The sequence below is a fragment of the Heterocephalus glaber genome, unplaced genomic scaffold (assembly GCF_053883595.1).
Source record: "Heterocephalus glaber isolate CG9 unplaced genomic scaffold, H.glaber_assembly_v1.0 deba00000896, whole genome shotgun sequence".
Classification (NCBI taxonomy): domain Eukaryota; kingdom Metazoa; phylum Chordata; class Mammalia; order Rodentia; family Bathyergidae; genus Heterocephalus; species Heterocephalus glaber.
In genome coordinates, this window is record NW_028258170.1 from 7657957 (window position 1) to 7802135 (window position 144179).

General features: G+C 35.2%; 1 long non-coding RNA gene across 1 annotated transcript; it reads left to right on the forward strand.

Annotated features, from left to right (window-relative positions):
• Positions 1 to 59342: 59342 nt before the first annotated feature.
• Positions 59343 to 108073, forward strand: LOC110346541 (uncharacterized). The gene is made up of 4 exons (XR_015450020.1): positions 59343 to 59535; positions 84410 to 84500; positions 105316 to 105436; positions 106027 to 108073. It is a non-coding gene; the product is annotated as an uncharacterized LOC110346541 (long non-coding RNA).
• Positions 108074 to 144179: the final 36106 nt, after the last annotated feature.

Below are 144179 nucleotides of genomic sequence, written 5' to 3' on the forward strand. Positions count from 1 at the left end.
TTAAAGAAAATAAACCTTGGGAGGCTGATACAGGATAATTGCTGTGAGTCTGAGGTCAGCCTGGGCTATGAGAGAGAGAGAGAAAAGAAATTAGCATGCAAAATATCCAATTTCTCAATACTTTTAAAAAGGGAAAATCTAAAATTAAATCACTTGTGAATTAACTTATCTCAGTAGAAATGAGACAGTACCAAAAACAAAGGAAATAAAAGTATTACATAAAATACAATGGGGTGCTGAGTGTGTGGCTTAAGATTTACATGAGAAAAAGAGAAGAGATGTAATGTTAAGTAAATATTTTTAAATGTAAGATGTTTAAAGATCAAGACAATTATAGCAAAAAATTTGTTAATTGCTATAAAATTAATGTTTCTAGAAGAGTACAAATAACCAGAATAAGTAAAAAATTAAATAATTAATAAAATTTAGTAAAAATAAACTGCATTTTCTTTAGTGATGAGTCTGATCAAACATAAAAGGAGTAGATAATATCTTCTTTATAAACTTTGCTTCTGAAAAAGAAAGGTGATGTTACCCAAATTATTTTATGAGCTGTTGGAGCCTTAACCTGCATGCAGAGCAGGCCAGCTTGAGAAAAGTCAGTGCTTTCTCCTGAGGGAAAATTCTTGCAGAACAATTAGTGACTGCTTGTGCACAGCCCGCTGGTGAGTCTGCCGGAAACTTTGGGTGACATACACGACGGACTTGGGTTGACGGGGTCAGAAGGCAGCGCGGAGCCTGTGGCAAGCGAGCAAGCGTCCACACATACACATGTCCAAGTTGGTGAGCAACATAGCTTTGTCAGATTTACCAGTTTTAAAAAAGAGAATCTGGAAATCTGTATCTCTGCTTATTTGTAAAAATAACTGTTGATGTATTTGACTTTTGGTTTTTAACTTTCTGTGGACAAACTACACTGGTCCATAGGCCAGGCTTGTGCGGAGGGTCAGAGATGGCTTCGGGTGGGAGGGAAGAACCTGCCCAAGTGCTGGGAGAGTCCTGATCCAACACTTCCCTCTGACAGCTCCCTGCCCAAAGGGCCTGGGAGAGCTCCTATGGCAAGAGCCGAGGTGCTAAGGGTGCTGCTTTAGTTTCAGAGCTTGCCCGGCCTTACTCCCCTCCTGCTCTACCTCCTCTGGTGATCTTGTATGTCATAATCCCTTTTCTTCACAGTTTGCCATTTTTGCTTAAATATGTTTCTCCACTTTAATCTAATCTGAAAAATGATTTCCAATATCTTCCAATATAGTCTTTCTTCTGCCTTTTTAAAAAACTTTAATGGAATGTGATTTTTCTTCTCCTTCAGAGGAGAGTTCATCTTCGATTCATTACAGTTGTTTTAGTGCTCAGGTAAAACTGACATCCTATAGGCCTCTTTCTTTAAGTAAGAATTGTCTTTCTAAGAGCCCACCTAACTCACACATTCCCGTGCATGTCCTTCATCAGGAAAATCGGGCATTGTTGAATGATGTGTTGTCAACTCTGTAGTCACTAAAACATATAAAACCAATATTCTTTTTGGATTTCGGTGATTACTGTCTCATTACTGGTCTAAAGTCATATGAGTCAATGTTGCAGTTTTATTCAAAATTTTTGATGAATTTTGTTCCTTCTGTTTTTGTTATTCTTAGTAGGTTTGCAATACTGGCACACGAGATTTCTCTCTACGTTTAGGGTTGTGTCATTCATACAGTTCCATAATCACAATAAAAACAACTCAAATGCGTTCCTAAATAAGTAACCGAAGTTACTTATTTAGTTCCTAAATAAGTTCCTAAATAAGAACCGAAACCGGTTCTGTACACGAGACAACTTGGCCCATGCTCAGAGGGAAGTCCCCTAGCCTCCAGGCTTTCCTAATCAGGTTGTCCCTGCACACAGCAATCACTTGATGTTTCTAGTTTTTAAATGGTTTTGGCTGATGTCCGAGGTGATATTTAAAAGCTTTAGTGAATCTACTCCTCTTCATTCATTTCCAGGATTTACTTCCTGCATGGTGACACACTCACTGCCAGGAACCAGTTGGAAAGTACGGTTCTTATTCTAGGTAGTGCGGGAAATCTGGGGGATTCTTATAGTGGGTGAAAGCATGCAAAAATACAATAAGAGGCAAGATTTACAATCTTGTGGCCAACACTCCTTTTCAGGTTTAATACTGCTCAAATGGAGAAGCTTGTCATGATTCTGCAACAGACTAAGACCCATGCGAACCATGACTGTTAATGTGTAGAAATTAACTGGAGCAAGTATATTTTCTGTCCTGCTTATCAAGCCTTCACAACTGAAACAGGGCTATTTTTGATGATTACAATCAACTGCCTTGATGCCTGAGTCTCAGCTTCCTAACTCGGAGAGTGCCAGAAATTACACTTTGAACCTTCAAATAGTGTGAGTGAAACAGAAGTGTATTTTTGGATACCAAATGTGCTCTCATACCCTTCCAACTCTAAAATCAAACAAGCAAGAATTTCATTATCTGGACATCCAGCCTTTATCCCTCACAAGTGACCCTGTCTTCCTGTGACCCTGTCCCCTGCTCACACAGAGCCGTGACTGTTCCTCAGCGTTCATTTCCATCATGCTCACCCTCCTCCAACTTCTCTTCTCCCCCTCTCCCCCCAGCAGCAAAATGCTCCGACAGAAGGGAGAAAACCCCAAAGAATCCCCCTTTACTAACCAGAACTAAGATGAATTGTGTCAGAGTTCAGAGCTCCGTTGTTGCTTTGGCATGAAATCACTGCCTTGGTTTCTGCCAAGGCGGGTGTCAGTTGGTGAATTATAACACTGGCAGACAGGGCTGAGATAAGCAAAAAATACAATGACAGCTGCTACATGGAACTATTCTTTCTGGCCTAGTGAATACAAAAATACATTGTGTAAATAAAGACAGACAGCTTCATTATGCAATTGTCTGATACTGTGTCACTGTTAAAGAACAAGCATTAATTTTGGAAAAAAGATCCAGACTCTTCAAGCTAATATGGTCTTGCTCTTGGGATGCATAGAGCATTAAAGAAAGTAATAATTTAATGTAATATGATGGCTGAACCCATATGTAAATAGAGGATAACATGGGACTACATTAAATGTTTGAAATTTAGCTTTTTAAAAGCCTGTACTGCATTCAAGTTCAGCCCATAATCTTTTTAAATGTAAAATTATAGTGCTTTGACTTGGTGTCCATGAATTAAAATGTATGTGGTCATTGATCTGCTTAAGTTGCCATAGCAAAATGCCATAGACTGAATGGTTTAAGCAATAGAAATTAAGTTTTTCACAGTTCTGTGACAGTGTCAGTTTCTGGTAAGGCTCTCCTGGCTTGTAGTTTCTGGTGAGGCTGTTCTCACTGTGGGTCCCCAAAACAGAGGTGGCAAGAGTGAGCTCTCTGAGGCAATCATTCATTCATTCATTCATGAAGAAAAGGCCTCAGTGTTTCTCAGGCAGTCCTCAAACACATGGGCTTCAGTGGTCCTACTGCATAGCTGGGACTACAGGTGCCTGGTCAGGGCTCGACATTATGACTTCATCTAACCTTCATTAATTCTTGAAACCAACCATCTACAAACACAGCCAAACAAAGGCATAGGGTTTCAATATATAAATTTTGGGTGAGGATGCGTGTGTATAACAGTGGCTTGGATCAGCTTGTTTTTGTTATAATAAACTGCTCAGTGAACTTAATAATTGATCTTCTAGTTAGTGATTCCTAACAAACTAAATGTTGTTTTCAGTGAGGTATCATTCAGTGGCAATCTTTTCTCATTTAGTAACACACTACAGGAGTCCAGTAGGAGAGACAAGGAGTGTGTATAGTGTAGCAGTCTTCAAAGTATGGTTCATGAACTTCTGTGAGTCCCCCCTTCTATTTGTTAAGGTCAAACCTACTTTCAGAATAATGCTAAGCTTGGGTTTTTATTGTGTTAGCTTCACCATGAGGGTGCAAAAGCACTGTGCTAAGGATGGAGATGCTCCAGAGGCCATCTCCATCTCTGGCAGGCCCTGTGGCAGCTTCCAGCTCCTGTGGTAGCTTTGCCTGGAGTCATTGCTGGAACTTCTCCACCTCCAGGGCAAAACCCTCTTTTTTACTCCATAGCATATGTGCCTTTTCTTTTTCTTTTTGTTTGTGGTATCAAGGATCAAACTCAGAACTTTGCACTTGTGAGGCAGGCACGGTGCCACTGAGCTAAATCCCTGGCCCAAGCCCTTGTATATTCTGGGCATTCACTGCTCATAGTTTTTTAGTTTTCGTTACTTTTTTTCTTTTTTCTGTTTTACTCATCAAAAAGGAGGATTTGTGTTCCAAAAGCTAATCTTTGAATTTTGATGTGTTGAGTGACTGTGTTGTCTCAAAAATGTCCTAAAATATCCTTACAGAATGAGCATCAATTAAATATTTTTTAAAAGTTAAGCCAAGGACATGTGTGAGTATGAATTTATTCAAAAGTGTGAAGGAACAAAGTTTCAGAACAGTAATTCAAGCTTTATGAGAAGTGTGGATATATATCACAGAACCTGCTATTTTTCTGAAACTCTGATATTTTTAATAAATGGTCTATGAAGCTGTAAAGTTTAAAATGTTGTTAATTGGCAAATATACTTAGTAAAGGTCACTGGGCTCCATAAAGGAAAGTTAATAGTATTTGTTACTTAGTAATCTTTAGACTGTGAATAATATTGATTTGGCTACATCTGCTACAGCAGGTGGTAAGCATAATGACCGCATTAACAGTAAAACTGATCCACAACATTACTGTAAAAATGGATAATATTCTTAAAATCACCACGAAGGTCAAGAAAATAGTACACTGAAAATACACAAGATCTCAGCTACTCATACCACATGGTTGAAAATAGAAGAAATTTAATTTTTGCATCTGATTTCTAAGAATACTTCTCAAACATTTTCAACATTCACAAAAACCTTTAAACTCTAATAAATTATAATATTGCCATGTATATAACAGTTTAATGGCAAACAACATAGCCTGATATATTTGAAAAGTACATGAAATTTTAAAAATTAATAAAATATTAATGCAAGAAGAAACAAAATATCTAAATAATACTAAAGCAATTTTTTAAAGTCTTTAGTAACTTTTCAATAAAGAAGTCTCCAGGTTCATGTACTATTACTATTTATCCCCCCCAGGTAATTATATAAGACAAAATCAACCTTACAAGAATATTTTCTAGTCAGAAATGAGAAATATTGATTATTTTTGGAGACCGAAATACTTGATATTAAATGTGGTAAGAACATCATGAGACAGAAAAATCACAGATCAATTCCTTTCAAGAACATTTATATGAAAATCATAAACAATATATTAGCAAACTATAAACATATGTAGGAAAGGTAGTTTATCATAATCAAAACATTTATTTCATGAAAACAAAATCAATTTGAAGATCAATCCATTTGATTCATCACTTTAAAGAACAGATTTGAAAATCATCTAATTTTAGATATCTAAAATCAATTGACAAAATTCAAATCCAATAATAATATTATTGTTATTATTATTTTTTTTTTGTGGTACCAGGGTTCAAACTCAGGACCTTGTGCTTGCCAGGCAGGCGTGGTGCAACTGAGCTACAATCCTGACCCTAAATCCAATACTTATTAAAAAGCACACTTTAAATAAGAATCAGAAAAAAATAATATTATAGTTATTGCTGAATGATAAAATGATTTTCTCTTTAGAGTAGAATAAGTATTGCCAGTATACTGTTATGGACTGGTTAATAATGCCAGGGTCTGTAATCTGTAAAGATGTTCTTGTATTTGTGATGTTAATGATTTATGTCTCTTTCTCTTTTTTTCCTAATTAATCTCATTTGGTGTGCATCAATTTTATAGGTTGTTTGCAAGAACTAACCTTTAGCTTTTCTCCAATGATCTATATTTTCTTCTTTTATTAATTTTTTCTCTCTTTATTATTTCCTTCCAGGTAATCCCTATGAATTTACTGGCAGTTTTTAAAAGTACTCCCTTAGGTAGAGGCTTTAATTTTTAATATTCATTTTCATTTAATATAATCATTTAAATGTATTAGTTTTCGCCCAACAGAGCCAATGCTGTGTTTTACAAGTTTGTTAAGTCATAATTTCATGAGCATGTAGTTCAAGATCATTTTAAATTTTTATTGTGATTTCTTTCCCTCAGTTATTTAAGAATATTTCTTCCCATTCTCAAGCATTTCTCTTAATTTTTATATTCTTATTTCTAAAACTTACTTTCCCTGTAGCCAGTAAAATACTCTAAAGTCAAAGGTTATCCTTCAGAAACAAACCTCAAACCAAATGTACTCCTACTCCAATTAAAAGTTGATAACAGGGATCAAAGAAAAATAATTTTGAGACAATGTTTCATGAGATTACATAATCATTCAAATAAAACATTTACAAATTTAATGTTTTATTATATTTTAATCACAATTTTAGTTTAAAATCAAATATTCTAGTTACTATATTTTATTTTTCAGGCTGTTTTCCAATGATATCAGACATTATAAATAAGATTTACTATAATAAAAATGTTACTTAAATCATCTCTAAAGCATTTAAACCTTTTTCTTAGTGATGATTTTATCTTAAGGTAGATAAAAGTATAAAGTTAATTTATAGGAACCACACAGTAATTTCATCTGTGAGTGAAAGCATTCCTTCCCCAGAACCAAAAAAAAAAGAAAAAGAATCCACAAGGAAGGGCTGGGAATTCAGCTCAGTGGTTCTGCCTCCTGCCTCGCAAGTGCAAGTGCAAGGTCCCAAGTTTGATCCCCGGTATGCCAAAAAAAAAAAAGAATCAGCATCCTGTTTAACATTAGCACTGTCTACTACCCGAATTTTTCACAGTCTTTGTTAACTATAAATGCAATTGATTTGAATTTTGAATCAGCACGTGCAGAATCAAAAACGTCTAAAGAGAATAACCAATAGAAATGATGATCTTAAAAACTATAGAGCAGGATATGGATTGCTGAATTCTGGTTCTTTCTTTAGGACAAGCATGAGAATCTATAGCTTCTTTCCTTTGATCTTATGCTAGCATTACTGGTTCATTTTTAAGGAACCCTTTACCGCTCCAGCCAGAAGACACAAGACTCAGGGTCTTGAATTAATAAAAACTCCGCCCTTGAGTTAATAAAAGCCACTGACATTCGGGCACTTTTAAGAATTTGTACCTTCTGAACTCTACCAAAGGGGCATACATTATGGGCAATTTGATAATCTATTAAGGATCCCTATTTTATAAATTTATATTTAATAGTTTCTGTGAGGAAATTGCAAATAGTTTTGTGAGACAGAAGTTTTATGTATTCTGATAATTTGGTAAAATTTATAAAAATTTAAAAGATTAAATGAATAGGTGTATTAGAGAGAACTCACCCAAAATACTATATCTCTTTAATTCTAAGGAAGAATTAAATATAGGGATTTTTCAAATTCATACTAAACTGATGTAGAAAATGGAGAAAACATTCATTACTACCAAAAATTAAATTAAAAAGTCAGAAATAAATTTCAAACAAATTAAAATTATTGGTGTATTATAAATTTTAAAATAAAATAATTCATATTAGTATTACTTTCAAGAAAGGCAAAAATTAAGAGATTCCTTTGTACTCCTCAATATGCATTTTAAAACATTTATACATTATGAATCAGCCACATAAAAATTCTGAAATGAGGTTTTAATTACTCTGATTTTTAAAAGCACTATTATGAAATGGAGTACAAAATTAAGATTGAATAGGATTTAAAATTACTACTATATAATATGTTTTCATTTTCTATTGTCTTCCTTTTCCTTAAACTTCTATTTTGATAATTTCTTTTAAATTTTTTTGTGAATGTGAGCAAGAATCTAATTTAATCTCATTAAAAATACCATTCTTTTAGAATACTCACAGAAATTAGGTTATGAATAAGCTTATGCGTAAATATCTGTGATGAATGAACATTTTTTTCCCCAAAGTTAGTAGTAATGGCTGGGCAGTAATAGTTTGTGAGTAATGATTAGGATATAACTTTTGCACTATAAAGGAAATAACAACTTTTATTCGCCTGGTAATTTAGGATAATATTTATAATTTAACAGTGATCAGGTATTTAATGTGCTACCCACTGACCCAAGATACTCACATGCAATCTCATTTAACATCGATAATTAATGTCAAAATGATTTCTACTCTTAAACATACAGCATTTACTTCAATACTCATTTAACTGTTAAACAAAGTTTACACATATTTGTTGGACAAGTGGACAGATAGAATAATTAAAATGCTTATTTTTTAAAAGTCTATGGATACTTAAAAAGTCTATGGATACAAACAAACCGATTTCTAAATATCACATAAATCTTTAAACACTTAGTTTTCTCTTCTCATGATCATTTCATGTTCAAGTAAGTACTTATTATTTCATAGGCTTTATGAAAAATAAATTACACCCACAGGTCCATGTCTATGGCTGCCATCCCTAACTCCTCTCTGTCAGATGAAAGCTGTTTTGTTGCATTTAGGGTAAGAATTGGCCCCTGTTTAGGTAAGCTGATGGAAAGAAACCATATCCCACCCAGAAAGTTGTTCCTTCACTGCTTCCAGTAATCCTTTTTACAATTAAAAGAAAACCTCTAAAATGTTGGTGACAAGTTTAACTAGGTGCAGAATATGGCCAAAATAGAGCATGAAATTCAGCAGAGGACTTTTATAATGTTAGAGTTGTGTAATGTTCAAACTGGCTCTATGATAAAGGGATACTCTTCTGGAACATAAAACAAAGTATCTATTAGCAAGCACCCATAGGATTTCTTTGTGCAATCTCTGTGTTTTTGTGGCAGGGAGAGATAAAAATTAATGTTCTTGCCTTCTTTTTATTGCTCGTAGCATAGACTGAGGCAGTCACGCTGGTGCTTTTACTTAAACACCGCCAGTGTTTCAGACTAACCATGAAGGCTTATATATCTTCTAACCAAACTGAAGAGAAGAGATGCAATCACCTCGTGCACTTATGCTACTGTAGTCTTCTGTGATGACTCCATGTGGGATCCAGTCCATAGGAGGACTTAATATAATTCTGTCCAAATTTATTCAATTTGTTTTTCTCTGGGATTCATGTTGCCATGGCTGTTATTCTTAAACATCTCTACTTCATTTTATTCCCAACCCATCTCCAGTTTTATTTTTTTCTCAGTCTCCTTACAAAATAAAACCAAAGCAAAGAGCTAAACAAAAATATTACTTGCACATGAGTGTTTTGTTGTAGTAGTTTTGATAAATGAGTTGTTTATTTGTTAATTTTGAGGCTCTCTCCAGCAACAGTTACAATTACCTAAATGATGGAAATGTGATTCTATCTGTTCTTTACTGAGAACTAGAAGAGTCTACAAACCTTTGTTTCTAATATTTATCAGCGTCTTAACATCAGTCCTGAGAGTTCTATAACATGTTCCATGAACAACTTATTCTCTGTCTGAACATAAATAGATGACACTTAAGTGTTTTGAGTGCAAGAGCTGGAAGGGCACTTTGTTCAGCAGCTGAAACTGTTTCAAATTTAGGAAGTGGAGGTAGCCACATATGTGCTCTAGAGCTCTTAACTATGTTGTAGGTCCAAAGAATCAACCTACACTGCCTGACTCCTAGTCCACAACTCTTATTAACATATCACTGCATTCACTAGAAATTATGTACATAAATGTGTACATTCCTGACCCACAATATTTGTGAATATGGTTTATGCTTCCCTATGTTCCTAAAGGTACTCTTACCGCTATAAGATCAAGGTAGATGAAGCACAGAAGAGGCAGGCACTGCAAGGAAGGTACAAAATCAAGGACATAAATGACAAGTGAAAGGTATTTTAATCCTTGAAGATCGTCATAACTCCATATTCTGTCAACAACAAATTCAAATGAGCTGTTATATTAGGAAACCATATCCCAGGGAAATTCTACTTGATTAACTAAAGCTGTAGATGAATAAAATGCAACATACTTATGGAAAAGTTGATCCAGTGTCATCTTTGATGAAAATATTTCAATTATGTGTTTTTCTTCTGCAAACTAATAATAAAAATAATTCATAATGTATTAGTGAACAATGAATGCAAAGCAACCATTAATTATTTATGTGAACTATGAGAACCACTGCTTCAAAATATAAAATTATTTATCTTTGATTCTTTTGCTTTTCTCAAGAGACATAAGCTTAAATAATACGTTCAACCTGGTACTCCTTTTGCCCTTAACTGGGAATAATTTTGCTGTCTGAAATACCATAGTATTGCTTTTTAAAATTTTAAATACATACTGAAGATATATTTTAAGCTATATCTTGCAGGAACTATTCACTTGACAAAGTGTTCTGTGTAAGTTTACCAAGTGTGTCTTGAGGAGTGTCAAACTGATCATTTTCTCTAAGTGATGTAAAAAGTATTTTAAACATGACCATGTATCAGGAGGCCAAGTACACAGATGATTGTCAATGACACCTGCACATTCAGGAACTCCGCCCAGGCATTATGGATGCATTATCTGTACTGAACCTGAGAAGGACCACAAGTTTGCCTACTGAGGTTTTGTTTTCTTATTTTGAACTTAAGATATTCAAAGCTGTTCAGTGAATCCTCTCCACAGAAAATGATGACGATTCATTTAGCTTAGGCACGATTTGTGGGGCCATTATGTAGAAAGAAAGGTAGTAGGAAGTTCTTGCCTAGTTCCTGCTTCTGCAGGGTCCCAAGGAGTTATTGTTCCCTCTTGCCACAAATACTCTGAAGGTGTGCTTTACCATGTCACCTGGTGAGTGGTTCAGAGGAAGGGAGAGGGTGCCCCTTTGCTCCGCGACTGGACAGGAGATGTGTATGTGGCCTGCCAGGGCGCTGCGGACTTAAATGAGGAAGCTCTCTCCAAAACCTGCTGGACATTGCTCGCTGCACAGTACTAAAGGCATCTCCAAGTCATAAAACACTACCCAATTGCCTACAAACCTGCAAGTAATTCTTTTTCCAAATCTAAGAGTGCCCTTTAGAGACTAAAATTATTTTATAAGAAAATAAACTTACCATGCCAAACTCTTGGTAGGGACAACATTTCAAAAAAAAATCTCCTGTTTGTATTAAAAACTGCATTACATTTGACACATTTATTAGTTTTAAACTCAAAGAATAAATAAAAAATATTGTTTTCTGATGAGATTATCATCGCATCTGTTCCTGATAAAGCTCTTTTAACCTGCTATAATTTAAATTAATTTTATTGGTACATTTTAGGTATACAATATAACAACATTGGAGATTTGTACCTTTACATAATATATCTTGGTTCTTATTTTTTCCCAATTTCCCTGCCCTCCCTTCAACCCCTCCACACCACCCTATTTACAAAGACTTTGCTTCCATTTCTTCCTTTTCTCATATTAATTCCATTCCCTTCTTTCCTTTCCCTATCCCTCCCACTTCCCCTTCCCCTTTGCACATTTTCTTCCTATTTCACATAATCTATTATACATTTTAATCCTTATTCACACTTTCAGTTTCTCACACCAGAGAAACTATTCAGCATTTACACGTGTGTCCTATTTATTTCACTTAAGAGTATCGCCTCAATGTGTATCTATTTAGCCATAAATATCTCTAATTTCTCATTATTTATGGCTGAATAGTACTCCATTTTATATATATAAAAAAACCCACTACATTTTCTTTACCCAGTCTCCAGTTGATGGGCAACTGGTCTGTTTCTAAATTTTAGCTATTACAAACTGTGCCCCTATCAACATGGGTGCACATTTACCTCTGTGATATGATTCTTTTAATTCTTTTGGGAAGGTACCCAGCAGGGGAATTGCTGGGTAAAATGGGACCTCTAATCCTAGTTCTTTGAGGTATCTCCATACTGATTTCCACAGTGGTTGCACCAGTCTACTCTCCATCAATAGCGGAAGTGTTCCTTTTTCCCCTCAGCCCCTCCAGCATTTGTTCTTGGTTGATATCATGATAGCAGCCATTCTTTCTGCGGTGAGGTGGAATCTCAGCATTGTTTTCATCTGCATCTCTTGAATGACCAGTGATATTGAGCATTTTTTCATGTTTACTTGCTATTTTTAATTTTTTTGTCTGAGAAATGTCTGTTCATTTCAGATGCCTATTTTTGTACTGGTTCTTTAAATTTGGGAAGTCTGATTTTTTTAATTTCTTTATGTGTTCTAGAGAGTAGACCTCTGTGAGGAACAGCTGATAAAATTTTTTCCCACATTATGGGTTGTCTCTTCATGCTGTTGGTGGTTTCTCTTGCTGTGCAGAAGCTTTTTAATAAGAAGAGATCCCATTTGTTGATTCTTTGTGCTAGTTCACGTGTGACTGAGGTTTTGTTCATGAAATCTTTTTCTACACCAATGTCTTCAAGAGTCCTACCTAACCTCACTTCCATCTGGTTTAATATTTCAGTTTTAATATTTAGATCTTTGATCCATTTTGATTTAAGTTTAGTACATAGTGAGAGATACAGGTCTAGTTTTAATCTTTGGCAAGTTGAAATCCAGTTTTTCTTGCATAATTTATTAAAGAGGCTATCTTTCCTCCAGTGAGGGTATTTGGCTCCTTTGTCAAAGATGAGGGGGCTGAGTGTGTCTGGAGTTGATTCTGCATCTTCCAACCAGTTCCACTGATAATTGGGTCTGTTTCTTTGGCAGTACATGCTGTTTGTATCACAGTAGCTTTGTAGTATAGTTTCAAGTCAGGGATTTTTATATCCCCTACCTTGTCTTTGTTGTCTAGAATTGCTTTTGCTATTCTAGGTCTCTTCTTGTTCCAAATAAATTTTGGTATTGTTTGCTCAAGATCTGTGAAGTATGCTGCTGGAATTTCAATTGGGATTGCATTGAATCAATATAGCAGTTTTGGAAATATGGCCATTTTCACTATATTGGCTCTTCCCACTGAGGAGAAAAGGATGTCTTTCCATTTTCTGGTATCCTCTTCAATCTCTTTTTAAAGAGTGCTATAGTTTTCAGAGTAGAGGACTTTGATTTCTTTCATTAGATTGATTCCTAGGTATTTCATTCTTTTGAATACTATTGTAAAGAAAGTTGTTTCTCCAGTTCCTTTTTTCAATTAGCCTATTGTTTGTGTACAGGAAAGCTATTGATTTTTGTCTGTTGACCTTGTATCCAGCTAGTCTACTGAATTTGGTTATTAAGTCTAGAAGACTTTTGGTGGAGTTCTTGGGGTCTTCTATGTACAGTATCATGTCATCTGCAAACAGTGACAACTTGAATCCTTTGTTTCCTATCTTTATTTCTTTTGTTTCTTTCTCTTGTCTAATTTCTCTGGCTAATTTTTCCACAGCTATATTGAACAGGAGTGGTGATAGTGGACATCCTTGTCTTGTTCTTGGATTTAGTGTGAAGGATTTCAGTTTTTGACCATTTAGTATGATATTAGTTGGTTTTTCATAAATGGCTTTTATCAGGTCGAGGTAAAGACCATATATTCCAATTTTTCATAGGGTTTTTATCATGAATGTGTGTTGGATTTTGTTGAACACTTTTTCTGCATCTATTGAGATGATTGTATTTTTTTTGTCCTTAGCTCTATTAATATAGTGTATCACATTTGTTGATTTGCATATGTTGAACCATCCCTGTATCCCTGGGATGAATTCCACTTGGTCAGGGTGTATGATCTTTTTCATGATCTTCTGCATTTTATTTGCCAGTAACTTATTAAGGATTTTTGCATCTATGTTCATTAGTGAGATTGGCCTATAGTTCTCTTTCTCACTTGTGTCTTTTTCTGCTTTGGGGCTCAAGGTGATGCTTGCTTCCAGGAATGAATTTGGGAGTATTGCTTTCCTTTCAATTTCACTGAAGAGTTTAAACAGTAGTGGCAATAGTTCTTCTCTAAATGTCTTACAGAATTAAGCAGTGAAGCCATCAGGGACCAGGCTTTTCTTGGTAAGTTTTTAACTACATTTTCAATTTTGTTGATTGATATCAGATTGTTTAGAATTTTTAGGTCTTCTTCGTTTAACTTTGAAAATTCTTATGTATTTGTGAATCTGTTCATTTTTTCTGTGTTTTCCATCTTATTGGCATATAGGTTCTCAAAGTAGGTATTGATGATCCTCTGGATTTCTGCTGGGTCCATTGTAATTTCACCCTTTTCATTCCTAATTGCATGGATTTGAGTCTTTTCTTTTTCTGAAAAGGTTGGCTAATAGTTTGTCAATTTCGTTTATTCTTTCATAAACCAACTCTTTACTTCATTGATTTTTTTTTGGTATCATTCTCTTAGTGTCCATTGCACTGATTTCTGCTCTGATCTTTATAATTTCTTCCCTTGTATGATCTTTGGGTTTGTCCTGCTCTTCTTTTTCTAGAAGTTTGAGGTTCAGCATCAGGTTGTTTATTTGAGATTGCTCTGGTTATCCTAATATGAGTATTCAGAGCTATGAATTTTCCTCCTAAGACTGTTTTCATTGTGTCCCATAGATTCCGATATGTTGTATTGACATTGTCATTGAATTGAAAAAGTGTCTGATTTCTTCTTTAATTTCCTCTGTGACCCATTGTTTATTCAGAAGTGTGTGGTTCAATTTCCATGGGTTTATAAAATTTTTGCAGTTTCTTTTGCTGTTGATCTCTAATTTCATCACACTGTGGTCTGGTAATGTATAGGGAATTACTTCAATTTCTTTGCACCTATTTAAATATGTTTTATAAGCAAGTATGAGGTCTATTTTGGAGAATGACCTGTGTGCAGCTAAAAAGAATGTGTATTCTGATTTTATGGGGTGGAACACTCTGTAAACATCTGTTAAGTTCATTTGTTCAAGAGTTTGATTGAGTTTAAGAATTTTGTTGTTTATTTTCTGTATAGTTGATCTATTTGTGACAGTGGGGTATTGAGGTCCCCCGCTACTATTGTATTAGTGCTTATTTGATTTTTCATGTGTGTTAGTATTTGTTTTATATAGTTTGTTGCACTAGTATTTGGTATATATATTTGGTATTTTCTCTATATATATTTATGATCATCATCTCTTCCTCTTGGATTATTCCCTTTGCAAGGATGTAGTGTCCTTCTTTGTCTCTCCTAATTAAGGTTGCTTTTAAATCCATTTGATCTAAAAAGAAGATAGCTACTCTTGCTTTTTTTTTTGGTTCCTGTCAGATGGAGTATTGTTTTCAACCTTTAACTTTCAGTCTATGAGTTTCTTTTTGAATTAAGTGTGTTTCTGGTATGCAGCATATTGTTGGATCTTTCTTCTTGACCCATTCTGCCAGTCTATTTCTTTTGACTGGTGCATTGAGACCATTAACATTGATGGTTATAACTGATATGTGTTGAGTTATCATTGTCATGACTTTTTCTTTTTGTTGGATTCTCCCTCTTTGCATTTAATTTCTTGTCATGCCTGATTTATTCATTCTGCTAGACTTCTTGGGGTTCTGATCCTCATTGTCTTTTTCTAGGATATTGTCTAAAATTTTTTGGAGGTCTGGTTTTGTATTCATGAAGTTCCTAAGGTGCTCTTTCTCATGAAAGTATCTTATTTCTCCATCAATTTTGAAAGATAGTTATGCAGGGTATATCAATCTGGGTTGGAGGTTGTTTTCCTTTAGGCCTTGAAATACATCACTCCAAGCTCTTCTTGCCTTGAGGGTTTGTGTTGAGAAGTCTGCTGTGATTCTGATGGGCTTTACTTTGTGTGTGATTCATTTCTTTTCTCTAACTGCTTGTAGAAATTTATTCTTTTGTTGAATTTCTGGAATCTCAACTATTATATGTCTAGGTATAGATTTCTTTTGTTCATGGCTAGTTGGAGTCTTATATGCCTCACTTATCTATATGTCAAGTTCTTTTCCCCTGCTTGGGAAGTTTTCTGCCATTACTTCTGTGAACTGTTTTTTTATGTTGTTTGCAGTCTTACCTGTTTCTCTATTGACTCCAATCAGTCTATGTTATTCTTTTCATTATCTGGCAGCTGCTGAATTGATTTCTCATGGTCCCTTACTATTTTTTTTTTTTTTTGTACCAGGTATCAAACTTGGGTCCTTGCACTTGTGCAGCAGGTGGCCAAACCACTAAGCTAAATCCCTGGCCCAGTCCTCTACTATTTTTAAGAAAATTTTCTTTTCCTGGTCACTAACTGCAATCCTGTCTTCTATATATGAAATTCTGTCCTCACATTGGCTCATTCTGCTGTGTAACCCTCCATTGAAGTTTTTAATCTCCTGGAAATATTTGCATCTGTTTTTTTGGATTTCATTTTTTCCCTATGTTGGGATTCTATCATGTTCCTCAGCTCCTCTATTTTTTTTAGTCTATGTGTGCTCTAGATTTATTAATCATGCCTTGCACTATGGGCACAATCTCTCCTCTTATATGAGAAATTATTTCTGATTTCATTTTTTTCAGATCCTCTTTCGTTGCCAGTTCAGGGAGTCCAGGTGGTTGAGTACCAGATTTTTGCATCTTTTCTGTTTCATTGACCTTTGGGGTTGACTTAGGTGATCTGGAACTCTGGCTTTGAGAGTCGTTTACATGTCTTCTCATTTCAACAGATGTAGCCTTGTGTGCATTCATTGAGTCAACTTTTTGCTCACCCAATGGTCTTTATTTCTCAGCAAGTTACCTAGTGGCATTTTCTCAGCTGATCTCCACTGCACCAGTTCCCGGGTGGCCTTCTGGGTCCCTGTGCTGTCCTTTTTTTCTGGGGGACTTCTGCCTGGGGCCTGTGCACACTTGGGATTGTATCTAGGCATGACTCTGGCTAGGGCCTACCCTCCTATGTAGCTGTTGTCTGGGAGAGCCTTTGGCTGGGGGCTGTGCACCCCAGTTGCTGGTGTCTGGGCAGGCTTCTGGCTAAGGCCTGTGCACACTTACCACTGGTATCAAGCTGGCCTCTGACTTTTGCCTGTGTGCCTGTATAGCTCTTTTCCAGGTGGGTCTTTGTCTGGGGCCTGTGGGCCCAAGTGGCTGAGGTCTGGCTGGGGCCCTGGCTGGACCTGCCTGCATCCATGCTGCTCTGGTCCACACCAGCTTCTCACTAGAATCTGCCTAACCTGCTATAATTTAAATGTTTCTCCTTGTAATATTTATCTGAGAGTGTCAAAGCCAAGTTTGAATTTATTTCTGTCTAGCCTAGTGATGGTCAACTATCAGTGATGGCACATATACCATAGGGGGCTGTTTGTATCATTGGAAGCTCTAAAAGTTTTACAATTACTACTCTAACCTAACAAACATGTTAAATTTCTCAGACTTTTACAATGTTCTAAGCACTTTGCTGTGTAGCAACAGTACAAATAATGAAGACAACCCTGGCCTTACAGAGCTTTCTTGCATAATAAATGAATATTTATCACATTATTGTGCATAGGCATAAAATCTCCACATACATGCACATATTATTGGTGTTAAAATGATCAGAAACTGAATAAATGCAAATATAGTAGGAGGACATGCCTGAGAAAGTTTTCAATGAGAAAAGAATAATTCACCAAGCAGAATAAATGGAATGGCAGTGGGGTCTGGGTAACCCAGACAAGAGATCATATTAGGTCTTGAATACCATCCCTCCTCCCAATTTCTACATTGAAATCTTACCCATACTCTCTTAGAATGTGGAGATAAGCTCTTTAGCAAGTTAAAATGAGGTCAGTAGGATAAGCCATGCTCAATATGCCTGGTGTCCTTACACAAAGGTTGAGCTGGAGATGGCAGTACACAAAGCAGAAAGCCATGTGCACATCAGAGCAGAGATCAGCAAGAGGTGTCTGCATGCCAGGAACAACTGGCAAACTACCACAGGCTAGAAGGGCAGGTTCTTTCTGACTGCTCTTAGAAGGGACCAACCCTAATGACATCTGGATCTCAGACCTCCAACTTCCACAACAGTACGACAATACATTTTTGTTGTGTAAGCTAGTTTATTTGTGGTTCTTTGTTACAGTAGCCCCAGAGAACTTACACAGATAGAATCTTGGAGGAAGAAATAAAAATTTGAGTTTTTCCAGGAACAAATATTAGTTGTGAGTGCTGTGGTCAAAAAGGCCTGTGACAAGACTACTTGGATGCCAGGATAGGAGTGGACAGCAGTAGATGTTGAAAGGGCATGCCCAGGAGTTAGGCTTTATCAGATAGATAATGGAAAATCAGGAATCCTAATTAATAGAGTTTTATGGTTACATTTTTGCTTAAAAAATTAGTCTGGCAGACATGAGAATCCAGTTTTGAGGAAGAAGGAATCAAGTGTTGTAAGCAGGGGGACTGTGTGCATGCTTAACAGAGTCCACTGATGTGAGAGCAATTTAAAGCATCTCAGAGGGAAACTGTAGATCATACCAACAGTATGTCCTGCAGAGATCCATGCATCAAACAAAATCACTGAAAGTCCATCTGTGTGTGTGTTCTCCACCATTAGCTAAAACCTAGGGAAAAAGCTATCTGTATCTTAGAAAAGATAGGTATTTTTTTTCTTCTGGATTATGGTCATTATGTCTCATGAAAACATTTACTGGATAGGGATTTTTCTTGGCTTGTGAGGAACAGACTCTGTATAATAAGGTGTACTTTGCTAATCTCAGGCTCTCTCACTTACTAATGGACAAACCCCCAGAGGGCTAAACACTGTCTTTCACTCGTTCTTTATTAAATAGCCTGCAGTATAGATAATCATTTTCACTGAGGCTGACATGCAGCCTAGTTGAGCTAGCCTAAAGAAAACCACAGGTTGAAAAGCCAAAATCTTAGACATGAAAATTACAAAGCTGAGAGTACTTTGAGCCAGTTGGTCTATTCAGTACCAACTTGATATTTGACAATATTATAAAGGAGCATGACTGAAAATAAAAACAACTCTAAAAATATATTTCTGGTTGTTTGGCAAATTATTGCTTTTAGTGTAGCTGTTTAAATGCCTCTTTGTGTGCATTGCTCTTTTTTCTGGCATAGGCTTAGCACATATATTGACATTTTCAGCTCTTAACATCTGTGCATAGCTTTAGTGGCAATAAATTTTTCTGTCCTATAGTCATTTCTTATCTATTTATTTATATAAGTAAACATGTACAAAATATACTCATATAATTATTATTTTATACATAAATACACATACATATATAATATCTGTAGTCATTTCTTAATACTCCTCAGAGGACAATTCACTTAACAGCTCAGCAATAGTTTCTCTAACTGACAACAGAAATAAGACAAGACTATAAGGTAAATTCTAGAAATGGGAAAGATTTCTGCAGAGTTCACTATAAGAAAAGATACACAAACTTAAAATCTGTGTAATAATCACAAAACTAAAGTATTCCTTATATTTGGTATATTATTCTTCTAAACCCTTGCAAAAGTAAAATTGAAAGGATAGGAGATCAGCCATACTTGTGGGAAAAAATATATTAACAGTTTCAGCCTTTACTGAGTCCTTATCTAACAGACAATTTACCAAATATTAGATGTTTTACTACACTTGTTATAACAATATAGAAAATTATGATTGTTGTCTTTACTTCATTTGAGGAAATAATCTTCAAAAGATTAAGCAAACAACAGATGAAGTTGGTATTTCATGGCAAAACATTAGGCAAATATTCCTAAGAAATGCTGTATGTTTGTGTATTCATATACCAGATGTGTGTGAGTGTACTTGTGTTTCTTGTGTATAAATTTATGTGTTGTGTGTACATTTTTGTAGTGTGTGACTCTCCTTTGTGATCAGAGATTGAGGAAAGATAGAAAAGGGTTCTTTTTTCATTTCTAAAAAGACTGTTAATGTGTGCTCTCCTTGCAGCGGGGTGACATGGTTTATTTTGCATTTGAGGAAATGTGTCAGTATTGAATAGGTCTTGTAGAAAGAACTGTCATTTGTAGTCATAAAGACTTGTCCCTGTTCTTCATACTCCCCTTTCCCACAGAGGTGTGGCAAAGCAGGACAGCTCAGCTTTACAGTACTGTATTACAGCTGCAGCCATTTTAAGACTGGAGTGTCCAAAAGTTACCCAGAGAGATAGAGAATAACCTTTTATTAGCCAGCTAGTTCAGAGGAGCTTTCTCAAGCAAAGCTGCAATGAGAGTCAGTTTATATACAGCTGGGGAAAGGAAATTTAGAGGAACATTTTAGGGCAGACATAGGTAGAAGCCAGAAAATTTAGAAGCATAGGGTACTAACAGTTACACTGCTTCAACAAAACACTGTTGATATATTGAGCAGGTACATGTCCAGCACAAGCAGTCACAGAACATTTTGATAAATTGGGTGGGAACATGCACCTCAAACAGTTACATTTCTGAGACAGAAACACCTTATGAAAAAAAAAAACATGGATCGATATCCGATACCAGAAAAAAACCATGGGGGCAAGGCAAAGGCCTGTCCTTTGCTATTGCATAGCAATAGCTTCATCAACTGAACAAAAATGACCACTTTACAATGAAGCAGAGCCAGGAACATTTTATGAACTTATAGAATGCACCTAATTATCTACATGTAGTCCTAGTTTATGCCTATGGATTGTATAATCTACAAATTTTGTTGGCTGCCGCTACTTTTCAGGGTGGAAAGATTCAGTGAGAGGAGATAAAATTGTACAACTTAGGTAATACTTTGTTTCTAACAAGCCTCAAGGTTTTCAAAAGTAGACAGGCCAATGAATGCAAAATCCCTCCTCCAAAGTGGCATATAATACCTACAAACTCTGATGGAGGAGTACCCCCCACTTTTAATATTCCAGTCACTGTAAAACTTGTACTTCCATTATTTGGTCTCCTTTCATCCATGGAAACTTTTATTTGGCAAGATTCAACTTTTATACAAACAAAGGCAAAATGCTAAACTTCAAAATAAAGGACTAGAAATTTATTTCACTCTTCAAAAGTGGTGACCTTGGGAACTGTCTGCCAGTTGGCAGCTGTTGTTCATGGAATGCTGCTGCTGACCTCAGCCCTTGCCTCTCCAAGAACTCAACTGGTAACAGAACTCTTCAATGAGAAGAGATTCCTTTATTTAAACACTTTGTTTTCAATTCCCTCACACCTGCTACTGGATCCAGGGGGGAGGTTGGAAAACAGAGAGATATGGTGGGAGAGAGCTTAGGTCAGGACTACAAAAATAAGCACTGTTTGTTTTGCAACAACAAAAAAATGGCCATTTCCTCTCTGAAGAGCAGTGATAGCCACTCCGAAGGCCTATGTTGGGCTCTCAGAGAAATTAATCTATGTTAAGTCACAGAAAGGGTTTGCAGTATCCATTGTTAACACAAGAGTTCACGTCCCATTTCCTTGATACCCTTCTAGCCTTTTCCTTTTCCTTCTAGCTTCAACAAGCCTGAGGAGTGTGAAGACACAAACACAACAGACACAAGTGCATTCATGTGTAGTCCCACAAACATATGCACAAATACAGAAACAACTTGCCATGATACCAGCATTTTCAGAGGAACGTTTAAACTTGCAATGATTGTTTAAAGTGAGATAGAGATATATAAAAGAAATAAACAAAAAAGAAATGTGCATATTTCTTCTCCTCTCACATATCATTAATCTGAGAATATGCTCGCATCTGTTGATCTGAGAAAAGGTAATTTTCACCCTATGAAACTGTTCACTTGTATAGGCAACAAAAGCATAGCAGTCTTGTCCACTTTGTATTGAGATTCAGTTATATAACATGTATAAATAAATTAATGTACCTTTGCTAATTCTCACAGGTGTTGTAGATGAGAATTTAAAGTTTTATTGGTTTTGTGACAATACATTGAGTTTAGCTTATTAAATCCACCATCTTAAAAGAAAATTTAGAAAGTCAGTAAAACATTCTGGGGCAGCATAGCCCTCTAAGGACAAGGTAGACACTTACTCTAATACCCATTGTAGGGCTGAGAACAGAGACAATGGCTTACGAAGGGAGCTTTTATAACTTGAAAGTTAGCTTATGTTTGACTCATAATTCACAAAGAGAACACAAATTCTGAAGAAGCATTATCTGGTTGATTTTAATAGCATCTTAAAGAAGAAAAAGTTCAGTTTGGAGCTATTTTCAGTCACTGTATTCACCATTTTCTCAGAAAGGCTTGCCATTTTTTCTTTGGACAGTTTTCATTCGTGGAGAAAACAGGTCAGGATGGGATTTTATCCTCCTATGTAATAAGACAAGATAAAGTTTCTTCTATGTCTGTGCTATATTTGGAGTATTGGAGTATTTGAAATGAGATTGTTCAAACTGAGATAAGCTGTAAATATAAAATGTATACAGTTTCTTATGCATCAATTTTTAATACTGGCTGCATGCTGAATAATATTTTTCATATATTGAGTTAAATAAAATTTTTATTAAAATTAGTCTGTTGTATTCTTTTTTAAACTGACTGCTAAAATTCTAAAATTATAGAAGTGATTCACAATTATTTCTATTAAGTCAGTGATCCTTTGGGTAATTTATTTTATTTCCCATATCACATAACCAGCTATGAGGATATGGTTTGAAAAAACGGGTTTTAAAATTTTCTTTTCTCAAAAAATGCAACTGTAGAGGTCTGCGCACACCCTACTGAGATCCCCAGTCACTCTGAACACGCCGAATCAACCCACGCCCCGGCAACAATCCACTGGACGCCCCCCCCACACACACACACTCCTCTGTACAGCCACCTGGTTCCACAGTACAAAGACACAGAGGACACCAGACCACCAGACCATGGTACTGAGTCCCGCTGCTCCCGGCCCAGAGGTAGGGGCTTCTGAGCTGCCATTCCACTGCTCCTGGACCAGAGGAAGGGGCTTCCTGGCCACCATCCCTGCCACTGCTCCCAGCCCACAGGAAAGGGCTTTTGGGCCACCATCCCTACCACTGCTCCTGGCCTCTGTCCCACCTCTTCCAGCTCAGAAGAGGTAATCTGTGCAAGTGCCAAAAGCTCCCTGCGGTCAAAATGAGAAAACATGTAAATAAGTCTCAAAACCAAACTTCCAGATCACCTACAGCAACTTCAAAGGGAAAGGAGATGGAACACTCTGATACTCAACCACCTGGACCCAATGAACTGGCAACAAAAGGGGATCTGGAAAAAATGAAATCAGAAATAATTTCTCAGATAACAGGAGAAATTGTGCCCCTAGTGCAAGACATGATTCATAAATGTAGAGAAGAGCTCAGGAACATGATAGAATCCCAAAATAGGAAACAAATGGAATCCATAAAACAGATGTAAATAGATTTCCAGGACATGAAAAACTCCAGTGAAAGTCTACACAGTAGAATGAACCAATGTGAGGACAGAATTTCAGATATAGAAGATAAGATTGCAATTAATGACCAGGAAAAGAAAAATTGCTTCAAAATTATAACGGAACATGAGAAATCAATCCAGCAGCTACTAGATGATGCAAAGAAGAATAACATAAGACTGATTGGAGTCAATGAAGAAAGAGGAGAGAATGGAGATGACATAAAAAATCTCTTCACAGAAATAATGGCAGAAAACTTCCTGAGCAGGGGAAAAGAGCTTGACATACAGATAAGTGAGGCATATAGGACTCCAAATAGCCTTGATAAAAAAAATCTACACACAGGCATATAATTGTTAAGATTTCAGAAACTCAACAGAAGAACAAAGATCTCCAAGTAGTTAGAGGAAAGAAACAAATCATATACAAAGGAAAGCCCATCAGAATCACAGCAGACTTCTCAACACAAAAAATCAAGGCAAGAAGAGCTTGGACTGACATACTTCTAGCCCTAAAAGAAAACAGCCTCCAACCCAGATTGATGTACCCTGCAAAACTATCTTTCAAAATGGATGGAGAAATAAGATACTTTCATGACAAAGAGCACCTTAGGAACTTCGTGAATATCAAATCAGCACTCCAAAGCATTTTATAAAATATCCTAGGAACAGATAGTGAGGATCACAACCCCAGGAAGCAAAACAAAATGAACACATCTGGCTTGACAAGAAATTAAATGTAAAGGGGGAGAACCCAACAAAAAGAAAAAGTCATGGCAATGACAAGTCAATATGTTTCAGTTATAACCATCAATGTTAATGGTCTCAATTCACCAATCAAAAGAAATAGACTGGCAGAGTGGGTCAAGAAGCAAAATCCAACAATATGCTGCATACAAGAAACACCCTTCATTCAAAAGGAAACTCATAGACTGAAAGTTCAAGGGTGGAAAACAATACTTCATGTGACAGGAACCTGAAAAAAAAGCAGGAGTAGCTATCCTCTTTGCAGATCAAGTAGATTTCAAACCAACACTGATTAAGGGAGATGAAGAAGAGCACTACATCTTTGTAAAGGGAAGAATCCAAGAGGAAGAGATGACAATCATAAATATCTATGTACCAAACACTAGTGCACCCAACTATATAAAACAAATACTAATGGACATGAAAAGTCATATATGCACTAATACAATTGTAGTGGGGGACCTCAACACCCCACTGTCACAAATAGATAGATGAACTAGACAAAAAATAAGTAATGAAATACTAGAACTCAATCGAACTCTTGAACAAATGAATTTAAATGTTTACAGAGTCTTCCACCCCACAAAATCAGAATACACATCCTTCTCAGCTGCACATGGGTCATTCTCCAAAATAGACCACATACTCACACATAGAACATGTTTAAGTAAGTGCAAAGGAATTGAAGTTATCCCCTGTATATTATCAGACCATAGTGCGATGAAATTGGAGATCCATAGCAAAGGTAACTCAAAAAACTTCATAAACATGTGGAAATTTGAACAACACACTTCTGAATAACCAATGGGTCACAGAGGAAATTAAAGAAGAAATCAGACAGTTCCTTCAATTAAATGACAATGAAAATACAACATATCAGAATCTATGGGACACAATGAAAGCAGTCTTAGGAAGGAAATTCAGAGCAGTGAATACACATATTAGGAAAACAGAACAAGCACAATTAAACAACCTGATGCTGCACCTGAAGCTTCGAGAAAAAGAAGAACAGGACAATGCTAGAGCTCATACAAGGGAGGAAATTATAAAGATTAGAGCAGAAATAAATTCAATGGAGACTAAGAGAATGATAGAAAAAATTAATGAAGGCAAGAGTTGGTTCGTCGAAAGAATAAAAAAAATTGACAAACCCTTAGCCAACCTTGTCAGAAAAAGGAAACAAAAGGCCTAAATCCATGAAATTAGGAATGAAAAGGGTGAAATTACAATAGACCCAGCAGAAATCCAGAGGATCATCAATACCTACTTTCAGAACCTATATGCCAATAAGATGGACAACACAGAAGAAATGGAGAGATTCCTAGATACATATAAATTACCAAAGTTGAACGAAGAGGACCTAAAAATTCTGAACAACCCAATATCAACCAATGAAATTGAAAATGTAATTAAAAACTTATCAACTAAGAAATGACCAGGCCCTGATGGCTTCACTGCTGAATTCTACAAGACATTTAGAGAGGAACTACTGCCACTACTGTTTAAACTCTTCAATGAAATTGAAAGGGAAGGAATACTCCCAAATTCATTCCTGGAAGCAAGCATCACCTTGATCCCCAAAGCACAGAAAGACCCAACTGAAAAGGAGAACTATAGGCCAATCTCACTAATGAACATAGATGCAAAAATCCTTAATAAGATAATGGCAAACAGAATGTAGAAGATCATCAAGAAGATCATACACCCTGACCAAGTGGGATTCATCCCAGGGATGCAGGGATTGTTCAGTATATGAAAATCAATCAATGTAATACACTATATCAATAGAGCCAAGGACAAAAACCTATGATTATCTCCATAGACTCAGAAAAAGCATTTGACAAAATCCAACATGCATTTATGATAAAAACCCTATAAAAAATTGGAATAGATGGTCTCTACCTCAAACTGATAGAAGCCATCTATGAAAAACCAACAGCCAATATCGTACTAAATAGTCAAAAACTAAAATCCTTCACACTAAAATCAGGAACAAGACAAGGATGTCTACTATCACCCCTCTTGTTCAATATAGTTTTGGAAACACTAGCTGAGGCAATTAGACAAGAGAAAGAAATAAAAGGAATAAAGATAGGAAATGAAGAAGTCAAATTGTCATTATTTGTAGATGACATGATACTCTATATAGAAGACCCCAAGAACTCCACCAAAAGTCTTCTAGACTTCATAACCAAATTCAGTCAAGTAGCTGGTTGCAAGGTCAACACACAAAAATCAATAGCTTTCCTCTACACCAATGACAGACTCACTGAGAGAGAAATAGGGCAAATAATTCCTTTCATAATAGCATCCAAAAAAACTGAAATACCTAGCAATCAACCTAACCAAAGAAATCGAAGACCTCTTCTCTGAAATCTATGGCACTCTGAAAAGAGAGATTGAAGATGATATCAGAAAATGGACAGACATCCCCTGCTCCAGGGTAGGAAGGATTAATATAGTGAAAATGGCCCTACTTCCAAAGCTGCTATAGAGATTTAATGCAATTCCAATTGAGATCCCAGCAGCATACTTCATGGACCTTGAGAAAACAATCCAAAAATTCATTTGGAACAAGAAGAGACCCAGAATAGCAAAAGCAATTCTAGGTAACAGAGACATGGCAGGGGGTATCACAATCCCCAACCTGCAACTATACTACAAAGCTACTGTGGTAAAAACAGCATGGTGCAGGCAAAGAAACAGACCTGAGGACCAGTGGAACAGATTAGAAGATGCAGAAATAATGCCAGACACACTCAGCCATCTCATCTTCAGTAAAGGAGCCAAATACCCTCACTTGAGGAAAGATAGCCTCTCTAATCAATGGTGCTGGAAAAATTGGGCTTCAACTTGCCAAAGATTAAAACTAGACCTATATCTCTCAACATGCACTAAGCTAAAATCAAAATGGATTAAAGATCTAAATATTAAAATAGAAACTCTGAGCCAGTTGGAACAGAGTTTAGGTAGAACTCTTGAAGACATCGGTGTAGGTAAAGATTTTATGAACAAAACCTCAGTTGCCTGTGAACTAGCATAAACAGCCAACAAGTGGGATCTCTTCTTATTGAAAGGCTTCTGCACAGCAAGAGAAACCACAAGCAGTGTGAAGAGACAACCCACAATGTGGGAAAAAATCTTCACCTGCTTTTCCTCAGACAAAGGTCTTCTATCTCGAATCTATAAAGAACTTAAAAGGATCAGACCTCCCAAATTTAAAGACCCAATCCAAAAATGGGCATCTGAAATGAACAGACATTTCTCAGACAAAGAAGTAGAAATAGCAAATAATACATGAAAAAATGTTCAACATCACTGGTCATTTGAGAGTTGCAAATGAAAACAATGCTGAGATGCCATTTCACTCCAGAAAGAATGGCTGCTATCATGAAATCAACCAAAAACAAATGCTGGTGGGGCTGTGGGGAAAGAGGAACCCTGCTCCCCTGCTGGTGGAAGTGTAGACTGGTGCAACCACTGTGGAAATCAGTATGGAGATACCTCAAAGAACCAGGACTGGAAGTCCCATTTGACCCCATTATTCCACTGCTAGGGATCTTCCCCAAAGAATTAAAAGAATCATACCACAGTGATATATGTGCGCCCATGTTCATAGCAGCACAGTTTGTGATAGCTAAAACTTGGAAATAGCCCAAATGCCCATCAACTGGAGACCGGATAAAGAAAATGTGGGTTTTTAAAAAATCAAATGGAGTAGTACTCAGCCATAACAAATGAGAAATTAGAGACATTTATAGCTAAGTGGATGCACATTGAGGCAATACTTTTAAGTGAAATAAATAGGACACACATGAATAAATACTGAATAGTTTCTCTGGTGTGAGAATCTGACAGTGTAAATAAGGACTAAATGTATAATAGGTAATGTGAAATAGGAAGAAAAGGGGCAAAGGGGAAGGAAGTGGGATGGCTAGGGGAAAGGATAGAAGGGATTGGGATTAATATGAGAAAATGGAAAAATAGGAACAAAATCTTTGTAAATAGGGAGGACTGGAGGGGTTGAAGGGAGGGCTGGGCAAGGGTGAAAAATAAGAACCAAGAGAGGCTATGTAAAGGTGCAAATTTCCAATGATGAATGTCATTATATTGTATAGCTAAAATGTACCAATGATTAGAATGAATAATGGATAATGCAAAATAGGAAGAAAAGGTCCAAAGGGGTAGGGGTAGTGGGAGGGGCAGGGGAAAGGAAAGAAGGGAAAGGAAAAACCCTGAGAAATGGAAAAAATGGAAATAAAGTCTTTGTAAATAGGGAGGGGTGTAGGGCGTGAAGGGAGGGCTAGGAATGGGGAAAAATAAGAACCAAGATGCATTATGTAAAGGTACAATTCCCAATGAGAAATGTAATTGTGTTGTATACCTACAATGAACCAATAAAAAATTTAATAAAAAAATGCAACTGTAAATTCATAATTAAATGTTCAATATTACTTTTTTACCTCAGGAAGCATCAAGCAGTTATTCTGAATGAGACAGTTAAATTTATTTATAATTTGTCTTTTTAGATGTGTTTACTATTTCTTCTCTGTAAGTGCCTATCAAGAACTGATAAACTTGTGTTTGAAGAAACAAAATTATTTGCAGAAGACTGAGGAAAATAATATATGCTACAAATAGTTCACATTAAAATCAACATTCTGGCTTTGGTTGAAATATGGGAACTCTATAAGCATTAAGACCACAGCAGCCACTGCCTGAAGCCAGCAAAGTGCTGTGCACAGTACAGGGGAAGACCTTCTGGGCCATGTAGGAATTTAAGATTTTGATTCCTGGTCTAGGCCACTTTTAATAGCCTTTCAACCCCCAGCTTGGATTATAAGGGTACTGACTTAGAAATCTTCCTTACATGCTGGAGCATCCACATAGAGTTAGGCCTATTGTTTTTATTTTATATTAAAAAAAATCAGGTGATAAATATTCCTTTCCTCTATTACTGGTAGGAAATATTCAAGTGACAATTCAAATAGTAAGTATTATGAAAATTCTTTTATTATCTAGATGAACTGTTCATGATAGTAAAATTAATGCAATATTTGACAAGTGTAATTTCTGCCTCTCTTTTGAGATTTTGGGAGGTAAATAAATATTGGTATGGGACTATTAATAACACCCATATATATGATATAAACCAAATAGAAAATGAAAAAATCTGTGTTGTAAAGCATTGTTGTGGTATTGTTTTCTCGCCCATCACAAACAGGGTGATAATATCCCAGCATGGAAACACGGATGACCAATTTTTTCCTGTGTATTCCTAAATATTTATGATTGTAGCATAAAATTTCCTTTTGAGAACTATAATAAATAAGACACTGCTGCATTTATTACATAGCATTCCTCCAAAAGCAAAATAGTAGTAGTTTAGGATACAGAATCTTTTTAAGTAGCAGACTGTGGAATTCTATCTTGCATATAAACTGATCTGAAAGAAGGCCAGTAGTGACATATAGCAATGAATGTGTTAATACAAGAATATTGAAAACTCTCAATTACATGAACTGAACTCAAATATAATTTAATGGATCTATATGAGGTCACATTATTCTTTTTACCATCAGAATTAGGTCAGAGTATTTTAAGCAACTTGATGTGTAATAGGAAAGCATTTGTTCAAACTTTCTGCCACTAAACAACAAATAGATGTTGCACTGATAATTCAAAGCTGGGTCAAAGAAAGTATTATGAATAAAGACAATTGCTTTCTGGGCAGATGAGAACAGTTGTCTGTGGGAGAGGGGCTGACGAGGCCAGGAATGGAGAAATTGAACTCTGGTTTTGTTCCCTATGTATTAATGTTCCAGCTCCTCATCAGTGAACGACTCACAAATTAACAACTAATTTTCGTCCATCTTCTTCTGTACTCTAGCTTACATGAGGGATATAGTGAAGCACAATAAAACACAAAACGTAGTCCTTACTTGCAAGGAGCATACAATGTCACAGGATTCAATTTGTAAATAGATAATGGGTACTACTTGGTAAAATGTAGTTAAGTTCTATAACATTTTAGCAAAACTTAATGAAATTTCTGACACTAGAGTAGCTTCTTGGATGAAGCAGAATTTGAGCTGGATTATAGTGCTTAAGTATAAATTTCTTTTCACTTGACATTTCAATATTTATGTATATTTATTTTTAAGAATACAATAAGCAAAATAAAAGATAATAGGAAGTAGGGGGTAGATCTTTTTCAAATGGAAAAGGGGATCAAAGATGGAGGGAGGGGAAATGAAGGAAGGAAAAGGGATGAAAAAGGAATGAAGTTGTGTTATGTACATGTACCAGCTTCACACAAGGAGTATGAACATTATGTACTGGAAATACGGACTAATAAAAATAAAAAAGAATATGTTTATTATGCATCAGAATTTTAAATCTACTTCTTCATGTATTAGAAGGAAATGATACTGTATTTTCTTATTTTCCACACATTCCCCTTAATTAGAATGTTAGCAAGGCAACCTATTCCATCCTGCTTCTATCACAGGTGAAAAAACTGAGACCTGAGAAGTTGAACTGAGATGCAGGACTACTCAACTGCTTCTACATGTCCATAAAGAAAATACATTGCTAGCTACTATAATCCCTAGAGTGTACAATCAGAATTAAAGCCTGTTGTTTCAAGACACCAGCAAGGATGGCCTTGGGAATATTTTGGTGGGATATGGGAAAGATTAACTGCTTTGGGGATGTCCTTATATTTATTTTACTATTCATTACTGTTTCTGTTTCTGTTTTAAATTTATATGGATAAGGCATGGGCAGGCACCATGATCTTGCTAGAGTATAAGACTCTTATAAGCTAAAGGTTTTGGGATCATTCAGCACCCTGTAGATCTTTGGGGGAGTTCCTGTACCGTCTTCAAAATTATGTTTACAGTAACAGTTCTGACAACCTCCTATGGCCTACAGAAGGGCTTTAGATCTGGATAAAGAGAGGATAAGGTGTTCTACACATATATTTTAGAGAGAAAGAGTTGCAACTCATCTGGAAAAATGAATGGGCCCCACATGGAAAGGCTTGCTGCTGTTCCATGACACCTGTTGACAGTAGGTTATCTGTAACTGGAGCTCATGTGTTGTCAATGGCTCCAACCACAGTTCAGCTGCCAAGGGTTTGATCGTTTTCATTGCCAAAGAGCAGCCATTACAGTTTTCCCTAACAAACCATCAAAGTTCATTCATTATTAAAGGATGTCTTCATCCTTTATCCATAACTGCTTTATCCATAACTGCTTGGTGCTGAGGGATTGTCAAGTATGGGTGACCCATTTCCTTAGGCTGATAACTAAAAGCCAAATTGGACAACAGCTTTAAATAGGGTAGTATAGCAGATTCAGGCAGTGGCTAGGCAGGTATCAACAAATGAAGCAAAAATTGAAGGTCCAAATAACAAATAAGCAAAGTGATCTGTCTGTTCATGAAACATACACATTAGACAGTACCTCTAGGAATCATGCTCCTTTTCATCTTTGCAAAAGAATATATTAAGAAATTGTACATTTCACTGGGATCATCATTACATAAGAGTCGTACTAGTGAAAGGAGGTAGAAATTATCCATTCAGTTGAATGCAAAATTATAATCAGTTAAAAGAATGACTTTGATCTGTGTCTAAGATCATTTCATCTGAAATGCTGCATGAAAATTTAGCTCATGCAGAATGAGAACACTCATTTGAAATCTGTGCTTTTGGCATTTTTTGGAAAAGATCTTGTAATAGGAATAACACAAAATAAAACAATATGAATATTTCACTATTTGTATTTATTTAATCACGGTCATGTATATATATATATATATATATATATATATGACTAAAGCAAATCCATTATGCAATGAAATTTTGCATTATAATAGCTGGAGGTAAGATAAGTTTACTCCCTAGTTCCCTAGTTGTGGAGTTGGCTCAATCTGATAATGAGTTAAGTAAGCCTTTTGATAATGATTCAGCCCATCATGGTATCAAGCCTCTAGTACAAAGTGGAGATTAATTGATGAGAATGATATAACTTTCATTTGTTTGCCATGAAGAAGATGCCAAATCAGAGCTTTATAATAAGAAAAGACATAAAAGCATACTTTCACCATACTTAGCTAAGAGTTTCAGCTTAAATTTGACATTTTCTTTGGATCACCCCTTGCACAAGATAACAAATTCAATTTATTCGTATCTTGCCATTTTATTTATTGATGATACCAAAGACCTTCCGCAAAAATCTGAGGGAAGAGTGGTCCCCTGGTAGATGCATGACTGGCAGCATTGTTGGAGATTATAATTGTGTTCTCTCTTCTACCTGTAGTACCCTTTAATTGAATAACGTAATTGTGGGGACAGAGACAGAATTCCCCATAGATCTGCTACAATTAGGCTTTTCACACTTTATGTTTTATCAGAAACACACTGAGGAAATAGGTTTTCTGCCTGAATTGTGAAGTTGATTTCTCTGTTGATAGTTCATGAATATTAGTCATTGAGTGACAGATTTTTTTGTATGTGTTTGTATTCATTTCTCTCTGGAGGTGTTATATCTTGAATATGCCAGCTGTCCCCTGGGACTACTTCATAAAATGAGAGCTTTTTTGCCAAAAGATAGTATTTTTCTCCATAAAGTAGAAGTCCAGCTCTATTTTATCCCATTATTTGATAAAATTAAATACTGTGAAGGAAAAACATTTCCTTATCAAATTTATTTCTTTCATGTAATTCACACTTAGCTAAAAGATTTTTGCATTTTCCCCCAAACAGTGATGAGTTGCACAAAGGAATCAGACTTGAATATAATGGGTGTAGATGTTGAACACCATACCACATATACTCTTCTTCAGTAACAAACAATAGGCCTTTTCTACCAATAAAACACTACAGAATAGAACTTGCAGTTCCTACAGATTCTCTATGCTTCACATTCCTTTTGCAAATAGGAAATGGATATTTTCTGAGAGAAAACATGAAACATATTGAATGTGGGTAATGATAATTGTGTCTAAATAACCATGTTCTTGTTACCCCTCCAAGGAGATAAAGCTGTGAATTCTAAGTCAGGAGTAGATGACATTAAATCTATGTACATTTTAGGATAACTGAGAATTATGGGTTGAAGAAAAGGTCTCACCTTATGAATAAACTGTGTGGATAAGGAGGTGAGGCAGTTAGGTCTCCAGTGACAGAGCTGAGACTAACTAGTTTAGTCCATATCATCAGGAAGAGGACCACAGGTTAGCAACCATGTGACAGCTTAGTGACAAAAGGATTACTTCTAACAATGATTGGATTCATGTATTTTGGAGGCTTGCATCTGCTCTGCATAAATTCATTGGTAATTGATGAAAAGTTTTGTAACAAGAGGGTAAAAATATTATCTTTAGAGCTTGGCTACCTAGTACAACTGCTGACCAATTCAGGTATACATAGAAAAGCTAATCAATGAAGATCCAGCTAGTGAACAAGAAAAAAAAAAGGAACAATTTAGTAATATGACATAATGAAAATAAAGTCCTGATTCACAGGTAGAAATCTTGATACTATTTATATATTAAGAAATTATCTTGACTTCCAAATCCTTTGTTCCAAAGACATGGAAAACAAATTGCATGTGATTTAAAAAGCCATTTTGGTTGATCTTCCAAAAGGACAAAGAAAAATCTTGCTTTTTTGGGATAGTTATATCCAAAATAGCGCTACCTGGCAGTTGATAAGACTCCATTCATAAATAATCACCACCTCACCATCCAAGGAATTAATTTCAAGTCCTTCAAGTTACTGGGTCTGAATAGGTTCTTTACAATTCTTATTTTCTGAATGCAGAGACAGTGCCACCTATGGTTGTACCCCGTGATCTGAGAAGAGCCTGGTTCTCCTTTTGCTTCCTGGGCACACCTTGGGGGAAGGTCCCTCTCAAACCACTGTGGGGTTCTGTTCTTACCAGGAGCTGGAGTTCACTCTGTCCACTTGAAGTTAGCTGTATCTCTTTATTAGAGGTCAAGTTTTGTAGATTTTGTTGACTTTCCTTTTCATCTTGGAGATTATGAATAAGAAAATGAAAAATGACCCCATGTTTCAGTGGGGCTGAATGCAAAGTGTTTGTTGAGATATCAGATATAAAAGGCAGCATTTAAAAAATATATTAATGATATTAAGGTTTCCTTGGAACTTCCTACAAAATTAGTTATATTTTCCTAGAAAAAAGGAAAAAAATCTTTCTTAGTTTAAAGGGCTCTATTGGAACCTTTGGTATAAAAATGCAATAAAGAAAGAATCTATGATATCAAGCTGGATTATTTCATATTGTGAAAACCCAAGAATTATTCTCATGCCATTTGAACAATTAAATAAACCCAAGTCAATTGAAGAGCTCTAAAAGGCGGAAAGATAATTGTCATCCTCATGGTTGTAAAAACTACCATTTGTTCAGATATCTTTTACATGTGAAGTAATGTGCTAGACATTTTATAAGCAGTACTTTATTTTATTGTCTCAAAACCTTCAAAAAGGAAGTACTAATATCAAGTTATTTTTCAGATGAGAAAATTACTGAGACTTTGAATGTTTAAATAAGTTGTCAAATAAGTATTAAAAACAAATCCAGCTTTCCAGCTCAAGGAAACTTCTGAGTCTGAGTTCTCAACAAGTTTTCTATGTTAACTCTTACAAACTAAAGAGATTTGGTTTCACAACAAAGACGTCTGAATGTCTAAAATATTAGAGATAAATAAAATAATAATAGCTATCATTAGTTATATGCTTTCTACTTCCTATACTGTACATATTGTTTAGTACTTATGTCCATAGCAGAGTGTACCACAACTGCCTTATGAAAAAATCGAGTCTTTGTAATCCCTAGTAGCACATCCAAAGTCACAAAGCTAGTAAGTGAGGGATTTCAGATTGGAAGCCCAAGTTTGTCTTACTCTAATGTCCATTCATCCTTCCAATAAAAGGAAACAACTATTTTCAAACAACGATGAGGAAAACAATATTTGCTTCATTTGTAATAACAGGAGGTTGATAACTTCCATATATTAAAACCAACATAGAAAAAATAACGTACTGAAAAATGTACAAAATATATAGAATAAGAAAATCTAAGAAAGTAAGAAAAATAATTCAGATAGTCAATAATTTTATAGAGACAAAGAAATGCCAAAGAACTGAGATAATACTTTTGAACAAATTAACTGAGCCAGTTTTATTTTTTATTTTTCAATAATATCCAATGACAGTCAATGTGTGAAAAATAAACGTCCATACTTATTACCCATGGCAGAGTAAACTGAGTCAATGCTTTAGAATAAAAAGGCAGAAGGAAAATAAGTACTGCATCTAGTACTAGGGACTGGTTAAGAGAGTTAGGGTGCATTTATTTATAAAGTGGAAATCCATGCTGATTTTACTACAGTAATTCAAATGCTTATGGACTGATAGAAAATATAGCCACAAGACAGTAACTGAGAACATTAATAATTTCAGCCATATGTACACTAATGTCATATTTTAAATTTTTTCTGAGTTAAGAACACTTAATTAAGAAATAAACTAAAATAAGACAATAGTATGCACACATATAAACAAAGAGAAAATAGTAAATTTGGTAAGGGGTATGGAATTGCTACTGGCGTTCCTCTGAGGGAGGAAAAATTCTTCTAGGTTTTCAAATGATTTAATCCCTGTAATATTAGCTCCTACCACAATATAATTAAGAATTAATATAACTTGTCTGTGTACTAATGGGCACAAAAATGCCTCCTTATTAATTTATAAGGATACTGCTGAGATGCAAAGAATAGGGTTTGTTTTCTGACTAAATAGTCATTTGCTTAATAAAAGGGACAATCAGCATCCAGATAAAATATATGCCAGGGGCAATAGCAAAGTGAGACATACTCTTCTATTTCCATGATCATTCCTGCTCATGTTCCCCAAAATCTAAAGCAGCTGAGCATTCCTCACCAATATCATTGTTTAGCGACAATGAGTTGATTGATTTAAACAACTAGTAATTCTTGCATTACAAATTTACAATGATTTGATATTTATTTTTAAAGTGAATTTTTTTAACTTTAGGAAAACAATATTACTTATTGTTTAAGTTAATTAAAATGTCTGTTTGATGGATCTACATTAATTATGATCTCAAGACTAAGAATAATAAAGAATAATTTTGATAAGATTTTGAATTGTAAATTGGCTTGAGAGTTTCAGGATAATTTTTCAGAATAATTTAAATTTTAATCTACATGCCTGTGAGATTACAAGAGAATAAAACTTTGATATGCATATATACATTTATATGTATATATGACAATAGGTAGATAGATATTTTCACAAAACACCATGAACACTGCAGGTACAATTTTAGACTCTGATTGTTCAGCTAGCAAATCTTCTAGGTTCTATCAGTCATTTACTTGTCTATCATGTCTATCTTTGATTCTTATATTATTTATTTATTATCATTGATTGATCATATATATGTATATCCACGTATAATTTTACTTTGTGAACTAAAATAAAAGCCTCAGATTTGAAGAAAGTAATCAATTTTTTAAGTCTGTACTTTCTTCCTCTCTAAAATACTTGACAGAAAAATTTTCAAAAATATTTTTTGTCATTCGTCTAGATTTTATTGATTTTGGAATACATGGTTTTTTTCTAACCCTCCTCCAGCCATCTTATATTTGAAAATTATTTCATAAATGTGAATAGACTTCTGAATAATAATGTTCTGCTGATCTCTTAACTTGAATAACAACTAATTTTTCTTAAAAAAAACCCCACAAACTAAAGCACACACACACACACACACACACACACACACACACACACACACTACATGCAAGGCAGTAAAATACAAAGACAGAAGAATGAAGCCAGGAAGAGGATCTGGGCCTTAATGACAGACTAAGTTTTCCTCCTGGAACTCCTAACAGGGGGCCGAGGAATCTGTTCTCAGCCTCAGTCTTCTACCCATGTAGATAATTTAGGCACAACCCAACTGGCTGTAAATGTCTCCCATCCACAACAGTAGAATTGAAACTGTTTTTCCAAGGTCAGCTGTGTTTGAGATGGAACCTCCTGAATCTCACAAATGATTTGCTCCTCTGGTGACACTTACTGTGAGAGGCATACCCTCTTTGCACTGCTGCGGAAAGTGCTGTGTGGGTAGCTGTGGCCTAGCACTCTGTGCCCTCCTGTCCAGGAAAGCGGAAGGCAGGAGGAAGGGCCCTGCCTTCCTGCGCCCCTGCCTCCTGCACCCCCACAGCTGCAGGCGGCCACCTGGGCCCGGCTGGCTCAATAGCTGGATATCCGGTTCTGCGATCCGGCTGAGCTGGGATGATGGCTCGAGGTGAATTGTGACTTTCCAGGGTTTTAAGCTTGCCAAGATCAGTTAGGAAAGCACAGTTTGGGGTTATACAAACTCCAGATCTTCTGGCTTTCTTTGTTGCATGAAATTTGAGAGAAGGAAAAAAAAATTATTTGTGGGAGTTATGTGTGTTCTAACGTAAGAGTTTCTATTGAAAACATATAAATTATCAGAATTGTTCCTATGTAAGCCAAGGCATCATTTTTTAAAAGGTACCATTAAAATGTACTAAATGCCTCTATACTCCCTGAATTAGCAAGAAGAAAATGTTTTCAAAGGCAAGATGGTAAAATAAATGCTGAGTGTTATAGTTAATACGTTCAAATCTTAAGGAATTGTCATTAATTTGGAATTGTCTGAAACAGCCAGGCAAAAACAAACAAGCACACAAAAAAACAACAACAAGAAAACCTCAGAAATGATGAGAACAAGAAAAGCAGTTACTGAGGGAGTGATTGTGTGGTTTCTCACCAGGGGTCTTTGTAGTCCATCTCAGGTTGCATTGTGGAAAAATTCGTGTGACAATTCATTCCAGAAGGCTGTGAGATCCCACAACGTGGAAGAGTCCTCCTGAGCCCCTGTCACATCTGACCAGTGTGCCCACACTTGGTACTGATTACCCAGCTCCATGTCTTATATCCCACATATCTGTCTCTTAAGTAAGCTTCAAAATTAATGTTTTCATATGGTTTTTGGAAAATGTTTTGAAGTTCTGAACTTTCTCATTAAAATGCCTCAAATACCTTGAATTAAAATGGATAATATGTTATTCCTTTTCACCCTTTCTCAATTCTTTTCTCTGTTTTTTGTTTGTTTGTTTTGTTTTTTAGTACCGGGGACTGAACTCAGGACTTTGCCCTTGCGAGATGGGCTGCAGAACCACTAAGCTAAATCCTGAGCACTTTATTCAATGTAGAAAGTAGCTATTTAAAAAAAGGGAGTGAAACCATTCTATTTTGAAGGTGTTCAGCTGCAAAATTCAATTGGATTCATGTAGAAAGATGGTTGCATTTTGTCAAAAAGTTAGTATCAGATGTCAGATTTTACAATTGGAATATTTAGCCTTGTACACAGCTTTACCATTTTAAAATTCCTTGAATGAGCATCTCAAGAGTGAGCAAGTAAATTCCTCACTAAGAGTGGCAAGCAAGTGGCCCCTTCTTGCCACGTCCAGCCTCCATCCCCCTCCAAAGGGTCTGACTCCTGCGACCATCTTCCAGGAGAGCCTTGATGGCAGGACCTTCCTCCTCCTCTTCTGAATCAGTGCTTCTCTACTTTCCTATGCCAAATTAGAATCCAAATAACTAACTCTCTGGGATCTACATAGAAATGAAATTTGTCAAGAAATCAAGAATTCACTAAAAAAGAGTGCTATTATTTTGGAAATCTACATTTTTATGTGAATCAAATAAAAACATCAAAACATCACAGTTCACTTTTCTAGTCTTAAAATGACAGAATATGAAAACTAAAATTAAGTTAGAGAGCAAAGGATTTAATCTTTCACAGGCCCAAAGAGGAATGATTCTTTAATACCATCAAACTGCATAAATTTAACTCTGGCACTAGACTATTGTTATCCAATATTCTTTTCAATAAACTTACAATATAAACCTCTAGAAAGTCTAATATTTCCAAAAGTATCTTTATTTTTACGGTATTTTAAGACAGTTTAACTACAAAATCTACTGAGGTTGCAATACATTTGAACCAATAATTAATTACCAGATCTATCTCTAAATATATCCTTGAAAAATTAAGTGTATAATTTAAACTTCTAAGAGAGTTATACCAAGAATAAATTTTTACATCCAATATTTCAAGCTATGCACAGAGTTTATTCAAAGCTTCACTTGAATTGTGAAGAACTTTTTCCTACACATGGATGTGTACACACAAAAAAATCTCTGTATATATTATACATATATTTCTTAGAGAATTTCTATAGTAAGTTCTTCATCCTAGTACCATTCTCTGTAAGTTTCTATGAGTGTAGTATCTTTTTTTAAAAAAATGACTATTTCTATTAATGTAAGACAGATCTAAAACTCAAAATATGAATGTTCGAAGAAGCCAAACTAGAAAGCTATTATTGGGTACATTTTGATTTTATGCACAGGTCAAGTTTTCTATTCCCTGTTATTAGTAGGGCTATATTTTCTGTTTTTGCTAAAGCAAAATAAAAAGCAGATTGGAGATTTATTCTATGATAAGTTTGAATGTTAATAATCGTTCACTTTAGTTAGTGTGTTTGTGTGTATTTAATTTCTCCTACCAATATGGCTAACTATAAATATAACTTGTTTTCAATAATTACTTTGGTATTATTAATGTAACAGTACTTTTTTGATCTAAGATTTCATGGTGAAAAGAATTAGTTTGAGAGAACAGCAACATTAAGAGCCCAGAGAGCTGATTATTAGTAACATCTTCCATGTAATGTAAGTCATCATGTGTTGGAAGCCTCATACCTAACATTCTAGCATCTAAACCAGATTTAGTATTCTCTGATCACTATGGTTTATTCATTTAATTTATCCATTCAGTAAATCAATTTACTCAATAAATTAACCATCAAAACAGAAGATAGTTTATGAAAATTTTCATATTTTTAATTCATTGATTATTTTCAATTGGTATATTTAGGCGAAGCAAAGCAAAGACTGTTTAGGAATCAGCGATGGACAGTGCCCATGTTACTGGTGCACACCATCCTCTCAGTTAGGTGTCTCAAATGACAGAAATTTATCTTCTCACAGTTCTAGAAGTTAAAAGTAAGGGGGCAGCAGGGCCTAACCACCTGTTAGGCCTCCCTCCTTGCCTGGGAGAGGCGGCAGCAGCTTCACATGTCCTCACATGGACTCCCCTCTGTGTGCACACACCTCTGGGTCTCCCTGGGAGTCTGAATTCCAGTAAAGATGCCAGCCACACTGGGTTAGGGCCACTCTCCCACATTTTAGCTTAATTGCCTCTTTAAGGTTCTCCTGTCAAATTCTGAGGTGTGGGGTTAGAGTTTCCACACATAAATTTTTAGGGAACACAATTCAGCCCATTGTTCAGTATAAAGTGAGAAAAAAACACATGTACTTTTTTTTTTTGGTACTGGAGATCGAACTCAGGACCTTGTGCTTGCAAGGCAGGCAGCAGCACCACTGAGCTAAAGTCCTGACCCAAAACATATGTACTTTTAAAACACTTTGGACCTTTTGCTTACAATGCTTTTAGTGATCAAGATTATATTTGAAGTTAAAAGTATCGTAAGTCAACTACTCAGCTGTGCTCAAACATACTGAACAGGCAATCTTCTTTGAATGACGTGCATCACCAGTAACAGTAAAGTGATTTATTTATTTTGTAGCATGGGTTCTCTTTGTAGTATTTTTCTCTTTACAATCACATGAAATTATTATCCCCATCTTACACACAAGGGAACCACGAACCAGTGAAGTCAAGATAACTTACTGGATGTCTTCAGTTATGAGTTTTAGGACAAAGATTGCTTCAGATTAGCAGAAGTAGTTAAGAGTTGGGTGTTTAACTGTGAGTGACATGTGCATTCTTTATACAACATTGACTATTGGACTAAGAAAGTATATTATTTCATTCAAATCATTGAACAATATACATTGCCCAGTTACTACATGCTAAGACAAAGAATCACTAATGAGACACCTTTAACCTTATTTTTTGCTTGTTATTGCTTATGTATTTCAATCTTAGCTATTACTTTGGTCTTTAGAATTTTTTGGAGTTTTATTGTTTTTATTTTTGAATAAAACTTGATAATTATAATGAGTTAATTTCATGCCAATTAAATGTAAAAAATAAAGTAATTATGTTGATAAAAGAAAATACTTAAAAATAAATCTTTACTTATAGGAATGAGTATTTTTTAGGTTAAAGAATTGGAAGAAGTCTGAAAAAATTAAGAAAATTTTTAAATTGTGAAAGAAGGTAAAAGATTACATTAGGTGTATATAATTGAAAAGATATGTAAGAAAAAAAGGGATGACAAGCATTTTCATTAGGAATGGAAATGATTCCAAGGGTTTCTCTTGGTCTTGTTTCTTACTTTATTAAATTTGTGACATCACTGAACAGTGGGTCCTATTCAATTGCCATTCCACTGAATGAAAAATGATAGAGCTTAGCTAATGATGTGATTATGGTATAGGATTATATATGGTATGTCAAGATAAATGTTAACATTGATAGAAAATTTATGGATTTGTAGACAATCTTTAATTTTTAGAAAGAAATATTTTATCAAAATTATTAGTCATTTCTTATTGCCAACATAACTGTATGGCAGATTGCATTACACTGCGGTAAAAGTTGTTGAATATAAAATCTCTTTCAAGCCTGTCACACAATACCCAAAGCGTTTTGAAGAGCAACAATTTTAATCTGTCTTTTCACAAAGATTTATGCCATCATCAATTTTATATGAAGAGAAATCCTGTATCTGGAGAGAAAAGATACCTGCAGATAAAATGTGAATCAGTATAAATGAAACTCCAGGAAGTCAGAAGGCTGTATTTATTAATCTAGTTTTTATTTGTATGAAGTCAGAAAAGATCCTAATCTTTTAAATATTTTTAAAAACTTGTGTTTGTTTTAATGTAAAATAGTTCATTTCTCACATCTATCAATTTAAAACATTTCTAATTTTGTTTCATGCAAGATAACTCACTAGTTGTCTCATCTCTACTCAACATCAAACATGCCAATTAAATGTAAAAATACTAACTTTGAAAACGTTTTCCAAACCTGGCCTATTGTATTAAGTATACCTCATCCTTTTTCACACTTATTGAAATATGGCTTTTCATCTGATCATTTGAGTACTGTGTTTGAATAATTGTAATGATATTCTTCTGAGCAAGTATAAACTCTTTCATGTAGACTCAATGAAGCAAATAAAACAAAAGAGAATTATTTCTTCTCAACTGGAATTGGAAAACTTCTGCTTTTATCTTTAAGAAGTAACTAGCTACAACAAGTAGAAATAGATAGTTTGATTTCTCCAAATCATTTATCTTGAAGTGATCACACAAATATGAGATTCAAACCGTGTATGCTAAAATCATGTTTATTAAACGCTGAGGTGAATCATTTGAAAAAAAAACCCAATAGCTTCAGTATACTGTACACTGAACTCTAAAAGAAGAAGAGGAAGAAAATTCTCAGTTACACCCTAGGAATAATTTTGCACTAGGAAAATTGGGTTTAAAAAAACAAAAACCACTTTTAACATGTGTTAACACAAAAGCATCTAGAATACACGTAAGTTATCAGTTGAGGTTTTTAAATTCTTTGAAAAAGAGAACATATTGATTAGATCTAAGAAAATGGTACACAGGTAAATTATATGTATACATTTGAATACTAATTTATTTTAAATGACATTCTGACTATATGAAAAGCTAAAGATTAAGAGTTTGGGATGTACATTAAATACAGGTATGTGCTTGTCTTAAATTGTTTTCCAACAAATGATCTACTGTGGTAAGTCTTAAAATTCTTTTAAAAATAAATATTTCTTGTGTTCATTGCAGAATTAACTGTCCTTTTTAGAGCTAATAACTAATGAAATGACTAGCAGTGGAAGATGTGAAAATTTTTTGGCAAAAACAGCACTTACTGTACTTACTGTAAATACTGAATAAGCCATAGGCTTAGAAAAAATTAGGAAAGGCGCTGTTTTACTTAGAACACAAGATCTACAGAATTGTCCCTTGTCAAGATGGACACTGACTCCAGAATCTGCTGGAGCCTCGTACGTCACTGCCCTACAGAAGTGAACCACACACGAGCTCACCGTGCCAACTCCTCCTCATGTCCTGACCTATCTGGAGTTGCTCCAGAGTTGTCCTTGCATTTAATCTACTCTTTATCTCCTTTTATGACTTCACTCCTGGCTATTTATTTATAATCTGTATTTGTTATTCCTTTTCTAACTGGTGGATCTCTCTTGGTGTCTTGCTTAACCTCTCCACTGATTCTTGCCATTCCCACAGGCTCATCATGTTTTCCTTTTAAATATCTGTAAAACATGCTCCTGCTCTGCATCACCACCACTTGTTTTTTGCTCAGAATTTTATCTCCTCTCCTTCAAATATTACAATACACAGCTCACCAGATTTCTTGTCAAAATTCTCACTGGCCTCCAATCCATCCACTACCCTTTTCTAGAATAAACCTTCTAAGAGGAAACTGATATCATGTCTCTGCAAAGAACCTTTGCATGCTATTTAGGTTACATAAGGCCTAACCATTATTAGCTGTTTGAGATATAGGGTAGACTCTTCTGCATGATATACATAATCCATCATGATTTATTTCCTTACTTAAAAAAAAAAAATTCTCTCCTAAGAATTTTAAAAGAACCAAGGAACTTCAGCCAGACTGAGCAACTGTTTGTTTTGAATGTGTCATGTTCTTCTATAACTTTTTTATTCTTGTACCTTCTTGAAATATACCTCTTTGCCTATAGCAAATGTAGATAAATTTCTGAATATGAAGCAAGTATGCATTGTCATAGGCAAAGAAAGTGTCGTGGATGAATTTGTGTGGATCTCAGGGGTTTCCCAGAATACAGATTTCAGAAAAAACTGGCATAGTACAGTACTGAGAAAATCAGGAGTGTTGGTCACCTTACTGAGACTCAAGATGGAGCTGTAAACAAGTCTTCTGTATTTGCCGCATTTCTATGCTAGTTCTTATCACCCTCTATTGCAACTGTTGTAAATTTGTATTGGATTGCCACCCAGGCTATGAGCAACTTCAAAGACTGGGTCTTACTTATTTTTTTTTTATCTTTAACATCTATTATACCAGTGAAGGAACTGAAAAAATGAGTGAATGAGATAGAAAAGTTGTAAAGGGAAGGACAGGATTCATGTCCCAAACTCTCTAAACAGTTTAGTAAGATAGATCTAAGTCCTAAATTCTAAGACCTGGGATTGGAGTCTAAGAAGTATGCAAGAAAGCCCTTGTCAGATTCTGGGGCACAGATGCAATGGTTTGAAGGAGTTCTCCCAGTCCACTCACTGCAAACTTAATGTCCAATAACACAGTGTTGGGAGATAAGGCCTAATGACTAGATTGGGTCATGGGACAGAGCCTCATGAAGAGAGTTGTTATAGTTAGGGGGGTGAGCTATCACAAGGGTGAGTTGTTATAAAACACAGTTGCCTCTTGAAAACTAGCTTTATTTGTATGTGCTTTCCTGTCCTTTCATATTCTACCATGATATAGCAGCACAAAAGTCATCCCTAGATACTAGCACTGTACCTTTGGACTCCCAGCCTTTAGAACCATGAACCAAGTAAACTTTTGTCCTTATAATATACCCAATATCAGGTATTTATTTTTTTAAAAAAATGAAGAATGAACTGACACAAGTATGACTTAGGGGTCAGTAGAAATCTCTTGTCTCCAGGAAGCTCAGGGATAGTGATTTGAGCTCTGGTCTCAACATTCTGAGAGAGTCTAAATCTCTCTCCAATACCCTCATGAGTTTTGAAAGGTGAAGATGATTTATGTTCTGATAGTAACATCTGTCTTTGGGTTGCTGTTTTCCAAAGTACAACAGCCACTTGTATCAGCCAAAAGCGTACAAAATCCAGCCCTGCCCATGGTTTCCACAGGCAATCCACTCACTGCAAGCAACTACAGAGTTGTAGGGTGTACTGAAATTGAGTAAAGTAGAAGAAATGTGTATATTACAGAAATATGAAAATCAAGACCCATAACAAAACTCCAAATGGAACATTATGGTCTCATTTCCTGTTCTAAAATACTGTCTGACTGTCCACTGCACTGGAGTGCAGCTGACTTCTCTGAGAGCGCTGTTATCTCACAATAACTATGGTTCCCACCTCCTTCCTTTACCTTTGCTCTTCTTCTCTTTTCTTATTATTAAAAATAAAGATATTTCTCCTCTCATATTCTGTTGAACAGTGTGGTCTTGGTACTTTGAAGCATCCAGCTTCCTCTGTGTTCACTCTCTATTCCCAAGTGGCTTACCAAGGTATATGCCCATAAAAAGATAATTTCTACCTTAAAAGAAATCATGGCCAGTGTTCAAGATGATTACATTTCCACCTCATTACCAAAGGTCAGAAATAGAATCACACTGGTAAAAGGATGATGACCCTCACACTACCAGATGAAAGCTGGTTATTTCTCCTTATCCAGTGATAGGTAGGACAGGCTGTCAGTGAAAGTGAATTCTATATCAGCTTGAGGGTAGAGACCATAAGTGATTTTTCCATTAGTGTATCATCAGCACTTAGCCAATGTCAGGCATGTAGTAAGTACTCAATGAATGCTTTCATTGAATTTTAAATAAATAAATGAGCTTATAGATTTGGTGACACAAATATTTGATCTAATGTAATCATTCAAATAAATGGTCAGTTCAAGACAAAACAATACATTAATACACTTAACTTAAATGAATGGCCATTTTATTAAACACAGTTTTTACACTTCTGAGACTTAGCAATACAATTGCTGTAATATGGCAAAGGCTTAATTTGTTTAAATAAATAATTCATACATCTAGAATGTCAACACTACAAAGGTGTAGAAATTATTATTTTTTTGCCATATCAAGATTAAAAGAAAATCTTTACTGGTAGCAATGATGGTGCATTTAATCATTAATGTATGTAAAACACATAAAAAGGGACCTTAACTACATAATTACAATTACATAAAAATTATACTTTAGGAGGAGTGGTTTCAGAGGCTTTTATCGTTTTCAAAATTTTATAGGTTTCTAGTTTATATACATACATTAGAAATATTGTTTTATTTTACCCCTGTAAACAGTGTTTGGTATTTTCATCCATTCTAGTTATTCTTCCAATGAATAATATGTTTGCAGTCTTAAGTTCAGAGTTTAAGAAACCATTTTTAATTATATTGTTAACAGGCAATTATAATTATCTACATAATGGAATTTTGGTTTCTTATATTCAAGAGAACATTTAATCACTATTTGTATGTGACTGACAATGTTAAGAATCTAGATACTCTTTCACTTCACTAAATCAGCAAGTTATTCTTGAAAATATTTATCAGTGGATTTCCTTATACAATATTCCCTCTCCAATATTTGTTCTTTTCTCTTTTGGTTTGCAGAATGTAAAAATGGAGAATGTACATTTTTTTTTTCTGGATCATCATTTTTCATTAGACTACTCCTCACCATTCCCCAAGTCTGGTTCAGACATCACAGCTATTTTAACTAAAATATAAGCCTGTTCTTTAATGGGGTTAATCTCTGATTATTGAGCAGCTCTGATTACAAACATTCCTGCTTTGCCATTTTTCCCAGGGATAGTAAAAATTGCTAATAGTCTAATTTAGAAAAACTCTAAAGGAAAAGTGCTAATCTACTTTTTTCTGTAAAAGTCTGGTGAAGGGGAAACAGCTTTGTAGTGATTGGTTGAATGATTCAGGTTTTATAAATCTTTTAATGATTATAATACTAATATATGAAGAATACGTCAATTTTTGTGTATCATTTATAGAATTACAGAACTTCTTAAAAGTTGAAATAATTGCAGAAATAAGAGATAAAATGCATAATTTAATTTTTTCTTTGAAAATGTTCTCCGCCCCACCCTACTATTCTCCCTGCTTTTTTCTACATCCAAAGAGACTCTTGTTTTCACTTGGATTATTTATGGCAGCAGACTATTTCTGACCTCTCTCTGAAAAAAGGTGTCTGGGGAACATTCTTATACAGCTCTTAAAATTGCTGTGTCATCATCCATCTCCAATTTTCCAGTAACGAACCTTTTGTTTTGTTCATACCACATCAGATGTGGCTAAAGTTCAATATTTAAAAGTAGGATGAGATTATTATTAAATGAATTTATAAATAAATATTTACTAAAGGAAATAATGCAAAGACATTTGCTTACTGATTCTATTGTTTTATTTTCTTAGATAAGGTAAGATTACCAGAGCCTGTCCTGGCCCAGCCAGTTGTCCTATTTATGGCCATCAGGAACCTTGGGAAGCTGCATTAAGTGGACAAAAGACCATGGAAAATAGCTCCCAAAGAGTTGAAAGGGTTCAGGCAACTTCCCAAGGCACCTCTAGGATGGAATATGTATGCAAAGAAAAACCCACCTCATTTTTCTTGAAGACCCACCAGTGTATTTTTAATCATTACTTATTATCATAGATGTTGTGAAAAGAAACTATTATTCATCCTACCATTTTCTCAAAATAATATCTTTTCAAGAAACCATCTTAATGATTTTCTTAGTCAAACTTTAAGTGGTTCTAAGTTATTTTTTTAATCATTGATTTGAAACAATTTCAAATTAGTACTTCTGAGTTTTTCCCGATATTTGTAAATAATTCCCAGCTTTCACTAAAACCAATTTTTCTAAATTATTCTTATATGCTGATACTCTTCAGCATTTGTGGAATAGAATAATTGAAATTCTTTTTTTTATCCACAAACACTTTCAAAATAATTTATTTTGAATATTTTCTTCTTTGAATCATTATTCTCATTTTTAAATCCAGAATATTTGCACTACATTTAATAGTACAAATTTTATTTTTGTTTTGTTGTCAAGAAGTATTATTGAATTATGTACAGATGTACATAATTTGTATGCTACACATTTGTACTGAAGAAACTGCTCAGTGTATCATTACAACAAAGTAATTATAATACAATATTATTTTGCTAATTTACTTTAAATTGGTTAATAATATTCCTCAGTTATTATACACAAATGTTAAATAAATATAGTATCCTTGTATTTATTTAACCAATAATTGCTGAGAGTTAGCCATGCTACTGTTTTAAGAATTAAGAGTTATTTCAAAAATTGAGACAATTAGTTCATATGTAGTAGCATTTAATCATTCTTAAAATTTCAGGTAATTATTCCTATTGTATAATTGAAAATGGATTATATTCTTTTACTGTTATGATTTATAGATGCTTAAATAGCAAACAGATTCCTAATAATTTAAATACTTCAAAACTACCCACATGAATTCTCTTTAAAGTTTTTTTTTAGAATTTGAGAAATAGGCTTTGTCTTTTATGTCAAAGCACAAGGCCAACACAACTTCACTTTTGGTTTAAATGACCTGGCCATCTCACTATCCACCTCCCGCTCTGTTAATATCCTAAGCTCCAAGAAATGGTGACCATGTATGTTTTCCCAGAACATAGTCAGTTTCCAAGATAAAGAACAAAGAACTGTCCATTTCCAACCACATATCCTCTCTCTCTAACCACCCACTCCCTCACAAAAAGAACCAAGAATTTTTCCTTCCAAACCTCATGCTCCCTCTCTGACTTACTCAGCAATGCACCAATTCCTTCCTCACACCCAAGTGCCACTTGAGTTAGTCAAGGACAATAAATTGTAAGCCTCTGAATTCAACCAGTGAATTTAAAGGTCAACTGCTTATTCTGAATTAGGGATAAAAGGGGCAATCTTCTTCTGTCCTGTGTGCCTGCTACCTCATGATATACCCTTCTGCAGAAGTAAAATGTGTTGTCCAGACTTCTTACTTTATATTTAAGTGCATTCTTTCCATCACCAACAATTTGAGTCTGGGGGTTTATTTCCAACAATTTTGGTGCCCAACAGTGAGACCTGAGGGTCTCTGAGATGTGGAACTCCTTCCTGGAGGAAACACATTCCACATAGCCTCATTGCCATGGCCTCCAGGACAAGAAACCAAGTCTAAGACCACCAGACCCAGACAAGATCTATCAGCAACCTTAAAAGGGTCCCAGAGGCAAGAAACCATGGTAATCAGGAGGCTTCATGCATGAACCAAGGTAAGAAAAGTCACAGACTAAGTATTTCTTTGGTGGTTGGAGGACAGTATTGATTGAGACTGGGAACATGGGATGTGGTCAGGACGATTTTGGGTAAATTGAAAGTAACTAACGGCAAGATATTTCAGCACATTCCAGATATTGAGCCTTAGGCTTTGGAACAAACAGAATGGTAAAGTCAATGTGCCTCTAAGTCAGGACAGGTTAGGGAATCAAGGGGCTCAGGGAATTAAATACCTCCTGGATATTCCCCTCAGACTGATGTTGAGGACTCAAAAAAAAAAAAAAAAAAAACAACTCATGGATGAAAAACCAAATGAAAGCTCAGATGATAAAATATTATTGTTTCATTTGGCCACAAACATCATCCTTGACCCATCTGTCTTTTAGCCAAAGTTTGGATTGGATGAAGACTGAATGTATCAATTGTTGATTGAATTTGTTAATGATAAAAGACTGGGGTCTTGGGAGGAAATAGATTATGCCTTGTGTTGGCCCCAGAAACTAGTTTGTCTCTTTCCTCAAAAACTTGGGGATTTGATAAGATTTAAGATGATTCACTTCTTGCACCTTCCTCACATGGGACCCTCTGGAGTCCCTGGCCCCAGGCTGTAATCCCCAACATCCCCAACCAGTGGTTTCACCTCAACAGGAGCCAATACCAACCCAGAAAGACCAGGTCTCTGGTACAGCAATCTCAGCTGCACAAGGGAAAAAAGATCAACTTTATCCTTAGTTTGGGCAAAAATTAAAAGTTGCCAAAAAAGATGTTTAGAATCTTCTGTTTCCCCAAAGACCAAAAAGGAGACCAAAGGAGGTTCAATCCCTCTTTCCCTTGAGGAAAATTCCTTAGGCAGGAGAGGAATTGGTTTAAACAAATGTTACCTAATTTATAAATTTACTTTTGGCTTCTAGTTTTATTCTGGAAATCTCTGAAAGAAATACATGGAGACACAGAATTTGGGTAAAATAATGAAAGTTCTACTTGTAAGTGGGCAGGACCAACAGAAACCGGTCTGCTTAGTATCAGCACACCCCTTTGTTCAGCATTTCCTTTTTATATCCTTTTTAGCCATTGTCTCATCCCTAGTGGTCTTTGATGTGTAAATACAATTCCAATTCCTATTTACAAGTTACAGACACAAGATAGGTACACATACATTGTAAATTCACCCAGCCATTGCAACTTTGTTAGGTTAATGAAGTTACTGGTTAAAGAGTCAGATAACTGTCACCTTAATGTCACCTTAAACAACAAGAGTTCTGGGAAAACCAAATCTTAAAGGAACACATTACTTATTTTGCTTCTACAACTACCTTAATATTCAATCTACTAAGTAATCTAAAACTTTTCCCTATCATTCCTCCCTCTGTTTACTTTGGAATAATTCTTCTATCCATTATAAGTTTTATCCAGTTTATCTACATTTCTTAACACCAGCATTTGGTAGTGTTGAGCTGCAGCAGTGCGCTGCTGTATAAATTCTGAAATCCATTAGATGACATAAGGGCAAAACATTAATATTAACATTATAACAAGAAGGGACTCAGAAGAGGTCCTATCCAAATTTTCCATCCTGTCCAAATAAAATTAATCCCATAGGACAGCTCTCGTATACCAAATTCCTCATCAAGAGCCTTGATCAGATCTTTCAGTTTGTCTAGTGATTCTTGTACTACACCAGATTTATTAGCAAAATAACAATACTCTTCACCAAGAAATAAACAAGTGCCTCCTTTCCCGGCTGTTAGCAAATCGAGAGCATGCTTATTCTGTAATAGGGCATTGGCCAGTGAATCTAGTTGGGTTTCTAAAGCCTGAAGTGCATCTCAAATTTCCTCAAGATCTTTTCTAATTTCTTGTCCTAATGAAATATATTAATCCTTGTAGCCAAATAGGATCCCATGGGGCTGGCATATACATAGATATAGGATTAAATTGACCTTGTTTACAATTGTAACAATTACCAGTGGCTCATCCAACAATGGAGCCATTGACCCAAACTTGTGTTTTCTCTTTGCAATATAATTTCTCATTAGAATAGCCCCCATAGTCAGAAGCTACCCCAGGTCCCCCATAATGTTCTTTTGGGCAGGCATCAAAGAATATTATAAATGGATAGCCTTCTGGTTCCCATTTTACCATTTTAAAAGTCACATATTGTTCATCAAACTCTTCATCACTAGTCTTAAACACCTGCAGTTCAAAAACAAAGAAACTTAAAGCAGTGGTGATCTGGCACAACACAATAATCCATGTTGTCCTTGTTGGTGCTTCCATTTTTCAGCCATGCATTGACTCACCAGCCTCCAGAGTGGTGAGAGCAGGGCTTTGAGTGTGTTGTCTTTCTCAGCTTTCAGCGTCAGGTTTATTGTTACCTTGTGCAACAAAGTCTTTGCCTTTGTGATGTTCTGAACAATGTATTACTGTGACTTTGCTAGGTTCCCACACTGCCTCTAGCAACAGTATAATTTCCTATTTATTTTTTAATTTGCTTCCCTTCTGCTGAGAGAAGACCTCACTCTTGGTAAGTCATGCCATGGATGTGCAATGTAGCAAATGCATAGAGAAAGTCCGTATATATATTTACCTTTTTACCCTTTGCCCATCAGAGTGCCTGTATGAGTGCCCAGAGCTCAGCACTCTGTGCCCACTAGGAAGGGACCCTGGCTAGGATCACCTCATCCTTCATGGTTACCTAATATCCAGCATGATGAACCCCATCTTCCACGAAGCTGATCCCATCCGTGAAAAGAACAAGATCAGCATCAGACAAGGGTGTCATTTGCAGGTCAGGGCAGCTGGAAAAGAGCTCAGTGGTGACACTCAAGCAGTCATGATTGGGAGGGCCTGTCTCAGTGGGCAAGAAGGTAGCAAGATTTAAAGCTTTTACAGGAATAAACCATAAGCAGGGGTTCTCACAGAGAAGGGCTTGGTACTGAGTAACCTGATTATTTGAGAGCCATTGATGCCCTCTTATGTTCAATGATTTCAAGACAGCATGTGAAACCTGCACAGTCAGTTCCTGACTTAGAGTTAGCTTGTCTGCTTCTTGGATTAATAAAACTGAGGCTGCCAATGCCCAAAGGCAAAGAGGCTACACTTTTGCTACTGGATCTAAATTCTTACATAAGTATGCCACTGGTTGATTCCATGGACCTACTTCTTGGGTCAATACTCCAAGGGCCACATGGCTTTTCTCAGTCACATATAGAGTAAAAGACCACTTCACATCTGGTATACCTAGGGTGGGAGCAGCTGCCAAAGTCAATTTTAGTTTCTTGAAACCTTTTTTTCGTTATATAGCCCAAAGTAAATTATTTTTTTTCTTCTTTAATTTCTGCTTTTTTTTTCTTTGAGCTGTGGCTTCTGTTTTTATAATGTCCTTTCTCTCTGCAATTTGCACACTGGTCACAATCTAAGTCCTCATGTTTAAAACCTTTCTTCTGTTTTCCCTCTGACTTCATTTCCTGTCTTTCTCCCTCTCTTCCTTGGCTCCCATAGCCACTGCTATGTATCTGGCTTTTCTCTTATCTCGCTCATCTTCCTTCCTTGCACGTTTACACTTTCCTAGCTAACTGCAACAGTTGCTTTATACTCATGACTTCCCAAGTTTCTTGCTTCTGAATCTTTCTTCTAATGCCTGGAGCTGACTGAGTTACAAAGGTAGTATTGATTAACTAATGATTATCAGGAACAGCAGGGTCAAATGGTGTGTACATTACATTCTGTATATCTTGCAGAGCTGCTCATAAAATTTCTCAGGGCTCTCATCGGGCTCCTGTTGTGTCTCTGACACTTTAATTATGTTTGTAAGTCTTTTACTCACAGCCTGTATCCCCTGTATCCCTGCCAGAAGGGCCGTCCTATAATTTTTAAACTCTCTCGGCCTACTGGGCTATTGGAGTTCCAGTCAGGCTGCATATTTACTGGAAACTGCTGTTTATGCCAAGGGTCTGGATTTTGCATGTCTCCTGGCATTCTAGGGGCATTAATCTTTTTAATTTCTCCTAAAACTCTCTGCATTTCTTTAGAGGTTAACAAAGTTCTACAAAGTTCTGTACAGTCCTCCCAATTAGGACAATGGATAGCAAAGATAGAATCAAATAATTGAAGCATTTTGGAGGGGTCTTGGCAGAGAATAAATGACTTTCTTTTTCTCTGGACCTAGCCTCCTTTGTCCTTTTTTTAAGTCAAATCTCAAATACTGCACCTTGGTCTGACATATTTGTGCCTTTTCCCAACAGTCTTTTTTTTTTCTAACTCACTAAAAAGGAGGAGGTCATATTGTAACCTGTTGGCTCTTAAACCCTTTGAAGATGACCAATGTACACATATTATAGTAACATATTTAGAATTTAACCCTGGCCCAGGGATTTAGTTCAGTGGTTCCGCCTCCTGACTCGCAAGCTCAAGGACCTGAATTAGATCCCCAGTATCAAAAAATAAATAAATAAATAGAATTTAACCCTTTGATGACAACCAGTGTAAAGATATTTAATTTTTTCATAACAAACTTGAAACCAACAAACAAACATACATATTTTCTTGATAATTCACTTTTGCATATCTTTTGACATAGCTAGGCCTTCTGGTCTTGTATATCTCTTTTTATCTTTTTTAACAAGACTAACATACAAAATTTTTTATATCAAAATTGTATCTCTTTTACTTATAGTTTTTTAATAGTCTTAATTTCACTTACTATGACCTTTTATCACAAACTTGTCTTTAGCTGTTAAAATTTTAAAGTGTCCCTTTTTTGGTCTCAGATTGTTACACTTTAAATTTGGTTGGCTGCCAATAGAATGGTAATAACCTTGAGTTTTTTTTATCAACAAAGTACAGAAAAGAGCAAGTTAACCCTATAATTACAATTGATGAATTTGCAATGTACAAGAAATATTTTAAGCACACCAATTAAACATTAACTCAAACTGAAACACAGATACATTTATCAATTAGCTAAAATTTGTAACTTGATTTCTCTTGAAAATTTTTTACTTTTTATGGCTTTGTTTTATGTCCTTCAGAGATTTCTTAGCTGTTTTCAATCCATTATTTATTTTCTTTTTTCAATTTTTTTTCCAATTTGAGTGTAAGCCCTATTTGATCCTCTCTGAGTCTGACCACAGCATGTACCCTCTGGTGCTCTAAAGCCCAGTAGTTCTTATGTTTTTGCCCCCACCTCCTCTGCACCTGTGAATTTAGCAACTCAAAATGAAGGGGAAAGTCTAAATTCTCTCGGTCTGGATCTGAAAGGACCAGTTTCTTTTCAGCATCTTCCCTTTTCTGATGGAGGATCAAGATATTGCTTTTTGCTTCTGGGGCACATGTATGAAGCCAAGGAGTCATTCTGTGGCAAATTTTGAGCCATAAATCAATATAGGGAAATTGTTCTGGATGTTCCCGTCCAGTGGCAGTGACTGTTAGCCAGATGGACCAGATGAGACCCTCATCTAGGGATCTCTCAGTTGGCCAAGCTAGGCAAAGCTTGGGCCATTGTAACTCACAAAAGGCTCTAAGTTTTGGGGTTTCATCTTAATACCGTAATTTCCAGTAAAACCTTTCTTAAAATTCTTAAGCATGCATTCCAAAACAGTAGGATGAGATGTTTCTGTCTCCATGATTGGCTGATCAGAATGTTGGTGTGTATGGGTACCCTTGTATGGAGACAGAAGACAAACAAAGGTGGGGTATCACTCGCTCGCCTGCCTGGGTGTGGGCCTCTCGGTCACTTTAAGGTCCATTCAGGCTGAGGTGGGCTGTCACGTAAGCTCACCATTGTGTCTTTGTTAAATGTGACCACAGAACCGAAAGACAGACCATACACAAGTTCCAAGACTCAGGGAGGACTCTTTAAGCACAAGCCCCTCCTCCCTCTGTCTTGTTCTGCAGCTCGTTCCACAAACTCTCCTATCTAGAACTTTTTCACTCACACATTTATTCAGAAGTTATCACATTTCCTCCTGGTGACCCCCTAACTGTAACCAAAACAAATGAAAAAAGCTACCTCCCCAAATGGCAAAGCACAAGGGGTGATGGGGCCCCTGCACTATTTTTGCCCAAAGTTCACAAAGTGAACCAAAGCAAATGGGAGGAGCTATCTTCCCAAATACCAAAGCACAAGGGGTGATCAGGCCCCTTCACTGTATTTTCCCAAAGTTACAAAATACATATTCACTAAGTGAAATCAAAGTGAAACCAAAAGTTAACAACTAGGGGTTTCCCGCTGTTTCTCACCTAGCAAAGGAAAGAGACAGGCAAGACGCCAAAAGTAGCATCCCTTCTTTTGTCACCCTCTGTCTCAGGTTTGGGTGATCCTCAGCTGGTGAACGGGTCTCCTTGTCCTGTTGGGGAGCCTAGGAAATTAGTTCCGGGGTGTGCCTTTCCTCTCAAGGAGACCAAGAGCCACTCCCTCTGGTGGGGTTCAGGCCAATGCCCAAAAGGGCTATTTCATTCCCGATTCCAGGTCAGGGAACCAAATGTTCTGCAAATCTCTGAAAGAAATACACGGAGACACAGAATTCGGGTAAAATAATAAAAGTTCTACTTGCAAGTGGGTGGGACCACTAGAAACTGGTCTGCTTAGTACCAGCATGCCCCTTTGTTCAGCGTTTCCTTTTTATATCCTTTTTAGCCATTATCTCATCCCTAGTGGTCTTTGATGTGTAAATACAATTTCAATTCCTATTTACAAGTCACAGATACAAGATAGGCACATATACATTGTAAATTCACCCAGCCATTGCAATTTTGCTAGGTTACTGAAGTTACTGGTTAGAGTCAGATAACCCTCACCTTAATGTCACCTTAAACAACAAGAGTTACAGGAAAACCAAATCTTAAAGGAACACATTACTTATTTTGCTTCTACAACTACCTTAATGTTCAATCTACTAAGTAATCTAAAACTTTTCCCTATCAGTTTAAGTTGGTATTTTTGTTTAATTAATATGCTTAAAACATTTCTTGTACATTGTAAATTCTTAAACTACAATTACAGGGTTAACTTGCTCTTCTCTCTGCATTCTGCTGATATTAAGATAAGAACACTAATTCAAGGTTACTTGACAGTCTGTTGGCAGCCAGTCAAATTGAAAAATGGAACAATCTGAGACTGGAGAAAGAAGGAAAGGGAAAAAAAAAAAGGAAAGGACACATTAAAATCCAAGCAGCTGCAGTCAAGTTTATTATGAAGTTTCTAGTAAGTAGGACAGAGAGAAATATATAAATAAAGCTATAAGAGATATACTTATGATATTAGAAGATTTTTGTATGATAAAAGTTTTTCCGTGTTAGAAATATAAATATAGAGATAATGGCAGAACTGGAAAGCTCAAGTATGTCTAGGAAAAGCTTGTAGAGGATGTGGTTAATAAAAAGAAATATATGTGTTTGCTTATTAGTTTGATGGAGCCCAGGGTATTACTTCTAAGTGCTCCTTGTTGCCCAAAAGGACTATTGGGTTATGGCACTGACTCTATCAGTCATTCCTTCCCGGGTCTCAGCACTCCTCTCCTTTTGAGTTGATCTTTAACATCCTCCCAAATATAATATAATCAAAGTTATAAAAAATAGTTTTAAATCAAAAGCTTGTCTAAATATAAAAAAGGAGACGACTCAAACTCTTTTAATTTTTCTGTTGATTTCCAGTAGGTAGTGAGCTAGAAGATAGAAGAGCCTTGTGCCTCCCACCATGTGGGAGGGGGGAGAGAGAAAATGTGTGGTTAAAAGATAAGTGGCTTATGTAATCTATAGTTAAATTAAAAGTTGATTTTTTTTTCTCCAAAGGTAAATTAGAAAATAAACAGACAAAGCTTCAAAGCTCTTTCCTCACCCTCTGACTCTTTCTGGTAACTCATATGGGACTTACAATTGAAAGTCTTAGAGTTTGAAAACATAAAGTTAATGTATTATTTAAACTGTGTATGCTTCTACATGTCTTTAAATTTGATCCTGCCATTTAATGGTTAATCTATATGTATTGGCTTTGATTAAATAAGCATTTTGTTATTGTATAAATGAGATACACTTGTACTGGGTAATAAGTTTATTTGTAGTCATACTGTTTCCTAAGTTTTAAGAGTTCTAAAGATGTCCTTTAATTTGCCTTAAGAGTAAACAAAAAAAAGTAAAGATTTCTATATAGCTGTGATACTAATTATTGCTAACCTCATGATATATTAAATACATTTGTGTTTTCCCAAGTGTATAGGTCTTTTAAGATGTAGGGCTAGAAAAAGATGTCTTGACCTACTGATGACCTCCAACCTATAGCTGTTCATGATGATAAATTTTCAGGTTTAGGTTTATGTGATTGTTATACAATTGTGTTATGATAGTTTGATGTGCCTACACTTTATGCAGTCCAGACAACATCAATACAATGATTAAAGCTTAAATATTAATAATTTGTAACATATTCTACTTAAATATCACTGGTAAAAAAGTAGGTAAAAGATAACTCTCTGGTGACAAAAGTGGTTAAAAGATAACAAATTAGTGGTTAAAAGATAAAAATTTCTGTATGTTATTTAAGATCTTATAACTAGATAAAGATAATGAATAAAAAGTTATTTTATACCAAGATAAAAATTTAAATATGCTTTGGGTTAATAATAAAACCTAATGGTTCTAATGTAATGATGACATCATGATTGTTATGATCATGTGTTACATTGCCTTTTGTCTCAAATTTTCTCAATAAAACTTTATAACTGTTATCTGTTAATATTCTAAAGTGATTCAATTTCTAAGTCAACCATGATTGGTAAAAAATAATAGTTCCCTGGTCCTACTGTAAAATTCAAGATGCTTGATATCTAGATAAGATCCTAAGATTAAATGTGCTGCTCCCGCTAAAATACTGATTTAACTGATCTTCTGGGTGTTCAACAACTGAGGTTTGGAGACCAAAAGAAAATAAGTGGGCTAAGAGGATAGTCAATATTTTGTTCCTGACCCTCTAAGATCAGCAAGGACTCAGGATCCTACAACTTTGGTGAGTCGCCCAACCTCCTCAGCATGACTGTTGGACCCCAGCGAACAAGCGTCAACCAAGGCACAATATGCAAAAAAGGAGGGTCACCAAAAATGTCTTCTCTGCTTCCACAGGCAGCTACATGGTCCAGCAAGACCATGGCCCATCCTGGTTGCTAACACTGTCAAAAAGCTGAGTGGTGCTCTACGCATGGTCCCACAAATAATCCCTGAAAAGCCTTAACTGATCTTGATATTTGGCAAGAAGTTAATTTTGATTAATACTGGTCTCACTTTAACTTGGTCTTGGACACCCAACCAAAAAAAAAATGTAATCAAAGACATATTAAAATAATAATAATACAAACAAAACAACAAAAAGGGGCTCCAATCACTGACCCCTATTGACAGTTTCTGGCTAAACCTGTAAGCAGGTCTAGTAGGCAACTGGTTACAATTGCTATTCCAATCCATTAAAAACAATATCTAGATGTGACTTCTTCCCCACTCTACTTTAAATTCTAGTGTTCATAATTTGGTCACACAAGCTTTAAACTTTATCTATTCTTGCCTACATACTGCCCTTACCAAAAAATCTCCCCACCTTATGCAACTAACATGCTCCTGATGGAGGAACATGACAGAGAGAGGGAACTTTTGCTCACAAAGTTTGAAGAAAGTATGCAAAGATATGAGACGGGAGAAACTGTGAGAAATAGACTTTGCCTTTTCTGTCAAAGCACAAGGCCAAAGCAACTCCATTTTTAGTTTAAATGATCTTGCCATCTACTCACTACCCACCTCCTCCTCTGTTAATATCCTGAGCTCCAAGAAATGGTGACTATGTACCTTTTCCCAGAACACAGCTGGTTTCCAAGACAAAGAACCAAGAACTGTCCATTCCAAACCACATATCCCCTCTCTCTAACCACCCTCTCTCTCATGAAAAGAACAAAATAAGAACTTTTCCAAGAACCTTCCCTTCCAAACCCTCCTCTCTAACTTACTCAGTAAAACACCAACCTTCTGCTGACCTCACCACTAGAGTTAGTCAGCTGCAATAGACTGTAAGCCTTTGAATTCAACCAATGAATTTAAAGGTCAGCTGTTTCTCATGTGTTAGGGACAAAAGGGACAATCCTCCTCTGTCCTTTGCGTCTGCTACCTCATGTTTGTGCCTTCCCGCAGGAGTAAAAATTTGCCTTGTCAAGAACTCCTGTGCCTTGTCTGAGTGCATTCTTTTGGACACAGAAAATTTGAGTCTGGGGGCTTATTTCCAACAGGAATATATGTAAAGTGAGGTCTGTAACTTTCCACGGAGTCATCTGGAGTGAGAAAGTAAGTAGATCTTAACCAAGAAAAGATAGCTGTAAGGCATACTGATCATTTTTATGCAGCACAAAAAAATTATTAGTCTAGCTATATAGGTCTTTTTTCTTTTTTCACATTTTTATCCATAATAAAATATACTGAGCTTGGGCTAAAAATTTTTCACTTCTGGAAAATTTTAAATTTATCCTCAACTTCTGCAGTTAAATTCTTTGCTCCTTGATATGCTGCTCACTAGGACTTGAGAAGTCTCAGGTACAGGTGATTTATTTTCTTGCTTGAGAAAGTAATTTTAAGAAGGATGAGCAATTCAAAACAATTATTGAGTAAATTACTTTCATGCTAGAAATTCTACTGTGGTAAGTTAAGTCACAAAGTAACTTGTTAGTAGTTGTAAGTTGTGTCAGTTATACTCCAGACAGTAAGTCCTCTATTGAAAAGAATATTGAAAAGAATAGTTCACCTCCTTGACTATCTGCTCTGGTTTGCAATATAAAATATGACAGAAGCTCAGACTCAAGAAAAATATGAGACAAACAGTGTACCAAAAATTTAATTTTCTGGTAGTTACTCAAATATATATGAATACGTGAATATGCATCTGTGTATACATCTTATAAAGGAGTTTCTCTTCTATACCAGGCTGAAACTTCCTAGAGAGGGTAAATGTAGCTCTCCAGGGAAAGGAGCAGTAAACAAAGACACAAGTTTACAACAGTGAACATTCTTGTGAATGTCAAAGTTAAGACACTGTGGACCTGACACATTTTTACAAAAGTATATACTTGGTATTATATATTAATTTTGGGTCATCTAAAAATATAATTTCTTTATAGGCTTTTTGAATACAGCCACATACATACAGTTATATGTATATATACACATGCATACATACATATAAATATATTATACATATACATTTCATGAAATAATTGCTAAATAATCCCGTATATTAATCTATAGTTTTTGATTTTCAACCAACATAAAAATCAAGTAGAACTGAAAGATACTTAAATTAATTCAAGACTTCAGCTTTTATTAGTATAATAAAAATGCTTCTAATTAAATGTATCAAATGAATACATATCACAACTTTTAAGCACATGAAAATTAGTACTAGACATATGTATATGCTAAATTTCAATGTTCATTGTATTTATTTTTATTTTTATGATGAAATAAACACAATTTGCTAGATATTTAGAGTAACTTTCGAAAAGTCAAATTCCATTTCTCAATGAAGATGTCACCACAAAAATATACTAGCCTCAAGGGTCAACAACTTTTTTTGTTTTGTTACTAAAGATCAATGAATATCAAAATAGTATAAAACATATTGCATTTACTGTTCTGTGAAATTTGGCACATTGGAAAATATTGAAGAAGACTGACATTCTTTCCTGCTTTTGAACTTGTGAGGTCAATTTTCTCCCACACAAGATTCAATTTCATAGTCTCAGAAGTGTTTCATGGCCCAGAAGTGTTTTAGCGATCCAGTCCCTGAACAAGACACAGTATCTGTCCCCACCCAGGCAACAGGTTTATTCTTAGATGTTAAATGGTCTCAGGCAGTATAGTAACCATAGTCTTTTGCAGACAGCTGTAAAATACTAGATTTTCTCAGAAGGAACGCATTCTGATGTCTAAGAATTCTTATAGTCAAGTCATAGCATTGTACAGTTAGTTAAAATCCTTTATGTTGGAACAAAATCTGCTTTTTTTCCTTGTACCTTTAGCAGAAAAAACAGTTCTGACAGTTTTTAGGCCTCAATATTTTTATTGAAAGAATAGACAAATAGCTATAAAATTCACTTCCACTGGCCAATATTTAACAATAAAAATGAATAACTCAAATTTTGTTTCATTGCATTATCTGTCATAATATGCTTAGTATAATATAGCAGCATACTGAAGCTGAGCATTTCATATGTGAATCAGAGATGCTTCATTTCATTCCTGCTCCTAAACCATAATTCTCTGTCTGTGCTGCCCCTGTCTTTCCCCACATCTTTTCTGTCTCCAGTGCAAGTCTAACCTTCCTCTCTGTGCTTTCATGCTCCCAGCTCCAACAGAAATGCTTCTTCCTCTCTGGTGACTGATTCTCCCTCACACTCTAAGGACATTTTCTGTATCACATGTCTCTTAACTCTGCTTCTCTTTATTTCATTGCTCTTTAGACCTCAACTCACTAAAATCTAGACCTCCTCCTCATTGTTTGAACCTGACTCTTTGGTGCGGTTTTATTACTGGCCTCTTTTTATTTTTCCAGTCTTCATCTTATTTGACTTAACACCAGTGACAGGATGACTAGTGATCTTGTCCTTCTTGGAACCTTGCTCCTGAGCACTCAAGAAAGCCAAGGTTCTTTTAACTCCCTGGTCTTATTTCTCAGGGTTGGGCATTTTCATTTACCCCTACTCCTTAAATACTGTTCTCTCTTCTCTGACAACTCCACTTTGAGTCTTCATTTCTCCTCATCCTGTGAATTCATCTATGCTGACAGCTTCCCCTGTCACAGAGAGGAATGGTGACAGAACAGTCAACGTTTCTTACCCAGTATTCCTCTCTGGGACATCTGGGCCCTGTGGGGACCCTTTCATCCCAGGAGTACTTCCTGGCTGAACCCATCAGCTTTCAGGAGGTGATTATATATCTGATGCCAATTGGCCTTGTTTAAATTTTTTATTTTTTGGATTCCTTTCTTACTCAATTATATGTGATTTAAAATTTTTTTTAAAAACTTCTTAATTTAACTTACACAGCCTATCAAAATTATAATTTTTATTCCTACTTTATAAATAGTATTTTTATGTGTGTGCTGAGGGTCAGACAAAGGGCCCATCTGATAATCAAGTGCTCTATCACAGGGCTAAACCCTCAGCTCCAAAAGAGCAGGAAAGCTAAAGATTTAACTGAAAAAACTCTAGTAAAAATATAATGTTGCTCTCATATCAATTATTGTTTTCAAGTGTATTCATGTTCATCTCTTAAGTTCTCATAACCATCACATAAATTCTTTATTTTTATTTATTTACTGTAGGAAATTTAGGCTTCTTGAGATTTGGAGGTATGCTCCAAATCACAGACTCTTGCATGGCAGAATGAGGACTTTAAACAATCAGAGGAAATTGTGTATGTTTTCAGGAAAACTGCAGTCTTTAATTGTTACCAATTAGAAATTGATCAAATACTGCTCCACTGTGAGAGCTGTTTTCCTTAAAGATGGTACAAAGAAGGAATTATTGTTTAAGTATATCTTTTCTTCTTTGATGTCTGCATGTTTTGATAGAGGTAATAATTCATTTCTCAGACATTGACAAAATAGAATATTAAAAGATGGAAATCAAAGACTATGTGTCTCCTGGAAATTAAATTTTATATTCCACATAGCAGTGATGTATATATCCTTTCTTTGGCATGAAGTTCAAAATACACACAACTTGGACAAAATATTCTTATATCAGAAAATTAATTTTTGTAAAATATTTAAAAATCTACTTCCTCAAGTTTCAAAAATGTTGCCTGCCCTTACTACATTTTACCTCATATGGCCATGGGGTTTTGACATTTTCCTTAAGGGTCTTTGCTGATCTTGCCACTGGTTCCATATGTTAAAACAAAGCATGCACTTTTGCGAGAATCGTGCATTGACAGGGAAACATAATCTCTGCATCGGGCGGGAGCCAAGACCCCAGAAGTTCTTCAGAGTTATGCTATGACCAGGCTCCTGTCTAGCAATAAGGGAACAGTAACATTCCTGCCTGGCGCCTGCTGCAACAAATTTCAAGAATGGTAACAGACTTGTCTTAGGGTTTTAAAACTATCAGTCTGGGATCAGTAGCCTCTGAGAGGCTGTGGATGCCAAATTCCAGCTGTCACAACTTGCTCCTGTGAGAACCTTGTGCTTTGTGGGTCAGAGGCTTGGAAGATGGACTTCGTTAAGACCATGTGCCACAGCCCTTTTTATAGACAGATCAAACCCAAACCACAAATCTCCCTCTTGAAAACCGCAGGCTTGCCTTCCTGGTTTGAAATACAGGGTCAACATAAGGTTATCTGTAGGTTGGGCATGAGGACCCAAACAAAATATTTAGTCAACTGTATGACTAGTATGTGGTTTCAGGTTTTTATTTCAAAATCCTGCAGCCCATTAATCACTACCATGAAAGGGTCTTCATCAGGGAGTTCACATGCAGTTCACTCATTGGGCTATGGAATCTGTGTTTGTGTTTTCATGCACAAAGAGAAAAGCTATGATTGATCTAATTGAATCAGAGACATGCCTAGAGTTTAGGACCTTTAAGTAAAATCTCTATACAAGATTTTCAATTATCTGTACATGGCTGTACAATAGCTACTTGAATGATTAGTTTTCTTAGGGAAGGAGAGGTCAGGTTTCAGGTTCATGTGCCTTTTCCCAAGAACAGAGTCATGATTAGTGAACTGCTCATCCACAGGAGGAATAGCTGATCTTCAAAGTTGAGAGTGGTAACTGCAGTGAACGTAGTACATAAACACAGTCTTTATTGGACCTGGGTGGACTCTACCATACTTCTCCCTAAGCAGAATTTCCTAAATTGTTTTCAAGGGCAATTAAGCCATAGGTAACAACGACTAAATTCTTAAAAGGTGCAGGGATGAATCTTTTACTTGCATTAATGCATTTAGTTTTCACAGCACTGCTGTGTGATGGCTATTTTCCATTAAGCCCATTTTATTGATGGAAAATGCTAGGCTCAGAAAAGTTGAATAACTTGTCTACCATCTCAGCTAGAAGGAAGAAGAACCAGGACTCAACTTTGATGGTATGCTTTAAAATGATATAAATCACTGGATAAAAATGAGGGTTTATTTTTATTTACCGAACTTATTCAGTTTTCTGATTTGGCCCTAAATTGTTGTGTCAGTGAAATAATAGTCTGATTGGATTTTGTTGAGACTGCTGCTCCTGTTATTGTGTTTTAAGTGTTACATGGAAACTTTCAGTAAGCTGACTGCAGTTTGAATATATTTAGTCAGTGTCTGGATGGTGCACTAGGTTAGAAGTTAGAAGCTCCGATTGTTCCCTGACACCAAAAAAATGTATTCTTAACTTGTAATTTGTCTATCATGAGTCTCAGTTTCCTCTATCTATAAATTGCTTTCCATATCAGTGACAGGAAATGTGCCAAAGTATTAATGTCTATAAAATATTATATGGATGTATGCTCTTATTAATTATTAATAAAATCCACACTCACCAGATGTAAATCCATGAGGGTGACAAACAAAAACTAATAGCTCTTTCTTACACAGTAGATAATTCTGTTAGATATTACAGTATTTAATTTTGAAGTACAACTTGTCTATTTTTTAGTGGTTTTTGTGTTGTATATCTAAAAAGTCACTACCAAAAACAAGTTACCTAGATTTTATTCATGTATTCTTCTCAAAATATCATAATTTTGAATTTTATATTTAGGTCTATCATCCAGTTAAAACTAATTTTCATAAAAGATACAAAATACTTAGATTAATTATCTGTGTGTCTCTGAATGTCCAACTGTTCCAGCACCATTTGTTCAAAAGATTATGCTTTTTGTAATGAATTGTCTTTGTTTTTCTGTCAAAGATCAGTTGATTGAATTTGTGTGGGTCTATTTCCGATTTTTCAATCCTATTTAATCTATACATGTGTCTTTCTAAATAGTCAGTCATTATCATTACACTGGGGCTTACTATAATTCTTGATACTGTTAGTATGAACACTGCAACTTGATTCTTCTTCAATATCATGTGAAATATGCTAGGTCTTTTGTCTTTCCACATAAACTTTAAAATCTTATTGTCAATATCTACAAATAGTTTACTGAGATTTTGATTAAGTTTATATTAACTCTATAGATCAAGTCACAAAGAATTAATATTTTAATGATATCAAGAGTCACAATCCATAGATACACACACATACACATATGCACTGTGCATGTGTGTGTGTATGGTGTGAGAGAGAGAGATAGTGACAGAGACAAAAATACTTATTTTCAGGTATTGACTTACCGAATTTCAGGGGTTGAGATCCCAGTAGGATGGTATCATGTTAAAGTGGTGATAGATACAATCCTTAACTTTTTCCAGTCTTAGGGGGAAAAACATTTACTTTCAACCAGTAAGTATTATGTTAGCTGTGGATGTTTTGGGTGTATATTCTTTTTCAAGTTGGCAAATTTATCCTCTTTCCATTGTTTGCTTAGTGAGTCTGTCATGAATTGCTATTAGGGCAAGTCCCTTTTCTACATCAATTGGTATGATCATATGATTTTTATTTTATTCTGCCAGTGTGGTGAAGACTAATCTAACACTGATAAGTCTGCAAATGCTCAACCCAATTTACATACCTGAAATAAATTCCACTTGGATTTGGTGCATAATTCTTTGTAGACATTGTTACATTCAGTTTATCCAAAGTTTGTTGACATTTGTATCTATGTTCATGAAGGATATTAATCTAAATTTTATTTTCTCATGAAGGTAATGTATCAAAAAGAAATATTTCCTGATATAAATTACAATGGAAAATTCAATAGGCAAAAGGAAGTTTTTGGTGCCATCAATAGTTCATTACAGGCTGTTTTTCCTCACTTGCTGACGCATTAACCATATGTCAAGTGGCATCTTCACCTCACAGAAACATAGTTCGAAAACTTGGTCCTTGCTCCCATTTCCTTTTCCTTAACTCATTCATAGTGTCCATCTCACTCTATGTGCTACCAATGAGTTGTTTTATCCAAACACCTGTTTTCAGGAATCTATGGGCAACTTAAAGCTTTCTTTTGGCCTCCTCATTGTCCCATCCAACAATCTTTTGTACATTCCCAGCTGTAGGCTTTGTGGAAAACAACAACACAGTGGAGCCGAAACTACTCCCTTACTTGCTTCCCACACACATTCACCACTACGTTGCTGCTGTTACAACTCACCACAGATTTTAGGTCAATATGACATAAACTCATTCTCCTTATTTTGTAAGTAGAAATCATAAGTCTGAAATGGCCCTGACAGTGTGAACATCAAGGAATTAGAAGGACTCTGTTCCTTATGCTCTAGGGGAGAATCTGTTTCCTAGAATTTATGCTTCTAGAATTTATGTCTGAATTCTTATGACCATTTATGCCAGCAGTGTAGCATCTCCAAATACCTTTTTGAATTTGATTTACTTTCTGCCTTCCTTTTCCATCTAATGGACTTTGTGACTTCACTGGGCCTATCTAGGATAATGTAGGTCAATTGTTTGGTAACCTTAATTCCATATTCAACCTTCTTTCCCTCTTGCCAAGTTCCATGACTTATTTACAGAATTATAAAATTAGAAACATGTGGAGGGGGACACTATTCTTACTTATCACACTTACTTTTTATAAAGGGAAAACTCATAGGCTAAAGCCTCAGGTTATCCTAGACAGTAAGGGTAAAACTTTTAGATCTTCCAAGGATACAAACAGCCCGAGGTGGCATGCATGCCATAGGTTTACCACCACTGTCCTGGACTCTTGCTGTTCCTCAACTGTGAACATGTTGTGCTTCCAAGACTTATTATCACTACTGTGTTCTGGCTATTCTTAAATCATCTACATCCTCCATACAACTCTCATCCTTTCTCAAACACTGAAGTTCAGGTTTAGCATTTCCAACCCCAGTAACAAAAGTAGCCTCCTGAGTTTTCTCTCTGTGGCCAATCTTATACTGACCTTTCTCTCATGATGTTAATCCCCCTGAATGTTTCTTTCTATATCTTTCATATACTGTGCATCTATCTATCGATCTATCTGACATAGATATGGTAATACAGATAGAGTTAGGTCTGACCTTTGGATTTTCATGTAATTCTCTCAATGGCTCATTGTGACACCAAGCTGTGGAGTTCAAATACCTGACATAGCCATTCAGGAGCTTCAGCTCTGGTTCCTACAAACCTGTTCACCCTACTCCTAATGCACCATCTGCCTAGTGACCTGTGTTCTCACCACAACTCATTCTGCCCTACTCCTGGTTAAGTGATGCTGCTTTTTCTCTTCATTTGTTTTTGCACTTGATTTATCTACCATGTTAAATGCTGGCTTTCTCCATCAGCCTCTCTCCAGACTCTGTACAAACAATTTTTCCTTTAGAAAGAGCCTCCTTGTTGGAGTGTTAGCTTTCATCTATGCCCTCCAAATCCTGTCTTTCTGTTAGAGTGCTTACTTCACTGTGTTGTCATTTTGGTTTATTTGTTCAGTCTTTATGACATCTTTTAAAACAGGAACTATGGCTTCCTTTTTGTATCAACAAACATACAGAGTGATTAGTAGAAAGTAGATCCTCATAACTTGGCAAAAGAATAAATGTGTTTTGAGGAGATGAATATATTCTAAATGCAAAAAGAATATTTCATCTTGAATTTACTAAGAACAGTGCTGGAGTTAATCTAATCTGCTAGCCTTTCTCCAAGTAGAAGCAGAAATTTTAATCCTTGACATCCTGAGAACTGAACAGGAATTCAGATGCTTTATAAAAGGAAGTCAGGTAAATGTTTCCTCCACTCCAGGGTTGAACTGTAGACTATGAAGCAAGCTTATGAAAGGCAACAAAGATTCATACACCATATAAATTTTACAGAAGTAGAAATGACACTTCCCTCTTGTCTCAATTTTTAATTGGCTGCTCACGGTCACTGTGGTGCTTACACAGCCTCGGGGCTGGCTCAGTTCTGCTGCCATCTGTCTCAGTGTAAGCTCACTACAAGCTCCATATGGCTCCTCAATTCCAAGGAGCCTAAAGCATTCTCGTGTTCCACAGGGCCAGTTGAGACAAATGATTTACCATGTTTGTTTGGGGTTTGGAATAACTGGGGAGTGAAATTAGCAGCACCCCCCATCTCTCAAATGCTTTTTCTTTAACAAAAGAGGCTGCTATGGACACCTGGCATCTTTGTCACATCTTTACACATGTTTATTCTCTAAACAGAGAATACATTTTTTGCTCTGAAAATAATGGAAAGAAAGTCACAGTTTTATTTGTGAGAATAACAGTGGTATGATTTCCATTGGGTGTATGCTCAACTTACTGTTTCTTTCGCAGTATAAATCATTACCCTCATTACCCTGTTTATTTTATGATGATGACAATGACAGTGGTGGTGGTAATATTCTACTGTGCCTGGGCACTTTCTGATGAGAAATTATTCAAACTTTTATGCAATTAAAGATTTTTCTTCAGTGAAAGAATTTACAGTGAATTGTCTGAGTTGTTTTATGATGCTTTCATTTTTCCTTCTCTTCTATTTCATAGCCAACCTGCAAAATGATCTATGTAAAAATTTGTTTTACCTGTTACAACTAAAAAATGCTGGAGAATCTGCAAAACTATGCAACATGGCCTCATTACAGATTCATTGTTTCCAAGGTCTGTTGGGACCTCTATTTATTATCAGTCCCTTTCTTGTCCTCCAAAATCTCCTAATTGTCTGAAACAAAAATCTCAAAGCGTTGTTGTTGTCTTCGTGACCTAAATTTCCTTTTCTCCTCTCCCTTACCTCTCTCTCCTCACCCTCCACTCAACTTCCCACTCCTTATTCCCACAAATTAATCACAGGGGTCACCTTAATCTTTTACCCTTTATTCTTGTCTGCAAAGATTACTTGATGCACCAAAACCTAATCCATCCAACTGTGTGATTATCTTCTCAGTGGGCTTTGCTTTATCAGTTCTCGGCTCTGTCTTGAATCATTATTCAGTCATTCTTTTCTTCTTCCTTTTCTTAATAAAATATTCAGGTCAACATTCTCTTTCTCTGGAAAATACGGAGCAAAGACCCCACTCCCAATACCTCCTATAGATCATACCAATCTCTTGCACTCTCTTGTCATCAAAAGTTCTGGAGCCCTTTTCTTGTGCTTTCTTTGCTTCCTTTGTTTTCCCCTTTCCAGCAACCTCCATGAACTACTTTAAATAATACACTCATCTTTCACAAAACTTTACACTTTCCTTATATCTCTGTCATCTGCACAGGACATTTTTTCTTGAGCTATTCCTTAAACTATCAGTATTTCTTAGATATTATAAATTGTCATAAGTTAATTAAGCAATCTTAGGCTGAATTGTCCTGGTAAGTAATGATAGTCATTATAAAACTTTGAGTCAATAAGTTTTACTACCAGATTATAATGTAAGCAAAGCACAGATGAAATTCTGCAACACATACAAACTACAGGCATTTATTCAATAAGTATTTACTAGAAAAGTATGTGTGGCATGATTCTTTATGAGATTAACTAGTTCTTTATTTTTATATTGAAGTTCATGGGCTTATTTCTTTAGCTTCATTGGATACCATGATATGAGATATTTCACAAGTTTGCTTGTAACCTTGTGTGTTGATGCCAGCATGTTATGAAACACGTGGGAAATTCAGGAACAAAAGCCTCAAACACATTAGCACATTCTTTTGGGTTAATGCAGAATGAGAGGAGGGAGGGAGGGAAAAATGGAACATGGAAACCAGGGAAGAAGCGAGAGGCTGGGATATAACAAATATTCTATGTTTTTCTAATCTATTTAGTTGAAAGTACATTACTACTCAGGACTGTTCTTGAATAAATTTCAAGAACATCTGATGGTCTTTACTTGGGAAAAATTGTTGGAGATCCTTGAGTTCAGTCGTGATACCTTTCCTTTTTATACATTTCCTCTTTTAGAACAGACTTATAATATTTGAATAAAATCAGATGTTATCTAACCATATTTCAATTTTATAATGATTTGGAATGGTAAATGTATCATTATTGATTTCTAAAAATATTTAGAACATACATAGCATTCCAATATAATTAACACATTATAAAATCATTCATAATAGGGCAACTTACCAAATCAAGCAGTTTTAATTTTTATTATTTTACTCAGTATTTGTAAATAGTATGTAATTTTTACAATTGTTATTAAAGTATATGTAAATTTTTAAAAATATTATTCTGATATTTATTCATGTTGATACATCTTCATAATCACTTTTTCTCATATAACAGAAAAATATTCTCTTTTACTTACAGCCTATTTCTTGTCATTTTCTCCCTCCTATTATTTTCTATTATGAATATATTGTGGTAAACATCTCCATAGATATTTTCTTTCCTGTTAGATTTTTATTAATATTCCCATAAGTATTTTCACTAGAACCCAAAATATGATTAATTTAAAATATTTTTTCATGTTGCTTATTGTATATTATTACTCAGATTAAAAATAATTATGACAATCATTAATTGATTATAAAATAAATTCTAAGGAATATATTGCTGTTAAATATAAAGAAATGAAAAATATAGTTCTTTCTCTGGGGAAACTAATTCTACTACTCTCCTTGGGTGATATATCTATTTCTATTTATCAAAGTATCATAGGCTCAAGAAATATATAGATTATTTAAACTAAAATGCAGATTTCAGGGGCACTGTCCTATTATCTCTAAAGGATAACTCAGACTATTCTGATATAGGTTGCTCACATACTCTGATTTGTGAAATATTAATGACACATGTGTCAAAGATATCCAACATGTTTCTCTGGTCCAGACCTTCCCTAAGTGCTTTAGACCAACTCAGCTTAGAGAGAAGTTCAATATATGAACGTATATAAGTTCAAAACATACAGTGAATGTTTAAATTAAATTTTTTAAAGTTATTGTACTAAAAACACATTGCTATTAATCTCTTTCAAAATATTCCCACTCACTTTGAACACACTTATCCCATCATTATTGCCACTTTCTCAAGCAGTTCTGGAAGCCCTCTTTTGTGAGTGTCTTTTCTGAATCAATTTAGAACCTTCATGGCAATTTCTGTCAAATACAATAATTATGGTGTGTCCTCATCCACCTTATTCACCAGATCTGGTATCATGTGAGTCTTCTTCTTCCCCAATGTGAAAAAGAGCATTAGTTGATTTAGAACACTGAAGTAGCCATGACAGAACAACTAATCTAAGTGAACTCCTCCTCTTTAAATTTTGCCTTATTTTCTGCATACAGAAAACTAAATAGCTTGCCTTTGTTGTTTAACTTGGATTTTTATCATTTAATGCCCTCTTCTTTATGGACTTTACTTATAAATTATGTTTTCCATGTAATCAAGTTCCCAAAATATTTTTAGAGAAAGGCACACCTCCAAAATATTTAATTTTATATTTCAGTTATCTATTAAACTTTTATTCAGAAAATTTTTTGTAAAAAGAGATCATATAGTAAAGGCTCAATGTGTTTTAGCATAAATATGTTTTACATACATATGTGGCTATATATACATATATATATATACATATATTAGTAACAAAGACAGTGTTTATTAGAATGTAAGTGACTAATCTGAAGATTTATTATATATTTATTTTAAATATTAGTGTTGGGGTCATTTGAAATTCATTAACATCTTATATCTACAGATTAAGCAAAACAAATAAAAATGAAAACAAGTGAGGGATGTAATTATTCTTTTACTCAACATCTTTGGAAGACTGATTTTACAATACAACAGCTTGTATTACTATTGGTTAAATCATCTTTTCTTTCAAAATCCAAGCTTTCTACTAAATTTCACTTTCTCTTTTTTTTCCTTCTTTCTCTATTTTTTCCTGAATTTATGGATTAAAATGCAAATTGCAATAGTGTCACCACCCCATCTCTCTGCACCTCTGCAGAGAGGTTCTATCTTCTTGTATTTACATTTAATAAAAAATTTAATCCACCTGGCATAAATTTACCAGGGTTTATTCAGCTTATCAAAAAATTCATCTAGTCATCACCTCCTTAATGAAATCTTTCATAAAGATCACTTTTTTATTGATATACAGAAGACAGTTATGTTCTGGTTTTTCATTTCTCTTTCCCATCTCGTCTCCTTCCCTTGTTTACTCTTCTCAACATTAAAGGCACTTCCTCTTTCACACCCATACCACAGCCCTTGCTGTTTTCAGAGTTCTGTCTACAATCTCCATTGAACTCTGACCTTGTTGGGTTGGTCTGCTTGGTTTCCATGGTACCAAGTGTGAGTTACATATGCTGTCATCCACATCCTCCATTAACCGCTACTGTCACAGATTTATATGATCTGCATTTACTACGTGGACACAATTACTATCCCAAAGTTCCTTCTAAAACAGCTCGGCCAGTGACATACTCATTACCCTACCACCTGGATCTGTTTCATCTTCTGTCTTTGATAAATACTATTTCCAGACCAAAATAAAAAAGAGAGACAAAACATGCTTGGAGTATCATTTCTTTAACTCTGTGCACAAGGGCTACACTAGTGCAGAGGATATACTCATAAAAAGAGTAATGGTGCATAGGCGCACCTTGGACTTGGGAAGTCAGTAAACCCATAAGTGCAAAAGCTGCCAAATGAGGAAGAAGGTGAAAAACATGGCTGGTTTCTTTTAATTGTAGGCCTTTGGTTTTTATATCATTCAGTTAGGGTACATGTTCTTTCTGTAGTCAAAGACATACAGCTTTCTATGTCTAGAATATACTTTCACCATCTTTTCTTTTTTCCTGGATAATTTATAAGTTTCTCAATTCTAACTTTCTACTAGGAAGCCTTTCTCTCTGGTCATTTTTGGATATGATTTCTTTTCTTTTTTTGCAGTATTGAGAATTGAACTCAAAGCACTCCCACTGAGCTACATCCCCAGCCCATTTTTATTTTTATTTTTATTTTGTGTCAAGGTCTCACTAAATTGCTAAGTGCCTGGGCTAGGCTTGGACTTACAACCCTTCTGCCTCAGCCTTCTAGAATGTTGGGATTATAGACCTGCACCACCAAGTGTGGCTGTGTGTTCTCTTTCCCATATTTTTTGTTATATTTTGATCTAATTTTCCTTCTGACTGATTATTCCAGCAATTTCTTGACAGAGGTAGAATCTTTGCTATTTGAATTCTCAGTGCTAAGCATGATACTCTCTAAGGACTTATCCTAATATGAAATATTTTACTCCTGTTTAATTTTATTATGTAATAGAAACTGGAAGAAATTTAAGTACTTTTGGAATTTTCTACTCCATTCATAAATTATCTTTTTCAAGTCTTAATTCCTAAGCTGACTGGTGTGATTCTGTTTTAATTTTTTAAGCAATATTTATTGTAATGACCTCCAATTCTAAGTTGTTGGTGGGATTTTCAGAAGGTCTTTGAATTTCGTTTACATGAACAAATAACAGATTTTACACTTGGAATGCTAATGCTATAGGAGAATCACAGTCACACACGGAGTATCTGGATGTCCATGAACTGGTTGCAGCTCTCTGTAGACAATGAAGGACAGGTAGAGTACAGTTTCTGCAGTAGAGTGCATTTCTACTCCAGCGTAGAGTACAAAGTCTACATTATGAATAGCAACGTGAAAAAGAAGCTGACAAGAAACTTGTGAACTGACGTTTCAGAACAATATTGTACATGTGAACCATCAGCAACCCTCCTTTGAGGCTTTGACTACCAGTGCCTGCCTTTCTTCTGGTCATGCTGGTTTTAGTTAGGATTCTATCTTCAGAAGTGGTGTAGTGATCACTATTAGATTTCCTTTGCTCTCTGTATTGAAGGTCAATGTGTAGATACTACTTTTATTCTAAGAATCATAACCAATTTTAACTTAATCATGATACTTACTTTTTAGGTTGGTATTACTTTGACTATGATATTAATGATCACATTCTTGCCTTCTTTCCAGGTAAAACAATGAACATTCCAAAAGGCACCTTATAAGTTATTTACAATACCCTCCACAGGCAAGAAGTTGTAAGAATGATGGACCTCATTTTTAACAAGAGCAAATAAGTCATGTCCATGTTTTATGACTTACTCATGCTACAGATCAGTAACAACCAAGGAAGCAAATTGGCAGTCACATAACTACTTGCAGATCCTGAAAATTCCAAACCCAGTGGCAAGCATAGTAACAAATCACTGAGAATTAAAAACATTTTTCCTTCAAATATTCCCAAAATGGAATTTTCCTTAAATAAAATCATTATTTTCTGAGAGAAAAATTGGACTGAAGAAAAAAGTTTTGTTTCAGATAACAGTTTTATTTCTGTATGTATGTTTTTCAAATTATCTATGTATATTTTCATTCATTTAAATAGGCAATGTGTTCACTAATAAAACGGAATCGTAAAGCACAAAATGTATATAGTAAACATGTCTTCACCATACCCCTTGTCTCCTATTTTTATCCAGAGCCAATCAGTTGCTGGTTTCTTCACTGATAAGATGTTTTTTCTATCTATACATACATTTTCCTTTGTTTGAAGTACTCAAATACTTTTGAGTTTGAGCTCAAAGGATCCAGCTGCTAAAAGCAGGGTGACATAAGAATAATATGTGTATTCCTTTTCAGAGAAAATCTTTAATCTGAGACAGTTATCTTGCTTTAAAAAAGAAGCAGTTTTTTTCAGCCAGAGCTGGCAGTACATGCATGGAACACATAAATATTTAAAGAAACAGCAAAAGCTGTAAAGTAAAAATAATGATATTGGCTGAACTCACATACTATATCTTATGTATAATATTAGGTTCTTGTTTCAAAATTATTCTGGAAAGTTTTTATAGAGGCCTATTTGTAAAGTACATTTGAATGCTTAGTTTCACAATGCTGAACATGCACAATGTCATTATAAAAAGGAAATAGTATTTTAAGAGTGTTAGGTTATAGTCAGGATAGAGTTAAGGAAAAGGGAGAGCTCACTAGAATTTTCACTCCAAGAAGTCCTCTGCTTACTGTAATTTTATTTTCTTTTTATAGACAATATGAATCTACAAGGCAATATTGAATATTTATAAACCATAAGGAAGAATAAATTAGTTTTTATTATCTGGTGCTTATAAGTGTTTAGAATAAAACATTTATTCAGTGGGTAACAGTTAAAAATACAACTGCATTTTAGAAAATATTGATCTTAGGACACTTAGAAAATAATCTCTTCTACACTGAACACAGGGATAAATGGATCTTAGTAAAATTTTATTTCCTGTGGTCAGGATATTGCACATCATGATAACATTTGACCTCTTGAGAATCTAGAAAATTGTCAAAAAACTAAAATGAAAATCAATGTATAAATGCAACATAGTGAGCAGAAAAGAGCCATGTTAGGGAAACATTTGCTAAGAGATGCCACATAGGCTTTGGGCACTGTGCTTCCACATTATAATTCACATAAGTTCTTCCAACTTTTGTTTTATTTCTCCTAGTATATATATATGATATCCTTATATAAGAACTGTTCTTTTTATTATTATTATTATTATTATTATTATTATTATTATTTTTATTTTGGTACTGGGGATTGAACCTGGTTCCTTGCATTTGCGAGGCAGATGGCAGAGCCACTTAGCTAAATCCCCAGCCCATCTCCTATTATTTTTAATAGCTATATAACATCAACTAAGTGAACTGCAACAAATTTCATTATGTTTTAGTGCTGAAATTTTTCTACATAAAAATTCAGTGATATTTTTAATATACTTGTTTTGGGAGATTGAAAAATAAGTGAGATTAATGGATTAACATACATAAAATTTTTAATGGTTCTTAATACATGATGATACTTTCTTTTTATGTAGGTCACGCCTGCTCATAAAGTACTGCATCAGATTTAACATAGACTCCTTATTATTGGCTCTAATCAAATATATCCTAATTTTGCCTTAGGGAGAAAAATACTGTACAAAATTTTTTATATAAAATTTTATTATGGAAATCAACAAATTGCTACAATTTTCTTAAAAGTTATTTTTGCTATTTGCTAATTCACTGGGATATTAATAATTTTTTCTGAATCCTTTATAAAATACAACTAATACATTTTGTCTCTTGTAGTTTATGACTTTGTTTTTCTAGAACTTTTTATAATTATATTTTGATAGAAATTTGGAATTTTCATGCAATATAATTTGATAAACTAATTTAGTCATTTTCCTTATTTTTTTAAAGCAAAGTAAAATATGTGTTTTTAAAGACAGTTTCTTTTAGGTAGGATTTCTTTTTATTAATTTTACATAATAAATTATTCAAAAATACTGATGTTAATTTGTTTTGGTAAAATTTATGAATCTATTTTCTTCAAAATATAATTATCCAATTATAAAGTTTAGTGAATATTATTTTGTTTTATAATGCTTTAATATTTGATTTATGATAGATAATTTTCATGAATTTTATTAGTGACCTGATAATGTTGTGAAGCTTTCATTATTTTACCTTATATTAAGTTGTAGTATGTGGCAAAATCATTTTATCCTAATAGAGTTTTCAGATTATAGCTTCAAATTTTAATGAAGTATAATTCATCAAATTTTCCTTTTATGGATTGTGATCTTGAAGTCAAGTATAAGAATTCTGCCCAGTTTTTTATCTTGAAGATTTTTTGTTATATTTTCTAAAATATTTATTGTAATTTACACATAAATCTGTGTCCCTTTTTGAGTTCACATGCATATAAGATCTGAGACTTAAATTTATATTTTGCCAATGGCTATTCAATTTTCACAACTTTGGATTTTTCTCCATTGAATTGCATTTTCATGTTTTTCTCGTATCAGTTAGGAATATTTGTGTAAGTCCATTTATAATCTTTATTTTGTTATATCAATGTGTTTGTTCTTCACCTAACTCCACACAATTTTGATTAGAAATCATAACACATTCATTTACACTGATTCCTCTTCATCCTTTTTCAAAGTTATTGTATGTATTATTGTCCCTTTGATTTTCTATGTAAGTTTTGGAATAATTTTGTCTTTATCTATGCCAAATTCTTTTGAGATTCTGATAGGAACTGTGTTAAATATGTATAGGAATTTGTGGAAGGCTTACTATGGTGAATGTCCCATTCTTTTTTATTTCTTCTATCAACATTTTGTAGATTTCAACATTAAAATATTGTATATGTTTTGTTATGTACAAGTCTAAGAATCACATTTTTGAGCCTTTTAAATTTATATTGTGCATTTAATTTTGATTTCTACATTTACATTGTTAGAATATAAGATTAGGTTGGTTTTTGAATCTTGATATAGTTTCCAGTGTTGCTGAAGTTACTTACTAGTTCTTGGCATTTTAATGTAGTTTCCTTGGTTTGTTCTATGTAAACAATCTTGTCAACTATAAATATGTAGTTTATTTCATTCTTTTTTGTCTGTGTGTATTGTATTTGTTTCTTGCCTTATTGCTGTAGCTAGAATTTCCAGTTATATATTGAATGAGACATGTAGGAATAGAAATCTGTTTTATCCTAAATCTTAGAGAAAACAATCTGTCACTGATGGATACCACATAGCTAAAGATATTTTATACATCCTCTTTAATAAATTAGGGAAGTTGGCCTCTATTACTAGATTGGTGAGGGTTTCTCACGAATGTGTTTGGAATTATGTTACTGTTGTATATATAAATTGAAATGGCCATATAAGATTTTTCTTCTTTAGTACGTAAATATCGGAGGTTACACTGATATTTGAAATTGGAACCAGCTCTACAGCCATGAAATAAAAGTCACTTGATCATTTTTATTTATTGCTGAGTTCTGTGTAGTACAATTTTGCTAAGATATTTGTGTCCATGATCAAGAGAGGCAGTGGTCTGCAGTTATCCTTTATTTTTTACTGTTTGATTTTGGTATTAGGGAAATACTAGCTCATAAAATGAATTAGAAAGTGTGCCCTCCTTTATTTTCTAGATGAGACTGTATATAATTTATAATTACACTTTGAAAGTTTGGGAGAATTCACCAATGAAATTATTTGGGAGTGGAAATTTCTAAAAAACATTCTGTTTCACTGAGTGTCTCCACTGTGCTTTAGTGTGTGTGTGTGTGTGTGTGTGTGTGTGTGTGCATGTGGTGAGACTGAACCCAGGGCCTTTTCACTGAGCTGCATCCTCAGTCTCTATTTAAGTTTTGGGACAGGGTTGCAATAAATCATTAAGTTGCCCAATCTCTGCTCAAACTTGTGACGCTCCTGCCTCAGCCTTTCAGAGTGCTGAGATTACAGGTGTGCACCACCACACCAGGCTGTGTTTTTGTTTTCAATGTAATTGATTTCTTCTGTTGCATTTACTTTCTTCTATTTGGGTTTATTTTGGCTCATCCCTTGCTAGATTCTTAAGGTAAGCCCTTAGATTATTGTGACTTTTTTCTGATTTATTCACTTAGTGCTGTAAATTTGCCTTTCAGTATTGCTTTACTACTTCTTAAACACACAGATTATTTAGAAATACTTTGTTTAGTTTCCAAGTATTTAGATCTTGTTAACATGTTATTATTTATTTTTAATTTAATTTCTTTGTGTTCATAGAACACGTTCTATAAATTTCAGTACTTTTCAGTACATATAAGTTATGCAGAGGTGAGTTTCATTTTAGCATACTCATACACACATAAAATACACACAGACATTTCCATAGCCCGGGTACTCTTTGCCCTTCCCTCTGCTCTCTACCTGATCCCTTCCTCTTCTCGAATATTTTCCCCTCTGCATTCATGTCAACTTTCATTCCCCCCACTCTGAGAGAAAACATGTCATATTTGACTTTCTGAGTCTGGCTTATTTCACTCAGCACAACGACATGCAGTTCCATCTATTTTTCTGCAAATGACAAAATGCCATTCTTCTTTCGGCTGAATAATAATCTACTGTTTGTATATACTACATTTTCTTCATCTATTATTCATCTACTGACAGGCACTTATCTTTTCCATGTGTGCCCTTGCCCTTGCCTGTGTGTGTGTGTGTGTGTGTGTGTGTGTGTGTGTGTGTTTCGGGAGATTTAGCCAGGGCTTTCACACTGAGCTGTATCCCCAGCCCCTTTTGATTTTTTTTTATTTTGAGACAAGGTCTTGCTTCATTTCCCAGGCTGGATGTGCACTTGTGATCATCCTGCTTCAGCCTCCAAAGGTGCTGGAAATATATACCTGTGCTACGAGACCAGCCTGGCACTTGGCCATTTTCAGTGGCTTAGTTAGCATGAATTGTGGCCCGAGTATTCAGTAACCTCTGTGCATGCTGACTTCAGCTCTTTTGGGAATAAACCAAGGAAGTGGTATAGAGAATTCAAATGGGAGCTCCAAGTCTAGTGTTTTGAGAAAACTGGACAGTGGCTGTGCTAATTTACATTCTGACAGGAAGTGCAGAAAGATCCCCATACACACTCATCCTCACTAGTATTTATTGTTTTTTGTATTCTTGATGAAAACCATTCTGTCTGGGATGAGATGGAATTTCAGTGCAGCTTTGATTTGCATTTCTCTAATGGGTAAGGATGGTGAACAGTTTTTCATATACTTAATGGCCATTTGTGCTTTGGAGAAATGTCTGTTCATTTATTGATAGGGATTTTTTGATATTATTTTTTCTGAGTTCTTTATTCTGGGATATTAACCCTCTGTTGGAAGAGTAGCTGGCAAAGATTTTCTCCTATTGTGTAGACTGTCTTCACCTGTTAATTGTTTCCTTTGCTTAGCAGGAGATTTTTTAATTTGATGTAATCCTATTTGTTGATTCTTGATATTATTTCTTGTGATGTTGAAGTCCTATTCTAGAACTCTTTGTGTGGGCCTGTGACTTTAAGTATGTCTTCCATATTTTCTTCCAGCAGTTTCAAAGATTGAGATCATCTACTTTTATTGATTTGTTTTGTTGACACAGGGTCGACAGGCTGGCCTTGTACTAATAGCAATCCTCCTGCCTCAACCTCCCAGGTGATGGAATTACAGGCATGAACCACCATGCCTGGCTGCATTGAGTTTTTGTACTGGGTGAAATATAGATATCTAGTTTCAATCTTCTATATAGGAATATCCACTTTTCCTCACTGCATTTGCTAAAGACTCTATCTTTCCTACATTTTATACATTTGGCCTCTCAGGAAGGAGATGGTTGTAGTTATATAAGCTCATTTCTGTATCTATTTTATTTTTATGCCAGTGTCATGCTCTGTTTTTGTTACTGTAACTTTGTAACATATTTGAAATTGTGTGTTGTGATACCTCCAGCTATGCTCCTTTTGTGGTCTAGCTATTCTGAATCTTTTGTGCTTCCATATGAATTTTAGAATTTTTTCTAGTTATTTGAATATCATCAGTATTTTGATGAGAATTCCATGGAATCTGTACATAACTTTTTGTAGTACAGCAAATTTAAGAACTTTAACTACCAATTCATAACCATGGAAGATCTTTCCATCTTCTAGTGTTTTCTTCCTTCTATAATTCTAATTATAAAGACCTCATACTTTTTGGTAGATTTATTTCCAATAAACTCATGTACTTTTGAAGATATTATGAATGGAATTATACTCCTGATTTCTTTCTCAGCAGGTTCACTATTGGTGTATAGAAAAGGTACTGATTATTGTATGTTGATTTCATTTCCTGTGACTTTACTGAGTTTTGTTATCAGATCTAAGTCATCTAGTGGAGTTTTTAGGACCTTCTAAGTAAAGGATATTATTATCTGCAAATAAAGATGATTTGATTTCAGTCTTCCCTATTCCCAACCCTTTTATTTCTTTCCCGTGTCTAACAGCTGTGACTAAAATTTCTGCTACTATACTAAACAAAATTGGTGAGAGTGTACAGCTTTATTTAATTTCTGATTTTAGAGAAAATGTCTTCAGTTTCTCTCCCTTCATAAGGTTGATGGTATGTTCCTGTATGTAGCCCTTACTACACTGAGGTAGGGCTTCTCTATACCTATTTTCATCAGGATTTTTGTCATGGATGTTAAATTTTATCAAAGACTTTTTTCCACCAACTGAGATGATTCTGTGACTTTTCACTGATTGGCTTTATGTGGCTTATTTGTTTGTGTATGTTGAACATCTTTGCAATCTCCAATTGAAACTAACTTGATCATGATTTATGGCCTTTTTAATGTGTTGTTGAATTTTGCTTGCAAGAATTTTTCTTGCAAGAATTTTATTGAGGATTTCTGCATCTATGTTCAGATCATCAATTCTTTTAAGTATTTTGTTCAGTGGTCCAGGAGATGATCTTTTTTTGGAGTACTTTGAAGAAAATGTATATTCTACTGTCACTTGGGTGCATTGTACTAGAAATGTTGATTATATTTTGTTGATATTTGGTTTTGTTGTATGCTTGTATTTTTTTTACTTCTTTGCCTATTTGTTCTAGCAGTTGTTGACAGAGGGATGTTGAAATAGCCCACTACCATTTTGTATTTGTTTGTTTCTGCTTTAATTTATATCAACTCAGCTAATTTGCTTTTAATTTGTATATTCAGGTCACTTACATTTAATGTAATTATTTATATGTTAGACCTTATTTATGCTTTTCATTTTACTATTATTTCCTCTTTGCTTTTTATTTTGCTCTTTTCTTTTAAATATATTTTAGAATTTAACTTTGATTTATCTATTTGTTTATTGAATCATTTCATGTAGCTTCATTTAAGTTGTTGCTCTGTTTATAATAACATACATCATATAAATTTATAGCCTAGTGGTTTTTTCCATTTTACAGTTTGAGAGATGTGTACAAAGAATACTTTTTCCCTCCCATTTTTATAGAATTGTCTCATACATTTCTTCTACACATATTTCAAACTATATCAGATAGTGTTATAATGTTTGCTTCAATCTACAAACATAATTTAACAAATTTATTAATCTTTTTCCTTCCTTCCTTCTTACCTGGCTTCTTTTTTCCTTCCCTCCTTCCTTACAACTTTCTCTTTTCCTTTCCCTCCACTTCTCTCCCTTTTTTTGTCTATACCTGTGTCAGTTCTGAGTCTCTGGCTTATTCAGCTTAGAGTATGAGAAAAGAGAAAACAGAGGGAACTCATCTCAGCTTCACTCCTTGGCTCCCAGTCGTAGATGATCTGCTTGCTCCCTCTTTCATAGTTTTCTTATGTTTTTTTTGTATGTAATGTCCATGGCTTTTAGTTGTACTAAAGAAATGGGGAAAATATATGTACTCAATCTTCCCAGAAGTAAACGTCTAAAGCATTTAACAGCTTAAAAATCAACAAAGTGTAAAATTTTAAAATAAATTAACATTAAGCCCTTAAGGAAGCACTTACTGCACACCTCATCTGTATGGCCATCCGATGTTATTTAAGATAACAACTCTGCCACATGACTACCTAATCACTGATGAATAATCACAGATCTCATTCAGAAGTATCTTGTTTACTTCAGTTTGGGAAGGACTCAATGAAGAACTAACATCATGTCAATCAAACAAATTGTTCAAAACTTGTAAAGACCATAGATCCAAAAACTTCATGGGGTATTATTTATCTTTCTCTGTTTCTGTTTTCATAATATTACAATAACATTGCTAATTTGGTTCAAAATGATTTCATTTGGAAGGAGCACAGCTGCAAAGATAAAACCTGGCATAAGAGCAAAAACTCACTCAGTGTTGCTTAGATTCAGCCTCCAGGTCAATGAGACAGAGGATTTTTAAAACACAGAAGTGTGCTTGAGACAAAGGATGAGCTTGGTTCCCAGGGAGGCCTTTATAGTTTGGGGCAAGGAGAACCAGTGGGAAGCACAGATCTCCCCAGTTTCAAGTCTGCCTTTGAATTTCAGGAACTTCATTCCCAGAAAAGGATCCTTCTTTCTGCTCCAAGGCCAGTGTTCAACTATGAGGCTGTGGAGAGTCCCATGTCCGAGACTGTACCCAGTCGACTCCGATGATTCTACTTCCTCGGCAGTGGGACAGCATATCCAGTCTTTCACCCATTTTTCCATCTATTCCACTCACTTAATATGAAACAAACATTTTTAATTTAGTAGTGGCAGGCCACCAAGTTGGATGCTCTGCCCAAACAGACCTGCTCTCTGCATCCAGAGAAGCACAGAGATAACAGGAAGCCAGCAGCCACCCTGCTGCTCTCACCACTGCTCTGTTTATCAGCCAGCCCCAGGCCCACCACCCATGGGAGTCTAAAATTTTCCACCCTCTTGATCAGTGTCCCCTCCCCTACCTAAACTTCCACATATCAAGCAGCCTCCTTTCAGGGCCAATGGCTTTCTCGCCCTTGGCCTGTTTGCACCCAGATGGCAATATACTTATCACGTGTTCCTTGAACTCTGCCTGCCTGGGTGGTCTCAGTCATGCCTTGGCCAGACCTTACAAGTAGCAAGTTTGTCCACTATTAATCAGACGCAAAGTGTTTCCAAGTATTTTAAAAATGTATCCTCCATTTACTAGCAATGCCTTCGCTAATTTGTCTTCTTGCTCAAAGCTTCAAAAGTTTATTTAAATTGCAGCCACTTCAGCATGCACAGCAGACTTTAAAAACAGCAAACTCTTATGCTTTTCTTTGTGGTCACTATGCTTTTGAGAATCAATGGCATTTAAATTTTTTTCATGCTTTCCTAAGTAAGTAACTAAGTAAGTTCCTAAGTAAGTAAGTTCCTAAGTAATTTACAGAAATTGTTTCTGTTCCTTTGTCTTATATCTGTGTTGCTGGGCTAAAACTACAGTGGGAAAATGGAAAACAAAGCACAAGATTGTCACAGTTTATCAAGTCATTTCTTTAACCTGTGTTGACTTTCTAACTAGTACCTCTTACTCTCAAGCCATGTGAGATCAACAGATAATTATTTTTCAGTGAAGTTTATTTAACAATGTATCACAAGAGTAGAACATGTAGTTTAAATTCTGTTTTAGATATTTCAAGGTAATTCCATACATATTGCGGAAAAACCACATTTATAAGATATGCTCATTAGTACAGGAATGTGTGGATGAGGAATAATAACTTTTAAAAAAACTAAGCATACAAAAAAAGGGAAGGGGGTAAAATACAACTAACAGTTAACTCCTTTTCTTTCCCCAAACTTTATTCCTAGGAAGTGGTGCACCGGATTAATACATCACTAAGTGAGAATTCAATGACTCTTTTGTGAAAGTGGTGACCTGTACATCAGGAACATAATGCAAGTAAGACCTCACTCCCTGGCAGTTCTAATCAGGTCATAGTAAATATACTGTCTTCACTTTGCATTACTGCTTCACACAGGAACTTAAATTCTCTGCGATAGGGGCACTTATATTGCTGGACTAGAATCTGAATTGAAAAAGCGGCATCTATTCTTTTCTGTGGCCATTCTGGACAAACAGAGCACATGATCCACAAGGTAGATTATTAATACAGTATATAACTAAGCTGAACTGCTGTTTTATTTTTATGTTTTGAAGAATACAAGTTATCAATTGTTGGCATCTAATTTACAAAACATTTCTTCACCTCTGGAAAATAGATCAAAATATGCTTTTCTTTTACATAAAGATAGCATAGTTCTGAAAGTTCAAGTTCACATCTAGCTCCAAGCTTGACAGGAAAAGGCAGGCAGAGAAGAAAGCCCCAAGAAAAACAAAAAAGTCAGCCCAGTGTTGTGCATATTGCAACAAGTCTTGATTTGCCTTAAACTATTTTCTCATGTCAAATTCATTAATGCATTAATAATTAAATTTCACACAGTTGACAACTGTTTGTGATAATAAAATAGCATAGTAAGGTAATCATATAGAACTTTTCCTTTTCAAAAGTGCTTTCAAATGAATAATTTCATTTGTTGCTCACCATATGATTCAGTATAGTAGTGGAAGTGTTATTTTCCTCATTTTTCAGAAGAAACCGATGTTCACAAAACTGATTACCATAGATAAGAAAGCAGACTCAGTCTGGGAACAGGCCTTTGCTTCCTATAATTGGTCTTTATATCTAATCAACAGATTAATTCCTAACAGTTCTAAAATAAAATTATTTAGTGCTGAATTCCGAGTTCTTTTTCAGATGATTTATTGGGGTAATGATCTCAGGAATAACTTGTGGGGTTTGGAAGAAAGCAAGGTATGGCCGAGGAGAAAGCCAAGCAAGGACTGGGATAGAAGGGATGCCCGGCCTAAGTCTGAACACGCTGGCGGCTGGGAGAAGGAACTGCACCAGAGCTTTTCTTGCTCAGAGTGAGAAAGCTGTTCTTCTTTCTCCCTTCTGCCAGTCTTTAGCCCTGGACAGCACATGAATAGAAAGGAACCTCAAAGGAATCTGCTACTTTTTGTAATTTCCTTTGGAGAATTGTTTACTTTTTCATTTTACTGTGAGTAGTTTCAAATATATCAAATTACAGGTCATAGCATAATGAGCTCCCGTGTACACATACTTACCACCAGTAAAAACACACGGCCAACCTTATCTCCTTTGTGAGAGTTGAATTCTTAAATACAGTGCTGTTACTCAGGAACATCAAAATATATAGCATAGTTGTACAATTATTTTGATTCAAACTGTCCTATATGGGAAAATTAGTGTACTAGATAGACTTGGATTTATGACATATGTTTAAATCTCTGCAGAGTTAGGGGACTGAGCACATGTTTCTTATGGTCCTTTGGTACCTAAGCACTTGATAATTTTCTGCCAAGTGTAGCTTAGATTAAATAGTTTATATCTTCAAACTCACTCATCTGCTTTTCACTGGCACTTAGCAACTCTTGAAGCCAGGACAGACTCTTCTTACACTGCTACAGAACAGACGGTTGTGCCAGTTGGAGCTCATGAGCCAAGAAGCATAGTGGATTCCCATTATTCATGTTTGCAGGTATCGTGGCAGGGCCTCCAGAGCCTTCCCCTCTTGTCCTCTCTCTTTCACCTTCCTCAGCCTTCCTTACCCATGCTGTGTTATGTTTTCATATCCATAGATGTGACTCTTGGCCTCTCAACTTTCTGCTGTTCTGCCTAGGGTCCGACTTTCCACATTTCTGTTTGTAATAATTATTCCTTGTGCAAAATGCAACTCAAAAAACATCTACCTGTAGAAATATTTTTCAGTCTTCATTATTTCCTCTTTCTGAACTTTCTTTCTCTTCATCTCCTTCACTTTTATCCCATTCTTCTCCCCCAACCCAATTTTGTGTGCCTTTCCCCCATCTATTGGTCACATTTCCATTTGCAAAAGATCTATCTTATTTCCTATTATCTATCTTCTATTTTGCTCTTTAAATAATTTATAATTTGAGTTTCTCATACTTCTAATATTTAAGCTTGTGTGTCTGATTTATTTCACTTAATATTATTGTCTCAAGTTGTATCCATTTTCCTACAAATGACTCATATTTATCCTTTATATGGCACAGTAATACTTCATTGTGTATAAAGAACATATTTTCTTTATCCATTCCTCTAAAGATGGACATATAGGCTCCTTCTATGACTTAGTTCTTATGAATTGTGCTGTATAAACATGGGTATGCATATATTATGGTAATATGTTGTCTTTAACTGTATTGGGAAGATACTTAAAAGAGGAATAGTTAGGTTGACTATGTTTCTAAATTTAATTTTTGGAGGAATCTCCATACTGATTTCCACAGTGCTTGTACTGGTTTACATTCCGACCAACAACTTGGAAGTATTCTTTTTTTCCCTGCAGCTTTGCCAGCATTTGTTGTTATGTGATTTCTTGATGATAGCCATTTTTTTCTGGAGTAAGATGAAATCGCAGTGTTGCTTAAATTTACATTTCTCTAATGACCAGTGATGTTGAACATTTTTCATGTATTTATTGGTCATTTGCACTACTTTTGAGAAATGTCTATTTGATTCATTTCAGTTGCCTATTTGTTGAGTGGATCTTTTCCTAGGCAGAGTGATTTTTCTCTAGTTAATAATCTACATTTCTAGAAATCTGTGGGACAGTTTCTTAGTGGGATTTTTTTTATATTTTCACTAAATAGAGACCTAGAAAAGTGTGCCCAGTATATTTGTAGTAAATGAACAAATGAATACAACTCTATTGTTTGATTCTCGTGACATTTGCTACTTATTATGGTCCATAGCATATTTTATTGTGATAATTTGATGCCATTACTACCTTGTTTGTTTTCATAGTATGGGTTTCCCAGAAGCAGATGCTGATGTGAGGATTTTAGAATAAGTAGACATAATATTTTTGACGTGATATCACATTATCAGATGACAGAGATCTGAAACAGAATAAAGAATGGAGAGGAGAAACTAACAATGAGGGGAATTGGAGTTTAAACAAAGTTGGGAACTCGGGTATCATGCAGAGCATGAACTGTGATGCTATCCCACTTGTAGGAGATGGCTTTAGGACTGCTTGGGGGAGACATTATTTTCCTGACATTCAGCTTAGTGCTTTTGGGCAGAACAGGATTGGTGGCAAGAAAAAGCCCACAGATAAAGATATGCTGGTGCTGGCTGTTGGAAGATAGGCTTGCACGAAAGCAGAGGTGCCAAGTGGAGGCGGGTGTGACACTAAGCCCTGCCCTGCCATCTCCTCTGTGATGCCCCTCTACCAAGATATCTTGCCTTAGAGCCAGCTGATTATGGACTGAAATCTCTACAATCTGTGAACTACAATAAATTTTTCTTCCTTTACCTTTGGATAGTTGTTATTTTGTCTCAGCAATGAGAACAGTAACTAAGACAGGAATCAAGGCATAAATTCACTAATTTCCTTACATATATTCTATATAAGGCTTCATGTTTGCTTATTTTCCCTGTCCTTTAACTCTAGTCACTTAAGTCTCTGTTTTTTTTTTTTAAATTTTGTATAAAAATGTTAACCATTAAGGAGTATTTTTTTTTTTTACCATATCTGTAATTTTGTAGCAGTGTCATTCTTTGGTCAAAAAATACTTGCACTTTTTTTCTTTTTTTCTTTTTTTTTTTTTGGTACCGGGAATTGAGCTTGGGACCTTGTGCTTGCAAGGCACTGGAACCACTGAGCTAAATCCCCGGCCCAATGCATTTTTAATTTTACTTCACATTTTAAAGTTTATTATTAAATCACAATATTTTTATTTCTGTTTTTTTTGTTTATAAGAGATAAATTTTGTTTCATATTATGCATCAATAACATGTACCAATAAGGTCCAGTATGATATTTCAACACAAGCATAAAATATACACTGATCAAAAGTGACCTCTCTTTATGTACTTCTCTCCCAATCACTAGAAATCACTATTCTACATTCATGTCCACATTTTTTAGCTTCCACACATGATAGAAAACTTGTGGCATTTGTCTTTCTGTGTCTGTTTTATTTCACTTAACATACTCTCTTCCAGGTTTGTTTATTTATTTATTTATTTATTTATGGAGACAGGATCTTGCTATGTAGCCCAGACTGGGCTCAAACTCACAGTGATATTCCTGCCTCAGCCTTCTGAATTCTGGGATCACAGGAATGCACCATCAAACCCAGCTTAATTTTTATAGCTATTTTCATGTTGTGCATATTTTCACTCTTTCCTACCTGTAGCTGTTTATAAACTATTTAAATATATTTAAAGTGAGCTTCGGTTTTTTTATTATTTTCTTAGGAAATATTTTTTTTTACTAGGAAAGTTTTTCTTTTGACCTGAATTTTTCAAATAGAAAGTCAATTTTTCAAAGTAAATATCATGTTTCTAATTTTTCAGTGGTGCCACATATTATTACTGCTTATTTTATTAGTACATGTTTGCAGTACATAATGTTTATGTTCCTTGTGTGGAGTTGGTACATCTATAAAACACATCTTAATTTCTTTCTTCATCCATTTTGCCTCCCCTTCTTCTCCCTCTCCTCCTTTTCAATCCCTTGCCATTTGGGAAAGATCTGTCTCCTCACTTCCTATTATCTCTCATTTATTTTGCTCTTTATGTATAATTTTGGTTTCTCATATAAGAAAAATCATGTGTTAGTTAAGCCTTTGTGTCTGATATATTTTACTTAACACAATGCTCTTAAGGTGTAGCCATTTTCCTACAAATGTCTCAAATTTGTCTTTCTTTATGGCAGAGTAGTATTCAATTTTATGTACTTCCACAGTATCTTTGTCCATTCATCTGTTATGTACATTTAGACTGCTTCCAAGAGTTAGCTATTATGAATTGTGCTGATACAAACATGGGCTTAACTCTTTCAGGAAGATACCTAGAAGAGGTGTATCTGGGTCAAATTTAATTTTTATTTTTTAATGTTTTGAGGAGACATCATACTGATTTCCATAGTGGTTGTATTAGTTTACATTCCCACCAACAGTGTAGAAGGGTTCTTTTTTCCCTGTGACCTAGTCACCATTTGGTATTATTTGATTTCTTGATGCTGGACATTCTTTCTGGGATGAGATGGAATCTCAGTGTTACATTTTTCTAATAGTGAACAAGGCTGTTTTTAAGTTAAACTTATTTTAATGATACATAAAACATGCAAATGTACATATCAAAGAGGTAGTAAGATGTTTTGAAACATGTATGCATTCTGTAATATTTAAATCAGCTTCAGTATATTTATCTCTCAAACATTTATCACTTCTGTGTGGGGAAGACTTGAAAATCATTTCTTGTAGCTCCTTGAAATGTCCAGCTCATTATCCTTATCTATATTAACCTTATTGTTCACAGCACACCAAAAATTTTACACTTATCTAACTGAACTTAGACCCATTCATCAATTTTCCCCATCCTTTCCTCTGCCCTGTCATTGTGCTTTTGATTTGCAGTGACTAATGGTTAGTGATGTTAAACATTTTCTCATGTACCTGTTGGTCTTCTGCATGTCTTTTTGTAGAAATATCTATTTGGTATAGTATCATTTTTAATTGTTATTTGTTTATATGATATTGAGGTTTAAGGTTTTCATATATTCTAGATATCAATACTTTTTCACATATATAGTTTACAAATATTTTCTCACACTCTATAATGCCATCTTTTCATTTTTTGGTTGTTTACTTTGATGTACAAGAATGTTTTAGTTAGATGTAATCGCATTCTCTATTTTTGTTTTTATTTCCTGTCTGGGTTGTTCTCCAAAAATCCTTGCCTGGTCAAATGCACTGAAGCATTTCTGGGTTTTCTTCTAGTAGCTTCAAGTCTCATATTTAAGACTTTAATCCTTTTTGAGTTGATTTTTGTAACTGGTAAGAGGAGTCAGTTTCATATCAAAATGTTATTTTTTGGTGAAATTTGAAAACTTTAGATTTTATTTTAGTTTATTTTTATTAGTACATTTTTGTGATATAAAATAATTACATATATCTTAGGGAATTGATAAATATACATATTGCATCTTAATAATTTTTGCTTCCCTTTCTCTTTCCCACTCTCTCATCCATCCCTATCCCAATTCGCCTTCTCATACAAGCCTACCTCTATGTTTCTCATCATTGTTTTTCTTCAAATGCTTGTTGTGATTTTTGATTTAAGTTTCATTGACACTTCAAATCAACCTTGGGAGAAATTATATTCTACAGTTTTGAATTTTGAACATAATGTATCTTTGTGTTTATTTAAATGTTAGTTTATGAATAATATTTTGTGGTTTCAATTATTAATCTTGAACATCTTCTACTAGGTTTATTCCTAGAAACATGATTCTCATGCTAGTGCAGAAGTTATTTTAAAATGTAGCTTTGTTAATTTTTTGTGGGTTTATGGAAATGGACTCAAATTTTGCCTGTTAACCTTGATTTCAGTATCTAATTGAATTCACTTATTAATTTGTATATTGTTTTTAGGGTTTTTTGATTTATCAATCTGCAAAATCTTGTCAAGTCCAGACAGTAAATATTTCTCCTTCAACTTTCATGCTGTTTATACAATTTCTTTTCCTGTTGTACTTCCAAAAGCCTTCCACACAGTGTTGAATGGAATGGTTGATGGAAGGCATTCTTGTCTCTGTCCTTATTCACAAAGAAGGCAATCAATTTCTACCATTCAGTAAAACGTATACTATAGACTTTTTTTGCAATATTCTTTATCAGATGAACCATGAGATTCCTTTTATTCTTTGCTGGGTATCTTAGTTTCCTCATTACTGGAACAAAATATCCAACACCCTCAATTTAAAGGAGGAGTGGTTTATTTTGGCTCAGAGTTTGCAGAGTTTTCAGTCCATAATGGGTGAGCTCCAAGGCAGAAAGACGTGATGCAAGATCCTGGGCAGAGAAAACCTGCTCCCCTCATGGCATCCAGGAACCAAAGGGAGTTGAAGGAGGAGCCAGGAAGGGAGAACAACTTTCCAGCCTCTTCTGAGTAGGCTTACGTCCACAGCAATTCCACTGTTGTGCTCTTTCCCTGGGATATGTATATTGAAACATTTATCAATTAATACACCTAGACTTGGAATTTTCTTTATAAAATACATTTTATGATAATTTAATTATTTAAAATATTTTCATCTCAGCTATGGTAATTTTCTCAAGTAACTTGTCTATTAGACCTAAATTCTCACTTTGATTGATATAAATTATTCATAATCCAATTTTATCTTTTTAGTTAGTAGGTTCTCTACTGTTTCCCTTTTCAGTGAAAATATGTTTAATTTATTAATGAAGTCTAATGATATATGTCACAGACAAACCTATCACTCTTATAGAATTGGTTTCTCTTTGTCATTCTTATCATTAGATTGTTGAACTTGAATAAGCATCCCCAAATAGCCAGATATCAAAATAGCAATTTAATAATGAAAGTCTTGATTGCACTTATTTATAATTACTGAAATTTAATAAAATCTACTTGTTGTTTTGTGTTATTATGAAATAGTTATGAGTACTTGAAATAAACTATTTTTCCAGATTTAATTTTCTTTTTTTCAAGGATGTGAATAAAAGGACATACTTTCACATATTTGTGAGACACTAAGTTAATATAGCCATTAGGGAAAACAATGTGGATACTTCTAAAAAATGAAAATAGAACTGTCATCAGATCCAACAATCTCATTCCAGGGTATATATTAAAAGGAAATGAAACCAGTATGTCAAAGACTTGTGTACCTCATTCAGGGAAACACCATTCACAAAAGCCAAGTGCCATAGCTTAGATCTGGAGTTTCTCTCAAAGGTGCTTGTGGTAAAGGCTTGATTCCTAGAGCAGTGCAATTGAGCTGCTGTGAAGCCTTTGTGGGTAGGGGCTTACAGGGAGCACCAAGGCCACTGGCATTCCTTCAAAGACTGCTATGGGACCCCAGGCCGTTTTTTCTTCCTGTGTTTTGCATCCTGGCAATGAAGTAAACAACTTTCTCTACTAAAAGCAACAGCACAGGCACAAAGCACCTGGGCCAACAGATAATGGGCTGACCCCTCCAAAACTATAAAAAAAAGTAAAACTTCTCTCTATATAAGTTGATTATGACAGGTTTTCTTGTCACAGTAATGGAAAGCTAACACAACAAGAAGTGAAAACTAAGTGTTTATCGTGTGATGAATGGATAAAGAAAATGTGGTATCTATATGCTGTAGAATACCACTTATCTGTAAGAAAAACAATAAATCTTATCAATGATGACAACATTGGGTGGAACTGGTGATTATTATGCTACATGAAATTAGCCTATTATAGAAAAACAAGTGCTACATGGCCATTTTTATGTGGCATGCAGACAAGATGATCTCATAGAAATGGAGAGTTTCTGAAGCCTGGGGAGGAGGGAAGGGAGGAGGGCAGGGAGGAGGGGGAAAGTAGATCAGTGGGCACTAAATTACACTCGGAGAGGAGAAAGTTATTCTGGTGTAATATTGCACACAGGTTGACTGTAGATTATACTAGTTTCCTGATATTTCAAAAGTTAGAAGAAAAGATTTTGAAAGTTTTCACCATAAATCCATGATAAATGTTTTAGGAGAAAGATATGTTTAACTTGATTTAAATTTGACAAGATGTATATCTGCATTTTTAGTTTTTATGTATCAAATAAATTCATCCGGGGAAGTAGCTCAGCACTATAGCACTTGGCTAACATGCAAAAGGCCTTGGGTTCAATTCCTTATAACACAAACATTCTAACTAGCTAAATAAATCCAGAGAAAAATTATGTAATGAAAATACATAAATAAAACCATTGCTAATTGTTATTCTTTGTCTTTAAATAAAGATAACTAAGAGTTATTTGGAGACATTTGGTAGAATCCACATAAGCATGATTCCTTTACCTGGTCACCTAAGTAAAAAACTATCATAGCACATGATGTGCTTTCATAATCTGTAGAGCAATGTTACTTAATTTTATTAAAAACTTTGTATTACTTTATACAATATTCTGGTTCTGCAAAATTGAGTTAGTGACATAAAATTTAAGAAGAAGATAGCCTTATGTGTACTAGTTTCAAATTCAAATTTGAATTATCTAAACAGCTACATTTTGAGGCCAGAAATATAAAAAATGCACCTTTTAGTATAAATATAAAATAGTATAGTTATTTTAGGGGTTTGTTGAGCAATTTTTGGTACAGTTTAACATACCTACTCTGAAATCCAACAATTTCATTCTTAGTTATGTACACAGTGAAAAAAATACATAGTACTCACGTGTACGTACACACACAAACATATACACAATGTGTACAAAAGTATTTATAGATGTTTTATTCAAAAATAGCCCCCAGCAGGAAGCAACCCAAATTTTCATCAAAGGATAATGGATGAACAAATTTTAATTTATTCATGCAATGGAATATTAAACACTCATAAAGGAGGAACATAATACTGATACAATAACATGTTAAGATAAAAAATATTATGCTAAATTTAGAGCCTAAAATAAAAGAATGCATACTATATGTTTCCATTCACATGAAGTTTAGGACCAATCAAAAAATTAGTCAACATGATCGAAACCCAAAGAGTAGTCATTGCCAAGAGAACAAGTTGAAAGAAGCATGAAATGAAGTTGTAATCCTGATGATGAAAATATGCAACTTAACTTGGCTATAGTAATAAGTAATGGTGTCCTGGTAAATGTTTAAAACTGCTCTCGGGAAGGGTGTAGGAGGGAAGTCCTCCCTCACACCACTTGTGAACTTGCATGTATTAATACTCTTGGTGGTTGACCTCACACTCCCTTTCTCATGGCTGAAGCAAAGCCAGGAGAAGATGGGCTCAGTCAGTGCTGGTGGCAAGCCAACTTTGACAGGTCTGAGTTGCAAGGCTGTCTACATTTTCAAGATCTGTCAAGCTGTGCATTTAAGATTTGTGCTCTCTAGTGTACTGAAATTATATCTCAAAAGTACCTTCAAATTTTGTAAAAGGAAGAAAGAAAGATATGAAAAAAATCCTCTGACATTTTTAGTAATCTCCAATCTCACATTGAAAGTGTCACTAAGAATACATTTTTTTTCACTAACACATAATTATGAAGCATCCTAGTTTGCTACATTATGTGCATTGGGTATTATAGATGAATAAACCATGTTCTTTATCCCTTAGGGAGCCTAAGGTATAGTTACAGAAATTGGAAAAATACATTCAGTAGTTGTGATGTTCTGGAAATCACAGAAATACAAGGAGACATAGAATTTGGGTAAAATAATAAAAGTTTTACTTGCAAGCAGGCCAGACCACCAGAAACCGGTCTGTTCAGTGTCCACCCTGCGTTCTTTGTTAGTCTCCTCTTTTATACCTTTGTTAGTCAGTATCTCATCCCTAGTGGTCTTTGATGTGTAAACACAATTTCGATTCCTATTTACAAGTCACAGAAACAAGATAAAGCACATATACATTGTAAATTTACCCAAGCATTGCAACTTTGTTAGGTTAAAATGTTATCTATAATGAAGTTACTGGTTACAGAGTCAGATAATCATCACCTTAAACAACAAGAGTTACAGGAAAAGCAAATCTTAAAGAAATACATTATTTATTTTGCTTCTATAACTACCTTATTATTCAATCTACTAAGTTATCTAATATTTTTCCCTATCAGTGACACACACACATACATAAAACTAAGCGTTAAATGATACATCTGATAAAAAAGAATAGAATCATCACAGTACTTTCCCTCCAATCTCATCCTTTAACTGAAACCTTATTCCTTATTGTGAGTGGTTTGACAGTTCTCTATATGTCCAAATTCTTGTACTTCTATGTACCCAGTTTTCATCATTCTATACTTCCAAGAACAACATCATGTTGGGTCACACACAGTCAAATGGACTTTTGCTTTGATCACAATCGTCTCATGCTCTCAGGTACTTTAAATGCTACCATTCTAGAAAGTCCTTTCAGCACCCACAAGCCCAGAAATCACTATTGTTTGACCAAAGGTTCGTATTTGGAAGTCCGCTTCTCAGCATGGTCACGTTGAGAGGGAAGGGGAGCTTTTGAAAGGCAGATGCTCCTGAAGTGCCACTAGGTGGCAGGGGTGCCCCCTTTGGAGGGGGCTGAGGTAGTTTCCATGGCACTGAATTATTTTCATGGGATCCCCTAGCTACTTCTCATGAGGGGTTGTTATGAAAAGCACAAACTTGGCCCCTACCCTTACTCTGGCTTTCTGGTCCTGCCATGATGCCATCTGCCATGATGTGACATAGCCAGATGTCCTTACCAGAGCCAGTAGAATGCAGTTTGTCATCGCAGACTTCAAAATTACACTAAATAAACCTCTTTTCTTTATGAAGTCCCCAGCTTCAAGTAGTTCCTCAGAGTCCATGAAAATAGACTACTATAACAGTTCACCTCAGAATTCACTCAGTTGTGATGCCTTTCGCCTCTGTTCTATCTCAGTCATCAGTATCTGTTAATTGCATTCAGCAGCGTAGTTTGCTGTTACTTCCATAAGTCTAAAGTGTGATGGCCAACTTTATCTAAAATCTCTATTTTATCTAATTTCATTATACTTTATTCCTCACATCTATTAAAGTTACCTGAGGTTTTAAAAACATGTCATTTTCTTTGTCTTCCACAGTTTTTCTGAGCTTAATTGTTGTATTTTAGACTCTGCTCTCTTTCTCCTCCTTCCTGTCTAGTTCCCGAGATTGACTGCTTAAATTGCCAATTATCTGGTGTGGATTTATGGTTTAATAACTATTAGATGAATAAAAGAGTGTCTTTAATGCTTATGCTATAAGTAAGCTCATAGTATCTCCATGGACTCTGCAAACATGATAGTTTCAGGTAGAAGGCACATCCAATTTAATTAAATGTGAGTGAAAGGTAATTTCTGTTTAACACATTGTCATGTAGTTCATAAGGATACCCTTACAGTGAAATTAATGTTTATATGCTATCTGAATAATGACAGTTTATTCCACTTTATATAATATTCACTGAAGCTGATGACCTTTATATGTGCTCAATATTTGCAAGTGAGAAAAATCTCTTTACATTTTTCACACTAAACTCACCTATGTTATTTTTCACCAAGCAGGGTCCAAAGAGCTTCCCCAAAGAAGAAGAGACTGGCCTCATCTTGCTCGCTGAGTATGTTCTTGACCCTGACCATGGAGCAAGAATTTCAGGATAAGATAGTGTGAGACCCAGGATGATTTATTAGGCAGAGTTAGTAAAAGAGAATGGGAGAAGGGCTGCAACTTTAGTACCTGGAGAGTCTCCTTCTGATGAAGAGCACCACACAGGCCACTCACCTGGAAAAGGGGCCATGTTATGGGATACAGTGGACTCCAATCCACCTGATCCTTTCCTCAGCACTCCTGTCACAGCCTGGGAAGAGTCTTAGTCTTGAGGAGAACTTGGTTCCTGTGAGGTGATTCCTCTTGCTGGGGAAGGGTGCTCATGTCATGGGCTGGTCTGCCAGGTCCTGTGTAGGTTTAGGACAATGGCCAAGACTTCCAGGCTTTGCTCCAGCAGGGTCTGGAGCTGGACATTGTAAAAGCTAGCAATTACATATCTACAAACCCTGCAAATTACATTATTCTTCAGTCTTGAAGGGGGATGAAATAGACTAGCTAAATTTAGGCCCATAAAGCTCGTAGCGCAGAAACTTCTTAAATGATTATTAACATGCTTGTGTTCAGAGTTGAGCAGAGATCTGACCCTATGTCTAAAGACAGTAAAAGAGACAGAAAAGTTGGGCAGAGATGTAAGCTTTATAAATAAGGTTTCCTTGTCTCCTTCTATCCATCTCCCTTTATTCTCTTCTATCTCAGTGTGGTGCCACATATTAACTGAATTTGACTTGTGTGTGGCTGATCAAGCTCTAAAACTCCTCCATTAACCACTCAATGGAGATGGTTGTTTATATGTTAATGGACAGCAGACTCATGCTCGGCATGCCACAAAACAGTCCCGTATTTCCTGTCTTGGTTTTTCTTTTGGTACTGGGGATTGAACTCACAACATTGGACTTGTGAGGTAGGCATGGTGCCACTGAGCTAAATCCCCAGCCCCGTGTCTTGGTTTTTCTTGAGGACCTGCTGCTGTAATGTTTTATGTTATCACTAGTTCTCACATGTAAACCTGCCAGTCCTTTCCATGCCGTGACACAGAGCTTGAAGCTGCATTTCCAAGGTGATTATCAGTAATTTAGATATAATTATTAGAGTTATTTCACATTCTATAAGATCTTCAGCATCACTTATTTTCAAACTAAGTTGCTATATTGTTTAAATGGCATACATTATCTCCCATCCATGGCTAGGCTCATTGTGGTATATGAAATTTATTTGTTCATAAAGTAAAATTAATGTTTATAACTGATGAAAAACTCCAAAATAAAATCTATTACATTTGGAATGCTTTCAACTTCCTTAGACCATCAAGTTACAAAAATTCCACATTATTAAACATATTAGTTAGTAAAAGCATATTGGGGTATAACAACAAGAAATGAAACTATTACACTAGTACAGCTGATGAAACTTTTCTTTGTGCATGGGAATAGGCATTCCGCACTGAAAAGTGGTACAGCTGGCCTTCCCCAAGGATTTGATGAGGCACAGCTAGCAAAGCTCCACATTGTGCCTCTATGAGGGGTGTCCAACAGGACCAGTTACAAACATTTCTGTGCAATTCCTCTATTTTTTATGTAATTTGTGACTGATGCAAGTGATTATATTGGACTTATTACAATAACCAATAAAATGAATTGAGACTTTCAGTGTGTTATTGGACATATTGCAGAATAAACTGTCATTGCCAGTTCTTTCAATTTATTTTTCTTTTCTTCTTTTCTCCTCCCCTCCCTCTCCTGTCTCTTCACTTCCTGCTTCTCTCCCCTCCATCCCTTTCTAAGTAAGGAGAAGATACATATATATATATCTATATAGATATATAGATATATATATATACACATACACATACATGTATATATATATGTATGTATACATATATATATGTATACATATATATTAATATTATCAATAAGAGCTCTCAGAAATATTTCAGTATTAGTCAAAAAATTTCTCCTTTTTAAAACCTTGGTGTAGAAGAGAATCAAATTTCTTTTCCATATTGTGTCAGCATTCAGTCTATGAACTTTTGAAGCAGTGCAGAGTGTACTTTGCATCCAATGTATCTTAGACTTGAAAATGAATGTGAAACTGTTTATATACACGTGGAAGAATGTAATGAGATCAAGTGATTTGATTAACCTGATGTGTCTTGCCAATGGATCTAAGTGCTGTGGCACAATAAATTGGTTCTGAGGCTATTTAGGCCTAACTATTGAATTGTGGGCATAGTTAAGTATGTTCACACACCAAAATTCCAGGGCATATTGATATGAGTATGTAGAGCAAAATATTTAAATGATGCATTAGTTTAGTGGAAATTCATTTATGAACATTTTTGGATGAGTGTATTTCTGTAAAAGTGTTTTTACTTTGCTTCTGTCATGTAGTTAGCTATTTGAGAAAAAAGTGACTTTCAAACATAGTGATAGTCAATTAAAATCACAGTAATTACAAAATTTATTACACATATTCAAGGTAAGTTCATTCTGACATCCCTAATTTATCATAATAAAAATTTAATCTGCTTTTTAAAACTCTCATCCCGTAATTGATGGGTTAAATGACAAAAGGGCTTTTGCTTTGCTTTAAATTTTAGTTTACATGAGTTGTGGCAGCCTGTATTATTCAGTAGGAAATGTCTACAGCACAGATTTTGTTAAAAGATTTCCAGAATTTCCTGCATCTGTTGGGTGGAAATGGCATAAAATGCAGCTTTTACAACCATTTGAATGAAAAATAGAGGAGAAAGAATCTAAGTTTAAAACAATGGAGAGAAAAATTGTTGGTTATTTTTAAAGTTAAAAAATAAAAAAACATGTTTTAAACCTAGGATCTAGTTCCTGCAATGGTTAAACTATTTGTTATTTCTCATCCTGTCTGAATCTCTTCTGTTCCCTTAGTCTTTTAGTTGAAAGTAACTTCAAAGAAGTTAAGTTTATTATTATGTGTGCATTCTCATGTGCTCTCTTATTGTCTATCAGTTTTGATTTCCAGGTATTGTTAAATTTTATATTAGTCTATAAGTAGTTATTAATAAAAGAAAAATCTTGATTTTGTTTTAGACATTTGAGCCCCAGTTGCTTTCAAATCCCAGCATGCCCTTCTCTTGTACCATCTGAGCACGCTGATAGAGCTCATATGCATCCCCTCTTTTGGCACCAGTGAGAAATACAATCCTTCCAGCCCACAGCCCAGGCTCTGAGACTCTTCCCAGCCCCAATCCCAAGCCAGGATGAAGGCTCAGACTCTACCCTCTGTCTTATCCAACCAGCCCACACCTGCATGTGCTCACTCCACTTCCCTTCCACTTTACCTGGATACTTATGCGGTAATGCAAGAGCCCTGCAAGACAAGATCTTAATCACATCTGGCTTTCTCTAGGCAGACAGAAACAGCATTACATTGGTTACCTCAGCCAGCTTCACAGCTGGATTCATCCTCCCCTGCGATGACAGCCTTGCAGGTGTATTTATCTTGAATGATGATGTCAGCTTCCTTGCTGGATTAATCCCTGAAGATGACTTCAGTCCAAAAGTTTGGACAATGTGTTCTTTCTAAATGGAATCATCCATAAATTTAAGACCCATTACAAAGCTTATGAAATGTATTTTCCAGCCCTAACCAGTGTGAACTACCTGCCTTCTTCTTCCATTTTGCTTTCTGTTCCTTGAACCCGCTATCCTGGCACCACCTCTTGATATATTATCTATCCTATGGTATTACAAAGTAATATTCATGTGTGTAATTTCGAGGTGTATCATACAGCACCTTCTCCATTACTTGGCCATACTTTCACTTCTCAAGCTGAGGTGAAAGTGACTTTATCTCCCTTAGCCTATTCAGCTTGCCATATCTGCATGCTTAAATCTTCATTGTTCTCCTGGAATTTTTTCATAATACTAACTCTAAATTCAGGATGCTCTCTTATAACATTCTGATCAAAATATTTCCTAGCAACATATTCTTTATTCTTCATGAAAAATTCTACGGCTTACATTTTTGTCCCAAGGACTATTGCTTTATTGCCCCAAATATCTATTTACTTCTAGATCTCATACTTTTTCTCTTGTTTGATTTATACATTATTCAGGTTTCCATCATTATAGCAAAATACTTGAAATTATCAATTTATAATTTGCTGATGATAGCTGAACAATGGATGCTAAGTTGAATAGGAGCGAGGAATTATGGTGTGCTATTGACCAGCAAGGCGACTGTGGATGGCAATAATGCAATGTAGATGTCAAAAAGCTAGAAGAAAGGATTTTAACATGTCACCATAAACAATTGATAAAAATGATAAATGTTTGAGGAGACACCTGATATGAACATCGCACAATGTATATATACAATGAGACTTCACCTTGTAACTCATTAATACAGTATGCACAATATCTATGTTTTCATGTATCCATTAAAATAAATTTAATTTTTAAGCGGAGAAAAAGAGAAAAGTGTTCTGAGCTTACAGTTTTGGAAGTTACTGTCCATAATGAGTTATGCTGATTGCTTTGAGCTATGATGAGGCAGAATTACAGTGGGAGCAGGTGGGGACCAAAACCACTTCTGAGTTCCCCGGGTAGGACACAGCCTCCCACAGTCCCTGCAGGGTGAACTGGAAGTGACTAGAAGACATCTAGCTAGGCTCTGCTTCTTAAATATTCCATCAGCCAGAGAAGGAAGCTTTAATACATGGACCTTTGGATAACACGTAAGAGTCAAACTACAGCAACATAGACTCACTGTATTTTGAAGCTAAATACAAACTTACTATTTTTCTGAACATATTTATATTAATATTCCCTAGCATCATTAGGTGTGAATGCACTTAATTGCTGAACTCAATTCCTGGTGCTGAACCAGTTAAATTAATGAACCAAACATACTAGTCTAATCAAATACTTTAATCTCATGTCGTTCTATCACATAGATGTTAACACATTTTGTTTATCATACTTGGCAGCTCCTTTCTTTTTAGATTTGAGAAACCATAGGTATTGTCCTTTTCCACTTCTTAAGCAGTGTCTGGAAACATTCATTATCATGTCCCCTTTCTCAATTTGTCCCTTACTTCCTGCTCTTCTCTGTACTCTCCAGCTGTTTGCTGTCCTTGGTTTAGGTTCACCTTCCCACTCATTCCTGTGTGCACATTTGATTCCCCATCTTCACAGATTTCCAGTGTCATCCCTGTCTGGGCTCACAGTGAGAAGGAGATATGAATCTGGACTGTGGATTTATACATCATTTTCAGGTGTGCTTCAGTGTCAGCCAAAGGCACAGTGAGCTTACTGAGGGACTACCTACAGGAGAGAAAAACTGCCAAATAGAACTTGGGGAAAAACCCAATATTTCATGGTTGGGTTAAGGGAGAAAAACTGCAGGAAATAAGTGGAATGATAAAAATAAGTAGAAGGATAATTGGGAGCCACATCTGGAAAAGGACAGAGAATATTTCAAGAAACAGCATACAAACAACAGAGCTAAAACTTGCTAAGAAGCCAGGTACGGGGGATCTGAACACTGAGTAGTTTTCGGGATCTTGGAAAATCTACTGAAGAGAGTGAGGAGGGAGAGGCAGTGAGAAAGTGGGGCCAGAAGCTCCATCTGCTCTTTCACAAAGCTCAATAGTGAAGGAACAGAAATGGTATGGGAATAAATAACACAACAGTAAATGACCAAATATAACGTGTCTTACTTTACCTTTCTTCTTTTTTTCCTTTAATCTTATAGTTTCAGGTCTTATATTTGTCTTTAGTCCATTTTGAGTTGATTTTTGTAACTGGTAAGAGGTAGGACTTAATTTCATTTTTATGCATGTGGATTTCCAGCACTATTTATTGAAAAGGCCATTTTTTTCTCCAATGTGTGCTCTATTACCTTTGTCAAAAATCAGTTGGCTGGAGGAGTGCGCTTGAAGACATTGGAACAGGCCAGAAATTTTTTGGAAAGGACATCAAAAGCATAAGAAAAAAAGGAAAAACAGACAAATGGGATTACATTAAACTGAAAAGCTTCTGCACAGCAAAGGAAATAACCGAGTGAAGAAACAATTTACTGAATGAGAGAAAATATTTGCAAACTATATAACTGGCATGACATTGACAATCAGAAGCAACTTTAAAAACTCGATATCAAACAAATGACTTTAAAATAAGCAACGGATCTAAATTGAAACATTAATGAAATGAAGACATATAAAAATGCCATCAGGGACATGAAAAAAATGCTCAGCATCACTAATCATCTGGAGAATGCTGATCAAAACCACAGTGGGCTAGCACTTCACATCAGTAATAATGGCTGTTACCAAAAAGACTAAAGATGGTGATGTGGAGAAAAGAAAAACCTAGCATACTGTTGATAAGAATGCCAATCACTACATTCACTATAAAAATAATATGGAGGTTCCCAAAGAAATTAAAATAGATCTGTCATTTGATCCATTGACCCCCTTAGCTGGTTATCTCCAAGGGGAATGAAATCAGTATAACAAGACAGACATGTGCATTCCCATATTCATAGTAGCATTATTTACAATAGGCAAGAAATAGAAATAACCTAAGTATCCTTCTACTTAATTTGAATAAAGTTTATTTATGCATCAGTAAACAAAATGTGCAACATCTACAAAAACGTACTACTATTCACACATAAAAAGAATGAAATTTTGTAATTTGTAGCAACATGGATGGAATTGTAAATCATATTATTATGTGAAATAGTCCAAGCACAAAAGACAAGTATTTTATGACCTTACCCATTAATTAAGTGTAAAAGTGCTGAGCAGACAATGGTGGTTACAAGGCTATAAGAGTGGGAAGGATGAAAAGTGTTGATCAGTGTGTGCTGTTACAGTTAAACGGGTGGAAGAAGTTCTGGTGAGCTATGGCACAGAAGGGTGACTGTTTCTAACAATAATGTACTGCACATCTTAAAAAGTAAGGAGAATTTTTATGAAAATTTTCACCATAGAAAAATGGTAAGTGAGGAAATAAATATGTTCAACCTGAGTTAAACATTACCCAATATATTGAAACGTCATATAGTACCCAAGTAATTACATGCATAATTTTTGTATTTTTATTTATAAGTTAAAAACAAATTTTAAAATGATAATTTTAAAGTGAAGGAAATATTAATACATTGATAGAAAAGGTGGTGGAGAGAGGGAGAGGGAGAAGAAGATGGGGAGAGAGAGGGAACAAAAAGTTGTGGACAAGATTATTTATTTCAAGTGATGTTCAAGACCTTGGCTCAAGTTGTTTTGAATATCTGGCTTTTGCTGCACGCCTGCTGCTATAGTCTAAGCGAAGCGTCCCCACAGCCTGTGTGTAAAGGCTGGCTTCCCAGTTCTGCTGCTGTTGGAGGTAGTGAGCTGGGGCCCAGGGGGAGATCTTCCAGTGCTGGGGCTGTGCTCTTGAAGGGAGAATGGGACCCTGCCCATTTCTCTTTCTCTTTTTCACAGTCCCACTATGAAAAACTAATTTTTCTCCTGCAAGCACTCCCTGCTGTGATTTGCTACCTGATCATAGCCCAAAGACAATGGAGCCCAAAGACCATGGACTGAAACCTCCAATACTATGACCCAAAACAAGCCTTTTCACTTCATTGGTTGATTATTTGACATATTTTTTACAGTACAGAAAACTAACATAACCACTTTTATTGCAAACATGCCCCCTTCTTACTTAGGCATGTCAGTTAGTTTCCTAACACACCTGTTTTCCCCAAAATTAGACCTAACTAGAAAGTAATCAGCCTCAAAAACTAGAGATAAAAAATGCCAGCCCCAATCACTTTGCCTCACCTGTCTTACAGAGTAGCTGCTGTGCATAGGAATCATGAGGTGTGATCTTCTGCATGACACTGGCTGTCACCACGGTGATGACCAGTGCTTGTTTTCCAGTTAAGTCTTATTTTCAGGGAAACAGGGCATTTGCAATTACAGGACTTTTAATAGTACATTTCATTTAGAACTCTAAGAAATATAAAAAGCCAAACGTACCGGATCCTTCAAATTTTACAACATTATTATGTTGTAACAAACTAGCCCATATTATTTTAGATATAAGAGAACAATTTTCTTTTCTCTCCTTTGATATGTGAATCATTATCATAATTTAGTGACTTTTATTTTATTATGTAATTTAGACCAAAGGAAGGATTTTTATTTAGGACATGGTATTCAGCTGGTGGAGGGAGAGAAAACTGATTTCTTCTGTGCTGGGCAGACCACACTTCCCATCATGCTCTGTTGGCCAAACCTGGGCCAAAATGATGCAGGAAGGACAAGGACTTGTGATAATTCTTGTAAGAAGGATGATAAATATTTGATAATAAGACCAGTTTAGGGCCGGGGATTTAGCTCAGTGGTTTCGCCACCTGCTGCGCAAGCGCAAGGACCTGAGTTCGATCCCTGGTACCAAAAAAAAAATAAGACCAGTTTGACCAAACCCAGTTTTTTTCCTTAAAGTCTTCCATGTTATAAAACATATATTTTCCTCACAAAGTAAATTCATCCCACTAAAATTCTTCTTTTCTTTCACAGTTGCAACTACATAACCAGAACAGAGAGTGGACCTCTGCTGAAGACGTGCCCAGTCGTTTCCATTGTTAAAAGAGAGTCTGGCTTGAAATTGTTTTCAATTTTTCAAATAACAGGGAAAGATGTAAGTGAAATATCTCAGGCAGAGTGAGGGAAATATATTTTTAGTTTTGTCTACTTATTTCATGTCCTGTATAATCAGTCAGTGTCTTCTCCAATTTTACCTTAACCTCAGAGAGAAGGTTCAAGAGCAGGGAAGCGTGCTGGAAATCACAAACGCTGTTACTTTGACCTAGATTACCTGAGCTAAAAATTCTGACTCTGCTCTTTGCTCGCTATGTGATTCCAGACAAGTTACTCTTCATATCTGTATCTGAATTTTAACCAAACAATACCTTATAAGAAAGTTATGATAATTACAGAAGTCTAAAGAATGTAAAGTACTTAGAACAATATCAAGCATGGATATAAATCTTTATTATCATCATCAAAAACATGTGGACCAGGCTGGCTGATAATCACATTCTGAGCATAACAGGAACTGGAAATATTTATGTATCAAATAGATGAAAAACTTCCTGAGTAGACATTCATGTGTATGTACACCAGCATTTTATATACAAATATAGAGATATAGATATATGCATATGTAAATGTGCATATATATATATATATGTATATGAATACTGATACAATTGTTTTGTCTTTATACAGTAACACTAAGGCAACTGCATTTAAAATGTAAAGTTGGGGAATGGCTTAAAATTTTAAAGCTACACTGTCATTAATTTTGCAAGATGTCGGAGTTTAAAGGAAAATACCAGTGAGAAGCCATGGAACAGCCTCTGTATAATGAGGGATGAAAGAAAAGGGGAATGACATTTATTCCTCTCTGCCCTGTCACTTTGGCTTTACATCAGTTGCTTAAGGGGTGGCACTGAAGCATGTGACTGGTTTCAAAAGAGCCTTAATAATGAAAGAGAAAAGCGATTCTTGCATATTAAATGTACTGCAGATTCAATACACTGAAAAGGACAACAGGAAGAAGAATAATCATATTTTATTGTGGGAAACAAACAATTTTCACTTACTATCCTAAAGTCAGCATGGCAGATGGCACGAGGCAGCAAGATGGGCCTTGTGAACCCAGAGCTCTCTGAATTCAGGGCATATTTCTACTGTGAAGGAAAGACAACAGCGGCGCTGACCAGCTGTGACTTCTCCAGACGGTCACGAATGCCGCAGCCACAAGGAGGCTCAGGTATTCCAAGTCCAGGCTCAGTGTTCTTTCCTTGTGCTGCAGTTGCTCAGTTTGGCCAAGTTTCTGTTTGTGAAGCTTTTTAGGAAAAGGAAAAAAAGTACTTCCAAATGTGGTAAATTACATATACTAATTTAAGTATATATAAATAACTCATTGCATTTCAGAAGAATGTTTTCCTTTTTTCATTGTTGAAGTAAGGTAACTGTGAAGCTGAAACTCAGTGTATTTCCAAACCCAAGTTAATAAATGTAATAGTGATTAGAGGTTCATCTACTAGGTGTTCAATAAACAGAGTTCACACTGTGTGACAACCTGGAAAATGTAATATTTATTTTTCACTTTTAAACAAATTTATTGAAGTTTAATTTATATTCAAACATCATCCTATTTTAAAGTGTATAATTCATTGAGCAGATAAAGAATACTTCCTTTATTTGGAGAGTTCCCTCAAGCCCTGTTACAGTTAATTTTTCACTTACCGCTAAATTAAACCAGTATTTTCACAACCAGCATCATGTATCATTTTTGCTTGTTCTTGCACTGTATGGATTTTGAATCATGCAGAATGAGCTCTTGTTCCTAATTTTTTCCATGCAGCATAATGTTTTTGAAATTATTTTTTTCCAATTGATTGCATATATCAGAATTTGAGCAGGGTTCTGTTGTGTGAACAGTTACCTTTTTTTACTTTCCAGTTGATAGGCACTTAGTTACTAGCTTTTGTTTGTTTTCATCAATAAAGTTATTATGAACATTCTTGTATTAAGGTTTTGGAGGATATAATTTTTCTATTTCTCTTAGGAGTAGAATTGATGGGTCAAGGGGTAGGCATATTGTATTTTTAATTTTATAAGAAATCGCCATTTTTTTCAAGCTAGCAATGCCATGTTGAACTCCTACAATGTATGCAAATGCCAGTTGCTTCACATCTGTCTTACACTAGGATTGCCAGTCTTTTACATCTTTACTCTTGCAGTGAGTGTGCAAAATGGTATCTTATTATGGCTTTAATTAGCATTTCTTTGCTCTTTAATGATATTCAACATTGTTACAAACATTTACACTGAAGTATTTTTGGATTTTTTGGGGTAGATCATTAACTCATTTCCAATGAACTTTTATGTACAAAGTGAGATGGAAACTAAGGGTTTTTGTTTGGTTGCTTGGTTGATATTTTGTTTTTAAAAATATAGATATTTTTAAAAAGTATAGATATTCAGTTATTTCCACAACATTTATTGAAAAGTCTATCCTTCCCCCTTGAATTATACTGGCATATACGCCATTCATGTGTGAATATACTATTTTTTATTAAATTGATGTATTTGTCTATTGGCATTCAAATCCTTTATTGTCTTGACAACTGCTGCTTTATAACAAGTTTTGAAATAAGGTATGGTAATTCTTGTAAATTTCTGTGCTTTTTCAAGGATGTTTTGACAATTTTAGGTCCTTTGTAGTTCCATAATTCTTATGATCAGCTTGTCAATTTCTACAGAAAATCCTACTGAGATTTTTAATAGGATGTTATTTAAACTAATGATAAATTTATATTGCATTCATATGTTGAGTCTTCAGATTTATGGATGTAGGATATCTCTTCATTTATTTAGACTTCATAAATTTCTTTTAAGAATTCTCTGAGATTTTAGATATAGAGATCTTTGACACTTTTGGTTAAATATATTGCTGAGTATATTATGCTTTTAATGCTATTAAAAATGCAATTGTTTCTTCATTTCTAGTTGTTTGTTGCTGATATATGGAACTTAAATTAACTTTTGTATGTTAACTTTCTAAAATACAATTAAAAACATTTTTCATTACTACTAAATGTATAGGGTATTTTGGTAGAATTTTTCTATACAGATTAAAAACAGATTAACTTAATTTTTAAAAATATACATGTATTTTTGTCATTATGATTTTAAAATTTTTATTGTCACTACATGTAAGAATTTATGTCATGATGTCTTGGTACATGTATACAATGAATGATATTCAGAATAATAAGCATTTCTAGCTCTTCAAACATTTATACTTTCTGCATTTTGGGAAAATATGGACTCTTCTTTTACAGTGTTTTTTTAAAAATATAACAATAGCTATATTTATAGTTATCCTATTATGTTGTAGGACACTAGAACTAAACCCTTATAATTGTTACCCTTTATCCACCACAGTCTAGTTCCCTCTTGTACCCTTCCTACTCTCCAGGGACCACTATTCTACTCTTTACTTTGATAAAATAGACTCTTTTTGGCCTCTGTAAATGAATGAGGCCAAGTGGTATAGCTTATTTCATATAATATGATATCCTTCATTTCCATCCATGTTGTCACAAATGATAGAATTTCACAGTTTTGAATAGAATAAAATTCTATTGTGTATATAGTCAATTCAAAAAAAGAAGAAATAATCTTTTCAAACAAATACTTGCACTTCCATGTTTATTACGGCACTATTTGCAACAATCAACATATAGAATTAACCAAGTTATCTATGGATGAATAAATGGAAAAAGTAAGTGCATACGCTTCCTTACATTTTTTTTTACTACTTGCTTGACTTACATTACTTTGACTATTGGCTAGGCTTTTCTATATAATACTAAATAAAAATAGTAACATTACACATATTTACCTTTTGCTGATCTCCACTCTTAAATATGTTAACTGAACTTATTATGTTGGTTTTTGTTTATTTGTTGTCTTTAGATATTGTTTTCAGGCAAAGGGAATTTCTTGTATTGCTCATTTGGTGGGAAATGCTATATATTAGTGTTGATTCAGGGCATATTATTCTTTTATATATGCCAATTTGTCTTTTTATTCTTTTTATTTTGTTAACAAAGTGAATCAGATTACTTATTTAAATATTTGAATTGATATTTCATTCCTGGGAGAAAAATATACTAGATCTTGATGTATTATTCTTTTGCATATTTCTAGATTTAATTTGATATTTCTTAATAATTTTTGAATTTTGCTCATGAATGCTATTATATGGTAATTTTATTTCCCTGAAATATCTTTTTAAATTTTTAATCAGTATTATTTAGCCTTATGTAACATGCTGGGAGATTTTTATTCTTTTTTTAATAAATGTGCTATTGTTACAGTGGCATTATTTCTTAAATCTCTCATAGAACATGCTATAAAACCATCAAGCTTTGAAATTTTCTTTTGGGAAATAAAGATTTTAATTATAAATTAAATTTCTGTCCAGGTAATGACTTCTACTGAGAAGAAATGATACCAAGTGTACAATTTCTTTCAGAAAATAGAAGCAGAAGTAATATTTCCTCATTTATTCTGTGAGGCTAATATTATACTAATACAAAAATTAAATACAGTCACTATACATACACACACACACACACACAGCATTTGTTTGCATTTTCCATACATTTATATATATATGTATATATATATGTATTATATGTTATATGTATAAAATTACCCTCAGCAAAATATTGGGAAATTGAATCCAACTCTATATACGATATATGACATTATATATACAGAGTCTGCTAAAAAATGTATACACACTTCAAGAAAAGAAAAACTTGCATAAATATTTTAATGCTAAATTTATTGAGACATTATGAAACTAATCAAGAGGTGCTTAAAATGGTGTCCATGAGCTTCCAGACATTTATTAGAATGGCAAACTTCTTGATCATTGAGATTGCTGCACATGCATTTTCAATTTCTTCTCTAAGGGCCAGCAGTGTAGTGGGTTTTCTGTGATATATGACATCCTCATATGAGGGTAACATCATCTGTTGAAAAAACGTCATGCCATTTTTCTTCTCCTGAAGTGTGTTTACATTTTTGACAGATTCTGTATATATCCTCTGGTATGCAAGATAGTATCAGCATTTAAAAACAGTTAATATAATTGATTGTATCAATAGATGCAGTAAAACCATTTTACAGAATTCAAACCCATTCCTCATCAAACTTCTTGGTAAATAGGAAGAAAGTTCCCTAATTTAGTAAGAATATGTACCAAAAAACCAACAGCTGGCATCATTCTCAACACTGAGATCCTGGATGTTTTCCTCTCAGAAACAGGAAAAAAGCAAGGTGCCCCTTATAAATTCAAGTATCTTCAGAGAACTAGGATTCATAATTTGTCTAAAATGTGTACTCTATCATCTTCAGGCACAGAGTCTGATAAAAAGCATTCTGTTATTAACAGAACGTTGGAGCCTCATGATTTTTTTAAAAATTGCATATTATAATAGCTACCAATTCACAGAAAATTGCAACAATAATAGCACAGGGAAGTTCCATAAATACTTTAAAGTTGTTTTGCCCAAATGTGTCATTTTATATAATTTTGAAACAATATCAAAACAAGGATATGGCATTGAAGTGTTATTCTGTGCGGCCGAATTACATGTGGAGATCAGTTCGGTAACCACTACAAGCACACGTGTCGTTAACTCTGTGTGCAGCCATTTGTGCGGTCTCCACAAATGCCTCCCCAGTAACATCGGTGTACCCTCGTAGCCTTCCACTGCTCCTCTGCTCCTCGGCCATTCCAAATTCTTGACAACCACTCATTTGTTTTTCATGTTTAACTTTTATGTTGTGGAAACTATAAATGAACTAATACTACATAATATATGGGGTTTGAAATTTTTTGACAGGGCCTTATACTTTTGAGACCTATACCAGTTGTATATACTAGTTGTTTGTTACTTTTTATTGTTGAGTAGCATTTCATGGCATGGGTATGATATTTTGTTTAATTTAACTATATATCTAATGAGAGACATTTTAATTGTTTCCAATAATTTTTTCTTTTTTAAATAAGTTACTATGGACATTTCCATAGTAGTATAAATGTTCATTAATCTGGGAGAAATGCACAAGAATATGATTACTAAGTCACTTTTTAGGAGCAGGTGTAATTTTTCAAAGAAAGTGTGAAGTATTTTTTTAAATGTTTTTTTATTTTATATTACCACCACCAGTGTACAAGTTTTGATTTCATTGTTTCTTTGCCAAAATGTTATATAGTCAGTATTTTGCTACTTTGATTTTTTAATATATGTTTGATGATATGTTGTCTTAAATTGCATTTTCCCTATTAACCAGCAAAGTTGAAAATCTTTTTTCTGATGTTTTCCCATCCATACATGTTTCTTTATGTGTTTTACCTAGTTTGAAACTATATTGCTCACTTTTACAGTTGGGTTTTGAGAGTCTCATAAATCCTAGGTTCGAATCATAAGTGTTTGTCATAAGTGTTATTTGCAAGTGTTTCCCAGTCTTAGCATTTCATTAACAGCATCTTTTGAGGAATAAGAGTTTCAAATTATAATGAAATCTATGAAGAGGGTTTTATTTCTGTTTCTGGATCGTTCTTTCAGTCATGTTTAAAAACACTCCACCAAGTTCTAATTCTTGAACACCTGCTTTTTTCCCAAAAGTTTTATTTATGATTTTTACATTTGAATTTATCTTCCATTTTATTTCAATTTGTTAAATTGTGTAAGGTGTAAAGTTTAGATCATGGTTCTTTTTGTTTTTGTTTTAACTTCTAAGCACAGGGCAACCACAATTCTTCCTCCATTGAATCATTTTTTCACTTTTATCAAAAAATCAGTTACAACACTTGCACATTTTAATTTTTGGATTCTTTATTCTGTTCCTTTGATCTATTTGATTTTTTTCTTCTGCAAAAACTACAGTTTTGATTAGTGTAGCTAGCCAAAGGGTCTTTTAATATTGAGTAGAGAGATTCTAACAATTTCATTATTCTTTTCTTTTTAAAAGCAATCTCTTATTTGCTTTTCTGTTATTTTTAGAATAATATTGTCTGTCTTTAAAATATCTTGTTGATATTTTAATAGAGATTTCCTTCAACTTAATATAAATTTTAAAAGAATAGACATTTTCACAGGGTTTCAATCCATGACCGTGATATATCTCTCCACTTAGATCTCCTTTGTTTGTTTCACTGGTTTTTAAATTAATGTTTTAGTTTTCACCATGGCAATTTCTGTAACAGTTTTGTTGCCTTATATTTATGTGTTCAGTATTTATTTAGTTTACTCATCCTATTTGTTTAGAAATAACTAACCATTTTATTTTTTATGATTACGAATGGTGTCATTTTAAATTTTGTTTTCATATGTTTATTGGTTTTCTTGTAGAAATGAAATTGAGTTTTGTCTGTTGATCAAGTAGTCTAATCTTGTTGAGGTTGAGTATTAGTTTCAGGAGTGTACTTTGTAAATTCTTTGGTATTTTTCCTACCTAGATAAGCATATCATCTTCATATAGAGATAGGTAATTTTGTACATGAGCAGGAATTTCCAGTACTATTTTGACTAAAAGCAGATATCTTTTCCTTTTCCCTGAAAAGCACTGGGGAAAAGTATTTTCTTTATTATATATGATAATAGGAATAGGATTTTCTGTTTGTTGAAATTTTCCTTTAATTTCTAATTTTTGAGTTTCTTTCTTAATTTTATTGGTCCATGATTGCAGTACATGAAGTTTACATTCATCTTGGGGAGTAGTTGCGTGTACAAAGCACAGCATGTTTTTTCATTTTTTATTTTTTTGGTACCAGGGATTGAACTCGGGTCCTTGTGCTTGTGCAGCAGGTGGCAAAACCACTGAGCTAAATCCCCAGCCCTACAGCATGTTTTTTTAAAATTCCCTTCCCCTTCCCATCCACCTCTCTTCTCCCTTCTCTAAATCCCCTTTCCTCATTTCCATTCTACTTACTATTCTTAGCAAATGTTATGACATATAATATTTACATTCATTGTGGTACTTTGTACCTAAACTAGTACAACCATGAGGGAAATCACTATAGAGATTTCTCAAAGAACTCAAAGTAGAAATTCTATATAACCTCTTCTAAATATCTTCCCAAAAGTGCTAATGATATTGTATTACAGTGGTCCATGTATACTAGTGTTTATAGCAGTACAATTCATAATAGCTAAATCCTGGCAGGAGCCTATATGCCCATTAACAGATTAATAGGTGAAGAAAATGTGGTATCTATACATAATGGAATATTACCTGGCTATAAAGAAGGGTAAATAAATCAAGAGAGTTTCTATTATGAACAGACGGTGAATAATATCAAATAGTTTTTACATTAATTGATATAACTTGTGACTTTTCTTCTTTCACCCATGAATATGCCAGATTATATAGGTTGTTTTTCCAATATTGACCCAGACTTGCATTCCTAGAATAAACCCCATTTAGCATGGCATATAATTCTGTTTATTTATCATTGAATTTTATTTCTTATGCTTTGTTAAGGATTTTTTTTGTAGTTACTTTGATAAAGAATTTCGGTCTGTGGTTGACTGTCTCTTTCTTTTTCCACTTTCTTCTTATTTTTTTTAAGTTTCCCTTATTTTACTTTGTTATTAAGGTAATACTAGTGTCACAAAATGAATTTATAAATGTCCCCTTTTGTATTTTCTATAGTATAAACGTGTAATTCTTTAAACATTTGGTAGAATTCTTCTGTGAGACAGACCTGGAGATTACATTTTTGAAGTTTTAAAATTCTGAATTCAGTTCCTTTAATATTTTTAGAGCTATTCATTCATGGACCATCAGACAATGTGTGGTTGTTAGAGGACTTCCTAAGTTCTGGGAGTTACCCTTTTCTTCAGAAAGGGCAAAACAAAGAAAGGAGAACCCTGACTTTAGTATCGCTTTAATTTTCTCACTTCATATCTCTTATTTTGTTATCTTTCTACAGTGGTAGCTTCCACACTTTGTTCTCCTCCTTCTCCCCCTCTTTCCTCTCCTCCTTCTCCTCCTCATTTTTCAGCTCAAATGGAATCTTGACAGTGGAATGTAGAAAACAGGTAAAATAAGTGGTAAGGATTTTGAAGGCATTCTTTTGTGTTGCCTCCAGAACTCTCTCTTTGAGATGAAAAGTTGGACACAATTACCAGTCCTGCTCTGGGGAATAAAGCCCCGGAATGTGACTGCAGGGATTTATTCTAGAACCACCTGGGCTGCTAACTTCCTGTCTGACTTTACTGATGTCTCTTTGCTTCTGTAGGTCTCCTGGCCACTCTAGAGAACAAAGCATTGACACTGATCAGAAGATCATACTCAAAATACACCAACCACATGAAATTATTTGCAGTATTTTGTATATAAATTTGTGTTTTTACAAAATACAAAAAAATTTTTTTTATGAAATTTCCAATAAGCTGTGTTACTATAAATTATTACAATACATGAGACTAGAAAATGCCATCTATGTCATTCTAGTTCTAAAAGTCTATGATTCTTAATCATTGTGTTATAGATGTGGTAAGTCAAAATGTAAAGGTTTATATTTTTTTAAATTTTATAATTTTTAACTTGGCTTTATTTAAGATTCTTATGTGATTCTAGTAATAGCCTGATAAGACTGTAGGGTAATTATTTTTGTACCTATCTTCAGGGAAGAAATACTGCATTGTCCAGGGTAAACAGTTACTTTTCAGAGGAGGAGCTACCTCTGGATTCAGGTCTAGAATTCCTTTTCCAACCTCATGCTGCTGCCCCTGTGTACTCCATAAGTGATGTGATCAAAACACATAGTAAATGTTTAAATTTTTAAACAAATATTACAGTAAAAGACACATTGCCATTAATCCTCTCAAAATATTTTCCCTTGCTTCAGACATGCATATCCCTTTGTTCTTGCCACTTTCTGAAGCATTTGCAGAAGTTCCTTTCATGAGTGTCTTTTGTTGTGCTGCTGTGGTGCCTTCATGTTGTTTTAAATAAATTCAAAGCATTTATCTTTTATGGCCATTCATATTTTAGGGAGGATCCAGAAGTCACATGATGCCAGTTGTAGTGGATAAAGTGGATGAGAAGGCGCACAGTGTTTTCTTTTGACAGAAATTGTCACCTCAGAAAGGTTGTGTGGCATGAAGCATTGTCATGGTAGAGGTTTAAACCATTTTCCATTTCTCACACATTTTTTTCTTAAATGCTCTAGCAAGATCATACAGTACATCACCAGTATTTGAGTTCATCATAATGTTCCTGGGTATAAACGGAACTTGCACAATTCTGTCAAGGTCAGAAAAGACAATTACCATCACCTTGACGTTAGGTCTTGTTTGATGTGCTGTTTTTACCCCAGGAGAATTGAGTAGATTTCCATAGAGAGCTCTGAGCTTTGGTCTCAGAATCATAATCATAGATGGAAGTTTTTGTCTTCCAGGGTAACATACCTTGAAAAGCTGGAATCTGAAGTGACACAGTTGCATGACTTCAATGAAATTGACTAATATAATGTTAATGTGTTGTTCATGACCCACAGGCCTGGGTTAGGGTTAGGGTTGGAATTAGGGTTGTGGCATATCCTAGACACACTTTTCTCAACTGTAGCTCAAAGCCAACTGACTGCACTGAACAAAGTGCAATTTGTCCCACACTGTGCCTGAGGCTCAGTGTGCTGCTTGTCAAATCGAAGACCCTGACTTTCCTCAATGACACTCAGCAGTACTCAGTGAGTGTTTTTATCACATCACTGTGTAGTATCCAATTTACACAGTGCAACATAGGGTTGCTTTACAATATAGATTTATTATGCCACCAAAGAAAGGAGAAGTCATTTCATTAAATTTACCTTCAAGTTACATTTGAAATCACTCTACCATCTAGAGTGTGGGTATAATCAGGATGTAGATACAATATCTAAAACTTATATTAAAAGCTTTTGAATTATTACAAGGAGTACAAATTTTGAAAAGTTTATTTTTTGTTTTCTAAACCTTGATATGGTTGGGAAATATATTTTAAATGATTTTTGTTACAATAAATCTTCTATTTCTTAAATTTTTAGTCACTTGGATTCTGTAACCTCAGAGACTATTATTTTTAGAATAATGATTAAGAATTACTTGAAAGTGTAAGGAGTAATTGCAATCTTGAAAATTAACTAAAGGTCCAAGGGCAGTTGTGGGAAAACTTTTATTATTTTAATATTATTGTTCCTGAAATGAGTCAAATCTACTATTAAATATTCTTAAGGGTTGAAGGGAGGGCAGGGAAATGGGGAAAAAATAAGAACCAAGAGAGGTTATGTAAAGTTGCAAATTTCCAATGATGAATGTCATTATATTGTATAGCTAAAATTTACCAATAATATTAATTTTTTTAAATAGTTCTTAAGAAGAAAAGCTACTGAGTCTGAAAATTTACCATCACATGCTAAATTCATAAGATTGTTTATGAAAATAATTTTGTGGATAAGAATATTTCTTTCCTCTCCTCAAATTTTGAACTCAAAATTCTCTCCTGTTGAGCAGCCTTTTAAAGGACTCAAAAATACAAATTCAGATTAATAAAAGAAATTAATTGAAAGAGATGCACTGTTAAATGATTGCATTACAAGAGTGAAGCTATTTAATATACTGACAGACTTTTAATGAGTCTTTCCCTTTATTCTTTCATCTATAATTCCTAGCTGGAAGTTAGCCAAAAAGTTAAATAACTGCTTTTACAATGACAGCTTGAAGAAGTCAAGAACATAGTAAGGCAACATATACTATTGTCAATGCACATAAAGTTTCTAAAACAATGTTTATTTTAACATATTTTGAATATATTTCAAAAATGCTGTTTTTATTATTCCTGATTTAAAATAAATGAAGCAAGTCTACCCTTGTTTATTTTTATATTTTCAGGGGTATTGTGAAGTAAGGTAACTTTTAAAGATAAGTTTCAAAATAATCAGATGTGAGTATATACAATTGTCCCATAAAAAGAAACTCTCATAGTTCTCAGAGAACAATTTCCTCCAAGTTTCACTGGTGATAAAGAAAGTGCAGAGGGAGTTGCCTTTAAGTTAAATAAAATCTCATGCTTCAGCTGACATCTGTAAGTAGGAAACTCAGCTGCCCTGTGAGCCATGGAATCTGAACTTCAATGAGTTGAGGTCATAGTGAGTCCAAATCTTTTCAAATTCTCTTGGCTTCATTCTGCATTCAGAAATTCATCACAGTGGACCTATTGTTGTTAGTGTTGCTCAAAAGCGTCCCTAAATATGCATACCAATATTTGTGGGAAAAGTTAGTAATCTTCCTAGCACAGAAGAAACAGGAAGACAGTTTCTTAGAACTGATAGAAACTTGCACAAAGCATTCATTCATTTACTTATATTGTGAAAAAAATAACGTGAAATGTACAGTCTTAACTGGTTTTAAATAAAGCTTGATACTATTAAGTATATTTCCATTTTTGTGAAAAAGATCTTCAGAATGTTTCATCTTGCAAATCTGAAGCTCTATATTCATTAAGAAACTATTTTCTTCCTTTCCCTGCTCTTGGTAATACCACTCTACTTTCTGTTTCTTTGAGTTTTCCTATTTTAAATACTTTCTCTAAGGGGAATCATACACCATTCACCTTTTCTGTGAATGATATATTTCATTTAGAATACTGTCCTAAAGGTTCATTCATATTGTGGTATATGATAGGGTATTCTTTTCTAAGGCTAAATAGTATTTTATTTTATGTATATAGCATATATTTCTTATTTATTATTTAATATTAGGGCTATATCAATTTCTTTGCTATTGTGATTCATGCTATTCCAAATCTTTTATTATATTCTACTTTTCTAATTGGCTAAGGGTTTTAGTGTAGAACTCATCAAAATTGTAAATATGTATTATTGTATTTTAATGAATGAGTGTAACTTCATTTTTGGCCAGAGCAAAATGAAACAGGGAAACAGAACAGAAAGGGAGAACATGGGAACTGAGAGTAAGGGTAGAAAGGGGAATCAATTGGAATAGAAGGAGAGGGTAGTGGGAATTTTTCTGCTTTCAGACTACTAACCCATGAACAGATAGAAAATTAATCTTTTTTGACCACAAATATTAGGGAGAGAGGAAAGATGTATAAGGCAAGAGCCTTTGAAATATTACACCTTCAGTGACAGAATGGACAAAAGTAAGTCCAACACCTATGTTGGAAGATGAGAGGGAGTATTATATGATAGGAACTTTGCTCTAGTTAAACAATGATAAATGCCCTCTAAGAATTTCCAAAAGTTTACCTATTTTCATATCAGATTGTTGTTTGAATTTCCAAAACCAAGCAAAGAAATGAACACAAAAAAGAAGTCTTACTTGCACAAGGATATGCAGGAATTGGAATTCATATGCACTGCTGGTAGAAATGTGAAATCAGTTTAGAAAGTAATTTAAGGTCAGGCATGGTGGCACATGCCTGTAATCCCAGCACTTGGGAGGCCGAGGGATGAGGATTGCTGTTTGTTCAAGGCCAGCCTGGACTGCATCATGATACCCTGTCTCAAGAAAAAAATTGAAAAACAAAAATGATATACCCAGGCAATTCATTTGTGGGTATATAGCCAGGAGAAAAGAATCATATGCTCACATTAGAATATATGTAGACATTTTCAAAAGATTTATATGTATTGATAAACTTAAATGCAAATAATCCAAATATTCATCACTAGTAAATGCATCAAAAATAATGGTACGTCCATTCAAAGAAACAGTACTCAGAAATAAAAAAGAATAAACTACAAATACACAAATAAAACATATAGTAGTAATAATACTACAACACAGATGAATATAAAAATATGAACTATAGAATTATACTGAATTAAAGAGGCTATAATTAGCACATAGCATATGAGTACATTGCTATCAATTTCCAAAATTACCATTTATATTTAGTGATAGAAAGCACATCAGTAAGTGCTGGGTAAAGGGAGGAAATGAGTAATGGGCAATATTCTCTCATCCTCCCTCAAACACTAGTGCATTCCCTGGGATATCCTACCTGCCACACACTCCAGACTCTACAAAGCTCAGTTAGGAGCCCTCCTCCCACCACAAAAGTTGCTGATCTCTGTGTGCCCTCAGCACCACTGATTTTGTGGGAAGGACAGAGGTGCTTTGTTGGGGCAGACAGAGTTTGGTGCAGGCAGAGAGCTGGAGAGGTGCACAATGTCCAGTGAGGGCTGCGGGACAAGCTACCTAGAGCAGTGCAGAAACACCAGAGGTGAGTCACTGCAGGGATCATCTTCCTGGGAAATGGGTGGAGAAGCAGAAGGCCCTTAAGGAAATCAGAGGAAAACTGGATACTTGATCAGTCACATTGCGACCTGTCCCATCTCAGACAATTGAGAGTTTTCCACCATAAGACAGAGGCAATAATAGTGATAATGATTAATAATAATAATAATGAAAACCACCTCTGGCTCTTCAGACCCACAGGAGTGCAGCTGAAACCAGCAGAGTGCTGCCTGCAGAGGGAACAAGAAGCAGTCTCAGGTATTCCTCCAGACCCCAGTTCCTGCATTCCCTGTCCATCAAGGGAATATCATAGAAGGGGGATGAGCTGGACACACTGACCTTCTGGACCCAATCACAGGGGACTAGAGATCTGCCCCTCACAACTGCTGCAATTAAGCTTCTCCATTTATAAACATGGGGGTCAAACTGACTTCAGAGTAATTAGGACCGAGTGAGCAGAGTCTACTTCTGTGTTTTTACGTGTATGGTTGTTTTCTCTCTTCTTCCTTTTTACTTTTGTGTAGTGTATGTATGGAGATGTTTCTGTATGTGAAGTGGAAAATAAGAATTAATTATTGTTTTAGTTTAGATAGAATCTTTCACGGTCATGTCCAGTTAACTCTCACCAAAACTGTGTATGGAGGATTCAAACATGAGATTTCTATCAACATATTAATTTTTTCTGGCCTTCTTATAGGTTCCCTCAATCTCCGGTTATATTTTCCTCCTTTCCTTCTTTTTTCTTGCTCTGGCAAATAACTTTCCTAACTCCCTCTCCACAACGTTCCATTTCAGACATAAAAGTAATCCCAACAAACTATCTTTTTCTTTCTTTCATTGGCCATTATCTGTCCTTCTTTCCATCTTTCTGAACTATTTTCTTTCTTTTTTTCTTCCTTTTCCTTCTCTCATCTTCTACATACCAGCCTACTTGTTGTCAGTACCACATCAGAGACTTTCCAGATTTGTTGATAAAAGGGTAAAATTGTTAGATTAGTCTTTGAGTTACATGGTTGCTATATGGTGAATTACATGGTTGCTATATGGTTGGTCCTATAGATGCTAATAGTACAGTGAGTCTCTCCTTGCAGTGCAATGATCAGGATGTACCCTCCTTCCCTAAGTAGGTTGAAGAGGCCTACACATCCAAACATAACCAAAGTCAGGGTCATGTTAGAAGAAAACACCCCTTGACTACAGAGATCTGCAAAGTAATAACAGTTTTTGTACCCTAACATATCCCCAACCCTCAAGATGCCTCCAAAAACTCTTAATTGCCAGAAGCTCATCTCACAGGCACTGAGTGGAGCAACTCAGGTAAAGAACAAAAGAACTCAAAAACATCAAATAGTTAAAATGTTTGAAGAGATCAAACAGAAACAAACAGATCCAGATGTTCAGTGAATTCAAAGAAAGTGTGCATAAACAGAAAAAGGATATAATTAATAAAGAGTTCATTGAGCTTAAAAGAGATTCAAACAAAAAACGAACTGAATTAAACAAGATAGTATGAGACATGGATGGCCATTTTAATAAAGAATTAAAGATCATGAAGAGGCATCAAGCAGAAATCCAGAATATAAAAAATATAATCGAAAGTAAACCCAATGTGAGGAGAGAGTAAGAACTAAAAGACAAGGTTGATGAAGAAGATCACGTATACAGGATACTCTCAAAGCAACAAAACTCCATGGAAATGGCCCAACAGCGGCTGGACTCAGGCCCATCCAAGGTTAGCATGTGTGTCACTCTAGTGTGAGGGCTTGATCAGTGGGGAGACTATGAAATAGGGAGTAGGGTTTATGTGCTTTCTCTACCTCCACTCAATATTGCTGTGGACAATAAAAAACTCTTCTAAAAAAAGTTTTTTTAAAAGTCAAAGCTGGGCCGGGGATTTAGCTCAGTGGTTTTGCTCCAAGGTTTTGCGCAAGGACCTGAGTTCGATCCCTGGTAACAAATAAATAAATAATAAAAAAATAAAAGTCAAAACAAATTTCAAGCATGAGAAGCACCAAATTCACAATGATGGTTACGTCTTGCCATGGTTGTCTATGTCCTCCCAAAATTAATGTATTAATGTTGAAACCCTAATTTCTGATATAATGTTGTTTATAGTTTGGGACTTCAGGATGAATTTGTAAAGGGGCCCTCCTGATGGGATTATTGCCTTGTAAGAGGAGAGACTGAAGAATTCTCTCTCTCTCTTTCTCTCTCTCTCTCTCTCTCTCTCTCTCTCTCTCTCTCTCTCTCTCTGTCTCTCTCTCTCTGTCTCTGTCTCTCTCTCCCTCTTCTCTCTTCTCTCTGCTCTATGAGAACACAACAAGAATTTAGGTTTCTGCAGCCCAGAAAGAAGGACTACAACAAAACCCTGACCATGCTGGCATGCTAGAATTCTAGAATTCTGAGAAATAAATATTGGTTCTTTAAGCCAGTGCCTGGTATTTGTTATAGCAAGCTGATCTAAGGCACTCCTAGGGAAGGAAGACTGTAGAATTGTGTTGAGAGAGAATATACAGTTGTTTGTGACTGAATGTGTATTATTTGATTTCTTAATAATAAATTTAAAATATCTCAATCCAACATGACACAAGGTTTAAATTAATTCATACTGGGGACCTCTGAAATGTTACTGGAAACCTCTGCAGTAGGCTTCAGTCTCCTGCCCAGTGTACAACACAGGCCTGAGAACAAAACTAAAAGACAGAACTAAGAGACACAGAAAGCAGGGGCCAGGATGACCAATGCCAGTACAACCAACAAAGGTGTTGGCCAGTCCAAGCTACTGATTTTTATTGGTAATCAATTGGGGTAAAGGTGAGCTACATGCAAAGATGAGCAATTGTGCAGTTTCTATGGAAACTGCTGAAGATAAGGTTCCTAAAGGACAAGACAAAGCATTCTCAAATTAGAAACAGAATAGACAAAATATAGGGTTTTAATTAGAACATTGTCCTTCTAGTTAAAAAGGTTTTAGTTGTGGGAACAGAATTTGAGTGCAAATTACTCTGACCTCTGCATATGTGCTTGAGCTGGACTCATTTCTATAAACCGGCCAATTGTGGGTTTAACTCTTTACAGCCTGCACTGCTTACAGCCTGCTTTGAGCATAAGCAATATTTTGGTACCTTATAGATTAGAGCTTGGTACAAACATTGAAGAGAGTTCATAAGATAGCATTAGGAAAATGAGTTTGACAGGATCCATACCCCTGACATTGTGATTTAAAATATTCGGGTTTTCTATCACCTGCTCCTATTTCTATGAGCTGATTACTTAAAGTCATGAAAAAGCCAAATGAGCAGTGAAAAAAACCTAGAGTATTCAAAGCTATAAATTTTATAGGTTATGGATTTCATGAAAGTTTGTGATAATTTTAAAGGTTTTTGCCTTTTATCTAATTCATTGTCTAATTATCTGGGTAATAATGTCAGAATATTCAACTCTACTTTAGCTAAACTTAGCTAGTTTCTTTACCTGAAGATTTCTCAAACTCATAATTCATGTCTTTATTGTTGTTACTCTTTTTTTTTCAAAATTCAGGGCATGAATTTGGTCACTAAAAACAATTCTGTTCTAAATGTTTCAAATTCCCATTCTAAAATTAACTCACAATGTTAACCCATAGGGATTCACTACTCTATTTATAGTGCTAACAGAGTATCATTGTGAAAAATCCTTAGGATGCCTAGATCTCAGATTTTATTTAATGACATTTATTCTCTGAAGAGTAATGAAGTATTATAATTGGTTTACCAAATGAAGACATGATGAGAGAACTTTATTCTCAGTATAATTTAAAATGCACACATATATTGTTTTTGAGCTAAAGGTTCATGTATAAGGATTAATCATGAAGTAGCTCAGTTGTGAACTCACAGAATTTAAACACTTTCAGGGTATGTACTGAGTTCTGATTGCAGCATGCATCTTCTTTCTCCACACCAGGAGTCATATTACATTGACTTTTAAATAAATGTTCTCTTTATAAGTTCATAGAAAGAAATCAAGCAAAACCAGTTACCTGGACACCTCACTTTACTATATTTTACAGAAAGTGTGCTTTGTCTACATACTGACAGTTTGTGGCAACCCTGCCTTGAGATCACCTCTTAGTCCCCTCAACATATGCTCATTTTGTGCCTCTGTGCACTTGCATAATGATCTCAGCATTTCAAACATTTCATTATTATTTGATTGTTAATGGTTATCTGTTATCAGTGATCTTCTAGGTAGCATTGTAACTGTTTTGGGACACCATGAGCTGGGCTCATATGACAATTTTAATTGATAAATGTTATAAGTGTCATAACTACTCCACAAACTAGCTTTTCCTCATGTGTTTTCATCTCTTCAGGCCTTCCCAGTCCCTTAAGCACAAGAAGATCTAAATTAGTCATCCAGCAACACTATACTGGCTTAAAAGTGTTCAAATGCAAGGAAGAATTGCATGTCTGTTACTTTCAAAAGTGAGGGAGGATTAAGCTTAATAAGGAAAAAGCATGGCAATGTGGGCCAGACTGAAAGCTAAGCCTTTTGTGCCAGCTAGCTGAGTTTTGTGTGCAAGGGAAAAGTTCTTGACAGAGATGAAAAGTGCTACTTCTGTGAATATACAAATGATAAGAAAGCCAAACAACCTTATTGTTGACAGGGAGAACATTTTGGGGGCTGTGAAAAGTGCAGGCTGTTGCATTCTCTTAAGCCAGTGCCTAACTCATAGCAAGGCCCTAACTCTCTCCAACTATATGAAGGCTGAAGTTTTAAGGTAGTAGAGGTTAATTCATGGGATTCAAGGAAAGAAACTATGTTGTGACATCAAAGTGCAAGGTGAAGCACTTGTCCTGATGCCAAAGTCACAAGAAGGTATCCAGGCAATATATCTAAGATAACAATTAAGGTGAATGCCTCCAACACTTATGTTTCCAACATGGATGAACCCACTTTATAATGGAAGGAGGTGTCATCTAGGACTTTCATTGCTGGAGAGGAAAACCCAATAGTTGGCTTTAAGTTTTTTTAAAAATGAAGTTCTTATTAGGGGCTAATAAAACTGGTGATTTTAAGTTGAAACCAACATTAATTTACCATTCAAAAAATCCTAAGGCCCTTGAGAATCATATTAAAAATATCCCAGAATCAGCCCACTGCAGACAGATAGGCCTGTGCATGCTCTACCAAGGTCCTGAGTCATGCAGAAGGCACCTACTCACCCCAATGCAGACAGGCAGGTCTGCCCATTCCCTACTGAGGTCCTGAGTCATGCAGAAGACACCAAATCACCCCGGGGCAGACAGGCAGCCACCTGATTCCACAATACAAAGACACAGAGGACACTAGACCACCAGACCAAGGTACTGAGTCCCACTGTTCCTGGCCCAGAGGTAGGGGCTTCTGAGCCATCATCACACTGTTCCTGGTCTAGAGGAAGGGGCTTCCCAGTCACCATCCCTCCTGCTGCTCCCAGCCCAGAGGAAAGGGCTTTTGGGCCACCTTCTGTCCTGCTGCTCCTGGACCAGGGGAAGGGGCTTCTGAGACACCATCCCACTGCTCCTGGTCCAGAGGAAGGGGTTTCCTGGCCATCATCCCTCTGGCTGCTCCCAGCCCACAGGAAAGGGTTTTGGGGCCACCATCCCTACCACTGCTCCCGGCCCCTGTCCCACCTCACCCAGCTCAGAGGAGGTAATCCATGCAGGAGCTAAGAGCTCATCACCCCAGTTGAAATGAGAAAACACATAAATAAGTCTCAAAACCAGACTTCCAGATCACCTACAGCAACCCCAAAGGGAAATGAGATGGAACACTCCGATACTCAACCACCTGGACTCAATGAACTGGCAACAAAAGGGGATCTGGAAAAAATGAAATCAGAAATAATTTCTCAGATAACAGGAGAAATTGTGCCCCTAGTGCAGGACATGATTGATAAAACTAGAGAGGAGCTCAGGAACATGATGGAATCTCAACGTAAGAAACAAATGGAATCCATAAAACAGATGCAAATAGATTTCAAGGAGATGAAAAACTCCATTGAAAGTCTAAACAGCAGAATGAGCCAATGTGAGGACAGAATTTCAGATATAGAAGATAAGATTGCAATTAGTGACCAGGAAAAGAAAAAATGCTTCAAAATTATAAGGGAACATGAGAAATCAATCCAGCAGCTGCTAGATGATGCAAAAAAGAATAACATAAGACTGATTGGGCTCAATGAAGAAACAAGAGAGAGTGCAGATGACATAAAAAACCTCTTCACAGAAATAATGGCAGAAAACTTCCCAAGCAGGGGGAAAGAGCTTGACATACAGATAAGTGAGGCATATAGGACTCCAAATAGCCTTCATCAAAAAAAATCTACACATAGGCATATAATTGTTAAGGTTCCAGAAACACAACAGAAGAACAAAGTTCTCCAAGCAGTCAGAGAAAAGAAACAAATCACATACAAAGGAAAGCCCATCAGAATCACAGCAGACTTCTCAACACAAACCATCAAGGCAAGAAGAGCTTGGAGTGACATATTCCAAGCCCTAAAAGAAAACAGCCTCCAACCCAGATTGATGTACCTTGCAAAACTATCTTTCAAAATGGATGGAGAAATAAGATACTTTCATGATAAAGAGCACCTTAGGAACTTCGTGAATACCAAACCAGCACTCCAAAGAATTTTACACAATATCCTAGCAACAGACATTGAGGATCACAACCCCAGGAAGCAGAGCAGAATGAACTCATCTGGCATGACAAGAAATTAAATGTAAAGGGAGAGAACCCAATGAAAAGAAAAAGTCATGGCAATGAGAAGTCAATACGTTTCAGTTATAACCATCAATGTTAATGGTCTCATTCACCAATCAAAAGAAATAGACTGGCAGAATGGGTCAAGGAGCAAAATCCAACAATATGCTGCATACAAGAAACACATTTAATTCAAAAGGAAACTCATAGACTGATAGTTCAAGGGTGAAAAACAATACTCCATGTGACAGGAACCTGAAAAAAAGCAGGAGTAGCTATCCTCTTTGCAGATCAAGTAGATTTCAAACCAACACTAATTAAGAGAGATGAAGAAGGACACTACATCCTTGTAAAGGAAAGAATCCAAGAAGAAGAGATGACAATCATAAATATCTATGCACCAAACACTAGTGAGCCCAACTATATAAAACAAATACTAACGAACATGAAAAGTCATCTATGCACTAATACAATTGTAGTGGGGAAACTCAAAATCCCACTGTCACAAATAGATCAACTAGACTAAAAATAAGTAATGAAATAACAGAACTCAATCGAACTCTTGAACAAATGAACTTAACAGATGTTTACAGTCTTCCACCCCACACAATTAGAATACACATTCTTCTCAGCTGCACATAGATCATTCTCCAAAATAGACCACATACTCACACATAGAACATGTTTAAGTAAGTGCAAAGGAATTGACATTATCCCATGTACATCATCAGACCATAGTGTGATGACATTGGAGATCCATAGCAAAAGAAACTCCAAAAATTTCATAAACATGTGGAAATTGAACAACACACTTCTGAATAACCAATGGGTCACAGAGGAAATTAAAGAAGAAATCAGACAGTTCCTTCAATTAAATGACAATGACAAAACAACATATCAGAATCTATGGGACACAATGAAAGCAGTCTTACGAGGGAAATACATAGCAGTGAATACGTATATTAGGAAAACAGAACGATCCCAATTAAACACCCTGATGCTGAACCTCAAGCTTCTAGAAAAAGAAGAGCAGGACAACCCCAAAGCTCATACAAGGGGGGAAATTATAAAGATCAGAGGAGAAATCAATGCAATGGAGACTAAGAGAACAATACAAAAAAATCAATGAAGCCAAGAGTTGGTTCTTTGAAAGAATCAACAAAATTCACAAACCTTTAGCCAACCTTGTCAGAAAAAGGAAAAAAAAGGCCCAAATCCATGCAATTAGGAATGAAAAGGGTGAAATGACAACAGACCCAGCAGAAATCCAGAGGATTATTAATACCTACTTCCAGAACCTATATGCCAATAAGATGGAAAACACAGAAGAAATGGACAGATAACTAGATACATATGAATTACCAAAGTTGAACAAAGAATACTTAAAAATTCTGAACAACCCAATATCAACCAATGAAATTGAAAATGTAATTAAAAACTTATCAACTAAGAAAATCCCGGGCCCTGATGGCTTCACTGCTGAATTCTATAAGACATTTAGAGAGAAACTGCTGCCACTACTGTTTAAACTCTTCAATGAAATTGAAAGGGAAGCAATACTCCCAAATTCATTCCTGGAAGCAAGCATCACCTTGATCCCCAAAGGAGAGAAAGACCCAACTGAAAAAGAGAACTATAGGCCAATCTCACTAATGAACATAGATGCAAAAATCCTTAATAAGATACTGGCAAACAGAATGCAGAAGATCATCACGAAGATCATACACCCTGATCAAGTGGGATTCATCCCAGGGATGCACGGATGGTTCAGTATATGCCAATCAATCAATGTAATACACTATATCAATAGAGCCAAGGACAAAAACCATATGAGTATCTCCATAGATGCAGAAAAAGCATTTGACAAAATCCAACATGCATTTATGATAAAAACCCTACAAAACATTGGAATAGATGGTCTCTAGCTCAAAGTGATAAAAGCCATCTGTGAAAAACCAACAGCCAATATCATTCTAAATGGTCAAAAACTGAAATCTTTCACGATAAAATCAGGAACAAAACAAGGATGTCCGCTATCACCACTCTTGTTCAATATAGCTCTGGAAACATTAGCCACAGCAATTAGACAAGAAAAAGAAATAAAAGGAATAAAGATAGGTAATGAAGAAGTCAAATTGTCATTATTTGCAGATGACATGATACTCTATATAGAAGACCCCAAGAACTCCACCGAAAGTCTTCTAGACTTAATAACCAAATTTAGTCAAGTAGTTGGTTACAAGGTCAACACACAAAAGTCAATAGCTTTCCTCTACACCAATGACAGACTCACTGAGAAAGAAATAGGGCAAATAATTCCTTTCACAATAGCATCCAAAAAACTGAAAAACCTAGGAATCAACCTAATGAAAGATATCAAAGACCTCTTCTCTGAAAACTATGGCACTCTGAAAAGAGAGATTGAAGATGATATCAGAAAATGGACAGACATCCCCTGCTCCTGGGTAGGAAGGATTAATAGAGTGAAAATGGCCCTACTTCCAAAACTGCTATATAGATTTAATGCAATTCCAATTGAGATTCCAGCTGCATACTTCATAGGCCTTGAGAAAACAATCTAAAAATTCATTTGGAACAAGAAGAGACCCAGAATAGCAAAAGCAATTCTAGGTAACAGAGACATGGCAGGGGGTATCACAATCCCCAACCTGCAACTATACTACAAAGTAACTGTGATAAAAACAGCATGGTACTGGCAAAGAAACAGACCTGAGGACTAAGGGAACAGAATAGAAGATGCAGAAACAATGCCAGACACACTTAGCCATCTCATCTTCGATAAAGGAGCCAAACACCCTCACTGGAGGAAAGATAGCCTCTTTAATCAATGGTGCTGGAAAAATTGGGCTTCAATTTGCCAAAAATTAAAACTAGACCTATATCTCTCACCGTGCACTAAACTAAAATCAAAATGGATTAAAGATCTAAATATTAAAATAGAAACTCTGAACCAGTTGGAACAAAGGTTAGGTAGAACCCTTGAAGACATCGGTGTAGGAAAAGATTTTATGAACAAAACCTCAGTTGCCCGTGAACTAGCACAAACAATCAATAAGTGGGATCTCTTCTTATTAAAAAGCTTCTGCACAGCAAGAGAAACCAGCAGCAGTGTGAAGAGACAACCCACAATGTGGGAAAAAATCTTCACCTGCTCTTCCTCAGACAAAGTTCTACTATCTCGAATCTATAAAGAACTTAAAAAGATCAGACCTCCCAAATTTAAAGACCCAATCTGAAAATGGTCATCTGAAATGAACAGACATTTCTCAGACAAAGAAGTAGAAATATCAAATAAATACATGAAAAAATGTTCAACATCACTGGTCATTGGAGAGATGCAAATGAAAACAATGCTGAGATGCCACTTCACTCCAGAAAGAATGGCTGCTATCATAAAATCAACCAATAACAAATGCTGGCGGGGCTGTGGGGAAAGAGGAACCCTGCTCCACTGCTGGTGGGAGTGTAGACTGGTGCAAGCACTGTGGAAATTAGTATGGAGATACCTCAAAGACCTAGGACTAGAAGTCCCATTTGACCCTGCCACTGCTGGGGATTTTCCCCCAAAGAATTAAAAGAATCATACCACAGTGATATATGTGCACCCATGTTCATAGCAGTGCAGTTTGTAATAGCTAAAACTTGGAAAGAGCCCAAATGCCCATCAACTGGAGACTGGATAAAGAAAATGTGGATTTTTATAAAATGGAGTACTACTCAGCCACAAAAAATGAGAAATTAGAGACATTTATAGCTAAGTGGATGCACATTGAAGCAATACTCTTAAGTGAAATAAATAGGACACACGTGTAAATACCAAATAGTTTCTCTGGTGTGAGAAACTCAAAGTGTAAATAAGTACTAAATGTATAATAGGTAATGTGAAATAGGAAGAAAAGGGGCAAAGGGGAAGGAAGTGGGAGGGCTGGGGAAAGGGTAGAAGGGAATGGGATTAATATGAGAAAATGGAAAAATAGGAACAAAATCTTTGTAAATAGGGAGGACTAGAGGGGTTGAAGGGAGGGCTGGGCAAGGGTGAAAAATAAGAACCAAGAGAGACTATGTAAAGGTGCAAATTTCCAATGATGAATGTCATTCTATTGTATACCTAAAAGGTACCAATGAATAGAATGAATAATCAATAATGTAAAATAGGAAGAAAAGGTCCAAAGGGGTAGGGGTAGTGGGAGGGGCAGGGGAAAGGAAAGAAGGGAAAGGAAAAACCCTGAGAAATGGAAAACATGGAAATAAAGTCTTTGTAAATAGGGAAGGGTGGAGGGTGTGAAGGGAGGGCTAGGAATGGGGAAAAAATAAGAACCAAGATGCATTATGTAAAGGTACAATTCCCAGTGAAAAATGTAATTGTGTTGTATACCTACAATGTACCAATAAAATAATTTAATACAAAAAAAAATCCCAACAGTGCTCTATAAAGGGAAAATCAAAGCCTAGATAGAACATGATTGACAACATGATTTACTGAATATTTTAAGCTCACTGCCAAGAACTACTGTTCATAAAAATAGATTCCTTTCAAAACATTGCGCCCAATACAATGTATCTGGTCATCCACAGCTCCAACTGAGGTGCACAATGAGATTAATGTTTTCATGCATGGTAACCCACTGTCCATTCTGTATACACAGGACAAAGACCGATTTCAACCCCTAGTCTTACTATTTCAGAAATATGTTGCACAGCACTGTAGCTGCCGTAGACTGGTCTTCCTCTGGTGGATTGAGCAAAGGGAATCTAAAACCTTCGGAAAAGAATGCACCATTCCATGTGCCAATAAGAGCATTCATCATTCACAGGAAGAGACCAGAACATCAACATCAACAGGAATGTGGAAAGCTGATTCCAATCTTTATGAATGACACTAGGAAAAGAAGTAATCATGAATGTGATGGACTACCAAGAACACTGCTGAAGATGTGACTGCAATGCTGTAAACTCATGACAAAACTGAAGAGATGAGGAGTTGATTCCTCTGGAGGAGTAAAGAAAGTGATTCCCAGAGACAGATTCTATTTCTGGTCAAGATTCTGTGAATGTTGTGGAAATGACAACAAAAGATTCACAATATTACATATTGTACAATATAAACTCAGTTGATAAAGCAAAGATAGGGTTTGAGAAAATTGACTTTAATTTTGACAAAAATTCTAGTGTGAGTAAAATGCTGTCAAGTGCAAATGCTACAGAGAATTCTTCCATGGAAGGAAAAGTCCACTGATGTGGCATACTTGACCACTGTCTCATTTTGAGAATGTCACAGTAGTCCAGCCTTCAGCAACCACTGCCCTTGTCAGTCAGCAACCTTGACATGGACCTGAGAGTCTCTACCAGCAACGAGACTTTGACTCACCGAAGTCTTAGACGATAGCACTTCTACCAAAGAATTATTTCTAATAAAAGTCCGTATTTTTAAGATTTAACATTGTCCAGTTAATAGACTACAGTACAAGGGAAATGTAACTTTTATATGAAGAGTTAAGCCAAATATTTTATGATTTGATTTATTAATGAGTAAAATTCATTCTTCTGTAGTGATTCACTTCAAACATATAATATTTCTGACATATATAAGTATTTAGGTTTCTAACTTGAAAGAACTTTTAGAAAATTTCTAAATGTTTGTTTTGTTTTGTTTAGTACCGGGGACTGAACTTGGGTACTTGAGCTTAGGCAACAGGGGGCAAAATCACTGAGCTAAATCCCCAGCTCCTAAATGTTTGTTATCTAAATTATATTCTCCTTAAAATTTTTAAAAGTTCAAGAATACTTATGTATTAAGAACAGATTATTCTTTAGCCCAATATAAATGGGAAAGCTTGCATTTTATAATATTTTAATGAAGTTCATATTACATTAACTCCAATGAGACAATTTCAAAAGTAGTATTGCAAATTCCTTAATAGATTAATACTGATTAAACCTAATAAACTCCTACCATTAACATCTTCCCAAAAAGTACTTTTGGGGTTTACACTAAGAATATTCTTTCTTAAATTTTACAAATATTACTGCCAGGCTGGGGACATGGCTTAATTGTAGAGCATTTGCTGAGTGTGTTGGGACCTCGATTCTTTCCCTGTATTTTATATATATATTAAACCTCATTGACTGTAATGTAAAAAATCTATCCAAATGAATTTCACCAACCTTGATAAGCTTAATGTTCAGCCTTTGTCCTCCCAATGTGGATAAATATGATTTGTGGGAATACTTTGGTTAAGATTTTTTGCACTGGGGATGTAGCTTAGTGGTGCCCCACCTGCCTGGCAAGTGCAAGATACTGAGTTTGATTCCTGGTACAGGAGAAAAAAAAGAAACTCTTTTGTATAGTAATTAGAATTTTAAATGAAGCAGTGCATAATATGTGAGCTGAGAGAAGTATATATTGAATTTTACACTGTATACAATAATTCTGTATTGATTTTTTATCCAAAATTTAAGCAAAAAATTCTGGTGTATTTCTGTAGGCAGATATAAATGTTACAAATAGGCAGTATTTCAATTTTCACTGATCAATCAGAAAACTAGTAACATCATAGGCTTAAACTATGTTGGGCTGGGGATTTAGCTCAGTGGTTTTGCCACCTGCTGCACAAGCGTAAGGACCCGAATTTCATCTCCTGTACCAAAAAATAAAACAAAACAAAACATAAACTATGTTTTCAGTAGTTTATAGAAAATAACCACTCCAAATGTTTCATAATGTTTAAGTGTTTCATATATGATAAAATATGCACATTGCAGGAAACATCTATGTTGATCTTTCACAAAATGAACAACACTTCCAGGTACATTTGTTAATATTTATTCTGTCAGTCTTGACTGTAGAATTTAATCTAAAGTCTTACATGTCTCTTCAGGTTCTGTGTCCTTAGAGAATTACAAAGAAATGATTGAATCAATGCCCAAATATGTTAATGAAAAGTGTATTTATGATTTTAATGATATAATTTATGTCAAATTCAATCAATGAAATAAATATGAGCAACATTCTAAAAATGTTATTACAATGAAAACTAAATTAAAAGCTTTGATGATACTAATAATACTAAGATAAATTGGTGTAAAAATAAAGGTTAAATTAAATTTGCTTAGACAATTCTAAAATGTTAACAAATTACCATAAAAATCTTCAGCAAGTTTGCATCCAGAGCATTTCACAAGTGTATTTAATTATTTGTTCATCCTTAATTATCTGGTAATCAGAGATAGTGCTTAATATATTACTTATTCAGAATGACTGTGAATATTTTAATAACTGTACCTACACTGGAAAAATTTCTCACATATTAAAACATTGTAAATGAATGTACATTTTTATGTTTTATGGTATATATATATATCATGTTATATTTTTCACCTTAATGTATTTTGAAAACTCAATATACTATCATTCCTAATAATTTAAGCACTCAGATTATTTCAAATGTCAGAAAATTTATGGACATTAGAAATAGAGTAGTGAAAAAAAATCCTTGTGGCTTTGAGAATCACTTTCTGTAGGAAAGGTGCTATATAGCATGACAGTGAATAGAAATAGTAACCATCAAATATACTGCAATGTAACTTAAGGTAGTAAGTGTATGAAGAGAATATACGTATATAAGGTAGTAGAGAATGACAGAAAGTTAGACCATACTGGTCAGACAGTGTTTTTGAAGAAGATAAATTGAAACAGAAACATGCACATTAAAAAAGTCGTAAGAACACCGGGAACAAACTAACTTTCAGCAGAAAAGATGTTAGCAACACTTAAGAAATAACTTGAAGGTAGTATGGATAGACAGTTACAAATAATAGAGTGGAGAAGTTAAACTCAGGAAGGGTAGGGGTCACTTCACATACAGTTATTAAGATGATGAAGTCTTTCAGTAATGGTTTTGGATTTAGTTTAAATCCAATGAAAAGCCACTAGAGAGTTTTTAGCAAGTATGTAATAAAATCTGATTTATAATTTAAGGTGATCAGCCTGGATGATTTATTGAAAGACAAGAGTAAAAGTAAAATATCATATGCAACAGAATCACAAGGATTACAGAATGGTAGCAATGGAAATGATAATCTTGGACATGATTTTTTATCTCTCTTGTAAGTGACATCTTGCTGAGGCCTTGTATAGGCAGGGTAGAAGAAAAGGAATCAAAACACAAATTTTTAGCTTTGGGCTTGCCATCGATAACTATGACTTGGAAGGCTGAAGGACAGCAGGTTTGGAGTACAGGAAGAAGGCAAGCAAATGATTGGTTTTGAACAATATTGTCAAATTTGAGAAGCCCATACTGTGCTTAGGCACAGAGTTCAAATAGAGATATGGACTATGCAAGCTCTTAGTGGAGGGACCGTGGCTGGAAACATTAGTTTAAAAATCATCAGTATACAGATGAGTTAAAAGTCACAGGTCTTTAGGAGCCCATCTAGAGAAAGGACTAGTCTAGAAAGGATGAAAAAGACAGGAACTGAGAAAGAAGCTGTGCTTTTCTTCAGAGGTGGACCAGGAAGGAGCCCCAGAAAGGACACTAAAAAGAAGTAGCCAAGAGAGTAAGGAGAATTAAGCAGCCACATTAAGATGGAAAGTTACAGGGAAAGAAAATGGAATCCATAGCTTAAATGGTAAGAAAAACTACAAGTTTTTTGCCTAGGTAATGTAATAAGACCTCTTCTGAGTTATGAAAACAAAGCCTATTTAAAGCTCATTAGAAGGTAAAGACAGATGAAGTAGTGGACCCTCAAAATTGAGACATCTGATTTAAAGAATTTTGCTATGAACTGGAGAGAGAAATGTCTAACTACTGTATAGGAAAATGGTATCACAGAAGTGTGGAAGAGGACTACTATTAAGATATATTGCTGTATTAATGATACTAATGCAGGTATGAGGAAGAAATTGAAAGTGCAGAAGAGAAGGAAGATAACCACAGAAGAAAACCCTTGAGCAAGTAACAGGGATTGGTTGCAAGCATAGTTATTTAGATAAATGAATGTACACTTATTTTAATGAGAAAGGAGGAAAAGAATCCAAATTCAGATGGTGGATTGGCAGTGGTGAAGTTATTTATTCTCATCTGACTACTCCATCTTTCGGAGTACAGCTCTGGGGCACACTTCATAGGGTCAATTCCTCAGCCTAGCCTTGGACAGTGTTCTAATCTTGGCCACATTATCCAATTGCTCTGTGACTTAATTTTCTTATCTATAAAATCCTACATTGTAAGGCTGTTTTGAAGACTGACTGAATAAATCTAATATTCTTAGATTAATGTATTAGAACTTACCTTAAAGTTTAGAATTACTCTGTAAGATTGTTGTAAGGACTTACTGAGCTAAGAGATCTAACACACTTTTATTAGTGACTTACAATTCTTTGTAAGTAAGCTAGTAACTGAGAATGAGGAAACTTGTCTAAGATTTCGCACCTAATAAATCAGAGAAGTAAGATTCACATAAGTCTCAGAGCGTGAAATCTTTTCAAAGGGGCATTTGTTTTAAATTTATATTGATAAAAATAATCCACAAGGTATCATCAAAAAAGATACACAAATAGCAAATAAACACACAAAAAATGTTCATTATCATTGGTGATTACAGAACTGTGCATAAAAAAGTCCAAAGTAAATTTAACTTTTTTTTTTTTCATTTTTTCCATTAAGTTTACTGGTACATTTTAGGAATACAATACAGTTACATTCATCGTTGGGATCTTGTACCTTCACATGAGTATCTTGGTTCTTATTTTTTCCCCATTCCCCTGCCCTGCTTTCACACCCTCCACCCTTCCCTATTTGCAAAGACTTTGTTTCCATTTTTTTCTTTTTCTCATATTTTTTCTTTTCCCATTTTTCCTTTCCCCTACCTCTCCCACTTGCCCTGCTCCTACAGACCTTTTCTTCCTATTACACAATATCAATTATACATTTTTTAAATTACAATATCAAGATCTAGGAGCCATTACTACAGATTTTACAGAATTTAAAAGGATATAGGAAGCATATTACAAAAATCTTTTTTGAAATAAATTTGACAACTTCTAAGAAGTACCTTGGAAGACAAATTAATGAAACTAACTCTGGAGGAAATATAAAATTTGAATAGCACCTATTAAAGAAAGTATATTCCTAGCTTGAAAATCTACCTATATGAAAACAACAGGCTCATATACATTTTAACTGATAAATTATAACAAACCATTAAAGCAGAAAAAAGAAGGAACACTTCTCCCCTCATTTTAGGAAATAAACATTGTGCTAATCCTAAAACTGGATAAAGATAATAGGAAAAAAAAGTATGAACATACATAGAAATTTGTTTAACAAAACAAACTCTTAGAAGTCAGATCTGGCAGGATGTAGAAAGTGGTTTTATTATAGGGATGGCAGTGTTGGTTCAGCATGGGAAGATCCACCCCCAAAAGTCATCATTTTAACAGAGGAAAGGAAAAAGCCATGTGAGCCTGTCACTAGTTGGAGAAAAAGTATTGGACTAAATTCCACAGCTATTCATGGTAAAAGCTATCAGGAGACTAGAAGTAGAACAGAAACTTCTCAACAGATTAAAGACATGTACTCCTTACTTCCAGTGAGAATGCCTTATATGAATGGAGAAGATACAGTGCTTTCTCCTTAAGGTGGAGAACAAAGGCTGATATGCTTACTCTTTATCTGTCCATTAAACTTTGAAACCCAGGCCCAACCAAAATAGTCTGGCAATAAAATAACACAATTAGGATAGGATTGGCAAGGTAGAAGTAAATTCTTTATATGTAGATGAAATGATCATCTACAGAGAAAATACTAAGAAATCTCTAGGAGCCCCTAGAACTTGTACTTGAATTTAGCAGGATTAGAAAACACAAGGTATATATAAAAATTCAGGTCTCTGTATGCTTGCTAGAAATGAAGATTTGGATATTGAAATTTAAAAGTTATGTAGGAGTACAAAGGACCTAGAAAATTTAAGAAAGAAAAAGAAGACAAAAAACAGTGTTGGAAGACATTTAGTACCTAATTTTAAGACTTCTTCTAAAGCTACAGTAATCAAGGCAGTGTTGGTGTAAGGAAAGACATATAGATCATTGGAACAAAGCAGAGAAACTAGAAATAGAACCACACATATATGGTCCACTGAGTTTTGATGCATAGATATTTATGATTGTCATCTCTTCCTCTTGGATTCTTCCCTTTACAAGGATGTAGTGTCCTTCTTCATCTCTCTTAATCAGTGTTGGTTTGAAATCTACTTGATCTGCAAAGAGGATAGCTACTCCTGCTTCTTTTCGGGTCCCTGTCGCATGCAGTATTGTTTTCCACCCTTTAACTTTCAGTCTATGTGTTTCCTTTTGAATTAAGTGTGTTTCTTGTATGCAGCATATTGTTGGGTTTTGCTTCTTGACCCATTCTGCCAGTCTCTTTCTTTTGATTGATGAATTGAGACCATTAACATTGATGGTTATAACTGAAACGTATTGACTTCTCATTGCCATGACTTTTTCTTTTTGGTGGGTTCTCCCCCTTTACATTTAATTTCTTGTCATGCCAGATGGGTTCATTCTGCTTTGCTTCCTGGGGTTGTGATCTTCAATGTCTGTTCCTAGGCTATTGTGTAAAATTCTTTGGAGTGCTGGTTTGGTATTCACGAAGTTCCTAAGGTGCTCTTTGTCATGAAAGTATCTTATTTCTTCATCCATTTTGAAAGATAGTTTTGCAGGGTACATCAATCTGGGTTGGAGGCTGTTTTCTTTTAGGGCTTGGAATATGTCACTCCAAGCTCTTCTTGCCTTGATGGTTTGTGTTGAGAAGTCTGCTGTGATTCTGATGGGCTTTCCTTTGTATGTGATTTGTTTCTTTTCTCTGACTGCTTGGAGAACTTTGTTCTTCTGTTGTGTTTCTGGAACCTTAACAATTATATGCCTATGTATAGATTTTTTTTGATGAAGGCTATTTGGAGTCCTATATGCCTCACTTATCTGTATGTCAAGCTCTTTCCCCCTGCTTGGGAAGTTTTCTGCCATTATTTCTGTGAAGAGGTTTTTTATGTCATCTGCACTCTCTCTTGTTTCTTCATTGAGCCCAATCAGTCTTATGTTATTCTTTTTTGCATCATCTAGCAGCTGCTGGATTGATTTCTCATGTTCCCTTATAATTTTGAAGCATTTTTTCTTTTCCTGGTCACTAATTGCAATCTTATCTTCTATATCTGAAATTCTGTCCTCACATTGGCTCATTCTGCTGTTTAGACTTTCAATGGAGTTTTTCATCTCCTTGAAATCTATTTGCATCTGTTTTATGGATTCCATTTGTTTCTTACATTGAGATTCCATCATGTTCCTGAGCTCCTCTCTAGATTTATTAATCATGTCCTGCACTAGGGGCACAATTTCTCCTGTTATCTGAGAAATTATTTCTGATTTCATTTTTTCCAGATCCCCTTTTGTTGCCAGTTCAGTGGGTCCAGGTGTTTGAGTACCAGAGTGTTCCATCTCATTTCCCTTTGGGGTTGCTGTAGGTGATCTGGAAGTCTGGTTTTGAGACTTATTTATGTGTTTTCTCATTTCAACTGGGGTGATGGGCTGTTAGCTCCTGCATGGATTACCTCCTCTGAGCTGGGTGAGGTGGGACAGGGGCCAGGAGCAGTGGTAGGGATGGTGACTCAAAAGCCCTTTCCTGTGGGCTGGGAGCAGCTGGAGGAATGGTGGCTGGGAAGCCCCTTCTTCTGGTCCAGGAGTAGTAGGATGATGGCTCAGAAGCCCCTACCTCTGGGCAGGGACCAGTGGGAGAGATGGTGGCCTGGAAGCCCCTTCCTCTGGGCCAGGAGCGGTGGGACAGAAGGTGACCCAAAAACCCTTTCCTATGGGCTGGGAGCAGTGGGAGTGAAGGTGGCTGGGAAGCCCCTTCCTCTTGACCAGGAGCAGTGGGACAGCGGCTCAGAAGCCCCTACCTCTGGGCCAGGAGCAGCGGGACTCAGTACCATGGTCTGGTGGTCTGGTGTCTTCTGCATCTTTGTCAAATTTAACTTTAAATATGAAACAGAAACACAGAAATGCACTTAACCTAGAAATTGCACTTTGGACATTTATCCCTGAAAAATGACGTTTTTGCAGGGATGTGTTAGGAATATTTAGAGTATCTTTTCCCATAATAGTCAAAACCTAGAAACTACCAAACTCTTTCAGTGGTTAAAGAAAGAAGAAACTGTAGTATATCCATACAATGAAGTATTATTTATCAATAAAAAGAACAGATTATTGGTAGATATAACAATTTGAAAGAACCTCAAGGAATTATGCTCAGTGAAAAAAAAGCCTCAGAAGGATACATACTGCATGCTTCCCTTATGTCACATTTGTGAATTAATATAATGGAAGAGACATGGAACATGTGAGTATTTGCCATGCGTGAGGGAAGGAGGAGAGGTGTGTGTGTTTATCCTGCTATTCTAGTTGTGACACAGCAGTTGAAAATCTTCTTGTGATTGTTGTTACAGAAAGCTACACAGGTGATAAAATTGTACCCCAGAAGGATATATGTGTAGCCTATGAAATCTGAATAAGCTCCATGGATTGTACCAAACTCAGCATCTCAGCTTTGATATCTTAACATGTGTCCAAAATGTTTAATTTGAGGGAGTCTGTGGAAAAGATACCCAAGATTTGCCTGTACATTTCTTTGTAACTTCCTATGAATATTTACCTGTTTTAAAATGAAAGGCTTATAAAAGTGATGAAGCAAAGTACAAACTTCACCAACTCAAATATACAAACACATGATAAAAAAATGCCATTCCAACATCCCACCCTCCCAGTCAATACCCACTCACTCAGACTTGTGCCACTGCACTGAATTCTGTTATCATCCATAACGTTTTCACTGATCCTGGAAGTGTGCACAAATAGAATCATGTAGTCTATATCTTCTGCATCTGGCTTCCATACATGTTGTGTGTACATCAACCATTGTTTTTTTTCCTCTATGACATGTCATTAGATAAATATACTACATATTTTTTATTTTGCTATTAAGTTTGAGTTGCTTTCCAGTCTTTGGCTATTATAAATAAAATATGATTGCTCTTGCACATATATATGTGGGGGATATGCCTGGAATTGCTTTCGTAGTTGCAGTCAAACAATTTTGAATCAATTATACTTCCATCTGAAAAGAGAAGTCCAGTTTGACTACATCTTAGCTGGCACATAATGCCTATTATCTTAACCTCTATCCTGTACATGAGACTAAAGGAAAGATGAGAAATAAACACAGCAGACGGTGGCAAAATGACTTTACTTGGGAAGCATGTTAGGGTTGCCAACCAAGGTAAATGCACATTTGAATTCCGTGTCCTGATTCTGAGGAGAATGAGTGCTCCTGGCTGTGTGAAACTCTCCATTACACATCATCTGCTGGGCACTAGTACAGATTGCTGGATTTAATTAAAGTGTTTGGGAAAATGAGTAGAAAAGATTAGACTCTGTCAAACCCTAAACACTGTGTAGCTGGGTGATGTGCAGATGATGCTGGCAGGGGAGAGGATGCGTGCTTGAAGAGGGCTGACCACTTCACTTGGGACGCTGCTGTTTTTTTTGTTTCCTTTCAAAAACCTCAATATCTCCTTTGGATCTTTTTCAGATTTCTAAAATATATCTTCTGGGAGATTTGAAAATTTATACTGTCCATAAGAAACTACTTTAGCATATCAGGAAAGATAAATTGTAGTAATATATGGTTGGATATCTATTAATATCTCCCAGTTTTTATGTGGTCTGCACTTTCTCATAGTAAGGCCATTGTTCAATATTCCCTTTAGATCTTTATAGAGTTTAATGGCTACATATTCTATAGCACATTCATCTCATAGCTTTTAGAAACATAAAAGAAAAAATGTTCTCACAAATTTCTGGCTATGGTTCCCTACATGTTTGTTAAATTTAGTCTATATTCCAAGTTCCCTTGAACCTTCCCTCCAGAGAAGATTTCACCTTTCCATATTTTAATGGTGGAGAAGGCTTATCCCTGGAATGGCTTTCAGGAAGACAAGACAGTCTTAATAATTCTTTTGTTCAGTGAAATAGCTTGATCAGAGTATCTCATAGCTGTTCTGGGTTTTATACTAGGTAGTTAAGTGATGAAGTCTACATGGATGTACAATTTTCATGTATTAAAGTAAATTAAAATGAAAGCACCTGAAGAGTCCCTGTGCAGACAAAGCCACTTAAGCATCATAAAAGTTCTCAACATTGCTAGATTTGCATCACAAACAAAACTTAAGCTATTTTTTATAAATGTCTTGTTTGTTGTAAAAAGAGAAATAAAACTCAACCAATCAGAAGCACCCAACAAACATGATTATGCAACTAGGGATTTTCCGGCAGGAAAGGCCAAATAAAGCAACCATATAATTGCAACAATCAAATACTTTCTTTGCCATGCTTCTGTGTTCCATAAAAACCTGAATTCTGTTGGTGGGTTTCCCAACCACTTCTTGTTTGGAACTGTCCATGTAAAGTATCATTATTTCCTTACAGAAACTTTTAAAAAAGAAATTTTATTTTGCCTCTATCTTTTCAACACAAGTAAAGAAACATGCATATGTTACATATACATTTAGAAGAAATAAGTTCTTGATAAAAATAAATTTTAGTATTTTCCTTTTTAAAATTTCTATATGCATTTTATGTGACTGGAATCAGTTGTGGAATCATTGTGATTCGTTCCTGACCTTCGCTTTCTGACCCATATTTTTAATCAAGGGAAAAAATATTCTGACTCCTTGCTATCTTGATCTTTATCCAATGAGTCATTGTACTGTGCATTGCGTACAATGTACACATTTATTTTTCAATGATATTGTCATCTGATATTTATGGAAAAATGCACAACTGTTCCATAATTTCTTTTCCCAAACTGAATGAATGAGGAGAAATTAAAGTTGTTTATTTTAATAAGAAATGGGCAGAGTAATGCTGTCAAAGGTGTTGTGTGATCTGTTCCAATTCTATGACTCTGATGTCCCAAGACGCCTCCACGACAGTCTTTCATCAGCTGGTCTTGCTCAGGTCTGGGCTTGCTGGAAGCCTCTCTGTGGACAAAGCTGACCTTTCCAAGCCATGCTTATGACTCTGACTGTTTCATTCAGTGCCATGTCTGGAAGAGGCTGTAGGATTGATAGCAGCTCTGGCCTGAGGGAGGCTGGCTAATTATATTTAAAGTCTCATTTGATTTTCAAATGATATTGTTAAAAGTTCCTATAAAATTTTTCTTATACTAATGCTACATCTCAGAATGAAAAAGGAAATCTGAATCGCTAATTATAAAATGTGAATTAAATTGTTATTAGAGATGAGACAGAGTACAAAATATTATATTATTTCATGTGAGTAACCTGATGGATAGATCCATAAATAATCACAAAATGTTTGGAGATAATCATGCTCCAGACTTATAAAGTCTTTGGAGAAAAGTAATATTACTATTTTTCTTCTTTTTAATTAAAACCATACATTTTACAGAACATATATTTATAATTTTAGAATCATTTCTAAAGCTGTATTATTTACAAAGTAAAGAATAATAGAAATTGACTGTATTTGAATCAAAGAATTAAATAGTTAACAAAATAATTCATAATAAAATTTGTTTCTGTCTGCAAAAGTCAGGCCACTCTTACATTTCATCTCTGTGTGATACTAACCCACATTTTTTAGTTATCTATAAAATGACATTTTTGGCCTTTCTTAATGTTTACACATAACACAAAAAAGTAAAAGAATAAAATTTAGTCCGCTTCTTGGAGCAAAGAGTTACCTATTCTAAAATGGTAACCAATCTAAAAGTCTCAGGCAAACATAAACTGCAATAAAGCCATACAAAATTTAGATGTGTCTCAAAAAGAAAAAACAAAACTCTCTTAGGGAGCAAAATTGGCTCAAATATATCACTGCAGGGTGGGCTACGAGAGAGAACACCTGCTTTGCATCTGGGAGTTGACAGGTCATCAGACGTTCATGGTTCTTCTTTAGTTCTTAACATTCTTTCCTCTCTTCCAATCTTATTTTCCTTCCATGAGTTTTTCTGTAAATTAATTTTCAGCCAAATGTCCCAACTAGGTTTTATTGCAGAACCAACTTTCTCTTGCTTTTATGCCCTCATCTTTTCCTCTGTTGTTCAGTTATTCTACTGTTATTTTAAAAGTCTTTAGCTTTGCTGAGTCACTCACCACCCACAACTCCCCTGCTGAGACACTCAACAAATGCAAAATCAGCTTGTAGCATCTGCTCTTAGCTACCAAGAAGTAAAAGAGAGGAAAAAAAAACTTCATTATTATTATGTTGGAGGGGTGAGAGGAAAAGTACTCTTTGTTTTTATACTCACAGATTCCCTTGGCTTTTTACACCAGTTGAGGAGCAGGCGATGACTGTGTCCAACACAGTAGTAGATTTATAGTCCTTAAACTCAGGAAAATATTTTCAGCGGGTATAGAATGGTCAACTCTGCCCACTGTGGCAGTTGTACAGTCTTCTCATTGCTAAAAAGATCTCTTTCCTAGAATTTTTGAAAGTTAAATACTTTTCATTCTTAGTATTGCTCTCCCCCTTCTTCTATTAAGTTCTGAAAACATCATGAAAATGATGAGGTCAAACAGGGCAATATCCACATTCTCTAGATACATCAAGGTACAATTTCTTCATTTTTGCCCCACCCTCTTGACAATACGGGGTCTCAGAGTAGTTGAGTTACCTCAAGTACTTCTTGAAAATTGGCAAACAAAAACATGGAAATA